Source organism: Apteryx rowi, unplaced genomic scaffold, assembly GCF_003343035.1.
Source record: "Apteryx rowi isolate R43461 unplaced genomic scaffold, aptRow1 scaffold_642, whole genome shotgun sequence".
Lineage (NCBI taxonomy): Eukaryota > Metazoa > Chordata > Aves > Apterygiformes > Apterygidae > Apteryx > Apteryx rowi.
The window spans coordinates 300413-444591 of record NW_020450919.1 but is presented as its reverse complement, the minus strand read 5'-3'; the positions used below and the strand labels follow the sequence as shown (position 1 = coordinate 444591).

The 144179-nt window shown below is 37.9% G+C and overlaps 5 protein-coding genes and 1 long non-coding RNA gene across 14 annotated transcripts in view; 5 read left to right on the top strand and 1 right to left on the bottom strand.

Annotated features, from left to right (window-relative positions):
• Positions 1-52756, top strand: part of FGD4 (FYVE, RhoGEF and PH domain containing 4) — an 89030-nt gene extending 36274 nt beyond the window's left edge. For 2 of the 5 annotated variants that reach the window (XM_026084495.1, XM_026084492.1), the window contains exons 2-17: positions 7790-7954; positions 14666-14846; positions 18050-18536; positions 26713-26802; positions 28949-29094; positions 33865-34021; positions 35170-35308; positions 36284-36342; positions 36987-37133; positions 38729-38901; positions 41704-41734; positions 41912-42007; positions 42407-42532; positions 44420-44560; positions 46338-46478; positions 46668-52756. In XM_026084495.1, the coding sequence (XP_025940280.1) occupies positions 7790-7954; positions 14666-14846; positions 18050-18536; positions 26713-26802; positions 28949-29094; positions 33865-34021; positions 35170-35308; positions 36284-36342; positions 36987-37133; positions 38729-38901; positions 41704-41734; positions 41912-42007; positions 42407-42532; positions 44420-44560; positions 46338-46478; positions 46668-46925 (2537 nt within the window). In that variant the 3' untranslated portion in view covers positions 46926-52756. Of the gene's footprint in view, positions 1-7789; positions 7982-14665; positions 14847-18049; positions 18537-26712; positions 26803-28948; positions 29095-33864; positions 34022-35169; positions 35309-36283; positions 36343-36986; positions 37134-38728; positions 38902-41703; positions 41735-41911; positions 42008-42406; positions 42533-44419; positions 44561-46337; positions 46479-46667 lie in introns of those variants that run through there. The other 3 variants (XM_026084494.1, XM_026084493.1, XM_026084496.1) reach the window with 3 other exon arrangements.
• An 8831-nt stretch (positions 52757-61587) lies between these two features.
• On the top strand, positions 61588-100325 carry DNM1L (dynamin 1 like). Of its 5 annotated transcripts, none has more exons than XM_026084481.1 (19): positions 61588-61829; positions 71568-71715; positions 78800-78846; positions 79467-79538; positions 80109-80195; positions 81075-81237; positions 83076-83196; positions 83838-83969; positions 84272-84478; positions 84696-84816; positions 86104-86259; positions 86457-86546; positions 87587-87679; positions 89299-89355; positions 90427-90504; positions 92416-92583; positions 93253-93362; positions 95078-95237; positions 96224-100325. In XM_026084481.1, exons 1-19 carry the CDS (start codon positions 61728-61730, stop codon positions 96278-96280), a joined length of 2169 nt encoding a protein of 722 aa, XP_025940266.1. In that variant the 5' UTR covers positions 61588-61727; the 3' UTR covers positions 96281-100325. The 5 variants fall into 5 exon arrangements, with proteins under 5 accessions (XP_025940266.1, XP_025940269.1, XP_025940265.1 ...); XM_026084480.1 differs by having other exon boundaries at positions 61597-61829; positions 78734-78846; XM_026084484.1 differs by lacking the exon at positions 90427-90504 and having other exon boundaries at positions 96224-97103.
• YARS2 (tyrosyl-tRNA synthetase 2) lies at positions 97352-108587 on the bottom strand. The gene is made up of 5 exons (XM_026084486.1): positions 107818-108587; positions 107382-107549; positions 104659-104814; positions 104138-104308; positions 97352-103683 (listed from the first exon to the last, which is right to left on the bottom strand). The coding sequence occupies exons 1-5, from the start codon at positions 108585-108587 to the stop codon at positions 103524-103526; spliced, it is 1425 nt and encodes a 474-aa protein (XP_025940271.1). The 3' UTR covers positions 97352-103523.
• Positions 108588-112708: 4121 nt separating this feature from the next.
• LOC112974964 (cytidine and dCMP deaminase domain-containing protein 1-like) lies at positions 112709-118946 on the top strand. Its single transcript, XM_026084488.1, has 5 exons — positions 112709-112916; positions 113359-114062; positions 117662-117845; positions 118302-118706; positions 118936-118946. Exons 2-5 carry the CDS (start codon positions 113928-113930, stop codon positions 118944-118946), a joined length of 735 nt encoding a protein of 244 aa, XP_025940273.1. The 5' UTR covers positions 112709-112916; positions 113359-113927.
• Positions 118947-120476: 1530 nt separating this feature from the next.
• Positions 120477-125299, top strand: LOC112974965. The gene is made up of 5 exons (XR_003256441.1): positions 120477-120603; positions 122312-122447; positions 123484-123525; positions 124256-124280; positions 125240-125299. It is a non-coding gene; the product is annotated as an uncharacterized LOC112974965 (long non-coding RNA).
• A 585-nt stretch (positions 125300-125884) lies between these two features.
• Positions 125885-128999, top strand: LOC112974963 (cytidine and dCMP deaminase domain-containing protein 1-like). The gene is made up of 4 exons (XM_026084487.1): positions 125885-125930; positions 126152-126240; positions 127770-127956; positions 128926-128999. Exons 1-4 carry the CDS (start codon positions 125885-125887, stop codon positions 128997-128999), a joined length of 396 nt encoding a protein of 131 aa, XP_025940272.1.
• Positions 129000-144179: the final 15180 nt, after the last annotated feature.

The window sequence follows — 144179 nt, the reverse complement described above, 5'->3', positions numbered from 1 at the left end:
CCCGGCTGGTCGGCCTCCACCACTTCAGTCCCCAGCATCATCTCCCCACCTGTATCCTCCAAGAACTGGGCGACTAGACAGCTGTGGCACTGCTAGATGCTGGAGGCAAGGACGAAAGCAGTGGTCCAGCGGGGGAAGGCTGTAGAAGATGATGACAGCAGGGAGGCTTGTTCCCAGAAGGCTTAAAAAAACTGTGGCTTTAATCCAGTTTTAAAAAGCTGTTTACTCTCTCCTTTATACGACTAGTAGCACTGATTGTATATACCACTTGGACTTCTGTTTCTTATCACATTAACTTTGTTTTTAAGAATCTGCATGTTTAAGATGTTGGTTTTCAACCTGCTTTGCATTCTTTTCTCTCTTGTTGCATTTCCATATTTCTGAGTCCAGAATGTGTCCCTTCTGGTGAAGAATATATTGTAATCAATTTATGTTGCATGGAGAAACTGTAATTTCTGCTAAGGAAATTGTTTTTTGATCAGTCTGGCAAAGAGCCATTTCAAGTCTTGTACAGTGCTTTTCTTTTATTGAAACAGCACCAGCAGCACGTTATGTTATTGTGCTAATCCAAAATTTAGACAAATGTTGGAAGATAAGCCCATTAATTGCTGACTTCCTCATTTTACCAAGAGTAAGAGGAGACACAGAGGTTTGCCTGCATGGAAAAGGCTGTTAGATGAGAGCCAAAAGAACAAAGATCGCAGCCAGACAGGGAAAGGGACTGAGATACACTGAGTCTCCTGCTGCATACGAGTTAACCAGTGTTGGCAGGACATTTGTAGTGAATCTGAAATTCACAATTCAGTCCTTACTTTGCATGATGTACAGTATACTGAGGCTGAGATCGGAAGATTGCTAGTGTTAAATCTTACTTTGTTAATATTTAAGTGCTTCCTTTTAAAGCTCAGACTTTGTGATCCTGCTAACCTGTTTAAATGTGGTGGCATCAATAGCTGGTAACTTGGCAAATTGTAGCTCTTTAGTAGCAGCTACTGTGAGCACTATTTCAGTCTAATAGTGAAAATTACTGTAGGAAAGATGCACAGTTTCTTCCAGCCAGAGCAACCATAAAGCTTGAAAAAACAGAAGACAGGCAGCATTTAACACTCAAGTCTCATGAATACCCACAAACCAAACCAGTGCAATAGTGTCTCATCAGAAGCCAAGCAGATATGGCGATGTACATGCTTTGAATTCAGTTCTGTCGCTAACACTCTGCATAACCTGCCTTAGCTTATTAGAAGTGAAATTGTTTCAAAAGTCAAAGCTATTTCTCTTTTGTGTTTCTTGTACAGTTAAATTTGCTGGACTTTGTTTTAGTTCTGCTTTTGTATTGTTGCTCTGTATATTGTTAGAAGTGGCTCGTGGGCTCAGTGTTATGCATACCACAGTTTGGGAACCTCTGTTCTGCATTAATGCATGAACCAACTTACCTACCCAGGAGCTGATTTTTTTCTCTTGTTCCCAGGAAATACTGGGTGGCAAGTATTTGGCCTTCCACTCCAGTTTTAAGTTCAGTATTGTTTCATCTATTTAACTTCACTGTCACTGAAATGCAGTCATTCAACAAAGAGGGAGTAGTATCAATACACTTTTTGCTGTCTGCAATTAATATGTAACATATCTACCTGAAGACTGATTTACTGCTTGCAATAAATCCTATGAAAGGAAGGATGAGATTTGTTTGGTAATCCTAGGAACATTACTGTACCATGACATTAGAAATAATAGCCTTTTATGCATTGCACTCCCATTATTCCCAGCAAGTGGTCTATCTTCTTCTGTTGAACTTTAAAATAATTTTTTTTTGCCTGTGTCTGGAGAACAGCTTTGCAAGAGAAAACCTACATTTTTGAATTTTGCTTGCGTGTGTATCTGAACTAATCCCTTACTGGAACTTGATCTGTATCCCAAATGTTGCCAAGGTTCCACTCTTCAAACATAATTCTAAACCTTTGTATATTTGCCTTTATTTTTTTGGCCAGCAACTTCTTGTCCAGAAACAAACAAGTTTCTTCTTCAGCAAGACATCCCTCCTGACTTTAGCGAAAGTTATTTTTTCTCTTTTTACAGCACTGCTTTATCAGCTGTTTGCAGTATTTCAGCAGCGGGTCACCACAATAAACGCTGGCCTGACATTTTATCTTTAGAGCTCATCTGCACGAAACAGAATAATAGTGTGAAGTTTTTGTACTACTTTGATGCACCAGAGCATTCATAACTCTATCATCACCATGATGGTAGAGGGGAAAATATGTCAAAACACAAATGTGTAAATAACTTGAGAGGATAGACATTAACAGAGTGTGGAGGAAGTTTTTTTTTTTTTCACGTGAGAAATTTGGACCTTCATCCAAACTTCCCACTCTCTTCCACCATACCCCTAATTTCTAAGATAGTTATGGTTTAGTCCAGAAAGTTATTCTTGAAACATGTTTGATTTTGCATTAGTAGCATGAACCTCATAGTATCACATGGTTTCCTCACAAAAACAGGACAATCCTGTGAACAGGACTGAATTACTGGAAACTTAGTTTGAGGGCAGGTTTGGACAGAGGTGTGGACAAAGTCCATGACCTAATTTACTAGGTCTCCTGCTCAGGCCTCAGCAAATCTGTATTGTAACTATGTAAGAGTCCCCTGGCTTCTTTCTTGTTTGTGCTGAAGAAACCGCTCGTTCTTGTCCTGGCCTTGCTACAGTTCTTGTAGTGTCTAGGGAATGAGTGGATGGGTTGAATTAATCTCTTTACGTGTCAGTGCTACTTTGTGCTGGTTTGAACTGATCAGGACACTGTATTGCTAGATTACTGTGGCTAAACTAATGCTTTAGTTACAGGCTTTGATAGATGGGAAACCAGCTGAGCCTCCATTAAGGTTAAGGGGTAAGTAGGAAGGGTGAATTTTGCATTGATGGAAAGTTATCCGCAATGGTCTAGCAATGTAACAGCAAGACCACAATCATTATGGCAGGTGTTTTTGGAACTTAACGCACTGGGTAGATATAGTTATGTAATTTTAAGAGAAATAAAGCTGATTTAAAGATTCAAATTTTGCTTCCTGGAGTCAGAGAATAACCCTTTTCCCTTAGGTTTTGGTTACATCCAGAAATTCTGCATTTATTTCATTCAGAACATATAATCAAGAGTAGGGTCACCATAGCAGTAAAAATTTCTTAGAACAGCATAGAAACACTATGTGCTATAAGCAGGACTAAAAATACATATGACAGAAAACCTAATGATGTTGAGAGTGTCAACCTCAAGCTCATAGAGATGCTGATGAAGGATCTGTCCCATACTAAAAAAATTAGTTTTAACTTTTGTGAATGTAAACAAGCCGCTTTTTCATGCTATTGGCATTCCAGTCTGGCTGATTGTTTGTCTAAATTTTCATGGCTCCAAGTTATTCCTAATTAAAATGTTCTGAAAAATTAGATAATGCATCTCAGCTTTTAGCATCTACTAGCTTCAAACATCTCCTAATTTTCTTGYAGATGATAAACAAAATAATTAAGTGCTTACCAAATTTACAGTGTTTATTTTCTTTTCTGTTAGTTAATTATTACCTCCTCTTTCTCTCTTACATTCTTGCATGCCCCAGTTTAAATTTTTTAAAACTTTACCTTCCTTTCTCTCCCTTTCCATGAATTTTAATCATCCTCAATTATAAGAGGTGGTATTAATCATATACTAGTGAACACAGTAGCTGGCTAGTAGTATTTTGTAGTTCATAGCAGTTCTGCATTAAAGTAAAATCAGTTTTATAACGCATAAGAAAAGAATTGCAGTAATAAACAAGTGTTTCTTTTTCTTCAGTTAGATCAGAAACAATTACAATGGGAATCTATTTCAGCCCAGTAAAAGCTGCAGGTTTTTGCAGCCTGTCTGGCTTTTTGCATATGCAATAAGATTTCAAGTAGTACTTGCTGGGCAACATTTGAATTTCTAAAAAGTAGACTGTATTACTGATTACTTAAATGGATAGCATTAAGCAACCCTATTGAAATGCATGCCACTGAGTGTGGAGCAAGTATCTGGCTTTTTGTAATGTGCTGAAAATTATGTGTATCAGGCTTTTCTCATAATACAGTTGCAAGTTGTAGTGTTACTAGATGCAAATCTGTAGTGAAAATTCTTTCATTACTGCCACAATTTTCTTGTCTACATCATCTGGAAGGTAGTATCTTTCACTGGCTAGAAATCAAGGCTTACATTGCCAGGGATGCTAATGTATGCTTTTTATCCAGCAAACTTGACTACTTGATATTGTTTAAGAGTACGGTATAACTAGATTTCCTTTGCCTCTTTCCATTCCAGCGTTACATCTGATGAAAGCTGAACATGACTTGTTCATCTTGATGTGCCTCTGTTGCTCTTCATAACAGGTGGCTTGAGGATGTAACTTGATTAACGGAATTACTAGTTTGAAATGTAGATTAAATGTCTGTAATGTTTTCAATCTCCAGCAAATGTGGCTTCCAGACAGGATGAATTATTTGTATAATGGCTTGTACAACAGTGATAAATTTGAAAACTGCTCTTCCCCCCCATTTTGTTGAATTGTTATGCGTGTTAAACTCCGAGTACGGGTTAGGTCAGAATACCTCTCGGAGCTTTTGTTTTACATAAGCAGTTGCAAAAGATCCCACTGCAAAGAAGCAATTTTTTTTTGTTGCTTGTATTACAGTGGAGACACTTAAAACGTGACTTTTGCCTGCTGAATATAACTGGTACTCTGTCCATCTAGCAGAGAGGGAATGCAGAAAACAAAATCTATTCTTAAAGCAGCCTAATGTTTTTGCATTAAATGTTTGTTTTCAGATGTTCTTGTCCTTGCCAGCCTTTGTATTAAAGCTGGATTTTTTTTGTGTGTTAACCAGGTACAACCCACGTTTGAATACTTGAGGGACCAGGGTTGCATTTAAATGATTGCTTTAAGCTGATCTGAGTAAGGGTGGCTGCTGAGAGGAGCTGGTTGCTCCCTCCCAGCCGTACTCCTGACTCTTACCCTGTGCCAGCGGTAGCGCTGGAGCGGCCCCGAGCTCAGCAGGTTTGTTGAACTGATCTGGTTAAAATCTAATCTGGCTTGAAAACAGGGTTTTCAGTGGTATTGTTTCTGCTGCTCAGCTCACTGTGTGTTTGAACAAATGCTAGCGCTAGCACTCGCATAAAGAAAAGAGTAGTGGGAAGATGAAGCTGGAATAGACAGGGACAAGGAGGAAGGAGGAGCAGCAGGAGATAGACCTGCCCTGTTCAGCAGCAGCCCCAAATCTGTCTTGGCTTGAAGCAATCACAGTCATAACCTTAAACAGGAGAAAGTGTGTTGATGAAGTTGTGTGTGTAAAATACATTCCTATGTCAACCCCGACTGTGCCTTATTTCCTTAGGGAATCCTTTTAATAGAGAATAACCTATCATTTTGATGGAGATTTCCAGGCTTGGTCTGAACAACTGACAGCAGTGACACCCCTTACTGGGTTGCAGTTGTAGCGCTGGAGATCTTTAAGATGTGCATTAATTGTCAAATCTGCAGTCAAAATAGTTTTAGGAAAGCTCTTATGCAAGACTACACTTTTATACCTTTGCAATGGAAGTGAAAGTGTGATCTCAGTGTAGATTTCTAATCTATATTTAAATCCCTGCCTGACTTGTGTGACCTTCTGATCCCATCAGGAGTTGCTGTTTCTTAAATTGCTTCTGAATTGAGATTCCCAAACTGAAATGTAAACTGTTACGATATAGTATGGGGGAAGGGGAAACGCAGGCTGTCAGCTCTTTGAGGGAGACGGGGACCGTTTGCTAGGGCAACCGTCCATGCCATCGCCTTGGCCTGTCCAAGAGCTGTCAGTGCTCCCATCTCCACAGGAAAGGCAGAGCTGGCGTTTCAGGCTCAGGCTTACGCCCTTGGGAACAGTCTGGGACAGAGCTCCCACTGCTGTGGTGTGAGCCAGCTTTTTGTGTGCGGGGTGACACCCAGGCAAATTAAGCGGAAGAATTTCTGCTTAAGATCCCAAGTGTCTGAGAAGCTTCTTTACATGGCAGGCCTCATTAAATTCATGGCATCGCTCTGGGCCCCGCCAGCCTGACGTTCTTGGAAGCTCCCCTGTTAACTGAGTGAAGGAGAGGAGGGGACGATGGGATCCCGTGACCTCGGGAGTCCTGCGTGCGCTGTGCTCTGGGTGCTGGCGCCGCAGGAGGGTGGTGTTGACCGCGGCGTGGAACGGCACACGGCTCCGTGTTTGCTGTGGCAGCTCCTTGGTGCAGGGCTCCTGCAGCGTTTAAAAGAAAAAAATAACCTCCTCAGAAATAAAGCAGAAATACTTGAAAATGTTGTTGGAAGCCACAAAGTGTTGAAGGGCTTTTAAACAGTGTTAAGCAATAGCTCTGTCTCTGTCTCTCTGTCTCTGTCTCCGTCTCTCTGTGTCTCTCTCTGTGTCTCTCTGTGTCTCTCTGTCTCTCTCTCTCTGTCTCTCTCTGTCTCTCTCTCTCTGTGTCTCTCTCTTTCTCTCTCTGTCTCTGTCTGTCTCTCTCTGTCTCTCTGTCTGTCTGTCTGTCTGTCTGTCTCTCTCTCTCTCTCTCTCTGTTTTAGGAATAGGCTAGGCTGTCCTTAGGAATGGCTTGATATAATGGATTTTGCCTTGGGATAAGAAGATGGATTAGGCTAGAGCTTCCAAGCTGTGCAGCCCAGTTGTTCAGAAGACATCAGGGGATCGTCCTGTGAAACGGCTGACTGGGTTTTGGATTTGCTTTTTTGAAAACAATAAAAAAAAACCCACTCATGATTGCATTTCTACCAGTGGGAGCAAAAAGCAGGAAAAACGATGGCAAATAAAAATAACAAATTTAAGTGTTCAGACTCTCCCCTAAGTTTTATTTGGTTATGAATATAAATCATTATGACAACACTGCAATAAATGATAAATGGATATTCTTCCCTTCCCTTGCTCCTTCCTGCAAAAAAAGTTGTAGGAATTTTTGATTCAGAGATGGAAGAATACTGACTTAACTGAGATCTCATGGTCCTTCATCGCATTATTTTCTTTAACTCTTTGTTTATGTTCACAGAACCAATTACTTCTACAACCCCAAAGCAGTTGCATACAGATTAGGTTTTTGTGAGCACACTGTAATGATAGATGCTTTTAAAGCACCTTCTTTTTTTTTGGGGGGGGGTATGTTTTGCTTTATTTTTTCATCAAAGTTTCTTAAGGAAAAAACAGCATATTGATCTCTTAATTAGAATATATTGCATTCTGCTAGGAAGAAATGTAATAGAAGTGTCAGCTTGCTTTGTGCTTTTCTCTCTTTTTTTAATACTTTGCAATAGGAGCTCTTTCCTCTAAGACTGAAATACATTTAGCTAATTTTGAATGCTACTTTCCATAATAAAAGAAATATTTTTGAATGTAGGGCATTTTTGTGAACACTTTGGGTGCACAAATAAAATGGCTGAACAAGAATGCTCTTTTTTATAGTTTTGTTCAACGAACACATTGACAATTCAGATAGGAAAAGTCGAGTAAAGATTGTGATCTTCCTGTGGGAGAGCCTAGGTTAATCATAGTGAAAATCTTTCTTTTTTTATATCCAGCTCTTCACAATTTAAGCAATATTATGAATTCTAGTGAAAGGCAAAGCATGTATTAGGATGAGACACTGTTCAAGGTGAAGACAAGTATTCTAATTTTCTCTGAAGTGTTAGCACTTAACAGGTATATTTATAATCATTCTACCTTGTATTTAATCCTGTTTGTAACTCTTGGGTTTTTTTGTATGTACTTGTTTTTCAGGCAGCAGCATCTGTCCAAAGTTATTGATATCGTCTCAGTCTTGTCCAGCGAGTGCCACAACAAGGCTAATTGAGCAGAATGTACACAATGAAGCGGCTCAGGGAATAAATGGAAGTGTGCCAGTCAAACAGTCCCCACGTACAGCTTCAAGTCCAAAGCCACAAGGTAAATAGTCTCAAATACATCAGTTAGGTAAGTTGCTCTTCAGCTTATGCTTCAAGGCAATTGCTACAACAAAGTAGAGCACCTTGAAAGAASTGTACTTCTCAGAGAGAAAAGATAAAGAAGATATCTAGGTTTCTTACCTACAGGTTGAGATTATGTATCTAAACCTCAAACCATCTTTTTGTGTGGCCTTCTCAGTAATGTTGGTGATCCTGCTGAGGTTGGACAGAAGCAAAAGTCAGTGTGTTCTGGAAATCTTGAATTCAAAGAGGACCTGGGCTTCGTATCTGCCTATCCAAGAACCTACTGTTTGGAATGGCATAAATAGGAGCTTCGTTCATCCCAAAAGAAAAAAGAGCGAGTTTTGAAGACTGATATCATCATCCTATTCAATAAATTAGATTGTGAGACATACTGGTGATATGACAGAAACTAGAGTCACTGTTGCCTGTAGTGAATTTAATGATCTGTTTATCAGTCCATGGAAAGTTGTGTCTTGAGGAATTTTGCATCAGTGCTGAATTCATCTTAGAATTAAGGGGGAAAGAAATTTGTTGGGGTGCCAAGAAAGCTTAGTTTTTTAGGGAGTCTAAGAGCAAAATAAAGCTGTATTTTTTGTATTGTTTGTTTGTCTAGAACTTCTGGTTAAATATCATAGTTTAGTGAACCATACTGGCAGCCATATGTAAACATAGCTCATCTGAGTGGCCTTTCTGCACCAGTTCCTGGGGCTCTGAAAAACATTCTCTGAAGCTAAATTAATAAGAGAACAGATGTTGTTCCCAAGAAAAATATTTTAGAAATCTTTTAATGGATGAAGAGAAATGGGTAATCAATAAAAAGATTTAAACCTTTCAAAAGCAAAAACAGCCCACTTATTGTAATTATAGCTGTTAGATAAATTAGGAGTTGGATAACATTGGACCACATTCATTCAAGTAGTTATGCAGCTGCTGTTGCTCTTTCCTAGCCATGACTTCTATGTTTATCTCAAAAGTGCTTGCTTCAAAAAATGGCATACCTGGGAATAATGTTGTAGTCTAAGAAATGCAGCTGTGCAGATTATATGCAATAACACCATTGTAAATAATATTTTGTGCATGCTCTGTTCATGAGTCTGCCTGTGTCTTTCTCCATCTATTCCTGTTAAATATATGTGTCATATCAAAGTTATAAAGCATTTTTTTTTGGCTTTCTTTGTTCAAAAGAAACAAAGCAACATAGAATGAATGAGATGAGCATTTGGGAGTCCAAATGATCCCAGCAAAATAAATTACTTTAGTTTATTGATTTAAGCATGGTTGCTAAACTTTTTTTTAGCAGCTTTTAGTGTACATGTACAGAACAATTTTTGTTTTATAGCAGTAGGATTGTTTTTTCCAAATTGTTGCTCTAGCCATGGAAATACTAAATGTCCTTTTGTAATGAAAGGAAGTAAGATCACAAACCTGAATTGTAATGCCAGTGTTTGTGTTTGTTGATGAATTAACCTCAAAATGACTCATCTAACTTACCAAAATGTATACAATTCAAATTGAGAGATATGAAGTGGGGTAAGTCTATTTTTAGTAAGCTTAGCTTTAAAATACAATAAAAATGTACAAAAATCTTGCACTTGAAGTGAACCATGGGCTCTGAACCTGTTTTGTTGTGTACTTAGTCTCTGAGAAATAGTTTATATTTTTGGAACCTAATCACTCAGGGCAGCCAGATTGAGTGAATAAATTTCTGCACGGCATCCAATATAAAATTCTTTCCCTTCAATTTCATTTTTTTTCCTGGCATTTCAAGGAGAAAACAAACTATCTGTCTGATATACTGAAAGTAAAAGAGCAGGTTTTTTTCCCCAATAATTCCTTCCATCAACAATTTAGCAATTCATATGTCAGAATTCTGTGTCAAGTGTAGTTTGATTCATGAAAGTCTTTGCAGTTTTGGAACAAAGCCTGATACTGACTGCAAGCCAGCGAGGGAGTTAAGCAGGGCAATCTGGCCTGCAGAGAAAGCAGGCAGTCACAGTGTGTACCAGCTGTGAGGGACAGTGCTTTGCCTTTGTGTTAATACAGTGTGTGCTCCAATAAAGTGGAGTAATCCAGATTGGAGGCACTCGGTGGAAATAGCAAAATTTGCTGATGAGTTGCAAATGAAATACAATGCTCAAGAGGTGGAGCAAATTGTTAGATAATTTGGAATTTGCTCTTACCTACAAATATTTGGGCAGTGATCTGGGCCTAGCACTACAAAATGCATGCAGAGTGACATGAAAAAAATTGACTTTTTTTTGTTTTTTAAGGTTCTGCTTCTCCCTGTCCTTTGAACCAAGTTAACTGTTGCATGAGTTTTATATAATGCCTAATTACTAAATACCAGGTATTGAAATTTGTAGAGTACTGACAGTGGACTAGGTACACTGTTGCACATATAGAGCGCTGACCTTGGCTGTGTCTGACGCTAATGAGATTCTGGAATGAAACTTTGCTGTTTTGAGGAAGCATTGACATTTCAACATTTTTATGCTCCTACAAAAATAGTGCCATGGAAATCTTTTGAAGTTTTCTTTAGAAAGAGCTTCCCCTTACCAAAATAGCCAACAAATTTTCTTGTCAGTGTATCAGTCTTGGCTGTACACGTCAGTTGCTCATTTAGATTTTCCTAATGAGTGCTTAGGACTACTTGTGAATCTTCTGCTGTTGCTGAAGAGGCATCCTAGACTGGGTTGGAGATGATGTTCCATCCTGGAAGATGGCCTGGCTTCAGTCCATGCTGCTGTGAGCTGGCATGGACACCAAGCATTCAACACTCAGTCAGCTACAACTGAATGATCAAGTAGCATCAGGCCTGCTCTCTTTTTTCTGTTAACTATGGTTTAGTCGATGACTTTGTAGGTATTCAGTGGCCTGGGCCCAGAACAGCTGAAAGACTTCTTTAAAGGTCTGGGATGTTGACTGATGTTGACTGTGCTTCTCTAGTGAAATGAGACTTCTGCAGTTAAAGTTGAATTGCTCCTAAAACTGAGGGTTATTTCTAGCTACTCTCCTTCAACTGTATGGTACTTTAAGAAACCGATAGTAGTGTCTCCTTTATCAACAAAACTGCTAATGCCCAGACATTATCTTCAGGAAGGAGAGGAATGAGAGAACAAAGCATACTTGATAATTATTGGTGTTATCTCTTAATGTATTATTGAAAGACACTTGTTTTGATGTGCTATAAAAACATGAAAATACTCATTTTAAAAAAAGAGGAGACAACTTTCTCTCCTTTTGCTGAGTCTAGGTTACTTGTTATTTTGTACTGTTTTTGCTAGTATAAATCTTTGGTATCTATCCAGCTGTGCTCATTTGATCTTCCTGAAGGTGATGGAGAATGCAGGGAGATGATGAAGGAAGACTCAGACAAGGGAGCTTTAGTTGCTGTCTGCAGGAACTTTTATATTTTCATTTAATCACAATACAGCAGAATTTTTTACCAGCAGGAGGTAAATGGGTAGATGGGGAATCAATTCATTAAACCTCAAGAGCAGTGATAAAAGACCTTTGCTAATATGCCTTGGACTTATTAGTGGTTGTTGCACCTATTTTATCCATTTGTAGCGTTATCTCCCATTTTCTTTTGCTTATACGAAGTTGAATGCACAGCCATAGGCTGCAGTTTAAATTCTGATTGTATGTTTTGGCTAGCAGTATACAATAGCAGTTATCTAGTTACCCGAGTATTTTGAGGGTTTTTCTTTGGGCAGAATATGCAGTTCATATCTTCTAATATGTTCATAATTCTACAGTATAGAAACAAGAGTATTTATTGAGTAGAACAGAGCTCTGTATTATGCAGTATATAACAATGGGCCAGTCTTCCCATTTTTTCTTTAAGAACTTTGCTGTGTGCACATCCAAAAATAATCTGATTAAAATGAAACACTTCAGAAGTACACTGAGGGAAGAATTAATGGAATTTGTTTTCCATAATCCCGATTAACAAGGCTGACCTTACAGGAAGGTTTGCAGGCTGTTTTATACTGCTGTTTTTTTCCTTTTCATGGATCTTGTGACTGCCCTTTTCCCATTGTGCTGTTTCTAAAGCTTCCGGTAGCCACCAGAGCACCTGATTAGGGGAAATGCTGCCTCTTAGATGCTAATGAAACTAGTTTGTATTAGGGAATCAGGAATTTGGTTTGTGGTTCTCCTCTGAAGACACTACAGTGATTCTGAACACATTGGGGTTGTCCAGTTTGACAGGAGGTTCCTGGTGCTGGTCCTTGCCCTACTGAAATGCTGCTATGGCGCTTTTATTTTTTTTCTTTAAACCACTGCAAAAGTGCGACACCTCCACAGAATGTCCTAGATTTGATTTTTGTCCCAGAAGGCTCCAGCATAAATAGCTTCCAGCTAACTATTTTGCTTTATCAGCAGACGTTAACTCTCTCAAGTTTAGTAGTTTTAATACATTCTTGTGTGGATATTAGCTTTTCATGAAATGTACAAAAGAGAATTCACCGAGCCATAAGTTGTACAAAGTGTATTGCAGGAGCAAGAAGTGTTGCTATAAGCTAGCTTAACGCTGGACAGTAAATCCATGCTGTGTCCTCTTTCCTTTCTATCTCCTCCCCTAGGGAAATTGCAATGCCCACGCTCAATTATGTGTCCTGCTTTTTCCCAGCCTGCTTGTCTCACATTTTTCAGCTGTTTCATCGTCTTTGTCAGCGCAGTAAGCTATTCAGCTCTTCGACAATTATCTGATGCTCGTTGGCCTAAATCTGCCAGGCCTTCTCAAAACTCCCTGAGAAGATAGAGAATGGGGAAAACTGCTCCACAGCACTACAAATGTGGATGAGCAAATATATGCGGCTTCTCAAGAAAGACTTCAGTTAGTACCCGTACACAAATAGTTACACAGTTTGCCTTCTGCTTGTTTCAGGATTGATTGTAACCATTTGAAAATGATAGTGTTTTAAGTTATCCTTTCTGCCCTGTATCCTTCCACAAACTTCCTTTTTGCTTAATCTATTCCTAATCATAGATGTGTTAGTAAATATAAGTAAAGCTCGAAACATGTACATATACACAGTAAAAGTCCCTGATCTACCTTAATGCTCTTCCTTCTCCCTCTTTTTTATTTCATTTGTCATCATTGTAGTTGATGTGATTGAAGTCTTAAGCATTTTGTGGTAAATTCATATCTTCATAGCATCCCTCATAGTACTTTTTGGACTGCAACTGACACTACAGTCCCTCTTACATGCAATTTGGCTGTTGGAAGCAGAGTTAAATATTGCCTCCTATAAATTTAATGCAAGGCAGAGATGGAAAGTTATCCTAAATCAACTCCTCCTTCAAATCTATAATATTCTGTGACAGTGTATTTGCAAGAATTTTTTCAACATGATTTTCAAATGTTGGTTGATAGGATTTAAGCTAATTTCTGTGGTGCACAGGTTTTCCAGGCTAAGTCAGTAAACTATTCTGGAGTCAGAGATGCTATGAACATGGCTTTTCCGTATCCATGGATTATATATCCAATACTAGCGCTTACTCTTCTGCCATATGAGGCATACATACTTCTTAATGCCAGCTCCTGTCTTTCTTTCCATAATGATTGCTCCCTAGGGAGTCTTGTGTACTTGATTAAAGGCCAATATCCGTGGTACAACCGAATACGGTGCCTGTGGGGCAGTGACCTAGGTCACGAAGGGGTCAGTCTCACTGGCAGGGAATTCTGTGCTCCTGACAATTTATCCACTCCTTTTATTAAAGGACAAATGCAGTCTCTATTTTTTCACTTCCGTATCAAATGTTTTTACTTCTCCCCACAACATTTTTGGGGAGTGTGGGGGCACTGAGAAGGGTTGTGTTCTGGGACTTAAGGACTCTTCCTGTCTCTCCTTTTAATGCAGCAGGAGGTGCGCTGCTCAGGCAGGATAGTGGAACACATTTGGGCCCAGGCTGAAATGCTTTTACTTCTGACAAGTGCTGTGTGGTAGTCTCTTAAAGGGGTAAAAGTTAATTAAAAAAATCATTGACACCTGTGACTTTAGTCGCTGTATGTTTCACCTTGTCTTTTGGCTTCTGGTCATTGCTGTATTAAACACTGGCTGATCATTGACAATCTAGTAAGAAGGGCATATGGTAGGGATGGGGAATAAAGAGAAGAATACAAAATATTTCTTTTGGGTCAGATTTTCAGCAGTATATATAGGCAGAGGTTCAGTGAGTAAATAAAGCTCAAAATTGAAGCCAAATATCTTTTCCACTGACTTCTTTTTGAAATAGTTGGGGAGAAGGGAAAATGAGAGCACCGGCGTTTTGGGTCCTCACTTTAAGTCTCTCTTGGGGAAAGGCAGCTGAAATGTTCTTGAGCTCCACAGCACAGCTAGATCCTCTGATTACCTGAATTCTTATTTTGTATAAAATCTGCAGTTATGGAGGCCACAAATGGTGTTTACTATAGTACGCTATATAAAACTAGTTTTCTAGCTTGTTAAAGTAGCATGTGGTTTGGCTTATATCCAAAAAAGATAATAGGATGCCTGACACCCCACAGTAAATAGAAGACTATAGGAAATCCCTATATTAATAAGGCAAATTTAAGGTTAAGTAAACCAAAGAACCTCTTATTTTTAATTTCTGTGATGAGTTCTTATGCGAAATTCTCATATATGGTCTGGCAGTTAGAAGCAGTTCATGAGTGACTGATTGTGGGTTTTGTTGTTTGCAGTGCCTCCAAAGCCATTACATCTACAGAATTTATCACCTGTTACATACCAAACCCCTAGGCATAAAGCTTTATCAAAGCAGAAACCAAGAATGGAGGAAGATGTACCTACCCCCACTTCTAGTGTCACGAAGGAAAAGTCCAGTAAAGTGTCAGATCTCATCAATCGTTTTGAAGGAGGAAGGTATGTAATATAATATCCTTTCGAAGAAATGGTGAACAGGACAAGATTTTAATTGTTTCGTAATTCTGTTGTGTGCAGATTAATGGAAGTTGCACAGGTAAGGAGGAATGTTGATATTGTGGTAGTGCTCAAACCTATCCCTGCCTGAGGAGCTGATGACAAAACTGCACATTTTGAAATGGAGGAAGCTAATAGTATATTGGCCTGTACAATGTGTGCTTTTTTATAAGGTGCTAGTCTTAATTTTTCTTGTAAAAACCTGTAGCATTTTTAAAACATCCTGAAAAATGTCAGCCATTTGAAGCAAGTGCTGTATTTAGAATGAAACTTTGGAGTTGGTTTTAAATTCTTTTGTAATTACAGGAAAGCTTTTAACTTTTTATAAACAAATGGAGAAAACGGAAAACCTGATTTTCCTTTTATGTTGACTTAATCTCTTCAGATCATTCGCGTGAAGAGGGTGAACTGTACGAGTTATTTGTATTGATATGGCATACATTCACTTAACTATTTGCTTTATAGTTCTTGGTGATTTTAGTGAAATACGTTGATGTTTTTGAGTTTTGATACTGCATTTTATAAGAAGCACTTAGAACCTTGAGAAACATGAACCATGGTGAAGCTTTCACAAACGAGTGTTTCTTTTGTGTCTTTTAATTAGATGTATATGACAGGCATTATAAGCTCTGAAAGGGTCAGAGGTCTGCTTTGTATAAAGAGAGTGTCCTCCTAGAAAGCCCAGGAACAGCTCAAGAAACAATCAAATGACAGTTGAGTGTTACAAGTTTTGGATATGGCTTTCTACTATTTCCTGAGGGAACTGATATTCTGAAGGAGTGCTACCTACAGGAATGAATATGTGATGTACAACAGAGTATATCCTTCAAAGGAACCAGTGTATTAAACACCTTCAATGAAAGAATTTTGCCCTCAAGATGAGGGGAAATTAATCCTTATGCAGAAACTGCCAAGCATTACAGAAGTAGGTTTGTCTAGTGGAAGAGAAATCATTTCAGAGCTTCATCTGCAAGAAACTTCTATCATTTGGGGGAGACTTACACCTCTGTCATGACAACTGTCAAGAAAGGGGGAAAAAGAAACCAGTGCAGTGCTGGAGGTCTTATGAATTCTTCTATTTCAGATCTCCCATCCTGATATCACTTTGTTTCCCAGTCTTCCTTCAAAGCATTATTCCAAGTCTTTTTCACGGTGTAGTATTCCTAGAAAAACAATTTCATCTCTTTCATAGTTCTTCCTAATGACTATGAACTATTAAAAAGTTCTAGAATAAGATACAACACTGCATGCGTTTTTTTTTTAACTCCTCTTTAAAACTGAGCAGTTACATTTTGACTGTATTTGTGGAGGTGGAAAATAAGAGACATATAAAAGAGTTCCCATAGAATTCTGCCTTCAAGCCTTGCAAAGTAATCTCCTGAAGGATCTAAGCTGCTTTTGGGCATCTTCTTATCCTTTAAATAGCTCTACAAGGCTATTTAAGTACCCTTTGAAATCATTATTTTTTCTGAAAGGGAACTCCTCAAGCATCAGTGAGCCCTACCATTTCTTCCTGCTAGTTATGCATGCTGAGTTTTACAGACACTCTTTCTATATTATACAAATAAAGGAAGCTATAAATAAAGCAGTGAAAATTTCCTTATTTGCTGACTTAAAAAAAAAAGGGGGGGGGAGGGGGCTAGGGGAAGTTGACTAGCTTTTTAGCCAAAGTTATTAAAGCCAGTAATATCTGTCCAGTGATAAATTCTCTTCAAATCTATGATCTCTGCTATTGCAAATTCTATGTCTGCATGAAAATAAGAGACTGCCCTAATGAGTATGCCCAGTTCTGGAATGTCCTCCTGTGACTGTGGAAGCTCAGCTCATAGCATGTCTTCTGTGAAGGTGATTTTCACTTRTAATTATTGGTCTTCAAATAACTAAGTAGCATGTTCATCAACTGCAAATTATGATTATCAATTATAATAACATTTTCATTAGCCTGTGTCACCCAAAAACACATAGATATGGGAAAAAGTTAAATAAACCTCTGCACTGCATGCAACAATGGGAAAAGGTAAATACATTTTGGAGTTAAATTTCTCAGAGTTTGAGAGTTTATTTTAAAAAGGTATGATCTTCACACAACAAAATCAGACAAAAAGCGATTTAGTTCTTTTATTACATGATGGATGCAAACAGAAGCTAGTTTAAGATATTTTTCAAGCTACACGTACTAAAGTTCAGAATATGGTTCTGATATTTATGTAAACTGTCCTGTAAATAAGGAGTAAACATACAGTTAACCATTCTTCATCTTTCCGGAAGATCAGTGTTCAATATTAGGAACAATATGGTGAAGGACAGTAATGGTATCTTTCTGCAGGTTGAATATGGTTTGATAAACATACTTCAAGCAAAATTAAAGTGTATATGTTTTATTTTGGTTGTAACAATTTTTACAGTAATGAAGCCAAAATTTTTTACAGAATATGCTAATGTTTATATTATCCTAAAATTCAAGCTCTCCAAATATAACAGAGAAAGAGATAGCAAACAAGGGATGAAATATCTTCAAAGCTGAGATAAAATATGGAGGAAAAGAATCTTCAGAAAAGATGCAGCATAGTGAAAGGGTAGCGCTGAACAAGGAAACAGGGGTAGGAAAGGGAAAAAGCAAGGTTAAGAATCTAAAGCTCCTCCAGCAATATGCTAAATTAAGAAAAGGGGTAAAAAATTTTCTTGGATGTGTTTCATACATTCTGTGTAATTAAAGTGCCGTTAGGGAATAGGTTGCCAGTTGGTTTAAGCATTGGACTGGGACTTGGGAGACCCAGATATTTTCCCCATTTCTGCTAATAGTCTTCTGGGAGACTTTGGGCAAGGTGCTTCATTTATCAGTTTCCTTATGTTTATATGTTGCTTATGATGCTGCATTCTGTTTAAAAAAATGAGGTTCAAGAGAGATGAGGATGTAATGAATGGACAGCACTCTAGGTTTCCAGTAAGAGATGCATGTTTATGTGTCCTAATGAAGTAATGCAGTTTAAGTCTTGATGGCCTGAAGTTTCTAATATTAACAAAGAAAAAGTGGTTTGGGAGAAATTAATTATATAGTGTAACTGCCCTACTCTTAATAACAGGGGTTTTCTCTAATGCTATGTTTAACTTTTCTCTCATCTGTGTTTTCTTTGTTTGTTTTTTAGCCCCTTGAATCACAGTGAACTGAAGAAAGAATCCTCCGTTCTCCACATTTCTAAATCTCAAGGAAGATATGGGTCAACACCATCACCTCAGCCAAAACTCCCCTCCCAACACCCACTACAAAAACAGGGAAATAGTAATACCGACAAAACTCAGGTTGCACAGATACACACGGCCAACGGAGTAGTAGCACAAGACCAGGTGGAACGTGAGGACAGGAGATTACCGGATCATAGCTCCACTCTGTCCGCCCTAGTTCCAGATAATTCAATCAGCAGTAGCTTGGTAAATGGGGAAAGAGAAAGCACTACCAGAGAGTCATTGCAGACTACAACTGCCTGTGAAGGACAGATGCTTAACTGCTGCTACAGGACTCCAAGCAGTGATACACTGCTCCCATCTGAAAAAGAAACTCTAGAAATTAATGCTAATGTGAAGGAAGAACCAAATGAGGAAATCAATAAGCAAGATCAACCTGTAGAAACAAAGGTAAAAAGAGAAGTTATGTCTTTCTTGCTGTATTGCTGCTCTGGATATTTTCTATAGGCTTTTATTATAGAAAAATAAGCTTCTTTTTCACTGTGAGGGTGACAGAGCACTGGAACAGGTTGCCCAGAGAGGTTGTGGAGTCTCCTTCTCTGCAGATATTCAAAACATGCCTGGATGCAATCCTGTGTAATGTGCTCTAGGTGACCCTGCTTGAGCAGGGGGGTTGGACTAGATGATCTCCAGAGGTCCCTTCCAACCTCAGCGATTCTGTGATTCTGTGATTCTTAAAGCTGGTCAGAAAGTAGAAAATCTTCTGTGTTCTTTTTTCTAGAACTTGAAAATTTGTTATCATTTGCCCCACTATTAAGAAAGGTTCTTTAAAAGAAATCAGCAATTTTGTCTTAAAACACAAAGTGGAGCTAAAAGCTTGACCATCCAGTTGCTATTCAGTGACATGCTTCTGAAACTAGCAAGCAAAGAATTAGAAACTGGCTTTGGGAAATCGTTTTGGTATTGATAATTTTATACTGTAAAATGATAGATTCTAGAGCAGGAGCTGTGCCACTGCAAGGGGTATTGATGTGTTTCTAATGTATTCTCAGAGTTTAAACAACAACAAAAAATTTGGTTGTACCTTTTCCTCTCCCCTTCACTGAGTTAGGTATCTGAGGGTTTTTAAAAAAAAAAAGTGAAACTGAAATGTGTGTATTTAGCAGTATGCTTGTGTTGTGACAAACTGCAAGGACATGCATATAAAATTCCACGTGTAGTGAACTGCAGCAACAGGGCTGAAGGCAGAACTGTCATGTTAGTCCTTAACTTCGATGTAGGCAGTTTTCAAGGCAAAACTGGAAGGGCGGTAGCCATCTGCTAGCTATCAGCTAGACGCAAGTATCAGAGTATACTAAATATATGCCTTGTTAGGAAGGAGAACTATATGATGATGAATTTGAGCTTCCTAATAAGGAGGGCTTTAAATAATTAAGGGAAATGAGTGTGTGGAAGAAAATCTGTTTTGAAAAAATGAATTGCAGAAAAATTGTGTGCACTTCCTCTTTTTAAAAGTTTGCTCATGTTGTTTGCCTCCTTGTACTGAAGGATTTATGTCCAGTGAATTTATTAATAGTTCTAGTCCTACTTTGCTATGTATGAGCCATTGCAGAGGGGGCCTGGACTAGACCCTCTGAGCTCTTCTCTTCTCATCTGAGGCAAAGGGGAAAATATCTGGCAGGAGGGGCAGCTGCATATAGCTGAGCACTGTTAAAGCTGTTCACTAGTTGTCAGGAGCACACTTTCACCACTTAACTACAAAGCTTCAGGGTGGTTCTGGAGTTTGAAATGGAGGATTTCATAGCTCTAGTCTGCATTTTTGTGTCTTGTTCTTATACAGATAACTCTGGGTTTTCACTCCCAAAGTAATGGCATCTCTCTAAGCCCTTGAGCTTGGATAGCTAGGGATCTCATGTGTACACACATGAGGATAAATTCTGTATGTGAGACAGGTGGGTCACAATTTTTGCACATTACAGGATAAAATATCCTAGCTAATGACCAGAAGGTGGTTGGTTTTTTTTCCCCCTCTTCCGGTAATGAACATTGTGATCCTGTCTATACATAAGCCTGGTAAAAATCCAGGGCACCTTTAACCTGTCACATCTCTTTCATTATGTTTCCGTCTCCTGTTCAGTAATGCCTGTTTCCCCTCTCTGTGCCAGTAAAAGACACTGAATGCTCCACAGGCAATGTTAAGCTTGAATCCAAATTACACAGTAAGGTGCTGGCAGCTTTTTCAGGAAAAGGGAGTAGTTGGAGACTGTTGTGGTATAAAATCCAGGAAGGAACTCAGCAAATGCTTGGAGAAAATGCTAACGGGAGCAATCTCATTGAGGTCTGTCTGTGGCCAGCTGGGTGACCAGCTGTTCTCTGGCTTGTATCAATCAAAAGTTAAAGTGTGAAGTCCGATATAACTGCGATTAGATGTATTATTTGCTGGTGCTAGAAAGATTTAAAAAAGCATGCAGGATGACTCTTAAAGAGAACATCAGTGGAGGACTGAATCTGTGAAATGAACGTCACCTTTAGACTAGTGAGATCGAGAAGCACATATACCGCAGGCTGATCGGAGTGCCACTCTTTACAAGTGGCACTGATTTAGATGAGTTTGATGCTACCTATAGACTGAAATCAGCCCTGTGGAGCTTTAAGTTCCTGTTGCCATGCTGGAATAGGAGGAGAGGGTGCTGAGGAGCAAGAAGGGTCTAACAGAGCTTCACTATTACTATGTGCAAGTAAGCATTGGCATGAAGCAAGAGCTTTTAGACAGTCTGTGGTTTTGCTATGCACCCACATAGTTGGTAGAAGATCTTAAAACTTGGATGCAGCCCAGTTAAAGTTGCAATGAATTGAGCAACAACACTCTTATGTCCTTTTTAATTAAGCAAGTATAGGTACAGTTGAGTAATAGAAATAGGAGCAAATGCCTGTGAGTCATAGACAAACTTTAAGTTATGTATCTGTTTATATAATTTGATACTGATGCAATGTATCTTCTTGTCTCCTGCATGCCATACTTTTTAATACAAGGAAGAGGAAAAGGTGGTGCTATTGCATTGCAAATGTGTGCCTGACAGCAGAAGTAAATTAAATCCATTGCTGGAAAGCTGGGTAAATTGAACTGGGAAGTGGTGCAAAACCAAAGCACAAATTGCTTTTAGACTTGAAAAAGAAATTTCATTTCGAAATAATGCTTCTCTTTGGTTTTTTTTTTTTTCCCCTCTCATAACTGTAGATCTGACTCAGATCAGATTCTTACAGGTTCTGGAAGGGTTTAGGCAAAACTTAGTAAATTTGGTAGTGTTGTTCTGAAATGTTTTCCCCAAAAGATCAAAGAATAGAGCAAGCTTTGTTTCCCTTATTGACTGTATTAGATAGTCTGTAAGTCATAAAACACAAATATCGCAAGGAGAAAGACAATTAAAAGCTAAGAATTTCTTCCTTGTGGCAGAAGCACCTTCTGTCATAAGATTTGGTTTCCTAAAATGTGGAGGCTGAATAGTACAAGAACATCCCAATCAATTAACTTCCCGAAGAACGTCTTGTGAGAAATCTGCCACAAGAGTTTGCTGAAGACAAGACGACAAATCCTTCTGCATTTGTTCTGAGCTTGGTAGGAAATATAGACAGAGACTGCGTGCATTCCACAGATGGAGAAGAACCCATTGTGCGTCTTTATTAAAGCCTTTACTTAATGGCAGTGTTGGGGGATCCGGTGCTACAGATGCAAAGCTTCTTGGCGATTACATATTTCTAAATGTGAATGTGGAGATATTTAAAAGTGGGAAGAAACTTTCTTGCTAAATTAACTTCCTGCCAAGAAATGATTTACTTTTGCAACACTTGAGAAACAGAGATGAAGTAAAATCGTGATTCTACAAATTGATGTTCTTCCTCAGCAGTAAATCATGAATAAAGCTCTGTCTTCAGCATCCTATGTAAATATGTGTAAATCCTCATGGGAAGAATCATCTCTTTAGTGATACCAGGTTCTTTACTTCACTGTCTTGGTTGCTCTGCAAGAAACTTGCCAGTCCTGTGTTTAATGGACATATGGTTAACATATATTCCATTAGTGCATATTAACTATATGTAGTCCATGGACTATACAATCCATTTATTAACTATATAGTTAATAAGTGAGAAGGTGGTGGTAGCACTCAGGATTTTCACTGCAAGTCTTGCAAGATTCAGTGCTTTTTTTCATTTCAGAATCTAGGGGCTCAAGCGCTGAAAGGAAATCTTAAGTTCTCATGGAAATTTACATTTCTATTCCTAATGCTTACAGAAGAAAGCTTTGGATCATGAAGCATTTATGACATGAACAGCTAAGAAGAAAAAACAACCAAACCTAGTCTGTTACTTTAGACCAAACTCAGCATTAAAACAAAATAAAACATATACTGGATGGTATTTATTTGTATTCTGCAGCTCTTATCCTGTCTGTGTTGTTCGATATGTTACTGCAAAGTCCTTGGGGCAAGGACTGCACTTAAAAAGGAGTGAATCATATACTCCATCGCTGCTGTGTTGGGAAATGTAGCTGTTTTCTTGATGGGAGATGGCTCTTGTCTGGCTGCGGTAATGAGTTATCGTAGCAACTGGTCCAGTATATTGGAATGTTGGTTTACATCAGGTCTACTTTAAATTAGTGTAATTTGTGAAAGTTTAGGACTATGGAAAAACAATGTTGGGAAACATGAACCCAGAAGCAAAAAGTTCATACCCTCACCAGCAGTTTTCATGCCTCATCTTAACTTCAGAGTTCAACAACAATTTAAAAAGTATTTGCTTTAATTTTTTAAGCATGCATAGTAATGAAATAATTCTAATGGTGTGCAACTTTGTACTAAGTAGTATGTAATTCAGCCTAAGTAAGGGCTTAAGTAAATAAGAAATATTTACTTTTAGGCCTCTGTTATAGAAATACATGTTTGCAGTCCTACCTGCATAAACTTTGCCAAATGTTTGGATGGAATGGAAAGTATGCTATGGTCAAGATTATTAATTTTGAAATACTTTAGCTGATAAACGATTGAACCAAAATATCTATTTCAGTTCTTTAAAGAGTTTCTTAGGTCACAACTGACTTAAGTTACTTTCATAGCTTGTCTTTACTAAGCAATACTTTTGTTTATTGTTCATGCTTAAAATAAGAATTGCTTGTTCATGAAAAGAAATAAAAAGTTACAGCATTTGTAATAGTTAAGTAACTTGTTTAAATGTATATACTTATAGTTTAAAAAATATGTAACTAAATGTCTAAAATCACAGTTTTTGATAGTTACTTTCCACAAGACAAAACTGAGGGTTCAGTTCAGCTGCAGCCATGGAATTAATAGTAATATTTTATTCAACTCTCTCTCTTTTTTTTTGGGGGGGGAAGATTAGAGATGCATTTTTTAAATTGCCTAAGTGTTTAAAAAGCTGCTTAGGCATTTTTTACATGGTTGTATTCTGTTTTGAAGTGGAGCTTAGCCACTTAAAAATGTTACCTCACACTTCTGATATTTTGCTCAGCAATTGAAATCCTAAACTTTTAATGTCAACAATCTATGTATATCAAAGAAATCATTCCTGATTGTTTTTATGTTTTGAGTCATGCTGTGTTATGGACTGTCACATTAGTTTGAAAAGTTCCGTGAAATCAATGAAAAGCTGTACTTAAAATCCAGGTATATCTTATAGTAAATTTTTGTCTCAATATTTTTATTAGCTGCAAAGAATGCAATATTGATGCCGATTTACTGCAGAAATCCTAGGATATAAATATAAAACTCTCAGAAAAATGTTTCTATTTCTTTAATTTCTATTGTCTTATTGTTCTACTTGTGAAAAGAGATGGGCATTTGTGTGGGTATATACATACATACATACACACACACACACACACACACACACACACAAAAATAAATAAATAAATAAATAAATAAAATCTCAATATAGCTCCATAGTAGAGCTTGACTTGTATCTTAAAACAGAATTAATATTCCCTTTTGCTGTTTTGATTTGACTTATTCATCAGAGCAGTATTTTTTTAGGGAAGCATTGAAGTTCTCAGAAGTTGAATACTAGCCTCATGTTTTTAAATTTCTTTTAAGAATTTTCCCCGTGACCTCTAAATGGGTTTTTCAGAGGTGTTTTGTTGAACAACTATAGTAACGAATGGCTCTGTGTCATTATCACTGTCACAAAATATTCTTCAGGATTTATTTCTGGATTGCATTGTAAGAATTATTTCCCGCTGCTTCAGAGTAGCCAAATGCAGGTGTGCAGGGACCTGTGCTGCTTGCCCCGTTGTGCCTGCCCCGAGCCCCTAGCTGGCAGCTGCCTGCCTGCCCACTCCCAGGAGGGCTGCCTGGGCGGCTTGGCACTGCTGGAGGGCTGCTGCGGGGCCTGGGAGCACGCGACTTCCCTGTGAGTCCTTCCCAGCAAACGTGCCTTGTGGTGTGATGTGGGCTACCAGGATATACACATATATAYGTCTTCTGTAGCCTGTATCACCCCCTATGCTCAGAACAGATGAAGGGGATGAAGGACCTCTTCTGACTTTGTACTTCTCTCTATATACATTTCCAGTATAACTGGCATCACTTGCACTATCAACCAACTTGCTGCCAACACGTGGCTGCCACTCCCATGAGAAAAACCTTTGTAGGAGCTGGACACCACTGCTAGCAAAATGGCCTGTGACRTGTTGTTTTTAACAAAAGGGAAACCAGAGTGAGCTCAGGGAAACCCGGTGCTTTTCTTCGGATGGGATGCTGGAGAAGGGACTGAAGTGGGAGTATGAGCAGGGAGGAGGATGGAGCTGGCAGTAAAAAACACACTTAGGAGTTCATGGAAAATGAGGAGAAAATTTTGAGATGGTGTGGTGGGAAACTGAGGATTTCCCTAAAAGAAAACCAGCAGTATAATTTCCCATTATTCTCGCACTGATCTAACCCTCTTGGTGAGCGCTCTTATGCTTGAATAGGAATATGCCACTGTTATTAAGTGATAACTCATCCATGGTGTGTATTTTTCCCATTTATAAGATTCCTGAGTGAGGTACTGTGATTGATGTAGAAAGGAGACTGAGGTTCAAGAATAAGGAAGATATGGAAGGGAGATACTGAGCCAGGGATCAGAGTAAAGTGAGGGAGCTAGAGGTATTTGCCTTGACTCAGGAGTGATGCTTAAATACTTCTTTCAATTGGTCATTTTGTGGGATGTTTTTAAGTCTGCTGTGCATGGTTTTCCCCTCTCTTAATTAGTTCCAATAATCTTCAGATAATTGTAGCTTGGTTTCTATAGAGTGTTACTTGAGGGAAAGCACATGTTTTAGCCAAAGAAAAATTTGCAGAGGAACCAGTAGCACCCACAGTTTGGTGCCTCAAGCCCACACATGAGGTTCCTTGTAAATGAGTGCGCTGAACAGCGTGCTGTAGCTGTAACAGCTAATCCTGCAAATCTCTGCAGTGTCTCTTGACAGCACTTAGAGAGCAGTTCTGTGGGTTACTGTGGTTGCTCTGCTGATTTCAACGGATTTAATGAACAGCTTTGAAGTCACTGTTTGAAACCTGTGTTTAGAGCGGAGGCTAACATTGAAGATCAGGATCGAAACGTGTTTGAATGTGCAGTACTTAGTGAATACTGAAAGGAGAAAAAAGCCACTGAAGTCCTTTAAATGAAAGCTCTGTACTTGAGCATTCTGCAAACAATCTTTATAAATGTACTCGCAAATGTTTGTCTTAGTCTTGTGGAAAATGGTACGTGGATTGTAATCAGAAATAACTTTTTAAAGCGCTCTGTTTTTTAATGAAGGATATCTGCGGTTTGTCTAGAAAATTATCAACTTCCTATATGCTCAATCATAAGATTGCCATTTACTCAGGAAAGGCTCAGATGTCTTTAAATGTGAATGTTTTTCAGTGCTAGCAGTAAATCTGAAAGGAAATCTTGTAATGGAAGTGTCATTTTGTTGAATTTGACATTTGGGAAAATGAGGCATTTGCCAAATGTTTTAACCTTTTAGAATAGAGTGCTTTCATTTTTCTGTTTTGAAGTGACTTCTCAAAGCAACTCATAATTTCATATTCTAACATATATTTGATATAAATCTGAAATTCAAATAACCATTTTCAGTTTCAGGACAACTAAAAAATATATTTTGTGGAATGAAAGACTTTGATGTGAAAACTTCCCTTAAGAAAGACAAGTAACTTGTGTAAAGGCCTAGTGAAAGAGTAATCTAATTGCGGTCAACAAATTATCATCAATGAGTATACTCATGAACATAAAATGTTTTGTACAGGATTTTTCAATAATTCCATTATGCAAAGAACAGTCAGTTCAAATAACTTTCAAAATGGAGGTTTTGAATTCCTGTGCAAACTGCAAAATTTTAAATGTTTTAGGCTGAGTTTTGCTCTGCAATGTTGCTGATTCTTGCCCACCTTCTGAATTGTTGATTAAATTACTGAAAAGTTAATATTTTAAGAAATAGAGTGAATATTGCTAAATGTGAAACTTGGACTTCAGTTATTTTTGGAATATAAGGTAAACATGTGTCTCTTCAACTTTTTTTTTAGTGTTAAATTATGTTTCCTCCAGTATTCTAAGAGATCTTATTTTTCTCCAGGAGACAGATGAACAGAAACGTCACAAAATTGCCAATGAACTTCTGCATACAGAAAAAGCCTATGTTAGCCGACTTGACCTCCTAGATCGGGTAAATTTTCCTTGAATTTGTTTTTATTTTCTTACCTCAAGTTGAAGTTGAACAGCTATGCTTGTATGTGTGGATATAAATTACGTAGAAGGGGTGGTGTGGTTTGAGCATTCTGCTGGCACTGCCAGCCACTTGTTTGCAGTTGCCACATAAATTTGCCTTTTTTTTTTTTAATTTAGGAACACTAAATTTTAAAAAGTATATTAGAATTGTATGGGTAGTAAAAGAGTATCATTTGTGAGCGTGTTCATGTGTAGACTTTACCATGAACAATAGTAGTGCAAGCTTTATACCAGTGGTCCTTCCAACAAAGGGGATGGATAATGTTATGCTCACTCATTTCTTGACTTGACAAGGAAGGTATCATATTTTATAATATTGAAATCACCTGCCCACTAGGAATTCACTAAATCTTTCACATTTGAGCCACCTGCACAGCATTTTTTCATTATTGTCAAAGAACCTGGCAGGTACCCATTGGAAACTGCATATGCCCTATTTTCCCACTGTACATTTGGACTAAATCCTATTAAAGTGAGCAGAAATTACTCTTCCTGCAAGGAAAGGGTTGAATTCTGGTGCTCTGAAGAATCAAACTGCTATTTCTTAAGTGTGAAGCAGTCTGTAGTTCTTGAATATCCTTTCAAGTCTTCTTCGATACCTATATCCATTTTACTTAGATACCTAGGATACATTGCCTTACTCCATGACAGTTTTCTCAGGCATCACTGTTTATTTAAATTTCTCATGTGTAATGCATAAAGTATGTACACAGAAGTTGAGAAAGAAATAAAAAGTCTCAGCCAATTTATTAATTGTTCAGACTGCTTGGGGATCTCAGTAATGGTCTTTATGAAAGTGGATTTACCAGGCTGACCCACATTGGGATGGATATGTGTATTTTAAAAGACCAAGTATTGCAAACAAGAGCTTTGCTTTAGAGACATAAAAAGATATCAATTATGATGGAAAATGTTTACTTCATTTATAGGTTTTTCTAATAGGCAACATGGAAGTATTTTCCTTGATTCAATCGTAAGTGCATTAGTGTATGCCTGTTTTTCAAATATTAGCTGGACAGAGTACTGAGAAATTAGTTTCAAGCACAGCTACTCAGTTGCTGATAATGAGAGGAAAGCAGAAGATTGGGAATGGACTGTTATGTTTCTAAACTGGGTTAAAAAGCTATGTAACCTTTCTAGTTTTCAAAGTAATTTGTCAAAATTAACTAATAATCCTCTCAGAGCCACAGCAAAGGAAACATGTCTTAAAGTATATGTGAAGGTGGTGACTTTTTTCTTCTAAAAGGTCTATACTGTCTCACCTGGGATTATCAAAGCACCTGACTTCAGTTTCTTTTTTTTCTTTTTTTCCCAAACCCTTATCCAAGCTTCTGACTGCTCTTCAAGGGAGATGCAGTCTATTGCCCATTAAAACATGGGAGAGGGAGAGGGAGGGGGCTATAGCTCCCCATTAGCACTGTTTTATGTGACGTGCATATTGACAGCTGCACAGGTCTCCAGTCATTGTGTAGTTGCATCTACTCTGGGTATAGTTCATTGATTGAGAAATACACACACACACACACACACAGAAACAAATATATATGTGTGTTTTGAAAGAGAGTACAGAAATACTAAAGAGCCCAATCAGACCTGGAACACTTTGGGGTTTTGAATGTTGTATGGGGACTGGTCATAGACTTCAGTTTTAAAAGGATAGGGAGGTGCAGCATACAAGCAGAGTAGTCAGGCTAATGGTGATCAGACATCAGGCTAATTGAGGAGAAAGCAAGAATGGAAAATGAGATTGGGACACCATAAAAACTGTGATCTAGCTGTTGAAACAGACAGCATGCCTGGAGTCAAACCAAAATGGTACTGCTTTAGTTTGGCCTCCCTTAGTCTGCTCATCCTGTAACACTTTTCTGTCTCAAAAAGAAAAAAAAAAGTAAGTTGGGTGCGAGAGGAGGAGAGGCAGTCTTTTGCTTCAGGTTATGGGAAGATGATAAATAATTTGTCATTATCTGCTTTTACTATTGGTGTATTAATTATGTCCCAGTTGGAGTAGGAGGGAAGGACGGGTCTTAATCCACTGATGAAAGATAGTAGGCTGATAGGTTTGGGGTTCTTTTTCTGTATTGCAGGTATTCTATTCCAGACTCCTAGAAGAAGCTAACAGAGGCTCATTTCCAGCTGAAGTGGTTAACAAAATCTTTTCTAATATCTCATCAATAAATGCCTTCCACAGTAAATTCTTACTTCCAGAACTTGAGAAAAGAATGCAAGAATGGTAAGAGGTGATTTACTGGTTAATATACTAATGAAACAGTGTCTGTAGAAATTCTGTTACAGGGTTGAAGGTAGGGAAGGTACCTTCATAATTAAGCACTCTAGTCCCAGGAAGTACTGCGGGTAGAAGAACATCTGCTCTTCTGCCATTCATCAGGATCTGATTCAGTAGAGGACTTATGTCATTTGCTTAAAATAAAGGACATCTATTTCACCGAAGCCAATGAGATTACTCATGATTAAATGCCTTGCTGAATTAGGGGCTTGAATTAAAATTATGTGTTACCTGATGATTTTTTTGGACAGAATACAAAAATTGAGATAAATAGCATGTATGTGTTAGTTTGTCTCACACTCATAGGACATAACTTTTGCCATTACTGCTTTCACATCTGTGATAAAGTGGGATTCATTTTAGTTTTTCTGTGTTTTAGTTTTATCAGTTTGAAATTAAAATCCAGACCAGGTATATGTTTTGGTCATTATTTCCTGTAGCTTTTCTTGATAAGACCTCCATTTGGGTCAAGAAAGATAGTTTAGGTACAAATATGCTGTGTAATGATCATGTATTATCGCAGTATCTTTATTCTTCCTTGGTGTGCATGATTACAAATATCTTTGGGCTGTGAAAAGTATGGAATATTTAAATATAATCATATGGTTTTGATTTCTCTTATGTAATTGTCAAATACCTTACTTTAAAAAAAAAGAAAAAAAAGAGTGTGTTTTTTTTAGTAAGGTATTTCCTTTTCTCAAATGAGATAGGGAAGTGGCAATAGTTTGGGTTTTTTTCTGTTTTTTTTGTTCTGTTTGTTTCTTTGTTTTGACAATCCAGATTCTGTAAAATGATTTCCCAGTGGTATTTAAAATAGAAGAATGGATGTCATGTGCAAAAACAGGGTATCCCCAAATCTTCTATAATGCAAAAAAGTAAATAAAACCTAAGCAGCATGAAATATAGCAAAGCTTAAACCTTAAGCTTACATTCCTTGCACCATGACAGTGCAAGGTCCATTCATCCTCTTGTATTAATTTATTTTTAAAAACGATGGTAAATATCAAACTAAGCATTAAAATAGAGTGCATATTCATGAGAAGTGGAATATAACTTGTTAAAACGATGCTTAAAAGCTGCTTGAACTACATTATGTCAGTGCTTTATATATATGAACTGAAATTTATAGTATGCACTCACAGAAGACAGGTTGCACTATCTTGTCTATTTGCAAAATGCACACAGTGATGACGTGTAAAATTACATAGTTTTAGAGGCTGAAGAGTGCCTCTTTAGATGAGCTTTGACTGTTGGTGCAAAGCTAATGGATTGCATCCTAAGGATATAACTTTTCCCACACTGCTTGGAAGTAACCTCTCTGCTTTATCTGAGACAGCTTGTTAAATGTCCTTAAAAGAGTGTGCTTTTGGGAGGAGTTGGACGAAAGGGTGCAGAGGAGGGGAACAATTCCGGATTAGGCTGAAGGAAGGAACACAGGGATAATGCCACCACTCCACCCCCAGTCTCTGAATGTCTGGCACAACAGCCTCTGCCAGAGTTCACTTTCCTCACCAGTTCCCTTAATTAGAGACAGAAACTACTTGAATATGTTCTGTTGGTAGTTCTATACACTTTTTCTGTTATTTTTTTTAGGTAAAAATTGCTGGATAAAGCTTTCTCTAACACTTTCCCTGAGTTGTGGTTGGTTTTCAACAACAGATTTTGAAACTGAGAAAGGAGGTCAGAGGCAATTGCCCTCGTTTTGCCTTGTTTCATTGTGGTTGGAATAGCCTGAACTGGAGCTTTCACATCTAGCATCTTTTGTCCGTTGTCTCCTGGTATAGATGGTGCTTAGTAAGTTCGACTCATAATACCGTTGCCACACATGGGTTTGTTTGAGCTGAGCTAGTGGCGTATGCCGGCACTCTCAACTGCCCCTTGTTCTTTAAACATTCAGTAAAATCTGTGGTAAATGTCTTGATAGATATTGGTAAACAATAAGCCTTTTTTAGAAGAAAAGGCAGTGGGAACCTAAACTTACCAGGTGGAAATGAAATTCTGGCTGATAGTTGCATCTTGAATAAGTTGAGCAACAGCTGGAGCTGAATATCTCTTGTACAACGTACGGCTTGAAAACAGTAGAGAAAACCTCACTGCGGTATTTTTCCCAAGGAAAGCAGAGCATAACAGACAGCCCAAATCAATCAAAATGTCCGTCTAGCTCAGTCTTTTGTATCCAAGGATTATCAATACCAGCTGCCTGGGGAAGAATATAAGAACAAAGAGTCATAGCCTCTGTGTGTGCGTGTGTGCGTGTGTGTGTGTGTGTGAACAAATTGCTCTATTTCACTCTGAACACAAAGTTTTAGAATCCATAGTGTCTTGTAGCAGTTTCAGAGCTGACCTACTCCTTATGTTTCCTTTTGTTTTGAGTCTACAACTTAAAATTTTGTTTGATGCCTGCAGGCTCCTATATTGGAAGAGGGATCGAACAGTTTTTCTGTAGTCACCTTTTCTGTGCCATGATTTCGTAGACCTTTGCTTCAGCTGCTTTCTTGCTACCATGGCAGATTTAAATGAGATATTATACATCATGATTAGTAGCTCAGCTCTTTCATCCTTGAGGTTTTTGGAATGCTTTGGTGAATACTGCGTTCGTCTAGTAACATAGAAATAGGAAGTGGTTTTGTACACACAGAACAGTGTGAAGACCTGTTCCCTGAGCCATATAATGATGCTGTCTTTGTTGCCAGGTGACAGTGCAGCGCTGATTTGGGTCTATAGTAGTAGTTCTCTTTCCAGCCTTTCTAGCCAAGAAAATGATAACTGTCCTGGAGTGATGGCAATTAGTAACGTTTCATGTTTTGGTTCATGGTGCATACTGTTTGAATAAGAAATGGACTAGTTATCTGTAGTCATAAGTCCACCAAGGGAAGAGTTATCTGATAATCTCGAAAGACTCTGATTTCCCCTGTCCTTCATATTCTTCCAGAGCTCTTTGTGCTTTATGGACCTTGTCCTGCTTATCTGAAATGATAATGGATTTCTGTTTTTCCAGCCTCAGAGTGTTTAGACACATAAAGGCCTTGCACTAAAGGTAGCTGTGAAAATTTAGTATCTCCATAAAGGGTAAAATTGCAGTGTTCTGTGTAAATCAGCTGCCATGTAAATCAGCTGCCATGGGTATCCAAGCAGTAGGCACAGCAAACTGTTCCTGCTTCCTGGTTTATAAAACTTTTGACATTTGCTTGTAACATCTGTCTATTAATAGCCGTGAAACAGTTAAGCAGAAGTATTTATTTTTTATGCCAGTTTCTCTAGATACAAAGCAATGCTGCACTCTTCTCTACTTTAAGCTTTTTAATTGCAAAAACCTTGCGATGACTTAACTATGAAATTTATTTTAAAACTTTAGTATCTGTTTTTTTCCAGTGACCTTTAAAAAAAAATTCACACTTTCTTCAGTTCTGTTGGCATGATTTTTATTTTATTTTAAGTTCAAAAATATGCTGCTACATTGAAATAAAATGGCAACCCAGAGAAATAGCATTCAGTGAATAGAAATAATGGAGTTTTGTTTTAAACTGCTAGCTTGCTTTTGAATGTGTGTTTCCATGACCAGTCTGGTTTAGCCAATACCTGAACCTAATTCAGGGTGGTGAACCTTGGTGATTGCAGAGGCACCTTCCCATCCTGCCCGCTCCCCTTGCCTCCTCGCCAGGCACAGCAGAGCTCACACCTCGGCCAGCTCTCACGTATGTACCACCAGCCCCCCTTGGGCAGCTGGATGGGGGCCAGCCTTTCGCAGTCCTGGGACAAAACACTCGGCTCTTTGGGCAATACTCGCTGTTAAATAGCTTTCCCTTCTTCCCACCTTTTCTCCTGGAGAAGTAGTGTATTGGAGTGGACTGCTGAAGTAAATGCTTCACTTTTCCTTCAATGATTTTAAAAAAACCCCTAAAACGCTGTATATAAGGTATATACATGGTGTATATGGTATGTTAAACTACAGTTAGGTCACTACCACAACATTGATCTTAGACTTTCAGAAATTCAACAATACAGAGTTTCAGAATATGTTCTTGAATATGAAATGTGAACCATGTATTTCACACTGCATTTCTAGGAGATGCATATGTACTGTTCTTGCTTTCTTTCTGGGCATCAAGAGGTGCAGCTCCTCCACGTATCCTCCCCCCTCCATCAGTTAGTTTGTCTTTTCTATTCTGTTTTATTGGAAGATGCTATCAATAATTGGGAAGGCTGGGGGGAAGTTAGCACAAAAGGCTGGAATCCAAGGGATTCTTACTACTTAATAGGTTTTCTCAAATAATAATTGTAAAAGGCTTTAAATACCTGTACTTATGTAAGGCATGGAAGGGAAGCTCTTTATAGTATGGATTTAGACCTCAAACAAAATCACAAGTTAGGTATTTATAGGGTGGAGTATGGTCAAAAGAAGATAATGTAGTTTAAGGAACTGTAAATGAAATAAATGAGGGTGTGTTTTGTAAATAAAGCCTTTCATGTTTTTCATTATAGATCACCTTTCTTTAGTGCTCTACATGACCTGTAAGCATTATAGATCATCAAAGAGGATACAAACAATCTTTCCATGGTTATTTCGTTCAGTTTTATTCATTATGCTAGAACTCTATAGGAGGTGATCCCAAACAGAAAAGATTCTCTATTAAACAAAGCTCTCAAGTGTTTTATAACCTTGTGTGACTTTTTTCTTTCCTGTTTGCTCTGAGATTCCGCCCTCTTACTTTGCAGGACTACCACCCCCAGAATTGGAGATATTCTGCAAAAGTTAGCTCCTTTCCTCAAGATGTACGGCGAGTATGTGAAGAATTTTGATAATGCAATGGAACTGGTGAAAATGTGGACCGAACGGTCACCTCTATTCAAGTTCATTATTCAAGACATTCAGGTAATGGGGAGAGTGATGTCATGCTCCAAGTAATATGAGCATATGTAAAAATGTATATTTTTGTGGGGGGAACAAAAGGATTGAAGAGAAAATTAAATATCAAGTCTCTTAGAATTAAGGGTTGTTTTTGTCCACTTCATATTCTGTATTCTGTTTCTTCTCCTTCTCCCTGCATATGTGCACAAATACACATGCAAATCCAGGCTTTCCATTGCAACCTAGAGGACCAAAGTATAAAGGTTGAAACAGGAGATTGAAAAATATTACATTTGTCATAGATATCAAAAGTAAACACCGTTTCAGGGGAAAAAAATATATATCAGTGCAGAACTATAGATCCTTGCACTGAATCTGTAGATACTGTATTGGCTTACAGCAGTGCAGTTATCCAGAAAACTAAGCTTTGGAAGTAAGTATACAATCCTAAATGCTGAGCCACAAAAGATGAAGCTTAACAGTTGTGGCAATGCAGCATTCTTTTCAAAAGTGCTTTTTATTCCCTCTAGTGCTCCCTGCAGGTTTCTCTGGGAATTGGCAGATATGTATCTTCTGACTGCAGACTTAGCAGCTAGAAAAGGAATAAGATATTTCTGCTTAAATTTTACTGCACTATAGGTTATTGTGATTCTAAGTGAAGGATGCTGGCTATATGTATTTTAATGGAATCCGTCTAAGGATGTGGAAGTGAATATGCATCTTAAAATACTTCTTGGGAGGTTTACATTACGAATAAAATTGAAAGAAAGCATTCCCTCATCAGAGTGATAAAATATACCCTATAGCCCCTTGAAAAATGACTTTCTGCTAACACATGATCATGAGCTGCTCCTACTAATTCAGTTGTTAGTTCTCTTGCTTTCTGAGTTATTACAAAGCTAAGTTCAAATACTTTGGGAAGGTTTTTTTGGTGGGACTTCTATTTATGAATTCTACTAGTTACTTAAAGAATTTTTTTACAAGAACTTTTAGGAAAGAATTTCTAATTATTTGGTTTGGTAAAGTAGTTTTCTGTTTTCTTTCAGAAGGGCTATAATACATGTTTTAAAATACATTATTTATGCTTTATAAATCACAATTTTTATTTTATTGTATCCTGGGAAAATAATATTTTTTGCCTACTACATTTAAATATGTTTACAATTTCTTAGAAAGAAAAAGTGTGTGGAAATTTGACATTGCAACATCACATGCTTGAACCAGTACAACGCATTCCACGCTATGAGATGCTTTTAAAGGACTACCTAAGGAAATTGCCTCAGGATTCCCTAGACTGGAAAGATGCTGAAAGTAAATATTTTCTAGAATTTAAAATAGCCATAATAAGATATTAGTAAGAGGATACTGTAAATTAAAGCTGTTTTCAGGAAATATAAGGTGAAGAAGCAAAGCCATTGTGAAAGGTAGGATAGAATTTCTTCAGTGGGGTTGTAGGATTAAAAAAAAAAATCCCTTTGGATAATGGATGAAGTTAGTATAAAAACTGCCTTTAGTATTTTCCCTTTGGAGTATGTAAGTTTGCTTTAGTTTTGAAATTGCACGGGGGTTTGGATTATTTTGTTTGCTTTGGGTAAAATTGGTTTTTCTCTCTTTTCTTGGCATTCTGTTTTGCTTTATGCACATATGAAATGTATGTCTTTTTGTTTGAAATGGGGTATAGTGTGATTTTCTTTACAGGGGACTCTTATTTAAAAAAAAAAAGTAGAGCTAGGCTCAGTATTGTATTTTTAAGCTCCGGTAGGGGAAAAAAAACCAGCCTATTTTTTAAATGTTTTCTTCTCTACATTTACACAAGGCCAGTTAACAATTATCTCCACACATCATTCAGAATTACTTGCCAGATAATTTTTGGAAATAATTCGTTGATGAAAGTCATTTCCTAAGTATTTGTAATATGAGCTGTTTTGACAAAAAACATAGTTTGACATTCTGGACTACTTTCTGAAAAGAGGGGAGAGAACCATGACTGTTCACATCACAAAAATGTGGTTCTAAGTATTGAAGCTCACTTTAAAGTAATCTGCAATAATTCCCTTCTGATCTTTCCAGATTATTATTTCAGTTTGGTAGCTAACTCTCTTGCACTTTATACTTTATCTTGGTTACTTTTGATTGATAATTTAAGAAATGTATTGAGTGTATAATTTACATAAAAATTACAAACAACATTTTGTAGAATGATCCAATTGTCTATGTAATACATAAATACGTAAAAATGTGCAGGGTTTTGTTTTTCATGGTTTTTTTTCTTTGTCTTCCATCTAGAATCCCTGGAAATTATATCCACTGCAGCAAGTCACTCTAATAGTGCAATAAGAAAAATGGTAAACAATTCTTGTTTCCCTGTTCGTTTTTAATATTGTGTTTGAGTATTTAGCAAAGCTAGGAAATTCTGTCAGTTGAATTTTGCCAGGAGTGGGAACGGCAGATCTTCCCTGAAATCGCAAAAATTGTTTTCCTGGGTCCAAATGATTGCTGCTACTTACTGTATTTTTACAGCTCCTGGGAATGATGGACAAAATTTGGCATTGCACCTAACTCTCTCAAGTGGAAACCGGGCAAGCTAAGTTCCTTTCCTGGCTTAAATGAGCTGACAACATATAGGACTCTTGACCTAGTTGCATCTGTTTCTGTAAATGGAAAGATAATGTTCGTAAAGAGTAGTTAATGTTTCTCTACTGGCATGATTGGTGTTTCATTAAGTATGTGAGATATTTTGGACAAGAAATAATGCGAGCTGTATGTATAAATGCATTTTTAAAAATTATCATGGAGATAACATTTCTAAAAGTATTTGTTAACATATCAACTAGGTCAATCAATCTGCATGGCTGACTGTATATACCGAGTATATATATGTTCTTCAAAGCTAACACTCTCCAGACTTACACAAGGTCCAGACATTTCATTTGAACATGGGTAAAGATTTCTATGTTATTAAGTTTTCTAACTGTTTTTCACTGAAAAGGAGAATCTAAAGAAATTGTTAGAGATCTATGAGATGCTGGGAGAAGAGGAAGACATTGTCAACCCTTCAAACGAGCTGATAAAAGAAGGACAGATCCTTAAACTCGCTGCTCGCAATACATCTGCTCAAGAACGGTATCTTTTCTTAGTAAGTATGGTGGCCTGTATTTGCAGGAGTGGCTTTATATTTTTCTAGACTTCAAAGAACTACCTAAGAGAGAGGGGATGTCCTCTTCTGGTTGATGTCAATGAGCAGCCTTTCCACTGATGATACTAGAGCTCGAGCAAACCCTCTGCTGCTTGTAGGAAGTCTTCCAAACACTGCTTAGAACAGAATACATGGTTTTAAATACACAGGCCCAGTGTCCAGCAACTCACATTTAAATAATTGGCTGCTGGCTTTAAATGCTGATCTGGAGCATGAGAACTGGGCCTTTCCCATGAAACTGAAGTGTAAAAGCTTAGGATTTTAGTCTTGATAGATTGTGTGTGTTGGGGTCCAAGTGAGCTTCGTGGCCCTGTGAGAACTCGGTATTATGGTAATTCATCCTCTTTTCAGATACCCATGTCTTGTCTTAGAACTAGCAGACTACAGCAGTGCCTTGATTTTTTTGGGGGGGTATTTTTTTTTAGTTTTTATTTCCAGCTCCCTTACAAAAGGCTTGATATAGTTCATTGCTTCCCATACATTAAAAACTGCTAGTATCAAGTTTTGATTTTTGCTCATGGGCCTTCAGCATTGCATATCTTCTAGTTAATACAGGCCTGTTGAGTTCTTTACTAGTAATGAGTCGTGGAGCCAGAATTTGTGCTTATCTGTGCTTCAAATAAAAGAAGAAATGATTGAATAGTCAGACTTTGAATGGGGCTAGACGGCTGATTAAAATGCCATGCACTTTATATGAAAGGTGACAAGTTCAAGTGTGCTGTATCTCTGATACAGACTAGACAACAGGCTAGACAGTGTTTCTGTGAAATACAATTTAAATTAAGTGAGTTTCTCTTTTTAATAGTTAATTGTGAGATAACGTGTTAACCTCTGTAGAGGTGTTTTTATAACTGCTTCCAGGCTGAGGCTATAGGCATTTAGACATTATTTAAAAATCTAATTTTAATAAAGGAATATATCTTTGTCCTGCCTGTGTATTTTTTCCTCTAATCCTGAGGGTTCAATAAAAATAAAACATAAGATAGGTGTTTGAGGGGTTTTTTTTTGAATAAATATCTTGAAGATAATCCCCTCAAATAATAGTAGTTACAATTTCTACAAAACCAAGTGCTTTTGATGCAGGATAAATATCAATGTATACACTGCACAAAAGGGTTTTTATTCTGCAGTTCGGAATAGGTTCTACAGAACTGAGACATGAGAATTCTTTTAACAAGAGATTTACAGTGTTATAAAATATCCAATCTGTTATCAACTCTAATATCAAAATATCTACTAAAATATCAACTATAGAGTTGATAATAAATGTTATGAAGACTGCTGTATATATAGAACAACTATCCTTATATGCTTTGAGACTGACCTTTAATTTTATTTCTAAAACCCAGGAACAAATAAGAAAAATAAGTTGTCCTGAATTTGAGCTTTGGTTTTCTTGTCTATCAACTGAACAGAACAGAACCTGCTTTCTCACCTGCTGACTTTAGCTTTGTGATATTGTCCAGCTCAGTAGAAACTGTGGCTGTATCTGTGTTTTTGTTAATGCAAAGCCATATGCTTTTTTTCCCCCCCAGTTTAACAACATGTTGCTCTACTGCGTCCCCAAATTCAGCTTGGTAGGATCAAAATTCTCGGTTCGAACTAGAGTTGGCATAGATGGTATGAAGATTGTAGAGACTCATAATGAAGAATATCCACACACTTTTCAAGTGTCTGGAAAAGAGCGAACACTGGAGTTGCAGGCCAGGTAAGGGAAGTCTATTATCTAGTTCTTGGAGGATTAAATATATACAAACACAAGATTGGACTGACAGATTTGGAGAAGGATAGAATGGGTTTCATCTTAATATCAATGCTTTGAAAATAGCCTAGGCTGCTATTTTCAAAGGATAAATTATCACTGCTTATTTATTTCTTTATTAATGAGTTAGCAGCACAGAATCTCTTGGACTATAAGATACACCTACAATGTGTAGGGTGTTGCTTTGCAGAAATACCTAAGATGGCTGCGAATGGAGCTGGCTGGAGAACTGCAAGCAGTGTAGCTAGCTGCTGCCAAGGCAGTCTGGCCAAGTTAATCAAGTGCTCTGGGAAACTGAGCGTGTTAGTCTGGGCAGTGCTGCTGCCTCTGGTACCTGAGCTACCTCGGTACCAATGGCTCTGTTCACCTGAGGGCACTTCCACCCAAAAAACCTCTCCTCCCACTCCGGTGGAGATAAGTCCACAGAACGTAGCTGTCTACAGTGGCAGAAGGGCATGGGCTTTCCTCTGTTCCTCAGGCCTCCTTCCAGTCTGCTTTTTTTTTTTCCCCTGGTCCCAGGTATCCCCCTCACCTTGGAAGGAAGTTCTTCTTTTAGTTCTTGGATCCTTTCTCCAGTTGCACTCTTCTGAATGGTATTTTTCTGCTGTCCTTATTAGTCCTTTTATCCTCTTGCTGCTGGGTTATCTTCCTGTTGCTTCTTTGAGGGTTGTCTAGATTCAACTTTTCCTGTCAAGACCAGCCCACTTCAAATAAAAGTAGGGTGCGTTTTTATCTCCACCTCTCCTGCTGGAGCTGCTTAAAGACCCTGTTCTTAGCAATTAAGCTTTCATTGCAGAGAGGCAAGGATTAAATAAGCACAAGGATGTCTCTGGTGGATGCAGTTCTGTGGTGAAAGCATGTATTCAGGGATAAGCAAGGGCTTGCAAGCTATTTTTCTTTATGGAAAAAATTACAATATTTAATGAGAGCAGCAGAAATGTAACAGCATATAGAAATTTAGCTACACTATGACTGAATTTGAAATTATATATAATAATAAATACATACTTTGGAAAATGACAGAAAAAGCTTTCCATTAAGGTCTGCAAAACTTTTGGACACATTTTTGGCTATCAGTCATATCTACTAGAAATTGCTGTATGATGTTTTGCAAAGTATTTGGCGAGCTGTTTTGCCACACATCCATTTCAATGGTGAAAGACGGCATCTTGCTGTACCATTTGTAAAGTACTTTGTAACTGGAGGAAAACATCACAAAAAAACAAGTTTATTTTGTAAACTTTCCAGAATTATCAGTACTTTAAAGGGTATTGCATTGGTTCATTTAGGTGTGAGAAGAACATGTTTTCAGATTTTGTTTTATGAACTTTTTTGAATGCATTAAGTCTGTTCAAAATTTTGAAGGAGTAAGTACCAAGCTAAATCTTACTCAATTAGAATAGAATAATCCTGGTTAATGCATGAGTATTTAATGCAACCTATACCTTAATGGTCTTAATTCATGAGCTTGTATTAACTTTGTTGTAATGTTTAGTTTCTCCTTGGGGTTTTCTTTACTGGGATACTTCTATTTATTTATTTTTCAGAATATCTTTTGAGAGCATTTTCAGCTAGTGGTTTTAAATAGCTGGTAGATAACTCCTTTAAGAGATTGCTGATTTTGTATGACGTTTAACAGCTCAGCTGTTTTTCCTGTAAGTTGGTAGGGAGAAGTACTTCACAAGCTTTTTCTGCCTCGTATACAGATGGTAGATGGGAAGGGGAAACACAGGTATTTAGGATTATAGTTTTATTACAAGTTGCTATAATAATGCAAAACAACATTTGAGAAGATGTTTTTATTGAAGTATTGTAAGAGCTTGCTTTCACATCCTCCTTAGCAATCCGTAGAGAAATAAAATTTTGCATGTCAGATTTTTTTCACGTCATTGAAAGTGTCTCCCTGTTTGAATAGAGCAGCAGATATACTGTGGTGCTAGTTCTCATATTCCTGATTTAAAGTTCACAGATAAACTGTGTGTGTTACCAGCACTGGCTGGCAGAGTGAAATAGTACTGTTACTTGTGGTATAAGGTGCTTTCCTAAAGATTTGAATGTTGAAGTCCTAGTGATACGTTCTAAATATAAATCTGTCATACAAATCAGAATAGAAGATGCTTGCCCTCTCATCTCTGTCTTATCTGTAAATACCTCGTGTACTTATTGATAAGTCATCCATATCTGCTCTAATGCATAAAAGGGAAAATCTTGCTGTTTGGTTTATAATAAATACTAAAGCAGAGTTTTCCTTGTTTTAATTGGATACTCTTCTTGCCACTGTAGACAAATTTAAACAGCTAAAAACATCAATAAGGAAATAATTTCTGTTGGGGAGGGAGGAAGATTTAAGAGATGCACAGAAGAAATGGGTGTCAGTATGTGAATGTAATATTTTACGAAATGAGGGAAGAAGAAAGCGCCTGCATCTAAATTATGAGGCGTCCTCCTTTTCTTTCTCTCCTATGTTCAAAAAATGTCTGACAGTGAAAATATTATTACTACTTTTAAGTGCATTTGCATTTATCTTTCAACTTGAATTCAGTGCTTAGTGACTGCAGACTTGTGAAATCTGAAGTCATGCTTTTAATTTATTTATTTTTATTTCTGTTAGACAGTTAATGAGCACTATTGTTTTACTTTGTGTACATGAGAATTGCTTCAGAACCTTGGCTTTTGCAGCAAGTTGTTGATAGTGAGATAATGTTTCCTGAACTAGCTTTGGACTAATTTGTCAAATGTTTCTTTTAGTTCTGAACAAGATAAGGAAGAATGGATAAAGGTAAATTTATCTACATTCTTAACTCTGTTTTTTAAATGCATTTTCACTGAAGCAATCAAAAAGTAATATTCATATTTTCTGGCTCTAGCTTCCCTCTGTTAATCACTAAATGGTCAGAATGTAGACAGTCTGTTGTAAATGTAGTATGTTTGAGGAATTTCTCCATTGTTTCCCTAGGCGCTTCAGAACACTATAGAAGCTTTTCAGCAGAGGAATGAAACCTTCAGAAATGCTATTGCTAAAGAATATGAAGATATGCCTGCTGAAGTTTCTGTAAGTTGTTATCGTACCATTGTAACCTTCTTAGTACCCATTTTGTTCTTGTATAACTGGAAGTAGTATATTGCAAAAGTTTGGTGGAAACTTCTTTTTCAAGGTCATCCTTCTCATAGCAGAGGAACTGCAAAGTAGTCATCTTGTTAGTAACTATTTTTCGTCATAATGCCAAATCTTATAAACAGGCCTCTTTTTCCTGAAATGCATAATAGAGTACCCTTTCAGTTGTGTGTAATGATTTTTGACTGGGTTCTTTGTTATTTCTTGCATAGATTTCAAAATGCATCTTGAGCTGTGTTTTGCCATTTCCTTTCCAGAGGAAGAGAATAATTATTTTCTCTATTAAAAGTACTGCACAACTGTCTCTTTTTCTCGTCCTCCCCCTCCTCCCCTCAGAACGCTGAGCTTGGGAAGAGAGCACCAAGGTGGATACGTGACAACGAAGTAACCATGTGCATGAAATGCAAAGAGCCCTTCAATGCACTGACAAGGAGAAGGCACCACTGTCGAGCATGCGGACATGTAAGTGCAAAACCCCAGCTGCTGTAGCTTGTGAGCAGGCCCTGGAGGGGTCTAAGCACGTAGTTGCCTTCTGGTGGCTGCTTGTTAGGCTGCAGTTTGTTGCTGAGCTTATGGCTGAAAGTAGGAGCTGTGTATAGCAAACCACAATGGGGTCCTCTTGTCTGGTTTGGCTGGCAAAACCTATGGTAAATTGGGAAGTCATCTGCAGCAGAAGAAGATGCATATTTGTGTAAAGAGTCCCAAACACCTGGACAGACTACACAGTTTCCAGACTGGCCTCACTGATCTGCACAGTTGCAAAACCATGTCAAACTAGCATAAGCCAGCGTTATCCCTGACAGCACTGGCTGCTCCCTGCTCCCATTCGATCACCCCCTCTCCTCTTTGCACGAACCATGAAGCCCTGTGGTTCATCCTTTTTTGTTGGATTAACCTGGATCTGTTCCCAGCTGGGCTCAGTGTATAGCTGTGTCAACATATGTGAAGCATCAGGGAAAAGGCAGGCTGGGATGGGGAGAGAGCGTGACTGTTGCTTTCAGCATGTGATGGTACAGTAATGTATGCCACTTTTAAGTGACCATGAAATAGTGATCTGACTTCAGAGTTTTCAGAAGTTAATGGCAATAGAGCCATATATACACTGTGCTTCCTTTTCTTGCCACCAAGCAGCTATGCCTTTCTCCAGTAGATGGTAGTGCGGCCCAGCTTTAACTTTTGTCTCACTGGTTACCTGGTATGATTTCTTTCTTATGAAATGTGATATATGGTATGAAGGCTTATATCCTTACAGCATTCACAACTCTGCTTCTGTGCTTTGCAGAACACTAGAGACTTTTTCAGAAGCTCTGAATTATTGCTAATTCAGCTGTCATATGTTTTTTTCCCCAGATTTTTCTGTCTTTAAACTCCTCCATGATTCTTAAGATCATACCTTTCCCTTTTTTTCCTTCTGGCAATTTGGAATCCTACCTACTTCCCTCTATTGTGTTCTATCACATCTCCTTCCATTTTAATTTTAAAATGCTGCTTCATGGAATTAATTTGGGTCAGTGGTGGTGTCTTTCCAGAAGTTAATAATTGGAGATACTTAATTTGTATTCTCTAGAGATACTGTTTGAAGGTAGTGATCTAAATTAGTACTACAAATCCCTGGTCCACAATAAAATTTTGTATAGGTGTTCAAGTGGTTCCAGTCCACTTGTCTACCTTTCTTCCTTGAAATAGCTATGCTTATGTTTTTCATGCAGGACATCTCTTTCACCTGAAAGAATGTTCCTGTGGAAAAATAATTCTAATGGAAGAACTTTCTCAGACCTTCTAGCTTTTCAGCTTTCTTATTTATTTTGTGAAAAGAAAAATCAACAGTGTGACACTGACTTAATTATTCTGTGTACTAATCAACAGGTTCTGAAACTGTGAATTTAGTTTTTATTAGCAGGTTAAAAAGTTGGCCATTTCTGATGGAATTAGAATTTTATCTTTCAATTGTACATTTCTGGGATTATGTAGGAAACAAAAAGGTAAGTGTACCTTTCGACACTGCCATTTAGAAAAACTGGAAGATTTTCTTCCTGCCTCCTGGCATATACTATGTTCTAATTCTATTACTAACTTTAACCTACAGGCATAATTGAAAGCCTAATGTGATTTGTGTAAGGTATAAAATTTCCACCAGTTTAAATAGTAAAAAACACTTCTAGTTAAGAAACAGTGGCACAAATTTGAGAAAATCATGATTTTCATTTAAGTCACTATGGACATTAATAGTGTCATAAAGCAGTTATCTTTCTTGGTCTGTATAATTAAAGAATATGTTATTAATAAATACAAAAAAAATTTTAATTAAATTCTATTTTATAAATTTCCTTAACTTTTTTTGTTTCTAAGGTGGTTTGCTGGAAATGTTCTGACTATAAGGCTCATCTCGAATATGATGGCAATAAATTGAACAAAGTCTGTAAGGACTGCTATCATGTTATAATAGGTTGTACAGACAGTGAAGAAAAGAAGAAGAAAGGCATCTTGGAGGTATGTCATTTTAAAAATACCGAATGTGCATTGTTGCAGATAGTCTTGGCTCATCAGTAGATGAAAAATGGTAGGATTTTTGAGGGACTTTTTTTCTGTTTTAGAAATAAATGGGAATGATAAATGGACCAAGGTCAGCCCATCCAATGGATTCTGTTTTTCACCATTCATCTTTCATAATACTACTTTATTTCTTAAAACTTTTTTTTGTGTAGGGATTATGAGCCTTAGAACTTGTTTGCTTTTTTCCAATTACATTAGCTAATGTGATAAAATATTACTTTCTTATAAATCCTGGGTTTTTTTCCTTCTGTGCTTAAGCCATCATAGCAACAAAAACCACTGCTACTATGATCAATTATTCTTGAAAACATATACTAAACTTAAAGAACTGGGGATTGGAGAGAGGGGTTTGGGAGGTAATTTCGCTATCTAGAGTCTGAGTAGGATACTGTTTTGATCAGTGTATACAACTGTACCCCTTTAAGTCACCAAGTTACTCTTAGCTTTTAACACCTAAAAACTTGAGGGACCAATATGACCTTAGATACCCATGTTTCTCTTATGATCGGGGAGGGGGGAAATAGGCATCTTTAAATTGCAATCAACCTTGACTTTTCTTAAATCTCCCTTTTTAGGGCCCTTTTAAATACCTGATTTAGAGTAGAGAAATTTTACCCTAAATCTGTGAACACGTACACATATGTTTATCTTGGGGGTGCAGTAAAGATGGATTGACCCTTGAGGTGAATACTGACAGAAAAAGATGGAAAAAATAAGATACAGATTGTAATTCCTTATACAATTCATAATCCATATTGGCTTGATTCCATCAAATATTACAAAAGTGTAAGTTTAAAAAAATGATACCAAGAATCCCCATATGAAACATTTGCTTCTCTGAAACATGAGCTTTCCTTCAAGCTTTTGACAAAAGCTTGACATGTTAGATGAGAAAGAGTAAAGAGCACGGGATTCAATCAGCATATCTTGGAGCCAAAAAGCCCTTTCTTGGCATGGTGATTTTATTAAGGTAGCTGAAGGAGCAACAGAGCCTCTTAGAAACATCCAGCCACGTGACGGATCTCATGACAACACAGTGGTTGGCTATCCTGTGGCAGCATCCAGCCAACACCACTACTAGAAAAAAAAGTTCATGCCAAGGAAATGTGAACACAGAATCGTCTTGTGTTCTTTCTGTTCTTCTCAGGATCACTATTTAACCTGAGTAGCATGGCATTCTGTCTTCCGATTTTAAGCAATTCACCTAATCTTTTCTCTAGAATTAGTGATTGCGTTCTTATGTTATCCTTAGAAATGTGTTCGCATTTTATTCTGTCATAATATTTTGACTGGTGAAATAGAGTAGTTGTCATGTTGGATAGTTAGTAGCACTTGAATGCCTAACATCAGGTTACCTTAGAAATAAGACATTGTTATAGATGCTAAGCTATAGAGAATGGCTGACCATCTGTGGTGGCAGAATGACATCTAGAGTGATCTAGAAGCATATAATCCAAAAATACCAGTGTAAGAAGGAGCAGATTGCACATGTGTTAAGACCATATGTATGTGACTGTATGTATGTAATATATAAATATTCTCCATAAATCCAGTCCTTCATCATCTTAATTGGGTATTTGCCCAAGCTCTTATGAAGATGTTAACCAAGATTTGATAAGAGTGGTGTTGTATTTCAGCTTTGCTGTTTTGTGCATTTTTAGTGTTTATTTAAGAAAAGCTTATTTTCTTTTTTATGCTTTATACTGTCTCCTAGATTGAATCTGCTGAAGTCTCTGGAAATAGTGTCATATGTAGCTTTCTTCAATATATGGAAAAATCAAAGCCCTGGCAGAAAGCATGGTGTGTTATACCTAAACAGGAAGCTCTTGTGCTGTACATGTATGGTGCTCCACAGGTATGTGAAGAGGAAAATGAAAAGATTTTGATAATTACTTGTCATTGACACCTGAGGAAGAGAAGTCAGATAGCTTGGGAATGGAGGAAAAGACCAAAAGTTTTTATGAACCTATACGGTAAACCAAAGGCAGCAGGCAGATTAGTGGGTTGTTCTTTTTTTTAATCGGGAACTATTCCTTCTTTTTAGGATGTTAGAGCTCTGGCTACAATTCCACTTCTGGGCTATGCAGTAGATGACACTCCAAGAAGTGCTGACCTCCCACACAGCTTCAAACTGACCCAGTCTAAATCTGTACATAGCTTTGCTGCGGACAATGAGGAACTAAAACAGAAATGGCTAAAAGTTATCCATTTAGCTGTCAAAGGTGAGACACCAGAATGTCAAAATGAACTGCAAGTGAATTTAGAAGAGCAGCCTGAATCTTCTAAAAAATCTGAATGCTGAAGCTAAAGAGCACATGGTATTTTAAAAGATTTCAGTTGAATTTGTGGTTAACCCTCTTTGTGTTAACCTTCTTTGCTCAATCAAAAAAAAAGAAACTACCATACACATCTTAGCACTTTATGTTTGGGAAAAATTCTGGTCTTTTTAGGGATCTTTTTCTTATATTTATGTTCTGTCAATAAAGGTGATGTACAGGTCCATTTCAGAGACTTTTTAAAAAATGTGAATGCTATTAAAAATACCTTCTAACCTTAGGATACTACTTGTTTGTCGTGATGCAAATTTTTTTGAAAATTCCAATTGCTATTTGATTAAAGTTTGCTACTTTCATGAAGAATGCAAATATTGATGCTTCCTACTTACATGTTAGGACTTGCAACAGGATAAAAAATATACCTCCACATTGCCAAAATAGATCTGTAGTTAAATACGCAGGGACAGTTTGGTTTAATGTATGTAGTTTATAGATCTAATTCTGCAGAGCTGTACATATGTTGTATTCATTTGTTTCTTTTTTTAATTAAAGTATTGCAAACTGCTTTTACAGATGTATTGGCTTTTAAAGTTTCAGTTGATCAAGAACACAATCTAATGATTTTCAATCTAGAATATCTAAAATATGAGAAAACAATATATAATATATGTACAGTATTAAAAATGTACAATACTTGATTTTTGCTTTGATTTCACAATACTGGGTTCCTATTAGTAAATAACTTATTTAAAAAGCATGTTTTCTATTTGAAATTAAACAGAGTCCTAAACTAACAAATACTGTTCAGTGATTTGTTTTAATAGCAGACACATAATGATCTTGATATTTTTATGCATTACAAAAATAGCAGTAACTTAAGTGGCATGCAATGGGCAAGTAAGTTCCAGTTGTGTTTAAAAGAGTAGTTGCTTTTCTTCAGTGTCCTATCACTGTTACCTTTTAAGAGTGCAGTAGTCCATTACTAAAAAGCAGTATGTGGTTTGAGAAAGTGAACAAATTCTAGTAATCTTCTGGGTTCATATATTTTTGCTATTACAGTTATTGGAACATTTTGAACTTTCAAAAATATTTTAACTTTTGCAGAAGGCTAGATATTGCAGTACTTATTTATGACAATAATTTTCAAGGGTTATTGTTGTAATGTGGAGCCTGCTTTATATGAATTCTAGTATGAAGTCTGAGCCTGCAAATCTCAAGTTGCATTAATAGACCTTATTTGCATTCCACTTCTGGGAATAAAGACTTGTGGGCCTTATGGTAGTAAGTCCATTGTGAACTTCCATTCCTATTAGGCTTTTTATATGTAGAGGCAAATGACTTCCCCAGTTGAGAATTTTCACTGTAACATCCTTGGATGAAATACAATAAATACAGAGGTAGTGATTGACTATCATATAGATAATTGAAATTGTTTCCATCTTTTCTTTTCTCACTCCTCAAAGGAAGGAAAATATTTAACTTCTACAATCAACTTTTCATGAGAATATTCAGCAATCTTACTTCTCAAATATAACTGCTGGTTTTAGAACACCTCAAGCTAAACAGCTCAGGTAAAGTCCAGTTTTGTAAGTAACGCTAGCGCAGACTTAGACTGGACCCTTTTTATAATGAGTTTTCAAAACAAAGTATTCAGTAAACTCCCACTTTATTCTTTTTGTGACACTTGAAAAGTTATTCATTTTATTTAGCAGTCACCTCCTTTTTTTGGGGTTGTGCATACCTGAGTGCAAAGAGTCTACAATTCTCTCCTACAGATTCCATGCAACTTAATGTTAGTGGGCTGGGTTTTGCTCTCACTCACACAAATCCAAAATCTACCATGGCCTTTAGACTTCAAAGCTTTACACTAGCATTGGTAATAAAAGAACATGGCTTTGTAGAGTAGGAACTCCACAATTGACATTGTGAGTGTCAGTTCTGAATTTTTCCCTGGGTGTTCCATGTGTCTAGATTATTCTGCATGTAACCCAGCTTGGTATTACGTTAATGTTATCCGATGCGCAAGCGCTTCTGTAATTCTCTGAATATAAGTTACTTCTACAGCAAGCTATATTTACCTTTAGTTATAGGCAGCTCGAGCCCTTTTTGAATCATGCTGGTGGGTACAAACAAATCTTCATCTGGGTCTCCCCAGCTGTTATAACGTGTCAAGTATACACCTTGGTTAGGGATGGGGGAACGTTCAGGTAAGCAAGAATATTATGTCTATGGCTGTATTATTTTTCCATGGCCATCTCCTGAAAATGGGTATCTTCTAAAAGAGCCTCAAATACACTTGTGGGCTCTTCAGGGCCTTCTTCTACATCCTAATGTATTATAACTTTGCTTCTCACATTCAACTTGTTCAATGTAAGAGGATAAGTTGCCTTAAGAAAGACCCTAAATAAGAGGGATTGAGCTATATTCAAAATAATGTGATGATATGATTGCAATCATGTAGCACATTATGTTTTCTAAGCTCCTGCCAACTTCCTTCTAAGCCAAGTAGGAAGACCTATTCCAGCTAAATGATTAGGGAAAACTAAGAAACAGCAACTTTTGGGCTGCCTTATTACTATAGTGGTATTGAGCAGAATCTGAGGCTCCTTGATTGGTTTCAGCGTCTCTCAAGTGAAGCATGTAGGTGGGCATAAACAGTTTGGGATAAAGCTAGCGTTAGTTGTTGTTTATTTGGACATTAGACTCATCTTTGCTTTGAGCTGTTAAAGTTTATATAGTGGGATATTTTATTTACCCTACTGAGACTTATTTCATGTTCTCATAATTAACTGCATGCTCAGAATTGTTCTCCTCTGAGTCCGAAAATAACAATACTCAAATGTATGGTTCTGTGTGTATTGTGTAGGAAAAGTGTGTACCACCAATTTTAAAAGAAATATAGAAGATGGAGGAGTTGCTTCTAGATTTAACCACTCCTCTAAATGTTTTACTCCATTTTCCACAGACTAACCCACATACAGCATCCAAAACTTTTTCTTTAATTTTAAATTTTAAATTATGACTGCAAAGGGACAAGTTCAAAGTAATAACTGCTATGGCATAATTATCATTACTAAAGCAGCCAAGTGGTGGATTAAAATCATAATTCTAACATGGTATGCGTTGTTCCCATTTCAGCTGTTATACTCTAAAGAAAGCATTAATTTTGCTAGCATAAAGCTGGGTGTGTAGGGAATAAACTATAACTGAGCATTCATTCACAATATATGAACATGCGTGAATGGCTCTGCTGCATTACTTAAGCTTTGTGATTCCTGTGTTCAAGAAATGCTTGTTTCTCACTTTAAAAAATGATCACTCTCTTTTGTGCAATTTAAAGCTGATCAAACTTAATTTTGTGCATGTTTGTCCATGTTCAAACAGGACAATGGCTTAATTTTGTCATGACATTTATTTGAAACATACTAATATGTATTTCAATATGACTTAATATTTTTAACCTTATAGTAGAAAAATAGTGTATCATGACATAAGCATGTCTGTACCATTCTTCCAAATCTTCTAAAAATTGTTTTCTCATATCAGGTACTCCTATTTTACTGAGGAACTGCTGTAAAATCTCTAGCATCTAGTAGTTTCAGACACCTTTCTTTGAGTAGTTCTGTTCACTCCAAAAGATATTTCATTTTTGGTGTGCAAAATAAATACTGAGAACAGAAAATATTCTATTCTCTTTGGAGTAGAATATTAAACTACTTTAAAAGCATGTAAAACATAGTGGCACTATTTTATACAAAAACATATCGAAGTGCTTTATATATCTCTTCAGAGATTCTAAATCCCTTTTGTAGGACTTTTTTTTTTTTTTAAATGCATGAAGCTGATTCACTGATTAAATGTAAGACCAACCACCACCACATGCATAAGTTTTAGAAGAAGTTATAGAATAGATATGGTCTAAAAAGTTCCAAGTGGAGTCAGGAAAAAAAAAAAATATATATATATATATACACACACGTATATATATGTATATATCAGTGGGAAAGATGCAGAAACACTTGACAGGTTCTTGGGGGGGGGGGTGTTTTCCTTCTAGTTGCAACCACATAGCTGGTATGAAAACTGGCCAGCTCTTCATTTTGAGACCAAGATAAATGAAATGAACAAAGGGAGAATTTCAGAAGCAAGAGTCCAGCTTTTTCTGAGACTTCAGTTTTAGGAGTTTCTTGTATTAATGGAAAGACTTTCAAGAAAAACAAACATTCCATGTATGAGCAATTCTAAGCAATAAAAAAGGGGCTTTCTCCATAAAAAATATTTAGAGGTCTTAAGCTGGTGTAAACTGGCATAGCCCTGTTAGAGCTACTATAGCAGCAATGATTTAAATTAATGTAGGATCTGCCTTATATTATGTAAAGACATTTGCAGAAAATCAAGATCTCTCCAAATTAAGACCAGCTGACTTACTGTCTCATCTGGAATCCCAGCACTCAGCTGAACTTTGGACCAGTTTCAGTTGGACATAACTGATAAAGGGGTGAGTGTAAACAGCTGGAAATATATCATCTGAAAACAAATAAATGATTGGAGAGAGAATTAATTTGTTGACTGGCCTTCAAATAAATCCATTAGTAATACGAGGTCAATCTTGGATTGTAGTGTACGGTTGTATTTGAAAGCTAAGATGAAATATATGGAGTTAAGTTTTTCCTCCAGTCTGTGCCCTGTTGGTACGAGGAATTTACCTAGCTGATTCTGACCCATAGAACTGCAGTGAAGTATATTCTTTGGATAGGACTTTTAATCTGCTAGTCAAATTGTTTCCTAAATCTTGCTCCTGTAATAGAACGTAATGGTAACAATGCATATGTATATATTTTTGAGACTATTATAATATACAGATGACCTGTTTTGAGCAGTACGGCAGTATTCTACAATCAAAAATACACTGTGATGCATTTAAAATATAATCTATATGGACAATGTTGAGTATACTTTTCAGGAGTAAAAAATCAACAGAAGTGGACCTACTTTTGTAGCATGTTTACTATTTCCAGCTAATTTAAAAAATAAGCTAAAATTCAGTAAGGCATTCAGTCTGCTTTCTGTAAAACCTCTTGATTAAATTTATCCCCAAACTTCTCCATGGCATTTCACTTTCATCCCTTGCTTTTCCTAGCACAAGTGAATGTAGGCTGTGTTTTTTCTCTACTAAAATCTTCAAGCAGATTTCTATGAATAAAACATGTTTTCAGCCAGTGTGTAACACCAACCTACTTCAATTTATAGTTCATCCTTGTAGATTCATTAACTATTTATGGTGAATTTTTACAGAAAAGGAGGGAACTGTGTCAAAGCGTTTTTGCATGTATGTGCCCTAGTATTATTAAGAAAGGCAAATTTGTTGCATACAGGGAATTTGCAATAGAAATTTTGTATTTTCTACTTGTATATTCTCCATTCTGCAGCCTTCAAGGAGGATTAATACTTTAATTGTAGTGGGAGCTGAATCAGATGTAGTGTGTGACATCAGAGGCTATGCACTGTAATTCCCCTTCATCATGAAAGCATTACTTCTGGTTTTAATTTGAGAAAACATATTTTTTATTTGTAAAAATACTAATATTTTGAAGAGGTGTAAATTTGTTCTGGCTTTGCAATAAGCTGAAGAATATTAAAAACATGAAATTTAAATGCCATTGTAAGTTGTGCAAATGTAAGTGGTAATTTTTATGGTCAAGAAATATATGAATGTAAAATATTTGCAGATATTGTATATATTTTCTGTAATATATGTATATTTGGGCATAAGGTAGGAGTTGGAGAATTGTAAAAATTAAGCACTTTAATTTCTGTTGAGTACTTAAAAAAAAATAAAAATTTGTATCCTGTAAAATAAAAGCATCATTAAATGAGTATTGCTGGCTGACTTTTTTGTCTATTATTTACTTTCCATGTTGATGATCTCTTTATTTTTAATTGTGTAAGTGACTGTAAGGACCTATCTGTCTTGGAACTCTGATGTCTAATTTGCTGAAGTGCTGGCTACTCACAGGTACCACTAAATCAGTGGAGGATATATTCTGAATATATGAAGGCCTCTATGTAATGCCATGAGCTATATGTAATACTGTATACCCTGAAAATTAAGGTTTGGGACATCTCAAATTGGGCAGACAAAACATGGGGTTACTGTAATCCTTCACAATTTAGATCCAAATTTCTGTAATGGGAATAATAATGTTCTGTCACCTGACCAGGGTGTTACGAAAGTATTTTTGAAACAAATTGGCTTCTGCATTGCACCATAGAAAAGCCCATAAGGAAATGAATGTTTTCAGTGTAGCCCCACATCTTTCTTACTGTTACTCAAGCCCTTCTCTGAACAAAAGGATAAAACAAAGCATTGAGCAGTTGCTCAGTCTTAGTAAGCTCTTGTGTACTGGATTAAAGTGGTGCTGTAAGGCAGAAATGATCAGATATTTAGCTGGATCGTAACCATAGGGACAGGCAACTTTGATTCGTTAAATCTGTTCACTAGCAAAACACACATCTGGTCTGTGAAAGTACCATTTAAACTGCAGCTACTTCTTTTATAAGTATCATTTAACAGACAGAACCATCTGTAGTAGCCTTCAATTACCATCAGCTATGTACACAGCAAACCTGTTTTGTATCTGAATTATTCTTTGTATTCTTCTGCAGAAAGAGACAATGTTACAAAAAAGACTTCCCTAAAAATGGAAAAAATAATGTATTATTTATTAATATCTGTCTGGAAGGAGCTGAGTACAAGAAGTTTGTTTGGTTTCTATTTTTTTCTCCCTTTGCAAACACAGTAAATGAATTAGTCTTTGAAGTACTTACAACCAAAGAAAGTAGTGCTTCCTCCTCCATTTACACAAATTTTCCACTAATTTTTCGTGTTTTTTTTTTCCCCTCCTGTGATTAACTCTGTTCTAAAGCCATTACTTTCCTGTGGTTAAATACATGCAATGCCTTCTACATGGAGATGAAAATAACAGATTTTTTCCCTAAGATGTGCTTTATTAAGAAAACACAATTATAAAACTCAGACTCTGCTGGAAGTCTATAATCACAGAACCTACTTAATTCTGTTATATCAGCAGGTTTAATAAGCACAGGCATTTCTACTTGGTAGTGAATTGTTCAGGAACTATCAAATAGAAGAGTCAGTAAGTAAGCGGTCGGCGTAGTATCCTCTAGTCTGGATCTCCCTAAGAGCCAGATTCACACTGCCTTGTTACCACAGCAATGGTTCTTGGCGTTGTGTGAGCTTCCTCACATGAGAGGAATTTCGTGCCTGCCTTTGGTAAATGGAATACTATGAGCTTTAAAAAACAATTGCAGGGAGCTGTGGGGTCTCTAATGAACAAGAGGAAGGCTCCTTATGATTGTGACTGTTTTGTCCTACCGCTGCCTCCTTGGCTCTATGCACCAAGTAACTAAGATGACGTTAAGCCCCATCAGGCCTGGCTGATGTGATAAACCAGGATACATCGAGCAGACTTTATTTGCTTGGTATCTACTCTGTGTCTTTGTTGCTGTTTGCTGTTTCTATCTTAAAAACATAACACTCCAGTATCATGAGCAAGATATGCATGAATATTTTTATCTACCTCAAACAGTTACATTTCTTTGTGTTACAGCATATTTTTCAAGTGACTTTCCATCCTGATTTAATGTCTTAAAGTTATGAAGAATCCATCATGTGCCCTAGTAAGTTTTCCAGTTGTTAGTTACCTGACTGTTTAGGCTGTTTTTTGTTTTTTTTTTAATGATTGTCTTATCACTATCAAGATCTCATCAAGAGAATTCATCAAGAATTTCAACTATCAGATGTCAATATATGTATCTGTGTTTGCTCAATGTAGTAAATCTCCACTATCAAAACCATCTTGTTATGTATGGAATAGAGCCTTTGCTAAGAAGCTACTGGTTTGTAGATGGATATCTGGATACTATACTACTGAACTTGAAGATTCTGTAGGTGTCTAGGCTTTAGTTTATGCATTTGTAATATTAAAGCAGTCAGAAATTGTCTTGGGAGCAGAATCCAGGATTCTCCTCTCTCCCTTCTCTAGCCTCTTCTGGCCTTATGTTCCCTTCTGTCCCCTCTTAATCTTGTCTTAAAACTGGGTAGTCCCAGCATGCTCTTCTGTGGGGGACTTAGGGATATGAACTCTGTCTTGGCTCTGCTGGGTATCAAATTTGTCTCTTCAGCTTCATCAACTAGTGTTCTAAAGTAAGGCTATGTATTTGTGGTTTCTTCTGGGCATGTTTCAAAATAGTATGCCCAGCTCATTCTTCCCAACTCAAGATATGGGTCCTGCTTCAGGAAAATGGTTTTGGACTCTGATTCCTACTGGATAGAGGAGCCATCCCACAGTATGAAGTTAAATGACCCAGTGATGGAGGAAGATGAGATTTCAATCATAATTCTGTTTAGAGCTATTGCCTATATATGTATAACTACATACTTAGCCTGTTCTGCAGTACTGAAGTGTCATAAAAGGGAACCTAAATCTTTTAACTCAAGGCTTTGGGAAACAAGCCTTTACAGAAGGCCTACCTTAGCTATGTTGTGTTTTGGAATTTTATTTCAGACTTGTACTACTAGTCTGGTCCCATTAACTGAATTCTCCTTAGCGGCTGACGTACATCTTACAGTTTAGTTTCATATGAAAAGGCTGTAGTCCATGCATTTTACAATAGCTTCATGAGGCTAACCAAAGCATGGTAGGTAAGACAATCAAATCTTCACTTCTAAAGTGCAATCCTGACCTTAATTAAAATGCTAATGTAGACATACTTGAAGTATCCATTAGTTTTATAGTCTGTGATGTTGTAAATCACACCTACTGTATTGTTGTTTCCAATTTGAACTTAAAATAGTGCCAATCATAACACAAAAAGCAATGTGCACAAGAAAACATATATTACAAAAAGAAGTACTAGTCTTGGCATAGTATTTTATCTGAAAACATGGTCAAAAGAGACCAAAAGTAGATAAGCTTAATTAGAACACTAGATCTAGAAGCAGAAGATAAAAGTTCAATTGCTATTGAAATGCTAGTGAGTTCACTGCTTCTTCCTTCCCAGGTGGAGAAAATGCATTTTTTTTTCTTTCTAGTTATATTGCCTTAGTTGAATGCTAATGGCATGTTTTGTTTTCTTAAAAAAAAAAAAAAAAAAAAGGATTTCCAGACAGGCATGTTGTTGCCTCCAAACCCTGGTCCTTTAAAGTAAAAGCTCTTCACCTTAAAATTGAGCTGCAGACTATTCCTTACGCAAGCAGCAATGATTTGATATTTTCTTTCAAATTTACTGTTACTGATTTGCATTGCTTTAAGAATACATCTGACTGACTCTGTGAGAAATTTCCCCAGTGCATGTTTCCACAGTTAAAATAACTTTTTAAGGTCTATTAAGCAATACGTGATCCATGAGATTGCTTGAGCTAAGAGAGTAAATCTTCCAGGGGAGAAATCCTCATGTTTAACTCCACCCTCTGTTAATTCCTCTGGTTGTTCAGTGGTACATGGTACATACAAGGAACAAAAGATACAACTGAAGCATCTACAAAGATTTGGAGAAATATCAAGGGAAATTTTCTAAATTTAAATTTTCTACACTTGACTGTCTAATCAGGCTGAGAAAGGGCTTATTTATAATATCTTTTCTTTGTCTAATGAAGCCCTGTAACATGTTCAGGTCTATTGTTGGCGAGTTCACCAAAATGCACAGGGAAAACAGAAATCTGTTGTCTAGAAATTAAAAGGTGCTGGACTAACTGCTACGCTTCACACTCTGTATCACCAATCAAAACCCAGGCTGATTCAGATAATCTCAGTAATGCACCTTCCCTGGAGAGGAAGTGAACTATTCAGCTGAGATGCATCTAGCTGTTCTGTTACCACTGGATGTGTGAAAATCAGACATTGAAGCAACTGTTACTGTTCTCTGCTATTCCAAGAAGTCTGGCCACCCCAAATGAGGGGATGGGGGGGAGCATTGTTGTACAACAGTACAGACTGATACAGAGATTATTTTCATCTCCAGGGAAAACTTTGGCCTTATCAGAATTGCTGATGTCTTACAAATGCCTTCCAGAAGGCTCTGGTCATGTTACTGATTGATGAACTTGGAAGGCTCTGTTTGCCCTGCAGCTGTTACCTTCTATGCCCTGCCCCTTCGTTAACCTGAAATCTGCCTTCAGTTCTGTGTACATGCTTTATGAGAGGCTGTCTGACATCCCAAATATGCAATTAATTTAATTGGCTAACTTCCTGGTGGATACCATGAGAGAATATAAGGAACTCCTTGTAGTTTAGTACTACAATTAGTTCTAGCAAAGTTGAATCCCTGCCCCAGCATGAGTTTGTTTTGCCAGAGACTGGGTCTCAGTACAGGTAACACATAACCCAGGATTACTATCAGCACTGTGACCTTCTTACAGCCAGTTGATACATGTAGGAGAGCTCACTCACTTGATCATCAAGTCAGCAGGACCCCCAGAGTATAGATTTGAAACCTCTGATTTCTGTCTCTTCTGGAGTAAGACCAAGATTTAGAATCTGGCAGCCTGGATAATCCATGTAGAACATCCAAACTAATGGTCATTCTGTTAAGGGGTTTGAAGAATTTATTTATCTCAGCTTCTAATGATGTTTGTTGTGCAGATGTCTGATAGAGTGTTGCAGTTACATCTGTGATGATGTTGCTCTAAGGGATACAAAAACACCATTCAATTTGGCTTCACATAAAAATCAGGCTCTGCCAGACCCATATAATGTCTGTATTACATGGTTCCAAAAGGTGACATTAGTAAGGAATAATTTACAGAAATATTTTGCCAGTACTTTTTGTGCAGTATACAGAAGTATGACTTGTATACAGTGCAGATGTTAAGTTTGTTACATACTTGATAAATTGAAGTGTGCTGGTCAAATATTTCTTTCTCTAAATAAATATGATGGCACAGAAATATCCTTTACTGGGGTGGTGGCTTGTGGTCTCATTGTCTAGCATGAGTTCATTATATGGCAAGTGACTTACCTACTATGATCAGTGTGTCAATATAAGAGACTCTAGCTGTCTAAGTAAATGGAAGATGAGGATGATGCAAAACTATATAAGTAAGTTCAGGTCATGGAGAAAAAAGACTGGAAATTTTGTTCTTCTGACTTCAAACTTGTTTTCCTACAAAGGAGGGTTATAATGAAATTCAAAGATGACAAATTCCAAAACTGACACTAATTTTTTTGTTTGCACTGTGTGTAATTAGATCATTAAACTTGTTAGCATGGGCACTCATTACAGCCAAAAATTTAGCTTGGTGGCTGAAAAACTATTATATGGTATCTAAAGCAATCTAGTTTCATGTAATGTTGATAAAATGGAAGGAATATTGAACTGTCTATTTCAGAGCTTTTGGCAATATCAGAATTACTTAATACATAGTACTGGGATCAGAAGATCTTATTACTGCATTTTTATATTTTCCCTGGAGCATTGGTCCTGGATGTCCTTAAAGACGAGATTCTGAGATAGACAGATACCAGGTCAGATTCAGTGTGCCAGTTGCTGTTTTCTTATTATGTCAATTGCTTTTAGTAAATAATCAGCCTGACTACTACTTTTATCACATTATTGAGTTTCTTGCTCAGTACAATATGAGTCTGAAATAGAAAGTAGACAGTTAAAGCTACAGATGATCCTTTCTCATTAAAATGGTTATTACTTTGGCACAGTACTCTAACTGGGATAAGGTGAGCGCTGTATTTCATAAGTTGATAAAGGACATGATGCTTCATAGCAAAGGTATTTCCAGCTCCCACTTTTTAGCCAGAAATGTACAATGTTAAACTTTGCATCCTGATGTTTCCTAGTCTTATATTTTCTTTAGTTCTTTCCTCACACTTCTCTTCATTAATTCATTTCCTCCATTAGAATTGTGCTTCTCTGTTTTGGTATCTTCCCTCCTTCCCTTGATAGTCTTTTTGACATCTCTGCTGGGCAGGCCAGGGTAGCTTAGCTCAGTTCAGCAACTGATGTTTTTTATGTGGGCTTCTTGAAATATTATACTGATAAAATTCCAAGAATGGCCATACTAGGACAGACTAAAGGGCAAGCATACATAATATTTCTGCTTGATACTCTCTCAGCCTCCAAACATTGTCAGCTCAGAAACTTCCAGAGCTAGATGCAATTTCTACGTAGGTATTTATTTATATGCAATGCATTTCTCTTTCTTAAACTTGTTCGGTCTTCATCTCAATCCATGTAAACTTTTACTGTCCACAGCATCCTTTGGCAAGGACTTCAACAGGTCAGCAACCCACCCATGAGGGTCTCCTATTATTGTTCTGTTCTGACTTGGCACCTTCTTGTTTCATTAGATGCTCCCATACTTCTTGTATTGGAAGGAAAAGTAAATAAATTGATCCTTTTCCACCCGCTCCAGGCCACTAATGATTATATAGACCTTAAATCCTTCCTTCCCCATTATTTCTTTTGTAGAGTGACAACTCCTAGCTTACTTAGTAGTTCCTCATACAGAAGCAGTTTCATGACTTTCATCATTCTTGTCCTCCTCTGAACCTTTCCCAAATCTATATCCTTTTCTGAGATGTCCCACTTTTAGTCCAAATTAATATGTGAAACAGACTGTATTTGCTCCATTTCACAGTGGTGTCCATTAGGTCATGTGGCAAAATGAAAGCAGTACTGAAAGCTAACGGGTGAAACTACTGGAAAATCATGACAGATCACTGTATCACTATGATAAGAACTCTTCCTGCTTTCTTCCTCATCAAGAAGTTATTTAGGCTCTTCTTCACTTATTTTTCCAAGTGTTAACTAGTTGTTTCTCTCTATGCTGCATATAATCATTTCTGACTGTTTCAATTTGCTTAACCATCTTTATGCTTTCGTCAATGAAATATCAGTTCTCTAAGAAGAAGTGTGAAATTTACTGGGTAAGAATGATAAGCTGTGTTGAAAAGATATATAGGCAAGAACATATTCCCTTTGTATGTTCTCCCCTTCATCATTTGATAATTTCAAGAAATGAAGAGTGGAAAAGACTTGACTAATTTGGACTGAATAAGAATACAAAGTCTTATGTCATCCAGAACTTAAAATTTTCAGAAGCATTTGTATTCAGTTGCCTAACAGGAAGGGAGACAGACAGATTTCAGTTCAGCATCTCTACATATTCAGAATTTATCTGTGAGAAAATGCATTCAAGGGAAAGATATTTAAAAAACAGACATCACATTTAAAGATCTTGCAGCACAAGTCATTCCCAGATTTTAGTCTATCTTTTTCTAAGATACAGGTGAATACTAGATCTCAGTTTTCTGCTTCCCAAGCCTCCCAGACACATCATTCAACCCTACTATTACGCATCTGAGCTGGAAAATTTCAGATGATGAGATCAGGTGGAAGACTGGCACCTAAAGCAAAACTATAAACAAAAAAGCAAATAGAACAAATGTAACGGAATGATGAGTACTCAGTAAGAAAGATCTTGAAAGAGGTAAGAAGGAGATATTGAAACAAAAGTAAAGCATCCTATCTGGAGACCCTTTGAACATCCTCCCTAGCCAGAATATTGAGTAAGATGGATTCAGTGCATTTAGGTACTCAGAGAGAGTCCATTGTAAATGGACCCTTTTCTGTACATAGCTGAGTATGTATGTAGCTATGTCATCTACACTGACAGGTTTTCAAAATATCGCTGGAAGGGTGAAGACTTGTTGGGCTGCATATAAATGACTGAGGTGAAACATGAAAGCACTTGAAGAGGTGCCACAACTCCTAAACTGTTTAGAAAATATAAAGGGCAAAGGCTGTGTCTTGACAAAGCTCCTCTTTGCTTTTCTTTCCCCCAGTTTTACCCAACAGTTTTAAATCTAGGCTCCTGCTGGCCTATCAAATGTAGTTCTCTGTTTGTATGTGTAAAAAAGGTGGGAGAATATTCTTTTTGGAGAATATTCTTTTTGGAGAATATTCTTTTTGCTGCATGTTTTGCACGTCCGGATCTTCTGTGGTTCTTTTCTCTCCCTTAATGAATCTCCATGATGCCTTCCTCCCCTTTTTTCCCCAAGCAGTTTTATCTTCCCGCTCTGTTGGCTTGGTGGGACCAGTGTGTCGACAAGGGTCAGCAATTCACCATCTACCACCCTTCCTTGGCCAAGCAGTGGCGAGTGTCCTGGGGCAGTGGACATGCATGTTGGCACCTCTGTGTTGTTTCCCCTAGAAGTGGGTCAGTGCTGCTTTTTGAGGGGTTTCAAGCCACTGCTACCTATGCCTCGAACGAAAGCGGCCTCTTGGCTCTGTCTGCTGGAGATGGCCCCCAGCAGCAGTCGGGGCCTGTCTCCCCCGGGGGTGGGGGCCTGCGTAACCTCTGAGGATCCCTTAACAGCCAGAAAGCTGTAACTCTGCGTTCCCAGCTGGGAAGGGGCTATGCAAACTGCCGTTTAATGAGTACATGCGTCCATCGGGGCGTCGTTCCAGGCCGACAGCTCGCGACGGGCCGTTGCCAGCCCCCAACGGCAACGCCCGCGAGGCGGCCCCGCCCCGCCCCGCCCCYCCCCCGAGCCAGCCGGCGCCCGCCGCCCCGGCACTACAGCTCCCGTGGTGCCGTGCGGCGGCGGCGCCGCGCCCCGTGGGCGCGCACAGCCTGCTGGGGGCCGTGCCGTGCGCGGGGGCCGGCGCCAATGGCGGCAGGCGGAGGGGGCGGCTGACAGGAGCCGTTGCCCGTCGCGCCTATTCATCGCCGGCGCCCGCTGACCCCGGCTCCGCTCGCCCGGCCCGGCCCGGCCCGCCTCCCCGCCGCCATGGAGGCGCTGATCCCCGTGATTAACAAGCTGCAGGACGTGTTCAACACGGTGGGGGCCGACATCATCCAGCTGCCGCAGATCGTCGTGGTGGGCACGCAGGTGAGGCGGGAGCGGCGCGGGCGCGGCGGCGGCACCGGCAGCGGCCGTCGGTGCCCCGCGGCGGGAGATGCCGGCCGGGCCGCTGGGGGCAAAGTCGAGGCGTCCCCCGGCGCCTCGGCTCGGGCGGCTCCGGTGCTGCCGGCCCGCGGCTGCCTCCATCAAGGGCACGGGGGGACGCGCCGGGCCGGGTCGGGCCGGGCCGGGCCCCGCCGCCTCCCCGCCGCCTGCGGCGGGGGCGCCTCTTCCCTTTCCGCCGTCCGCTCGCCTTCCCTCCTTCCCTCCTTCCTTCCCACCCTCCCGCTCGCGCCTCTCGGTAGCGGGTGAGTGGAGCGGCTGAGGGGCTGCCGGGAGGCCCGGCGCCCTCCGCCCTGGCCCCGCTGAAGGGCCGTCGCTGGCCGCAGACGGTGGTTTCCCCTCTCTGACCGCGGCTGCGACCTGTGCTGAGGGCGAGGGGAAGCGGCACCTCGGCGGCGTGCGGCGTTACCCCCCTCCGCCCGCTGGGCCACGTAACAGTTCCTCCGCTGTTTGGAGCTGTTTGCCGCCGGCAGTGGTTTGGAGGGAAAGCACAACGTGGGACGAAGCAAACCTTTCTGGATTAAACAGTTGCACCGTGTGCATCTCAGCCTAATAGTGCTGGCGGGTTATAAACTAGTTCAGACACCTTCAAAAATATGCAAATGGGACATAGGTCTTGGACACAACTCCCCTCAACAAAACGTGCGCAACCAAAGCTGTCATAGTTGTATACTGAAAATGAAGCATTAAGCAGAACTAAAACAGCCTGGGAGGGAATGCTTTTTCATTTTTAACTTGGAGTTAATGGGTCTCTTCTTTGCTTCTGTGAAATTAACAGTGCTTATGAATATGTGATGTTACTTGACAATAGCATGGCTACATAAGAGAGAGCGGTATCAACTATTCTGCAGTTGGTTTGAGATGTCAGTGTGTGGCTTAAAACAGGTACCACATGTTTAAGGCTTATACAGTACTGAAGCATGGACTAGGTTTGCTCAAAGCTAATAACAGTGTAGAAGTGATTGTAATGCAACCAGTTGTCATTCTATTTTACCAGTATAAATCAGATAGATTCACTGACTTTATTTTGGTTATTTTATAAAATAGGTCTGAAATACTTGCATTGTGTGGGAGAGACTTTGTGTTGGCAAGTTATATTAGATTCCTGCTATTTCTGTGGTTAAAAGGAGTCCATCACCCTATGAAGACATTTAATCTCTTACATTAAAAAAAACACAACTTGCTTGTATGATTTTTAACTGCTGTAACAGAAATAGGTGCAAGGCAGCAACATGGCATTTTTCTCTGTAATGTTCATGTAAATATTCTTTTCTGTTTCACTTTACAAAACACACTGAAGTGACATTTTATTTTTTGGATTATCACTGTTTTGTAACAACTTTATCCCAGTTAACTGTTCATAAGTACATAGACTAGGTGATGCGTGTTTAAAATTATACTGACATGCATTTGACTTGAACAGTCTACCCTTGGGTATTAACATCCATTCAATTCCATATTTGGTATACTCATGAAAAAATGTAGAATAAGGTAAATTAGTATACCTTTTAGCATGCCATGACCAAGGGCTTTATAGACTCCAGGAAAAATGCAGCAAAAATGTCTGTGAATTTATATTTGTGGTTTTTTTTTTTTTTAGTCAAGATTGTTGGAAGAAATAATTGTCCTCACTGAAAAAGTAATTCCTTAGATAGTTATTTTACCTAATTAATTTATTTTCAAAACAATTTTATTATTTTATTCATTTGAAGTTAGTTTATTGGCTACAAGATTCCTGGATATGCCTTATGGCCTTATAGCTGATAGCATTACTGCTTGTGCTTTGCTTCTGTGTTGTTTTTTTTTTTGTTGTTGTTTTTTTTTTTTTTGGAAATGTGCGTTCTTAACAATATCCTTTGGTCAATTTCTTGAGGTATTATTGGTTAAGTGCTAGTGGCCCCTAAGTTTGTTCAGATGGTTAATTTCTTTGTAGCCTACTGACATTTGCAGTCTTTTGTTTTTTCTTTCATGTGTAATATCCACAACTGTTTCTGAATTTAGCACCTTCATTTTACTTTGTGGAAAGCAAATGTTGTTAACATTTCTGTAACTCTCCATTAATTGTTTTTTTTTTTTCCTGATTTGCCTGTTGCTTTTCTTAAATGGCCTTTTTTATATTCAACATGGAGAAGAAAATTTTTTTTAAAAAACACTTTCACTGTTCTTTTTTCTTTTTTTACCCATGTTCTGTATCTGTTCTGTACCCTTTTACTATATATTTTGTACTTATGTCTGTCTTCAGTTCTCACTTATTCCTGCTTCTGTGTGCCAAATTGTTTTTTTATGTAGAATTAGAAACTGCTTATAATCCTTAAGTTGTGCCTCCTTCCCCTTCTCTGTTGTTTTGAGATTCATTTCCTACCTTGAAAACATGCTCTGAGCAACTGAGGTGTCCTAATTTTTCATTTTTGTAGATGGATTTTGGTACTAATTACAAAATAATTCTTGGTAGATTTTAAACATTTAGATGGCATCTTTCCCTTTTTCTAGTCGCGTTCTTGTGACTCAGTCATATGAGAATTCTTTCTCATTTTCTGCTTAAATACTGTGCAAGTTATTTCTGTATCCTACTAGAGTCTATTAAGAAAATTGAAGACTCCATTTCCTACTGAGGGAACTCAGAGAATGCCCCTGGAATGCTAGCTCTGCGTTGCTGTTTTAGTTTTTTTCTGCCATTCTACAGTAGGTTTTCTTTTCTTTTCTTTTCTTTTCTTTTCTTTTCTTTTCTTTTCTTTTCTTTTCTTTTCTTTTCTTTTTTCTTTTCCTAATTCTGTATTTTAGTTTCTATTTTAACAATTATTTTACTAAAACACAGAAGAATGTACAAGCTGGGAATACTATGTGAGCAATACATGTGTGATAAAGCTGTAATACCCAACATTTGGAAGCATTTTGTATAGATGTTTGGTTTTGTGATTAGTATTTGTAAGGGATAACAAGATGGTATTGAATTGCCTCAAACAAACCACATAAAAAAACTGTAATAAAAGGAAGGGAGGGGAAGAAAATAAGTTTGATTAGTTATGGCCATCTTAACGTTTTCAGGGTACGTAGGTATTATCACAAAAATGAAGTAGCGTACTACAAAAGTGTGCATTAGTTTGAGAATAAACTAAAAAAGCTGCAACAAAATCTTTGTGCCTAGAGAAATTATATAGAAATGAATTAGCTGTATTTTCCCAGGCTGTTAATACTTGGAATCTGTTTTGGGTTTTTAGAAATGGTTGATCTAGGTAAGTGCAAACTCTAGGGTTTGGTTTGTAGCAAAGGAGTTCTTCCAGTCCTGTCATTCTAAAACAAGTTGTGGGCTTTATTTGCACTTTATATTGTTGATTCTTGCAGGGACTTTATGGTAAATTTGATTTAGCAACAAATGAAATTCATGAAGAGATTTTAAATTACCTTTCAGGTGTACATGTGTGTTTGTTCAGTCTTTAGTTGCTGCTGTTTTGGGACTTAAAATGGGGAAGTGTGTAAGCGTGATTTACAGTATTTAACATAGAGTGTACTGTTGGATGTTTCCATCTGAAAGAGCTGTTTTATAAGGATCTGTCATTGGCTCACAGATTTGCATTAAGTTTATTTCTTTTTTTCTGCTGTTTGTAGTAAGTGTCATGTTGAATAGCTCAACACTAAACCTTTTGTTGTCAAGGAGGAAGCTTTCTAGATCTGAGGTAACAGATAGGCTGCACATTTGAATATGTATGACTGTGTGTATATATATAGTTAGACAAAACATTTGGGATGGTAATTTTCACATCAAGAAGCTGAAACAATGGAAGGTAATGTATGGTCATGGCTAGTGGAGAAAAAGTTAGTGGATACTGTAACAAGGCATCTGGTTAGAGAGACCGGCATCAGTGTCTTAAACTTGAGATGCTCCACAGAGCTCCTGTGACCTTCATTGTGGAAATGGAAATTTAAGCCACTTCAGCTCTTACTTAGTCACCAGTGCGCCCACATTGTGGTCAAAAGCCAGTTTTAGGAAACTTCAGTTTGTACTAGGTGACTGGAAAAACTGCATGCCAAGGTTGCCTCGGGGATGCCCTTCCTCCTTACTCACTCACTTTTTGGTTCAGTGGTGTCTCCTGGGATTTCAAGCAGCTGTAAAATACATTTGTGATAACTCCTGCTGTCATGCTTGTGTTAGGAGTTTGCCCCTGCCCAGCTAAAGGAATGGATGGCAAAAATGGGATGAAACTGGAGCATACCTTCAGTGCAGATAATACTTGCTGGGGAGAGTGTATTTTTCTACCTACCTGTTTAACAAATTTCCTGTTTTTTATTTTGATATCGGACATTCACTGTATCTGTTTTGGGGCATAATTGTCTTCCTTTTTGCCATCCCTTCCTCCTGTCAAATCATACTCTGACTGTTCTGGTGTCTGTTTTGAACAAGAGCAGCAAAATGAGGCTGACATTAATTAGCTGTTTACGTTTTCCAGGCATAATATAAACTTTGCTGCTAAAGTCAAAATGTGTGAACAGCATTTGGTGTTGTGCTGTTTCATTGCAGCTCTGATGGGCCCTGCCAGTATCCGAACAGTTATACTTTTTAGGTCTTGAAGGCTTCTATGTTTGGAAAGACAGCCTTTTTGCTGTGTCCATCTACAGACTTAGTATGGATGAAATAAAATCGTAGGTCTAATAACAGTGTGGTCTCTGCATTCTACCTTTAATCCCTACGGGTTTTTAATATGAAAGCAGCCATTTAAATGAAGATATCTTATTGTTTGAGCAAATGCCTAGCTACTTTGGAAGTGAATACACAATTGTAGAACGATGTGAATGAAATAGTACTTTTTTTTCTTCCCTGCTCTAGTTTTGTGTGCTTACTGCTAGGGTTCTTCTCATCTTGTGACTGGAAACTACAGTGTAGTTCTTAGGGAAGATTTGTTCATGTAATAGCCAGAAGGTTCACTGGCTTTCCCTTATCAAAGTATCGCTGTTGCTTAGGACCTTTTGAATTTGAAGATACATGTTGGTTTAATTTTGCTTCATTTCACTGAACAAGTAATGAATATAGTAGTTCAATACTATGTAAGGTCATTCTATACTGCTTTGAAATATGGATCTTTGAATATCACAGTTCCGTGAAATGGCTTGGAGAAGTTTAGTACTGGTTGTTTCTAGTTACATGAGGTAATTGTGTCTCAGGTGAAGTGTTGGAGGACACTGGGAACTGATATATTGAGAAAAAAACACCTGCAAATCTTTTATGCATTTGCTGTTGTTTGGCATGTGTTTAAATTCAGATTTGGTGTAAATAAAGGATTCCTGAAGTATTTTGACTGAGCTATGTAAATTCTGCCTTTCATTACTACTTGGGCATAAGCTGTCTTTTATGGAGGGAGATCCATGGATTCAGGTTTCTTCCTAATGATTCAGAAAAGCTCTGTATTTTGAGAAGTAGCCTGCAAGAACGACAGATCTATAATTCAGACTAGACCTTTCACAGAGGAAATGTATTTTGGAACAACCAGTAATATAATTTGTTGGTTGCACTGCTTTCTCAAATTGGGAGCCTGTTAGTGTCTGAATCTTTCTTCAGTATAATTTCATTTCAAAGAATGTCTTACAATAACTCATCAGGCCTGCTAATAACTTCAAAATTATCTTCTGATTAGTAAATACATTTTTAAATTTGTTGGCTGTTTCAAACCAGCCTAGTTTGGAGCTAATTCACATAGAAATGTTCTCCCACAATAGCTATTCCAGCCAAAGCTGTTGTGTTGCCGTTGCTCTAGAGCTACATCTGTGTTGACCTGAGCTATCTTGCTCCTGGATAGTTACTATATGCTGAACGCTTCCAGGACAGCTACTGCAGAATGCTTCTTTTCAAAGTACCTATCTGAATAATATCCATATGGATGAGGCCTCAGCAAAGATGCATTAGCTTAGGTTTCCCAATAATAGAATCGGAATTTAGTAAGTCATGTACGTATGTCTTGCTAAGAGCATAATTTATCCAGCAGGACACTCATTACTGATTTCTTGTATGACAGAATTTGCAGAATGGCTGCCATTCCATCTCAGATCTTAAAGTAGAAGTTTTGCTTTTCTTAAGAGAATTCTTCAGGAACTATTACATCTTACTGTGAACTCTCTCCTACCTCACAGTTGCTTATTGTCATTCTCAAATGTTTGTGATCATCATGCCACTGAATAAGTTATCGGGAACCTTGACATTGCTGCCTTCATCTTGTCTTGTGCTGTCCTGCAGCAAATCTGTACTATGTTCCAGCTCTTTGCTGTTTTTCCCGCTTTGAGCAGATGATGAAAAATTTGTCAGCTGGTCCTATCAGAAGCAATGAACAAAGACTGCGCCCATTTCAACCAATTTTTTTATTTTGTGTTGGAAGTTCCCCAGTAGTTTATTTGGCACATTTCCTTATAATGGATTTTTTTTCCAGATTTTTTTTTATGTTGGCTCCACAGAATGATTATAAAAGCTAAAGGTAGACTTGAGAAATGTCAACAGATTCTTATAAAGTGACTTGAAATTTGTTGCAGCCAGTACAGGTCTATTATCATTTTAATAACGCATGAAATAAAAGAATTGCAACAATCTGAACAAATGACTGTAAAATCTCATGGCTCTTCTGCATCAGTGAGTCTTTAACTGAGTCTTTGTGTATACTCCCTTCTTGTGCATGGACTTCATGAGAGCAGACTTTGGCTCATTCATTGAACTGGTTGGTGGGATCCTTTGAGAGGCAGGGCAGAGACCTGGCGTGTCTGTAATGACAACCTCCTCCAAGCACAAAAGAGTCCATACAAGTATGCAGGAAACTGAGTAGACATATAAGGAGAGTGGTGTGGCTAAACAGGGAACTTGTGACTGAGCATCATTGCAGAAGACATGCAGGAGGTAGGAGTGAGGACATGTTTCGAAGGAAGGATATAAAAATACTGCCTGCATATGCAGGGATGGTATTAGGAAAGCCAAGGTTTAAGTAGAGTTGAAACTGGCAATGGACATCAAAAGGCAGCAAGAGGAGCTTCTACTACTGCATTAGCAGTAAAAGAAGAAAGAAAAGAAACAAGGGAAATGGGAGCCTGCTGCTGAATGGGCACGTGATTTAGTGGCAGTGGATATGGACAAGGCTGAGTCAGTCAATGCTTTTTTTGCCTTGATCTTCACCAACAGAATCTCCCAGGCCTTTGTGCCTACAAGCAGGACTCAGAGGAGGGGAATGATTGGTAGTGGAAGAGGACTGAGTTGGGATCTCTTGGATCTGATAACATACAAGAAGAAGGCATTTGTGCACCCTATTGTATATAGGGCACAGGCCTTCCAAAACTAGAAATGCTAATGAGGTATAATGGAAATTGAATAAGAAAGCCAATTTGGGATGAATATGAAGTTGTTTATAGTGTTACTTCAGAATTTTCAATATGCAGTTTTTTGCATTTGGCTTGTGAACAACCCTAAAGTGTTTTAAAAATAATGTTTCCTGTTTTTAATGAAGCCAAACAGTCGTAAAGCCATATCCTGCTATCTGCTGCTGCTGAATTCCTGAAAAGTCTGTCTGCAGGTCATGAAGCATATTTTCCTGTAAGAATTAATGTAATGGGCAGGAACAACTTTTTGGAATGGATTACAATTCTGACAGATCTTGGGTGCTTAATTTTTGAAAGTAATGGCTCAATCATTTCCCGGTTTTCTGTCCTTCGTCCTTGATTGTTCTAGATTCATCCGAAAAAGGTGACAACAATTAAGAAAATGTAACTTTTTAGGAGGCAGCAAGAAAGCTGCTAAGATTTACATCGTATATACTGTTGATATGTATTTAAATAATGTATTTCCTAATCCCTGTGCGCATCTCCTCCTCTTACCTTAGTACTTCTGCAAAAAATTGCTTTGCTGTCCATCAACTCAGGTGCTCATCTGAGGGACTGAATATGGTTAATAGAGCAGAGCAATGGAAGTTTGAAACAACAGCTAAAGAAGCAACAGATAAAACAGTGTTGCTGTATTTGCCCTTATCTCTGAGCAACCTGTATAAAGTTCTTCTAGCCATCACAGCTTATTGATATTTCAAATCAGAGTCAGGACAAGGTCCAGAGGAAAACCTGGCTGACGTGCCACAAAAGATCAGAATTTATTGATACTTTTCCGGACTTATCATGGAATGACCTTGTGCATTTCAGTCCTTGGTTAAAACTGTGACAGTAGTTCCAGTGTGACGACAAAACAAGCATGATGTGAGCTCATTCCTAAGAATTCTGTAGTACATGTAGTCTTTGGTGTTAGTCCCTGCCTACATTTGTTGCATGCAGGACTGGCTGAACTGAATTTATATTCTGAATGAACCCCATATAAATATATGCCTCCCTTTCCCCACTGGCCGAGAAAGATCAGCTTTGTGTTTACTGCTTTTCGTATTGTGTTCCCAGGTATTTCTTGGTTATGGATGTGTATGTGGTGCAGATTAGGGAGTGCATCATTAAGAAGCTGAATCAAGGTTGTGTCACAGTAATACACATTCCAGCAGTCAGAAGCATGTTTTCATTTTCTTCAGAGAATTGGTTGGTGACAGGTAGCATCCATGTAGAAAGAATTACTAACAGACTCTGATTGCCAGAGCAGGCTTTCTCAAGTCAAGCCCATGTTGACTTCCAGCTTCAGAAAACTGAGAGTTTAATACAGCCCCGTTTAAAAAAAAGAAAACCCTATCAGTCAGACTTTCAAAGCATTGTGTTGATATATCTGATCTGTTGTTTGTTTTTAATTTTTAACATGGTAGTAGTCTTGAACCACTCTTTTATAACCCACATGTTCTCAGCTTATTGAACTGATCATCTAAGGAAAACTCTGCTTTTTATATCAAAGAGCTACAGGAAAACATTTCGAATGTAGACTCCTGAAGGGAATTTTGGATTTCACAGTCTTTAAGTGTTTCACAGCTTCTAACAGTTTGTTATCATGGGGACAGATGTTTGCAGTCAATTCAGTTACATACATATTCTTTTAGAGTATAAGGCAATGTTTGTGCATAATTGAACTTGAGGCAGCATTTTTCCTGCTTGTCTATGGAGCTGATGTAATATGTTATACAAAAAATACAAACTGGAAAGGAATCTAAGAATACTCCTTTACATATACCCAAATGTGCATGTGTAGTATCTCTTTGTGTGACCACATCATGGTCCCATGTTACTACTAACAAACAGTTAAATCCCAGAGTGTACACAGTGAAGTGTTATGCAAGATGTTGGAAAATGACAGAAGACACAAAACTTGCTTCTGAGCATTGAAAAGAAAAATCAGTTTTTCAGTTCTTTACAGAAGCGTTTCTGTGGAGATAAACGTTTAGAGTAGAAAATGCTAAATAGGATATTCATTTTTCTGAAACCGATTAGATTTTTACTTGTTTATTTTAGCCTTAAGAAATAGAAAATACATCTGTCTCCATGCCCTTTAAATGTCAAGGTTTGGACAGTTACTGGATTATAGCAGAATTGCATTCTATATTCTAGTGGTTATGTGGTGTGATGTCAGTATGTTAGATGCAGTCAGTCTATGTTAGACGCTTCTTGGGAAACTATATAGCAGAAGATGGACTAGAGCATTGTTTATAGGAATGATGAAAGCTGAAACTAAAATATTACAGCATTATGATGTTTAAGAAAATCATGTAGCTGTATTCCGATTTTCAGAGCAGTGGAAAGAGTTCTGTGTTGGAAAGTCTTGTGGGGAGGGATCTGCTCCCACGAGGTACTGGAGTTGTCACCCGGAGACCCCTTATTCTGCAGCTGGTGCATGTTTCCCCAGAGGATGGTCGGAAAACAGCTGGAGATGAAAATGGTAAGTGTGATCCAAGACTTGGTGTGTTTTGCCTAGTAGGAAGGAGACTTTTAATCTTTCTTGTGCATTTAAGATGAGTGAAAAGCCAGTTATCATAATGCTAAAATGCAAGTATGCTATCTTTTTTTATTTGCTTTGAAAAAAACCACAGCCATTGTCACAGCTGTTCTGTCCATATAGCAGATGTCATGAAGTCAAAAGCTTTTGGTTATTCAACATATCTTTAATATTTTAAGCTTTCCTGTTTGTTCTTGGTAAACACTTTTGAGAAAAGCAGGCCAAAGAAACATTTCAGTTATGATAATGGTTATTTAGGATGTTGAGAGCAGGGTTTTCTTGTATGTGTTTTCCTTCCCCCCTACTTCTGATTAAATAAGACCTTTCCTTGAGAGGATGAGAACACGACTTTGTAGAAGGAGGTTAAGAAATAGATAAGCTCTGGACAAAGTGCAAGGAGGGGAAATGAAACCAAGCAAATAACCCTCCAGTAGATGTAAAAAAAAATTTATGAGCATGTTCTGTAGCTTACGCCACCTTACTGAGCTGCACTGAGAGATTCTAAGCACATAAAATACAACAGTTTAGATGTTCTTAAGCTCTCTAGTTTGAAGCTTTTGCATTCTGTAATGTTTCTATATTATCCTTCAGCAGATCAAAGCTACCTCACTTGTCCTATGGGAGTCTGAACACTCGTTTTATGCTAACTAATGGTCTTGATCTTATGAAAGAGCAGCAGGGGCATATCCACCTTCTGATGTAAGATAACTCTTCTTAGCTTCTTGATTTAGACAGTAAAAGTACACAGGCTTTTGATGGGATGATAAGCATGTGACTATAATTATTAATTCACATTGTATTTAAATGGTTCAGAATTTATCTGTAGAAATAATAAGTCAAGGTTCTGGAAGTTCTTTACAGTACTTCATGTAATATTTGTAGCCTTTGGTTGCTGAAGAACAGTTATTGATATTGTGCAGTTTGAAAGATTAAAGCTCCAAATATCATTATTGCTGCAAGCAGAAAATGCAATTCCAGTTCATAACAGTTAAGGAGTTTTTAGTATGCAGTACAGTCTGCTATCCAGGCTGTGCTGCGTTGTGAGAGATCATGGGATAGATAATTTGGGTTGAAAAAGACCTCACGAGGTCTCTAGTCCAACCTCCTCCTCAAAGCAGGGTTAGCTTTGAGGTCAGCCAAGGTTGCTCAGAGCTTTATCCAGTTGGGTCTTAAAAACTTCCAAGGATGGAGAATGCACAGCTTTTCTGGACAACCTGTTGCAAAGGCCACACTTTTTTTTTTTAATGTAGTTTCATGTTACTTGCATTATACTGTGCATAAATTTTAGTGCTCTTCAAATGCTTTGATTCTGAGTTGTAGGATAAAATATGTTTTTGATTGTAAATAGTGTATTGAGTCAAAAGATGGAGGCTTTCTGTCATTGGTTGCATTTGATCTGTAAATTTAGTTTTTTAACTCTGAAATGGGATAATGATACCTATTGCATAAGGATGTTGGGCTAAATTAATATTTACAAGGCCCATTTAGATCTATGGAGGAAAAAAAATCAATAAGGTTTACATGTTATAATCTCTTTCATATTGCTTTAAAAGAAGGGTGGGCTTGTTTAGTAAAAACAGACAAACTTTTATGGCTTTTATCAACTGTGTTGGAAGTTCCTCTCTTCTCCTTCCAAAATAAGACAAATCACAGTCTAAATGATTTTTACCGACCTGGTTTAGCATATAAACCTATGTACAGATTGTGGTGTTTCAGCTGAGAAGATGGGGTCAAGTGGCTTGGAAAGAAAAGAGGTGGGAACCTCTTACCCTGCCTTTGCTGTCTGAAATTGTAATAGGGCACCACACTGTTACAGGTCATATTTTTGTTTGTTAGGAGTTGGATGCTGAGGCAGTGTTGAATGCGTGTTTGGCATTTCCCAAATGGAAAGTAGCTATGCATAATCTTGCATAAAAGAGTGTTCTCCTGGTAAAGGGTTTCTTCTATACAAATTGAATCTTAGACAAAAGAACATGAGTTTTTGCACCCATATAGCATACTGCTTTTCACATGTGCTGGTAATGAACTTTTTGTGTGCCAGATACTTTTATGAATAAAAGTATCTCCTTGTTTTGTAATTCTGTTGACATAAAACTTTATGACCTTTATCCATCCTAAAGTTTGCTGTAGATGTGTACTAGAATCAAATATGAATGTATCCATTCAAAAGTAGTACTTTCTATTTTTTTATAAGCTCTAGTTTTAGTTCAGCATGAGTGTTTGCATCCAGAAAGATTCACTGTTTTTAAAATAAAGCACTTTGGATTGCTGTGGTGTTTGTTTAAACGTAGAAAATTGCCTTGTCTTTATGACTATGAAGGAAAAAAAAATCTTTCCAATAGTTTCACTTGGACATCTTCTGATGCATGTCTATGTGATCTGCCAAGGAACATCAAATCTTACCAGTTTAGTTTTTCAGGTGTGTGGGTTTTTTTTTTTTTTTTTTTTTTTTTTTTTTTTTTTTTTTTTGATTCTTGGGAGCACATTGGGAAGGAATGTTATGTGAGATTTGCTGCCGGACATTTGAACTAACTTCTGATTTCCTAACATGCAACGTTAAAGATCTTCCTCACTGCTCCTCAGAGTCACTGATGAGCTATCTCCTATGTGATCCCCTTGTACAGTGCCCACTGAAATAGATCAAAATAATCAGAAAACAGGAGAGAGAGGGGGATGGACAGAGAGAAAGAAGAGAGATTAGTTTTCCATTAAATATGAAGAGGTACTGTGTTTTCGTAACGCCGTTATTCCAAACTGATACATATATTCTCCAGAGATGCGTATGCTTTGGTGTGAAGAAAATGTTCTCGTTATGCCTCTGCTGTTTATCGTTAGCCTCCGGTAATTCGGCACACGGTATGTTTGATGCGGTGATACCACACTGTGGTGTCCTCTTATCAAATTACAAGAGAAACAGCATTTAAGAGAGAGCTGTGCCTGGTCTCGTTAATTATTAAATTGGTCTTGTAGCTATGACTTATTCTGATAGCTTGTCCATTTATTAGGATGTGGAAAAGAGGAGGCAACATATGGCCAATTTGTAAATGTTTATAGGTTCTTTTTAAATGGAGATAGGAAGCTGAACACTGTTTAGCACTCGAACAGATTAAATGGGTATGGAAGACAGGAATGGTTAATGCAGATCTGTTGCTTGCTACACCACCACCATTTTGTGAGTTTTTTGCTCTGTAATTCACATATAGGTCTGTTACCCCTAGCTCCCAAACAGTGAGGGCTGCCTCCGTGTACTTAGCTTTGTACAAGCACAAGAGAAAAGAATTTTCACCCAAAAGAGTTTGTCACCTAGTTAGGGTCAAGAATGGAAAAAAGGTACAATGTACAGAAAGGACTGGACAAAGTGGGCATATATTTTCATCAGTTGGATTTCTTTTTATTTAGAGGGATCTAGGAAAGGATGAAATGATGAAAAAATGGGGTTCAGATGGTAGTCTTCTGAGTGTAAGAGCTGTGAAGGTATGAGAAGTAGAAAGCTAGGAAAACAGGTAAGGGATTTTGTCTCTCTTAGTATTTGGGAAGTTCTTGTTGCCTTGCTGCAAGAAATCTTCCATGGTGGTAGACTTTTATTACTGGGCAGCTTTTCTTGTGCTCCCATAGTGTATGAAGAACATTCCTAATGCTTAAGAGTGGAGAAGAGATGCAAGAATAACTTAAGTGAATTAGCATTGTTCAATATTTGAGCTTTTTTAAGAAGCATTGCAGTATAGGCAACACAAAGTAACAATTTGGTAGAGGACAGTCCTGAGAAAAATATCAGAAGCATGTCCAGTTTTCCAGTATATTAAAGTTTTCAGGTCTTGCTCCAAGATACGAAAAACCAGAAAAGCAAGGAGATAGCTGCTTTATCTGGGAAAAGTGTGGTGTGTTTTTTTTTTTTTTTTGTAAGGCAGGATCTGTTTGTTCTTAATAGCTGTTATTTTAATAATTTCTTTTCATCCTCTCTAAGGATGAATTTTGTAGTGACTGAGATGCCACTTCTGGGCTCTTCTCTCTATCATTGGGCCTGGAATGTAATCAAGTGATTAATTCATCTGAACGTTTTGCCTGAGAAGCTTCCAGGAAGTAATATAACTGGGGGAAAACTGATTTTTATCAGTGAAACTAGTGACGTAAAAATGTTCTAGATGTAAACCAGAAAGTATTGGGTTGTTGAAAATGTAGATTAGTCACAATATTATTTTCTTCTTGCCTTGAGCATCCTTGCATTCTGAATAATGATGCAAATCCTTCTTCCTTTCCTAAAATCTTCTTTGCATTAAATTAGAGCTATTGAAAATTTATCTTCTCAAATGTTAAATGGGTGTCAGTATCGACTTCCTCAGAAGAATGGGGGAAGAGGTTCCTGCTTTATAAAAATAATCCTGAAGAAAAAAAAAACTTGAATTTTTTAGACTTAGAACTAAGCCTAGTACCTAGCTGCAGATTCCTATGCTGCACAAAACCAGTAATTTAAGACTAACCAAGTGTATCTGAGGAGGACATTACCTTTCTAGGTAGGAGAGTATTTGGTCCATGTCTTTTAAATATAACATTGGAAGTATTTTGCTCTGTCGTCTTCTTCCTGGCTTTATGCCTGTTTCCTGTCTCAATTCCATTTCTGAAAAGAGGCAATGAGTAATATAATTTTGCAGATACTGTAATTTCTTCATGATGAATCTGCATTTTTGCTTTATTTCCTTTTTACTGTAAATAAAGTAAATCTGTTTAATAACCTTGCATTAATGAACTTTTTCATTTGCACTTTTTTCTGAGACTGGTATGTAATTTTGCCTCTATCAACTGATAAAGACAACAGCTGCTTCCTGATAATAGTTTCTTCGTAGCTGATGTGCCTGTAGTTGTCTGTGCGTTCTCAAAGAACAGTAAGGACGGGTCATTGTTTTTTTCTTATTGGATCCAATCCATATATCCACTGAGGATAAAGCTTTGACTTATCCACCTGAGCAAGATATTAAAATTAACTGTCCAGGTGTACTAGGCTTTTCAAACTGATGAATTGATTCTTGCTGTGCTGCTTCCATTTTGTGCCAAATAGGTAAGTGCAGCAGAAAAACCTTCTATACGAGTTTGTTTGGATTCTTGCCCCTCCATGGTGCTGAACTGGCATCACAGAAGAATATGGAGTTCTAAACTTATGGACCTTTAATAAAATATTTTCATTTTTTTGTAATGGGGTTTGCATAAGCTTTTCTAAGAAAATCAGAAGGTGAGAATGGTGTTAGTTGATGTTGTCTCTTCTTAAATCTGTCTCAGAATTATTGTGATTGCTTTTTTTGTCTGTGCAAATTTTTTTTTGGTGTTAGAAAGATTGATGCAGAAACTTAGGTTTCTTTCCAGTGCAGTAAAATTACCTTTAGTGATATTAAAAATGCATTTGGTTTAAAGTCTTGTTCTTGCCATAAATAAATTATGAGAAACATATTTCACCAAGGAAGTTCAGTTTTGCAGAACCTAATGGTGCTATTTTCTATGCTCAGTTAAAAATTCTGTAAGCTGATGGAGTGAGATGAACAGCAATAATAAAGTCTTCATCAAGTAAACATTGTAGTATAGAGTATCTGATTAATGTGCATCATTATTTATCAGTGTTTAGTTAATCTTATTGCTGTGTATATTGTTAGTATGTTACACATTCTCATTAATAGTAGAATAGCATGCACATCTGTCTGCATGCATTTGTGATCTTTGTAATACAATCTAGTATCGAAGGGTAAAGAATATGCTCTGTTAAATATGACAAATTTTAAACATCATTCAATGCTGTTTCTCTTTAACTGCAGACCCTGCTACATGGAAAAATCCAAGACACCTTTCTAAAGGTTGCCTTTATCCACTTGCTTTTTCTCCCTACACATAAAAGTGCATGCTTGTATACACTAACCACACACATTTCATGCCACTTTATTGTTGATTATACTTTTAGTTTTACACGTTGGCTACTGTGTTGATTGATTATTTTGCTGAGTCTTGTGACCATGTTGATTTTTGGTTTTCTGATTTGTTGCGTTAGAATGAGATGATTTTGCTTTTCTTCTGTGTTGTTGCTGATTCATATAACTTTCAGCCTTTTTAATTCCCAAATCCTTTAAAAATCTGTATTGATAAGTATCTTTTCAAATTCAATGATAGTGGAAAAAAGTTTTGAGTGATGACTTAATTTTAGGTAAACAGTGTGGTTGTCAAATAGCCAGGTTTCTTGTAGACTATTTTTCTAGAGTGGATTGCTGTATTGGGCAGTGGAGGAGAAATGATCACAGAATAAAAATTTGAAACTCAGCATATCACTAAATACTTGGAAACCTAGTTGTGGAAGTGTGAATATCTTGCAGCCCAACTCACACTGTTGTCTGCTCTATGAAGCAGGAATTGACCAAAGCTCCTTTGCCATTTCTGGGTCTGCTCAAGTAGTCCCAAGTACTTTCCAGACATCCGTGGTGACTGACAACAGTTGAGATGTTTGATCCTTGACAGATTTGGGAAGAGACATGTTTTCCTAAGACTTCACTGCTAAGTAGAATATTTATGTATTTTCTGTTTGCTTGTTTTTGGTTTTACAGGTTTTTCTAACTTTTTCTTTCAGCTGCAATTTGATCTCACTTGCATGGAAAAAGAAAGGATGATAAAAGCTGATCTATTTTTGCATTTTTTTTTTTTAAAGCTATTGCTAGTAATTCTTTTATTTTTTGTTGCAATACGATATTTAAATGGACTAGACAGTTTCTGAAGAATGGTAGGATAGCTGATTGGCGCAGTTTATTAGTCAGATGGTGGACGTTGTGTAAAAGAATGACAAATTAAAAGGAGTAATGAGATATATATGTTTAATGATAAGTATGAATGATAAATATATTTGTACTGAACTACTTAACATCTAGCAGTAGAAAGCAGACTAATTTTTCTCTTGCTGCTTGAAAAAAATCACCCTATGGTTTTCAACAAACAGGCTCTTGGGAAAGTGTCATTGAAACATCTGTTTCTTCTTCCTCATGTATCAATCCTTTGTTTTCAGAGATTGATGCTGAAGAGTGGGGTAAATTTCTTCACACCAAAAATAAGGTATGTTTACTCTTGTGGTGGAGTAGCAGCGTCGTAAATACTTTATCATACATACTTAATTCCCAGTCTCTCTTCTACACAGTGCTAGAAATTGAAAGAAATCTAGAGAGGAAGGTGGAGGGAAAGTGTGGAAGGGTAGCTCTCTGCTAACTTATTTTGACTTGGTGGAAGGAGAACAGACTAGACAAGAATGGAAGAAATTTGAAAGAGGATATTGTCCAAGTTATTGTCGTCTTCCTGATGAGAAAGGCTATGTTATGTATATTAACTTCAAAATGTTAAAACTTGGTTAGAAATGGAATTAAGGATTTGAAATTCTCTTAAGGTGAATGCTTTTCTTTCTACCTTGTCTGACTTTGAGGTGATTATAAGCACTAGTAACTGCCATCCCACACTGCAATGGATTAAATAGCAAGATTTACCTTTCTTTAATTTGTTGCACTGATGTTTCCCATTAGCATTAGGTTCAGTGTTATTAGTCATTTTTACCTTTTTTTCACCTTCTATATACATAGTTACAGAATTTCTCACTATCTCTTGGAGAAAAGAACATTCTTTTGCTAATTTCATAACTGTATGCCATCTTTGAGTTTTAATTTTTTTTTTCTTCTGTACTTCAGGTCTATACAGATTTTGATGAAATTCGTCAGGAAATAGAAAATGAAACGGAGAGGATTTCAGGAAATAATAAGGTAAACGTTGAACTGTCTAACTTGACCCTGTTGTAGATTCTCTTGTTGCTTAGAACTTTCTTGAACAGTCTGGGCAGCTGGAAATGAAAAGCATCGAGCAATTTTTTTGAAGAAAGTAGTGTAGCTGCTTGTCATATTGAGATTTTTCACTGTGTTCTTGAGATAACATTATAGCTTAAGCAAGAAGAAAATGCAGAGATTAGGTGTTGCTCTACTCCAAAATTTCTGGAATAATCCTGCAAGAAGTAAACTCCAAGTTAAACTTGCGTATTTTCCACATACATCACTTTTTGTGTAAGTTATAAAATCAAATATAGTGTTCTTGCACATGTATGTAACTGCTGAAATGTAAAAGCTTTTGTGTATTTTATTGAGGGGAAAGCAGGGCTGCTTCCAAAGACAAAGGAATTATTTGACAGATGTGGTTGACTTTGTTTCTCATGAAGTAGGTGTAAGGGCATATCATGGAAGAAGGTTTTTTTAGTATAAAACTTAAGATTTTGGCTTTCTAAAGGGTGCCGTTAACTAATCCAGAACTGTAATTAATTTTTATTGTTAATATATTCCTAGGGGATCAGTCCTGAACCTATTCACCTTAAGATTTTTTCTTCTAATGTTGTAAATCTGACACTTGTGGATTTGCCAGGAATGACAAAGGTAAGATTTGGAATGGTATTCTTCTGATTTAATGCAAACAGAGTGTTTTGAAACAAGGAGTGTGTGTTCACTCTTTGGCATTATCCTGTATCGTTAGATAAACAGCCTTTAAGAAATGAAACTCTACATTGTTCCTCAGGTTGAGTAGCTGGTTATATAAATTTGAGATGTCACCATCTTCTGGCATAAGATTTGGATCTCTGATGCTATTCACTGTTAAGAGATTTAGATTTGCTGAAGTTCTCCCCCTTTCTATACACAACTGAGGGATGAGAACTGTTGAGAAAACAGCATTTTTTTTTCTTTTTTTTTTTTTTTTAAATAGAAGAGGTAGTACTCAAAGTTTCACAGCAGTACCTGCAAATGGATAGTCACTGACAAACTGGAAAATGCTTTTCCCGTAGCTTCTCTTAACAGAAGTTGCTATGCATATCTTGCCTGAGAGGTTGTATAAATTGAGGATACAGTAGAAGAAATGTTCAGATTCTGTTTGTTCAGGTTTTATACTGAATAATTTTCTGTGGCAAGATGACCAGATTACTTCTTTCACCCTTTTGCCTGCCCTTTTACACATGCATATGCATGTGCACATATACACCCCATTCCACCAGTTGTACAGGTGGTTTTTAGATGCTAAGTCTTTTTGATGGCAGTATCAAAACAAATAATTTGACTTGATTCTCACTTTGCAAGAATGTTTTTGGCTTTGATACCCTTCAAGATCTTCCTTAATTCTTTCATGCCTATTTGCAAAGCAGGAACAAAAAGACTAAAAACCTTTATCTTACATTGTGGTATAATGCGTAAACCTTCAATTGAGTGGTCTCACACAGGACAAATGTATGATTTTGAACAGTTCTGCACTGTTTTTTTTTCTAGGTGCCTGTTGGTGATCAGCCTAAGGACATTGAACTTCAAATCAGAGAACTAATCCTTCAATTCATCAGTAACCCAAATTCAATTATTCTGGCAGTCACAGCTGCTAACACAGACATGGCCACTTCAGAAGCACTTAAAATTGCACGGGAAGTGGATCCAGATGGTAAGCAGAAAATAAAACTGGAACCTGTAGTTCAGGTTGTTGAGTTTTTCTTTCCTAAATTAAATCCTAAAATAAAACTGAAGTTTTCTGGTGGAAAAAGTGGAGGGGAACCAAAATGTTACTGCATTTCCTAGGAAATGCAGATGTTATATTTGGGTAAAGATTTCCTGCTGCAGTGTGTGCAATTCAGAAGCTATTGAGTTTGCTGTGGTGAATTAATATTTTAGGGGTTTCTGGCTTACAAACAGACCAGATAACTGTTCTAATAGTCATGTGAGCCACTTCTGTTTCCAGAGCATGGCATTATAGAATGCTGGGATTTTTCTGAGATTTTAAATGGTTTACAGTAGTCTGTTAGGATGACTTCATGCTTTACTCCTTCAGGATTGTCTTTCAGTAGAGAAAATATGCAGCCCTGCAACTGGTAATTGCCTGTTTAGCTGTTAATTTAGTGACTTTTAGTAAGAGAAAGTAAAATCAATGTCTTCAGTCAGGATCTGTTGTGGTTATGCTGCATTTGTTTGGCAGAGCTTACTGATTTAATTTAATCTAAAAAGAGGATTATCATTTTATATTTACCTAATGACTTTGAAACAGATCCTAAGCTATTTGAAGAATATGGAAGTGTATACTCTGAATGTACTGAAATTAGGCTAAAATATGGTGTTAGTATGCTATGCCCTCAAATTTTTCTCCCCGTAAGGTGTAACATTTTTTGCCTGTTTTCAAAATCCCAGTCTCTGGCTAAGCCTTTAGGGGCTCCACAGCCATGTAACCTTGAGAGAGAACCTCTTCTCCTGGCAGTCTCCTCAGTCAGATTGTTCTGTTTCAAGGCAGCAGACCGTCTCCTAATTTCCTCTTGTAAGATGATGAGCTGTGACTTCTGGATCATTTCCCAAAATTCTAAACCTCAAAGATCTGGAGTCACAGCTCATGTTACAGGTTTTGTAGAAATAATCTGGAAGTTTCAAGAGACAACTGCCTACTGACTTTGCTGAGGTATCAATTTATCTTAGACTTGAAAGGCATGTTATATTTTGAAGAAAACATTTTTGCTATTTTTTTTCAGATCTGAGAGCTTGGGAAATATTAAGGTCCCAGGCAAATCTTATGCATTTTAATCTACCTGTTTAGATACCCAATATTTACCTATTTAATCAATTTTGAGTCACTTTTTCCTCCACAGTGTTTGATACAAAGTTTTTATTTTCATTTGGAAAACATCATGTACTCAGGAAAAATCTTATCTCTTTAGCAAAATGAATGCCTTACTGCTTTTACAGTGGATGGCTTTCAAGCTGTTCAGGCTCTTGGGACTGTTTCAGCTATGTATTTGATACAAGATGCTGGAAATGGTGTGGTTGACGCCTCTGGCAACGTCTTTTGTACTGATGATACTTCAAATATACCTCCAAATATGTTGCCGTTATGCCTAGTCCTACATTTATCCTATGAATATGTTCAGTCTGCTCACGCTTACGGGTCCCCTGCCTGCCATACTTAGTCTTCTCCATGAGTACTTTGTAACTCCTGTAACCTCATATAATGTGCCAAAATGGTTGTTGCAATCAGTAATGGCTGTAATTTTGAACTGAATGGTAGCTAAACCTTCTTCATTAACCAGATCTGTGTGGGGGACAGTACCTGCCAAATATCTTATACTTTTGTTAATAAATTACTCCAAATAGACTAATACCACATGTTCTTGCACTGTTTTTTGCTGGTTTACCCTGTTGCACTTGGTGCAGTTGTCTGAGGAATTTTTTGAGTGATGAGCTGTAGCTACCCTGATCAGGGTAAAACATCGCCGTATGTGAGTTTTCCTTTTGTTCTAATAGGTCGAAGAACCCTTGCTGTTATCACAAAGCTGGATCTCATGGATGCTGGCACTGATGCTATGGATGTGCTCATGGGAAGAGTGATTCCAGTAAAACTTGGCATCATTGGAGTAGTGAACAGGTTTGTCTGGGCACATTAATCCTATTTTTAAGATTGTGTGTTAATATGAAGTAATGCATTGGGCTCTTCTAACCATGGATATGGGTTTAAGAATAAGATGGCTTGATATTGAAATAAACTTCTGAAATAAGCAAGCAAGAAGCTTGCTGCTCACTTTTGACAAGCTTGAGTGTTCTTATTCCAGTCAGCTAACTGCTAGTTTAGAAAGGAATAGGGACAGTTGAGGTAAAAGAACTGTAGTGTCATTTCATCCTTCCGTTATCATTTTTTGTTTTGGATGCTTCTGGTCAACTGTTCACATTAGCGCTGATCCACTAGGGATCTTGTACATGAGTGCTAATCTAGCACTAACTGCCTGTGGCTTTAGTACTATTCACTTTGCTTCTTGCATCAGATAGTCAAATCTCATGCGGTTTTGATAAAGTGTTTGCCTAGTCTATGGATGGCTGCTACCCCTACTGCTTTGATGGTTATAGTCCATGGAACAACAACCAATACCATCTTTATTGCCTGATGCATGTGAGTTATGTGTGTAAAGCAAAAACCAGCTGTTTCACATGTCCTGTCAGGAAAAACAGAAATGTAGATTATTTTTACTTTGCGTCTATTAACTAGCGTATAACTCTGCTTTTTAACTTCAGGAGTCAGTTGGATATTAACAATAAGAAGAGTGTAGCTGATTCTATCCGTGATGAGTACGGTTTTCTTCAGAAGAAGTATCCTTCCCTAGCCAACCGAAATGGAACCAAGTATCTTGCTAGAACACTGAATAGGTATTATATATAATGTAAAACAAAATAAATGCATGCTTTTAAAGATACTTCAAGATATAAATTAGCGTTAGAAACATGTGCGAACACGTATTTTACCTTCCCTTTTTCTTTTGGTGCTGTGCATTGAAACGTAAGGAAAGCACTATTTAGTTCCAAATGCAATTTCTGAATCTACGGTGATTTTCTTGAGTAAACATTTTCCTTTTGTGATTATTTTGTGTTTCTTCTCTGTTTTGATGGAGATGATAAAGCTGAAAGTTTTCCTCCCTTCTCACAAAGGACTGTTTTCTCTCTATTTTTAGACTACTCATGCATCATATCAGAGACTGCTTGCCAGAACTGAAAACTAGAATAAATGTTTTAGCTGCTCAGTATCAGTCTCTATTAAACAGCTATGGGGAACCTGTTGAGGACAAAAGTGCCACTTTATTACAGCTTATTACCAAATTTGCCACAGAATATTGTAACACTATTGAAGGAACAGCAAAATACATTGAGACTTCGGAGCTGTAAGTACCAAATGGTTTTCTAGAATATTGACTGTGTGGTTAGACTGTGACCCAGTGGCTTTTGCTGGCTTATATTGGCAATAGTACTACAGCAGAGAATAAGATGTTCTGAAAGTCCTGCTTTCCTGAAGAATGTTTGAATCCAAGTGACTATAAAAGTGTTTGCAGTGAGGGTTTGTTTCTTGTTTGCTATTCAGTTGCTATTTTATTCTTTCAGATGTGGTGGAGCCAGAATCTGTTATATTTTTCATGAGACCTTTGGACGAACCTTGGAATCTGTTGACCCACTAGGTGGCCTTAACACCATTGATATTCTGACTGCCATTAGAAATGCTACTGTGAGTCTTACTCTGTATGTCTAAGTGTCATTCCTATATATTGGATATGAAATGAGGCTTTAACGGATTTGTGCGGCTTCAGGCCTATTATAGTATGAATTAATGACTTCAGCTGAACAAATATCAAATAGGCTGAAACCTGCTTTTCAGTGTTTTAAGTGGAAAAAAGTAAACTCCAAATTTGCAGCCTTTATCAGATATGGAATGATTTTAGGGTGAACACTTACATCTAATTACTAGTATTTAGAGGCTGAAATGAAGCATGGGCCCAGCTCTGGCAACCCTATTCGGGAGCTATTATACATTAGAGAAAGGATGATAAAAGACTGCCTCTGCACTTATTTTACATTAAAAACTTCTATTAGTTATGAAGATTCAGTCTGAGATGGATGGGCTAGAACACATTCAGATATTTTCATTCTATATAACAGACACAACTCTGTAAAGGTTCAGTGTTTACATTACAGATCGGGTTTCTTGTGAATATGGGAATTGGTGTAGCTAAGTTAACAGAGTAAGTTCTCTTTTAAAATTTGCAGTATATAGAATGCTCATTTGTTAGAGCCTGGCCTGGGACATCAAATGTACAAGTCTGCTTTCGTACCCTGTTCCACTGGGTACAGACAGACAAGCAGGTTTGTGCATGGTCAATAATTGTGTCACATCTTTGTTTCTAAAGCTCATGTGGGAGCTTTAAATTTTTTTTAATTCCAGGTAAATATGTTCTATATATAGCTAAACATCAGTCTGTAGGTCAGAAATGAAATTATGCCAAACACTATAAATCAGAGCTACTGTATTATGATTATATTTAACAGAAAACAAGCTACCTTGCAGTAAGAAATGCAGGCCCAGGACTGCCAGATGATGATAACCTTTCTCTGTCTGAAGTTAGGAAGAGAATGTCTTTGTCTTTATAATAAAATTAATTTAAACTTGGATCTCCAAATCTGAAAAGTTTAAATTAATTTTGAGCTCATAATCGCAAGCCTACATTGACATTAGTCCATGGAAATCTTATAGATTCCACAAGCACACTGGTTTAATTGTTACTTAACACAGTTTTTTTAAGAGTAATAACTTCTGAATTTTAGTCTATAAAGCTTTGTATATTTAAATACTCCTGTAACATGTTTTAGTCCTAAATTGACAAGACCTCTTCTGAGTTTTCTTTTGTGTGCAAACATTGTGAACTGATTTATTGTGGACTTCATCAGCTATTGCTTCTTATAAATGTATGATGTTTTAATGTACACTATAACAGCCTTTTCCCTCTTTTTGAACTAGGGTCCCCGTCCTGCCTTGTTTGTTCCTGAAGTTTCATTTGAATTGCTGGTAAAAAGGCAAATCAAACGTTTAGAAGAGCCTAGCTTGCGCTGTGTGGAGCTGGTTCATGAAGAAATGCAGAGGATTATCCAGCATTGTAGCAATTACAGTACACAGGTAAAAAAGTATGCTTAAGAATGCTACAGGGATTTTTAATTATTATTTTATTTATTTTTTAAATAAATTTGAACTTACTGAAAGCTGAACTAAAGAAATCTGGCTGCTGTTTGTCAGATTCTACTTGGTAATTTCACTTAACTTACTTTCCTCAAAACTTCTGGAAGTCTCATCAGCAAATTTTTGCTTTGTTTTAGGAATTATTGAGGTTTCCTAAATTACATGATGCCATAGTTGAAGTAGTGACCTGTCTTCTGCGTAGAAGACTTCCAGTCACAAATGAAATGGTAATTTTCCATTTGCTATAATTTTGCTGGAAAACATTTGTGTGCTTTCTGTAGTCTGTCTTAATGCTTTTGTTTGCTGTGTAATGTGGGGAACCCAAAATATTAAAGGAGTCTTAACACCTATTCTTTAAATAGCTAGTTATTTAATATCTACAATACTTAAAGCTTCTAATATCTATAGTATTAGAAGATAGATACTTAAACAAAGGAGTTGGGAAGAACAGTCTTCAGCTTGTTGTTCCCTATGTTTCAATTTCCAAAGAAGGTTTTACTAACAACTTGTATTTAAAACCTGCTAGCCTCCTGCTATAGGTATATTTCCCTCCCCCTGTAACTGAAACTATGCATTTCCTATAGAGTTAGGGATGCAATGAAGAAAATTAAATTACAGTCCTCACTCTGTGTGTTCCAGAAATATTACCTTATGTAAAATGTTGATTTCATTTGAAATGCCCTTCAGCTGATGGGAACCAAAAATTCAGCTTGCTAGCTTTGTGTAAAAATGTTTTAATGTGAAAGACCGATTTCTGCTTTGGGCAACTTATTGAGGGGAGAGCAAAGTGTTTGAGTCATTGAGTCTGGACATGTCTGTATGTCTGCTGTGAAAAGTAAACAAAAATTGATCTGTATGCTCACCATCCCAGATGTCTTCACTGATGAAGCCATCTTTCCCTAGTTCAAATGGGGCCAGTGGCTTGTGACTAAAGGTTGATTATATAGCTTACGTCATGTGGAAGACACATCAAATTGCTGAGTTTTGTTCATTCCTTGCTGGAGGCTGGTTAGTTTGATAAAGCTAAAAAGTTAAACTGATATAATATCCAAGAGAACTGAAATTTTGAATGCATCACAATAAATGAGTTGCCTTCTTGCCTCCAGAGGTCTTCTGGATCAGATATTAAATGTCTTCGTGGCAGTAAAAACAGAGCCTTTTACTATGGATAGTTATATTATGCTTTCTAGCTTTGTCAGTTCATTGTTCTTCACTAGCATTACGTTTACTCACTGAATTCAAAACTGTGAATGGCATTGCGTTGCAGGTACATAATTTGGTTGCCATTGAGTTAGCCTATATCAATACGAAACATCCAGACTTTGCTGATGCCTGTGGGTTAATGAATAACAACATAGAGGTAAGAAAATACATCCTCTTAAAAGTGAACTCCATATGCGTAGCTAAAATTTGGATACGTTGAAAGGTTTTCCACGATTATGGATCACATCTTTGTTATATCTGTCTTGTCTTTTGATTACTTCAAGTGAGAGCCTAAATAATTGGTAAAAGAACGAATTTGTCACTTTTTTTCTTTAAAGCATTGTTCTGCATTCTGAAGTATAAAACCATGATATATTACAAATATGGTGTATACTTTTATCTTGTAATCAGTCTATTTGTTAGATTAAAACTCACATATTATGTTCAGGACCAGTGGCAGATATTTCACTGAAAACAATTCTACCTATTTCTCTCTGGAAAATAAGATGAGCACCTAAGTGAGAACTGGCTATTATATGAAATTTTTGGAGGAGAAACTTTAGGTAGTTGTGGAATACTGTTTAATGTTTACTTTACAGCATGTTGTCTCTGGCAGAACATATTAATAGCTATGATGTTTCTCTCATTCACAAAATGATAATATGATTTGTTTTTCCTCTGTTTAGCTTCTAATTTCTGCTTTTTTCTGGTACTGTTCTTAAAGCTCTGTATTGCCATGCCTCAATCTCCCCAAATATGTTTTCTGTATCATTCTCCCATTAGCCTTTTACAATTTCAGTAGCCTTCTTTTCAAGCCCAGCTTTGATTTACTAATCTCTATTGCTGTCATCATCCTGTGGAGGCAGTTGTTCCAGAACTGTGCTGCTCGGTCTGTCTTAATCTGTCTGGCCAGGAGCTTGGTAATATTGTTGTGTTCCTTTGCTTATCCAGCATGTTTTTTCATAGTAGCACACTTCTCAAAATGCTTATGTTCTCATTTCTGCTCTTTAATTCTATCCTCTTACTTTCTTTATATAAAAATTTTGTATTGATTGGTTATGTGATTGAATTTGCCTTGGTAGGCTGTTTGGGAACAATGTCTGCTCAAGCTGCTGTTAGGAGTGCAAAAATTAGGACTTTGTGAAGCTGAACATATGAGATTATTCTATTATCATGTGTTACATAAATTTGTTCTTTCCCAACGTCTTCCTGAACAGGACACTGGAATTTCTGAAGAAACAAAGCATGTAGAACATTTTAGTCTTAGTGAATGATCAGTTTTTAATTTCAAGAAAAGAATCCCATCTTTGTTTATCCTGATTGCTTCAAATTCTGTTTTGTTACATAGTGAATGCCGCCTCCTCCTTCTGCTTTTCGGGCTAATCATAGTTAACCTGGCAGTATATGGAATCAAATCCTGACAGATTACTTCGTAAATGTAATGTTATATGGGAGCTGTAGGGAATTTACCCTCAGCCAAACTGTGTAGCTTTTATCTTGGCTTTTAAAGGCTCTAGTATGATCCTGGAGAGTGTTGCAAAAAATTTTGCAGAAGGTTTTATATTGCAAATTTACTTTTGACTGGGTAATCCTTCAGAGTAGGTTTATCCAAGTAATTGAGGTTTTCATGGCATCATAGTATGGCTACGTGACACTGGATGAGATGAGATTAATAGTTCTGGCTCTAAAATACCAGTTGTCCGTAAAATACGAATGTTGCATGGATGCTGATACAGAATAATATGTAACTGAGGTCTTGCTGGCTTGTTTTTAAAGGAACAAAGACGTAACAGGTTAGCCCGGGAATTGCCTTCTGCTGTGCCACGAGACAAGGTGAGTGAATGTTGATTTATATTTATTTATTCATTTTAAGTTTAATGCATTCTTCTTTGATCTGATCTAAATACTGGGAGCTGTGCTGCCCTAGTAACTGTCTTGGGAGCTTCCAGGTATTGACTTTTTCCTTTCAATTTCATAAGATAAAAGTGGAATGTTATTTTTCTTCTTCTAAAGGTGCAGGTTTGGCAGGTTTTAAATCAGGAATTTTTGAAGACTTCACTATAAAGTTATTTTAATCTTATACTAATTATTTGGATGTCATCTCAGGTGAGGCTTGAAATGCTTGCAGGTGTTAAAGATGGAGTTAGAACTTAAGTTACTCTTAAGACTGCAGTTTAGTGCAGACTTGCTTTATTTGGGAGAAGATGGAGCTGAAATTTCTAAATCCTGTTGTGTATTTTATCTCTTGAGCTTGGTTTGATTTACATGGTTTTGGGGATTAGTTCAGTGACAAGTAAGTACATGGGTGGAAGATTTAACTGTAATAAAAATGTTGCCTCCTTGTGGAAAGGAACAGTTGGACAATCTGTTGAAATTTTAGACAGTTATGTATTTGATATTCTGTGAAGTATGTAGAATCCAAATCTACAAAATATAAGCTCATCACAGGTTGTAACAGGAGTTATTACAGCTGGTATAAATCAGTTCATTAAGTTTGTAAGCTTAAAAAGTGAGACAAAGTGCCAGAATGAATCTGATATTATTGCCTTTAATTGGTAGAGGCTACTTGATGGTGAACTGGGAATGTAAGGTAGCTATCCAGAGATTGCTTTCTGTGCTGTTTGATCTTTCCTTTTACTGACTTCTGCAGGAAGTTCACATCATCAGCCTAGGGAGTTGAAATGAAACTGAAGGGCAGATAAGCCAAAAGTCTTTTAACTGTCTTTGAAATGCTTTTTTTTCCTGTTCATTTTACTATGTTGCTTGCAAATCCAAAATCTTTTTTTTATGAATTTTTAAAGATGCTAGTAGGCAAAAGTGCATGTAATTGCTAGGTAGATCTGGTGGTCTTCAGTTGATTTTTTTTTTTTTTTTTTTTTCCCTCTGCATTTTTACCTTCTTTAGTCTACTAAAGCTCCAGGTGCGTTGACACCTGCCTCCCAGGAGACTGTTACTGCTGCTTCTGCAGAGGCTGATGGCAAGGTCTGTCTTGATTGTTGTTGTTTTTTTTTCCCTATAAGCACGGCATGCACATTTATGTTGTGGTGCACCTTAGATACTATGGAAAACAGTTTGTATTTAGTGCTTTGTCACTGACACAGCATGTTCTGTGTCCTGTGGATTGTATGCCCTATAAGGTATAGACTACCTGGCATTATTCACCTTAATATGCACAGTGGCAGGTAAAGATCTGTGTACCCTTTAGTGGCAAAGTCACTACTTTGTGTTTGAACTCTTGGTTGCAATATATTATCGTGCAAGTGTGCAGAGGCATAATTTGCCTCAAATCGTAGTCAGTAGGTTTTCTGGTGAAACAGTATTGTAAGAAGATTTTCAGCATGGTGGTTAAACTGCATGTTTTTAATGTGTTGACAGTTAAAGAAGGAGAACAGAAGATAAACTAGAAATGTGAGTTTCCTGCTTCCTGCAGGGAATCCTTACAGGCTTTGTTCAAACTGAACCTCCCTTCTGTCGTCTTGCATAATCTCTGGTTTACTGCAATTTTTAATGAATTTTTTTGATGTGCACAGTTCAGCTGAGTTTTCTCCTTATATGTAACCCATTGTACTCTATTTGCTATGTTTTGTTTCTTGCTCTTTTAGACCCAAGATCAGTTTATAGTGGTCGTTTAATTATAAGCACAATAGATAAGTTTGGCTTCTTTCTCCCTATTCCTGAAACAAGATTAAGTTGTAGTAGCAGTTCAGAGCCTTCAATGACCAGCAGTGAGTTTACACTGTTTCTTTTTAAACAGCAAGAGGTTTTAAAGTCCAGTAATAAATAGAATGGATACTAGATTTATTGAGAGGTACAAAGTAAAAATTGCTGATGCCCCACATCAAAATAAACAGTCTCTTCTACTAATATGGCACATGTTGAATACCACTTATTAATATTTCTTTTGTCCTGTGATTCCTAATGTGGAAGAGTCGGGTGTTACATCCCCTTCTCAGGAGAACAGTTGAATTATTCTTTCCCTGGAATGGAAAATTGCACTTTCCAGAAACTCTGCTTTTTTTCTTCACTTCAGAGGATGGAGATTTTTGTTTTCTCCTGATTTGGTACAAAAAAAAGTCATCTTTAATTTGAAGGTTGGCAGCACAAATGTATTTGTAGCTTTGGTACCTGAAAATATAAACGTGCATATTTTTTAGCTGTTATTTCAATAGAAACCAAAGTTTCTTATAATAAAATACCAAAGAATTTAAGTGCATTCAAGTCTTCCAAGAGCTGTGGTGTTCTTTAAAATATGCTTGCAGAATGCTCCTAATTGTATAGGTTGCTTTGCTCCAAGAACATATGATAAAAGTGGCAAGAGCCAAATGATTTAGGAACACCATTCTGTGTTTCAGAAGTGATCTAGACCCTTAAAAAAACAGGGCAGCTTGTCTCTCTGAGGAATTTCATACCATTATTAGGAAGAATGAGTTTAAAAAGCTTTCATTTTACTGGTACTTTGTCTGCTCTTATTTATATATACAAATTCCTTTACTGGATTAGTTTATATTATTTTGGAAATAGGATAAGCAGAGGCCAAAAAAAAGACTGGTGCTGTAATAGAATAATAACATTTGAACTCCACTAGCCTTACATGATTTTGATGGGATTTGTTTTGTGAAATGTCAAGTTCGTTCTTGAGAATTGGAACAAAAAAAAGTCTGTAAGCTTACGCTGTTTAATGGATTGAAGGTGTCCCTCTAAGCCGTTTCCCAAAGGGAGAACAAAGGTAGGGAATGTGAAGAATAGAATGAAGAGAGAGAACGTACGTATGAAAATCTGATTTTTAGTGAGTCTTGCTTACATGTAGCTCAGCAGTGGTAGATTTGATCAGAGACTGTTTGCAGTGCCTGAGTTCTAACTCTCCAATGTCTCTTCGTTGTGCTGTTTGTGCAGGCTGCCCCTGGAGTGGGAGATGCGTCCCAAGAGCCTGGAACAGGTAACTGGAGAGGAATGCTGAAACCCTCAAAAGCAGAAGAGGTGTCAGCAGAGGAAAAATCCAAATCAGCTGCAGCCCTACCTGCTAGTCCTCAAAAAGGACATGCTGTAAACCTATTAGATGTGGTGAGTCATGAAAGACAGATACCTCTTCTTTGGAGTTTAGGCTGAGGAAAGAAAATTTGTGAATTCCAGATCTTGTGACTTCCTTACTAATATTTGATATCTCTGTAAATAACTAGCATTATAGGAACAAGGAGCTCTAGCCCCTCTCCTCTTTTTGCCTCCTGCTGCCCAGTCCTTCCTTTTTTTTCCTCCAGTTTCAGCCCATGACTTGGATAACTGGCTTCCTTTCACAAATCCCTACGCAAGTGAACTCCTTGTCTAGATTGCTCTTTCTACACTAGTAAATCTCAGCTCATGCCTCAACTCAAATGCCTGCTTGTTTGTGCTGAAGTTGGCATTTTTGATGCTAAAGAAAATGAATCAATAAAAACAAAAGCCAATTAAAAATAGATGATTTTTTTAAAACTCTTTGGAGACCTTATTTCCTTTAGTAACTGTTAAAAAGAACTTGTGATAGTGCCCTCTAACCTCTCAGTTTCAAAGCTCTGGATTTTGACATGTTCTTGTCTCTAATTTGATTTCTGAAGAACAGAGATCTGTTGCAAGACAGGTTACATCAATTGAATTATTAGGCTAAAAGAGAGATTATTTCAGTGTCTACAGTATGAGTTTTATTTACCTATATAAATGAGTTAGAATTGCTAAATTGGGTTTTTATTCTTTACATAGCCTGTACCTGTTGCACGCAAGCTTTCTGCCCGTGAACAACGAGATTGTGAAGTGATTGAACGGCTTATTAAATCTTACTTCCTTATTGTCAGAAAGAACATTCAGGACAGGTAATATAAAACTTCCTAGACCATACAAATGCTGTGATATCTCAAGGGTCGTGTATATAATCTTTGGTTTGTATCATTCTTTTACTTTTTTTAAGCAGAGAGAAAATGTTTCTTGGTTTTTTTTTTTTGTTTTTTTGTTTTAGAAGGAGCAGTAGTAGTAAGACTTAACCCTTCACAGAATTGAAGAAAGCTGGAAAAGCATGTTTTTCCTCCAATAGTTTGAGTTTTGTATTATATTGAAGTAAAAGCTTGAATTAGTTAATTAGGGCATGTCTGCTTTCCTGAAGGATACCATAATTCAGATGGATGATTTAGGGCAAATAACTGGAATAAACTCTAGGTGCACTCAAAGAGCTTAGCTTTGCCACCCTATTCTTTGAAATGAGGAAGTTGAACAGGGATTCCTGTAGCTAAATTTCCAGTTCTTAGCTATAAGGATGGAAGTAGCAATATAAAAATGGTGTTTCTGCTGTACGCAACTATGGAAAATGCCTTTAAAGTTCTACTTTAAAAATTGTCATACTTTTTTTTTTTTTTTTTTTTGCCATGAAGAACGGCACAAAACTTTGTTTCCCTTAGTTAATGTTTTTCCACAAAGACTTACTTTTTTATGTAAGGAATATTTGGGGGAATAGGGGAATCTGAAAACCAAAAAAGCTGATCTAGAATTAGGGCTGTGTGAGCATGTGAGAAGAGTGGTGTGGTCCCTGCTTAATGAGTCAGTACTGATTATGTCAGCTCAGGCCACTCTAGTGGCAAAATACTGCTGTTGAGAATTAAGCCAAGGTGGCTTAAACTAATGCATTTTGTTTTTCAGTTGGGAAAGACTGTCAGTGTTTCCATGATCAGTTACTGCCCCTCTGTTCATGTAATAACCTGAGGTGCAGTAATTTGATTTTTGATCCTGTGTTTATATCCTCCAGACTTTGATACTGTGATAGGATAATACTTCGAGTTTGTCAATACTCATATATTTTCCCCACGCTTTTTCAGAAGAGAAGTGCTACACATATCCCAGATCTCATATGAAAATCAAGTTCAGATTGATTCAGAACTTGGAATTTTTTTCAGAAATTTTAGTGGCACAGAAATCAGAACTAAACCAGTTCTTTGGGGTATTTTAGCCTGACAAAAAATGATGATCTGCAGATTCTGTGCTCTTTTTCTGATGGATTGTTCTTGATCCTCATTGATTCTTGCCTGCTTCTGTTATAGACAAATATATTTTGCACATTTAAAGTTATTTGCAGTTTTAAGCTGCCCTCATTTTACGCTCTTTGATGTGGGTTTGGACAGTGATCCTGTTTTCAGTTCATCTGCTCAGTAAGACTGGATAAATCAATTTTATTTGCCACTCTCCCTTCTCACTTACCCATGAAAAGAGATTCTAGACTGAAATATTTAGCTTTTTTGTATGCCTAGCACAGTGGAGATGCAGGCTGTGGCCTCAAGTGAGAAAATGATTTATTCTTTGTGTGTTTTGTACACTATATATATTCACTTCCTTTACAATGCAACCATCCCACTTGCAAGAAATTCAACAGTAAATAGCTTGATTTACTTGAGATAGAAAGTTGTAATTCATAGTAGTGGTAGATTTCTGGTAGTCTGAATCTGTTTTTATGTAGCTGCATGGTTGTACCGTACATTTTTTCAATGTAGAGCAGACCTGCTTTTTAGTTGTTTTTGAAGAAACAATCTTTATGTGCTTGCAGTGTGCCAAAGGCAGTGATGCATTTTCTGGTGAACCATGTGAAAGACACTCTGCAGAGTGAGCTGGTAGGACAGCTGTATAAATCCTTGTTGTTGGATGACCTTCTGACTGAATCTGAGGACATGGCACAGCGCAGAAAAGAGGCAGCTGACATGCTAAAGGTATTAAAAAATCAAGAGCTCATAGGACCAGTTAATTAAATTGAAACCATGATATAAATGTTGGATTTTGGCAGATTTGCATTCCTTTTTTCTATGCTGTGTGTGCGGTGTTTTTTTTTTTTTTATGCTTGTATGTTATTTCTCTATACTGGAGGAAATAGAAACAATATGTGAACAGAAAGTATTATGCAGATTGAGCACTATGCATTTGTGTGAGGAAGAGGAGGGTTAACTGTACTTTGGGAGTAAAAGTGAAGCTCTAAGCTGGTATTCTTTTCACTGACATGTTTGGTTTTAATCATTAGCTCTTACTTAGCTTCTGCAGTTCTCTTTTGGGAGATTCAGATTAGTGTTTTAACTGCAATATAAGAGCCAACTGGCCTGTAGCTGGTGTTTCTGGTCAATACCATAGTCCGAATATTGGGAATTTTGGGACTCAGTTGTCCAGACTGCTGTATGCATCTATATAGTTATGTGGTGTGTCAGAACCTGCTACAGCTGCAGGAGAAGTATGCTTTTTGGATTGAACTGCATAGAAAAGAATGCCTCTGAAAGGCCAGTTCAGCTCACTGAAGAAGTAATTATAGATACAGAATGTTAAAACAAACATATATGTCATTAGAAACACTGAGTATGTAAAAATTGCTGAAAATGAGGAGTTGAGCTCTTTTTGCTTCTAACCAGAAGTTCTGTTTTCAATTAATTTCTAATTCTTATTTCTCTAGAGAAATGATTTGGTGACAGGTATGCTACAGTTTTACCACCACCTTTTGCTTTGTAGTATTTTTAACTTGCATAATCTTCTGCAGATGGAAGATTTCAGAATTGTTTATCAGTGTTGTTGCAGGTTGTAACCACTCATTTCACAATGAAAAAGATTAGCTTTGCTTTAAATTTTAACATTGTGCATCCTAGAGTGCTGTTCTTATTTCTTGAGAAATCTCTTTGGAAAGGTCAAATAACCTTTTCTGTCTTACTGTGTGCAGGCCCTGCAGCGAGCCAGTCAGATCATTGCAGAGATTCGTGAGACACATCTTTGGTGAAGACTGTACCAGTCACGCTATTTATATGGATTGGAGGATACATTGACTTGAAAATTGCTAGGCATGGTATACGGAGTAGAACTTTTATTTATGAACTCTTATCTGTGTACTGCAACTGTGTAAATCTGCTCATGTAAAGACAGTTGGTTTGATTTGCAAACAGAAAAATAGGCTGTATTTTGCAAAATAAGTCGTATTTAATCCACATAATAAATGGCTCTAAATGTTTCCTTACCAGCTTTCTGGTGCAAATTAAAGCAGACCAAGTCTACTGTCTCATTGACAGTCTCATTTGAACTTGGGGAAAAAACATTAAAGTTCCAGTGCCTGACTTGCTAAACAGGTTGCCTGTGGTTAAGATGGACAGTGTAGTCTTGTGGCATAGTTTAAGCTGCTTTTACAATAGAAGTTTAAATACTGTGAAGAGGAGAGCACCATGTATTTTCTTTCCTGGATATATTGCATGCACTATGGCAGATGGAGATCTCAATTTTATAGCACAGTAGAGATGTCTACCGTATTACTGTGTATGTGTGTCCCCATTTTTTTCAGAATGTTAAAACTGTGGACAGAACTTGAACTTCATTTAATGGGGTTTCAGTTAAGATAAAATAGCCTGGAGCTTGCAGAGAAGTAACAGCCTACTAAAAAGTGGGTGCAAAGTTATTAACGTGCACTGGAGCTTGTGTATAAATGTTGGGGAAGACAATCAGGTGCAAGAATACCTTCCCCTCCCTCTCTCCCGGGACCAAGCGCCTGGACCATCCACAAGTAAATTTGTTCTGGCAGAACTGAAAAATAAAAATGAATTTCACAACCGTTATGGGATAGTAAGTGTTTCTTTTAAAAACAGATTAAGTTGGCCTGGCAGAAGGGGATCCCCATAACTTTTTTCAGATTTTGGAATGTATGACAGTATGAAAGAGTCTGTGGGGCTGGAATTTTTACCAGTGATTACAGTTACTTTTGAGGAAACTTCACAGTGCTGTCTGCTTTTCTTTCTTTTTTGAAGACAATCCATTTTGTTTAGAATTAGGAAATGTTAGGTTGGAAATTAAGTTGATGAATTCATTATTTTCTTATGATTTTAATTCATGCAGGTAAATATTGATCACACTGACCTTTAAAGGGTGAACATTTAAATTTTTATGAATAAAAATTTATTCAAATTCCAGCACACTTGCATGTACTTTTCGAACAAATTTACTTTTTTGTATGAAGTAAAAATGTTTGTTACGGTGTTGCTGATGTTTTATCTTTAACACAACTTGCATGAAAAATAAGTCACTGCTGTTAACATCCATGGCTTGCTCTTAGTAAATCAGGCCAGTATAGTGAGGTTTTTATTCCCACATTCAATTCCTTCCCCATTTCATCAATTAACAGAAATGAAATGCCTTTTCTAAGCTGCTAAAGACTGAAAATTTAAAAGCTGTTAAGACCCCAGTTTCCATGACCATCTGTTAAAAATCTGTTTTTTGTATTGGTAATCTTCAGTTTGGCACCAGTATATGCACCGGGAGTTGTCTGACAGATGCAATTTTTGGTTGGTTTATGCATTATTTGAAGTAACTTATGCAAGACAGAAATGCATTCTGTATTTTTTAAACAGTCTAAAAATTCATGGGGTATGAATCATATATAATGACTATAACGAAAGTAATTTTAAGTTCTCGTATCTTGTCCAGATATATTACCTTCTCAGATTTAGGAAATGTGACTGTAACAAAGTCAGAAGTGCAAGCCAGTTTCCAAATCAATTTTGATCAACAGTGAAAGTTTTTAGTACTTTGTCAAAAACGTTAAATTTCTAGTTGGAATCCACCTAACATCTTTCCCGCACTTTTGACATCTAAGAAATGTTTTTAACAAGGCAGACTTTCAGTAAGTGGAACTGCTACCTAAGTTTTTAACTCCCAAATGTCAGTAAACAGTATTGTCAAGAAATGTGCTGACTTGTAAAGTTACAAAATGCTTCTTCATAAAGCAAATGAGTTCCATTTATTTAAGAAAATCTTGCAAGTGATAACCTGCTGTGTAATGTCATGTGAAATTTCCAAAGTGTTAATGTTTTTTGAAATGATACTTTTTGTTTCACCAAAATTTTAAAATTGATAATTTATAAGTGCCAAGAAATGAATTTGTCATCCTCAATGCAAATCTTTAAAAATCCATGCTGTAACAATCCTTTTATTAAATAAACATATAATATGCAAAATTAATTATCCCAGAAATACAGTTTTGAAATGACTTGTAGTTCAGGTGGCAGGAATATACGCTCTTACAAGTTTATAGAATGATTAACTATATTTTTACAGTCTTACATTTGCCCTTGCCCTCCTGTGATTCTATACAGTTAGTTCTTATATGGTAGCGTAAGTAATAGTGCAGACAGGCTGCTGGTGGCTGTTAATGGTTTTTAAACAATGTGTTGTCTGGAATTGGACTGAAATACTTAAAATGCTACTGTCGCTGCCATCATTAGAAGAAATGATGAGGAAACTATGGAAAAAAGCATAATGACGACAGCAACTGAATAACTTCCGTTAATTAGCTTGCTTGCTTACAAATCTCTTCTAGTCCACCTTGATTAATTTAAACCTGTATTTTTGTCATCAGTGAGCAACATTCAGCTAACTTGAAGAAAAAACTTGGTATCCAGTGAAACATACAACCATGGGGGAGAATAACCTCAGTAGCCAAAAGTTTAGACTAGTAAATGTTTGATGTTACCTGAAGTATGTGTGATACACCTGTAAATAAAAGGTAGTAGTGAGTGCTTGAACATAGCTTGTCAATAAATTACTTGGGTTTTTTAGTAGTCCATTTCAAATTTCACTTTCACAGTGCAATAGATGAGTTTTGGAAGTGTCTGTGCTCCGAGATTGTATTCTCAAACAGATTTCTAAAGCAGACATAACAAAAATAAGTAAAACTTGCCTTTGCTGTATATTTTGTAGAGGACTGGCTTTGAGAGATGCTAGATTGGATATATTGCAAGTCCAAGTTCCTGCTTTATGGAATACAGCAAGGGAAACAACCTGCCTGTCTGCTGTGACTCTGCTGGTAGCTTGGATTGAATTCTCTTGAGTAATTTTTTTTTCTCACTGTTCTCAGTCTAGGTATGAGAGCAGACTGCTAGTGTTTTCAGTAGATACTGAAGTTCTCAAATGCATATGCTTTTGTAACTTCTAGCTGGTCAAACTCTTTGCTTTGAGGGCAGAAAGAGTCAGGTGATTAATACTTCAAAGTGTAAGAGCAAGGCAGAGAAGGCCAACTGAATATGGTTTTATGCCAAAGTAGCTACACTTTTTAAACTAGTGAAGGCGTTTTTATGCTCAGATAGCTTCCTTGTAGTTTACTTGCTGCCTGCCCATTTACCCTTCACCTCTTCATTGTGATAGTTTTATGAAGTTAAGCACTGCTTGAAAGCAGCTACTACTACTGCTAGCTACCACAACAATAGTGTTCATATTCAAGTCCTCTAGTTTTCAGTTTCTCAAGACAATGTACAAATGTTAAAAAAAAAAAAAAAACCACAACAACAAACAAAACAAAACAAAAAAACCAACCACTCTGGCCTAAAATAATTATTCCACACCACACATTTGTAGCCACATTAAATACTGAAATAGTAATATTAATTTGTTTGTTTACATTTGAATGGGTTATGTCTTTCAGTGATCATCACTTGACCATAGCTGTTTTGGGGATATATGAGGAATAAGACTAGCCTAAGAAAGAATACTAGAGTTTCAGTCATCTTTGATTCTGGCCTAACTGTTCTATCATTCAGGCATAACACCCTGTAGAGACAGCCAATAGCCTGGCCATGAAAAATAGTGGTTGTGTTCAGCTTTTTCCTTGGAAAGAGTCAGGACTTCCTAAGGTTTGGATTGCTAAGGGTTGGTCAGAAGGAAGCACAGAGTAAATTTCTTGGAGCTGAATCTTATTAAAAACCTTGTATACAAAGAACTTAATTCCCTTTTTTATTTTGTGTGTATTTGTAAAAAATAAATAAAATCCTTTTAATACTTTATTGAAATGGGTAGTAATGCTTTAACAAAACTGAAATTTCTTGTGGATGTTTTGCGGGTATATGCTGGTCTGCATCATTTGCAGATGAAAAAGGCAGGAGAGACCAGACATGAGAAATAAATAAGACTTCTACTCATAGGCGTGTACTTCCCACAACCAGAAAGTAACTGTCAAATCTGATTTGTTGTTTTTCTCTAGAGGTTAACATGGTTGTGTGCTAATATACTTTGTTCTTGCTTGGCATGTTTCAGTATTGCTTCTACCATTTAAGGAGCAGGAGGACTAAAATATTTGAAGTGGATGAGCTTCTGGGAAAACAGATTTCTTGAATTAGATTAACTTCCACCCTTCTCCCATTAAGGTTGTGATTTTTCTCTGTAAACTTCCTCTAGGATAACTGATTGTTGATGCAGCACCTTAAGGCAAAATAACAAGTAACACAAACTGGTCTTGAGACCTGAGAAGATATGTAGGGCTTTTTTTTTTTTTTTAAGGTAAGAATGACATGAGTACTTTACATATAAAAAATAAATAAAAACAGGGAATAAGATAGAGATATCTCACTATCCTTACTGTCAAGCAGGTAAGTCTAGAGACTGAAATTAATACTATTAGCTCCATGTAGTGAGCTACTGAAAGTATTGTCATATTATAGTTTAATAATCTGAAGAAACTGATACATAAGAAGCTGCTATAATTTATTACCCTTGAAATCTTCAAGGACAGTGCAGATAAAGCCAATGTCAAGATATCCTAAGTAAAAAGACAAAACCCAATAAACTCCAAAAGAAACTCCCTCCAAATTTAGAATATCTAGATTCTTGAAAGTTGCTAATTTTTCCATTTTTTTCATAGTTGGGTTGATTTTTAAACCAGCTGAAATATGGTGACTAATTCTAACATCAGGAAATTAGGGCCTCTCCCACTGCAGTTGCTGTGGCTGTGGAATTTTACTGTCTTTGAGTTTCACAGATTAGGAAATTCTTGTTGGCCTATGAAGAGTGAGGATTACCTTAAACCTTAAAAACAACACTGCAGCTGAGGCCCAAAGCAATTCTCTCATAAATCAGATTGAGTGTTTCACACCTGTTTGCACTGGGGCAGGGAGGCACCCACAAAAAAAACATTCTGAGCCAGCTCAGCCACCACTACATTATTGTATTATTACTGTAGCAGTCATTTAACAAGCTCTGTTATAAGTAATTTGAGCATGGGCTTGTACTCTAAACAAGTTTTGGTAACCACACGGAGGGGATTTTTTGTTGTTCAGGTGACCTGGCTATAAGGACCTTGGCACCCTCTCTTGTCTAAGCAACCCAACCCCAGCTTAAGATTTATCATGGGAAGAGAGCAGCTTGAATCTGGCAGTGTACTATACTCCATGCTCACTTGATTTCCAGGAGCGTAAGCAGCTCTACAGGCTAGTTAGTTAGTAATGAAGGGTGTTTCAGAGCAATAAAACAAAGCAACAGTGCCTTTAACTGTAGACATTATTATTCTACCAGCTCTTGAAGTACCATGCATGCTCCCTTTACCAGAAAAATCAGGACATGGATAGACCATAAACACTAGGCATATTTTTCTCTGTTCTTTCCTGACCCAATACTGATTCTATATGTTGGGGCTGACTTTTTAGTTGCAAAAACACTGTAGCTCCCATCATGTACTTTCTGGTCCAGATAGATACCCTTCCATTGCTGTTCACCCACAACATACATACCTACTCCCAGGCATTGAAAAATCATAAAAGCTTTCATGTACGTGGTTCAAATCTTTGGGTGTAACACTATCTTGCAACTTACTGTAGAGCCCACAGAGTCAATGCCAGGATACACCTTTCTTAAATAACTTTAGATAGTACAGATGCATCCATACAATTCACAGGACTGAAGAAGCAGAATGAATGCCACCCACACTGTAAATCACAGTAAGCACCCAGAAGGCATAAAAGGAATTCATCAAGCTGATTTAAGCTTCGAAAGTCTCAGCAGCCTTGATGTGAATTTACACTCACATTTTTCTCTTACATTTCAAAAAGTGGTCTTGCTTTGTACTACTGTGCTAAGGCTGGAAAGCTTTTATGCAGTGTCCCATACATAACCAATAAGAAACTCACATATTAGGGCTTAACCAGTCTAATCCTCTATTGTGACTCTTTCAGAGCTTGCTTTAAGCCAAACCTGTTCAGAAGATGATGTTGATTGTAGGGTATTTGCCCTTACTCACTTATGCAGGTTTCTCTGTTAGGATGAAGTCAAAGTGGACAGCAACATATATCCTCTGTAAGAAATACTAGTTTCTAGTACGCTTTTGCTCAGTGTGCTGTGGATTATGCACTAGTGTCAGGTCACTTTTTTTCTTCTCTTGAAACAAAGTTTTTGAGGGGAAGAAAGTCTCCATCTTTGACTTTGAAATTAATCTTTTTGTTTTCTTGTGCATATCCTCTTATGAATGGTGCTTTGAATAACACAGAGCATCTAGAGTCTCTTCGGTGGCTTAACTTCTATGCAAGATAAAAAGATCCAGGAGTGGCACAAGACAATATTCCAATTCCACAGTTTAGCTGTGCCTGTTCCCAAGGCAATTCCAGCTGCTCCTTTTTGGTGTTTTAAATAGTTCTGTACCTTACTATTTCCTAGTGGACAGAACAAAACTGTCACTCAAGTCTGGCTACTCTTTGCAGGTAACAGCTGACATTCATAGCCACTGGATTAACTTTAAATGTTGTCAATGAAAAAAAAAAAAAGCCCCACTGTTAAAATAATAATTCTAATGGAGTTCAAAAATCCAAATGCAGATGCAACTGCCATAATGTAGATTGTGCAGCTTTTCATGATGTTTGCAGTTTGAGGGCTACATGAATGAAGTGTGATCTATCCTGAAGGAATCTGAGGTGCTGCAGATGGAAGAATCTGGTAAGAATTTCTTTTTATTACTTGCTAAATACTGAATCAGAAAGTAAGTCTGATAATTTACTCGCTGTCACAATTAAAACATAAGTAAGTCATACATCTTCGGAATCTTAGCTGCCTTTATTTGAACCCCTTCAGTCTATTTTGGTTCTTGCATTTTGAGAAAAGCTACCCTATGGTATTAGGCAGTTTTTGTGAACTGCACAGTAATACACCGTATAGAAACATCTGCAAGTACATCTTCAGGCAACAGAGCTGAAATGATAACCTCATTTTAAGGAGATCTCCTGTTGTCACAACTGCAGCCATTTTATAACATAGTAATTTTTCTTTCCAATCCTAAGCAATGATACTCCATTCTTGAGAATATGCTGTCCAACAACAAGAACAGTCTCAGGATTAGTTTCTCGAATCCCATTTATTGAAACTCCACCATCTGTAATTTTCTGGTACCTTAAAAAAACAAAAACACAATAGTAACTACAAGAGGAAACTATTTATTGCTGCAAAGTATCCAAAGTTCAGTTAAGAGTTATTTCAGTAGTTTTTTGGTTGGATCCAAATTCAGTGGACATAAAAAGTGACTGGAATCAACCTTAGCCTCTGCCACTCCCATTTTTTCTGAGAGGCAGAGAATATAAGGAAACGTATGCTATTACTAGCTGTACTTTCATCAACCGTAGATTTTACAGCTAAGGTACAAGAGACTACCATATCCTACCCTTCCACTTCAAAATGGAATGAGACCTACCGTGCCCCCCCCCCCCTTTTCTTTAACACTGGTACATAGATTGCTAACAAGTTACTAATTGATTTGGCTGTTCTGTTTTTTTGTTTAACTTCTCACAACACACCACTACAGCCCATGTAAGTGAAGTACTAGTAAAAAGCACAAGTGATAACATACCCACTAGGTCCATTTGGAATGGCATTTGCTTTGCGACACAAGTCGAGCACGTTCATTCCAGGTTCAAGCATCAGTTCAGCAAAAGGAGCTTGTCTAAAAAGCTCCTGTAACTCTTGGTCAGACATAGCTTCTAATGCCTCCACACTGCTGTAATAAAGGGCTTTAGTACACCTGTGAAAACAAAAAGTATGATCACTCAAAATACAGTTCTAGTCTCATCTTCACACAAAATGCAGTTCAGCTAGTCAGATGAAACAAAGGATTTCCCTCCCCAACTTCTTTGGAGGGTCCAGGCAGTGCCAAGGGTACTTAAGAAGAGTTACACATATCCCCCAGTGAACATTTTATTATATGCAGATTTTACTCATTAATATATTTTCCTTTGGGCCTATGCAATTATTACATTTTTCTCTTGTAACAGCTAAACACCAATCAACCCCATGAAAACACTCCCAGAAAAGCTATGGATAATTACCATCAAACAAATTTGAAAGAAAACTGCTCGACAAATCAAACTTCACCTCTTAGCAGATTCCAGCCCCTCTCTACCATGAACAAGCTTAGTTACTTCTGCAGCAAGTCGTTTCTGAGGGCCCCATTTTTCAGGTTCTTTAGCATGCATTTCCATGATGTGGTCAATCTCCTCAAGAGGAAGGAAGGTGAAGAGTTTCAGGTATCTACAAGCAGGGAAGAAATTATTTTGTCTATATAGCTGTCATACCTATCTATGCAGCCATATACCTTAGATTTAACTGTCATTCAAACTTCATTAACTACACTAAAATGATTCTTAATCACTTCATGAAATCTGTACTACAAGTATTCTACCCTTTCAAACAACTCTCTACTCCTGCCTGTGTACTTCAGCTTAACATAATAACTTGTGTTTTATTTAGTATTCCCTTGAGCATAATGTCTTTGAAAATAATGTAGAAGTGCCAAATGCTTTCATGAAGCCACTTATATTGCAATCAAGAGCTTGCTTTTCTCATGAAGTGTTTACTTTACAGGTCTGATTGCTACTGTGTGTCTATTAATGGGGTTCTATATTATATAGGTCTATGTTATATAGGTCTAGTATTTATACAATATGCTAAAGCAGAGTACCACTGCCAGTCTGCAGTGATTATGGTACAGAAGCATGCTACATAATGACAAATGAGTATCTCAACAGGAAGATTATTCAGGATAACCAAGAATTTAGATGTGCACATTATAAGCATACTCTTTACAAAGCCCATTTTAATAGGCTTGCAATAGCGCATTGTCATTAATGCAGTTTATTAAAAAAGGTACCTTTACTATTACAAAGTCTGAAAGCATGAAATATTTTAATGTTAAGTACCCACATACCTCTCTGCTGAAAGGTGCTATGGGTGCAGAATTTAAGTTTAAAATATTGGGAGTAAACCTTTGAGAGAGGTAATTGAGTCATGAAAGAGGTCACAGTGGGAAAGGCAAGTTGTGTTTGAGGATTATGAATACTGAAATTTGACATTGATATTAAACAGATTTTTAAAGAAAACATTAACATAATACTTCAAATAAAGCTATTAGCTGTTTATTTTCAGCCATGTCACTAGCATTCCAACATGGAGATTTGCCATCAATGAAGGTAACGCATCAAATGGTATTTCTGATATTTTTGCTATCCTTTTGTGTTTTCATGATACGATTTCAGTATTTTTAGATTGGTCAGTGAGAATACAAGTGTTTCGTGTGGCTGACTTGGATTCAGAGACAGCAAAATGAATCCAAAGCATTTTTGGAACTGCCCTACCCTGAGAAATGGCTATTTAGGATTTTGTCTTTATATGTTTTACAACGTGTCCTAAAAACTAAACATGGTCCGGCTACAGCTGGACATCCTTCAAGTTTTGCCGCACTTCAGTCTCGTGATATTTGTTTTGCAAATCAATCCACTTGCTATTATAATAGTGAGCAGCAGATAAGAATGTGAAAAAAGTCTTTGCTTCCACGTTCTAAGATTAGGAATATGTACAGATCACTTCAATAAAGCCCTCAAACATCAAGTATAGTCAAAATGATGCAAATCATTCCTATCTGCAATTTTCAAAAAGGCCCACTAAAATTTCTGCAAGATGCTTTAAAAGAACTTACACAGCCCTAAGGTTTTACTGTGTTAGCACTTTTGGTCATTTACATAACAAGCACTCCCATCATCTAAAATTTTTTTTGATACTTGTGTGACTTATGTTTTTATCTGAGTAAAGAAAAAAATAGAAATAGGTGGTATGTTTGTCCAGAGTTGGGAAAAATTACTTAAGAGGTTTTCATATGTAAATACTACAGTTACACTACTAAACTATAGCCCATGGTGCTGATTAATACTACCTTTGAAGAGGTGCCGGTAATTACTGATTCGACCAGCTATGTGAATTTTGTTGGTTCTGTTTTGCTCTTTTGCCTTGGTTGTTTGACTTTCAACAATGACTTAAAACTGACTCCTGAAAAGCTCTACCCTGAAAATATATTTACACTGTCTGCCACGAGCTTAAAATGGTATCATTTTTTCCCTTTAGAATTGTGCTGCTACTATAGTGTACCTGTCTCCTAGGTATGTTTTTATCTAGATGCTTAAAAACAATCATAAGCATGATCATCTTAGCTTTTTCCTACCAAGACACTATTTTAAATTGATTACGAATATATTCACTATTTCATGAGACTCTTCTCGTGTAATAGTGTAGTATGTAATGCGAAGCAGTTCTAGATGCTGAACTCTGTGTGTTTATTTACCACTAGTTAAGAAGCTTCTTGCACTTAGAATGTGGTATGTCTGGTTACCTCATACTACATGAAAACTTTTAGTAGTTAGTATCTATTAAAACTGCAGTTGCTTTTTACTTAGATATTTCATTCAATACCATGATGTTATAGTACTGAAAGTGATATACATCATAAAAGATGAATTTCAGTCACCCAGCTGGCAGACTAGAATTTGTTATGCTTTACTCATACCTGAACACTAATTTATGATGCATAAATCAGCATGGAAAGAGGTTCTACTATCCTGTATATTTATGAACCAGTCATGCTTGTTTATTTAACAAGAATGTTAAATATAATTATCATTAACATTTACTTCTGCATGGTGCTGTTGGAAATGATACTAATTACATGACCTCATATTGCACGTATTTGCATGGAACAGTTACACGGAACAGTTAGGAGCAGGTTTTATAAACAATGACAGAAAGCAAGATGAAGAGCAACTATTTACCTTTCAACTATGTTATCTTGTTGTCTGACAAAAAACTGATATAGCTCAAATGGAGAGGTCTTATCTCTGTTCAGCCAAACTGCATTACCAGCAGTCTTTCCCAGCTTATCTCCAGTGGTACTGGTAATAAGAGGTACAGTAATTCCAAACACATGTTCTCCTGTCACCCTGAGAAGAATCATACGTTAAAGAGAAAAAAAAAAATCAGGTCTTGGTAAGCTTAAATAAAACTTAAGCATTCTGTAAGATTCTTCTATCCTTTACACAAAGCAGTGAAATAATACCATAAAAAAACTCGAATTGGCGCGGATTAGCTCCGGGGGGTGCCACGGCTGCCAGGCCCCCAGCAACGGCCGCCGCGCCGCACGACGACCGCTCCCCTGCGGAGGGGCTGCCCCGCAGCTCCCCCCCGTGCCGCGGGCCCGGCCGCCCGCACCTGGTGACGAGCTCGTAGCCGGACATGATGTTGCCCATCTGGTCGGCACCGCCCAGCTGGACGCGGCAGCCGTGGTGGCGGTGCAGGTGGAGGAAGTCGTAGGCCTGCAGCGCCGGGTAGAGGAACTCGGCGAGGCTCATGCCCTCGGCGCTGCGCAGCCGCGCCTGGCAGCCCTGCCGGCTCAGCAGCGTGCCCATGCGCAGCCGCCCGCCGGCGCCGCACGCGAAGTCGAGCAGCGGCTGCCGGCCCAGCCAGCCGGCGTTGTCCAGCAGTGCAGCCTGGCCCAGCGGCCCGCCGCCCGCCCAGAAGAGCTGCCGGTGGTTGTCGAAGAGGCGCCGGAGGCCTGCGCGCAGCCCCCGCGCGTGCGCCCGCACCCGCTCGGCCGCCAGCGGCTCCCGCGCCTTGGCGCGGCCGCTCGGGTCGCCCAGCCGCGCTGTGGCCCCGCCCACCACGGCAATGACGTTGTGGCCGGCGCGCTGGAAGTGCAGCAGCGCCATGACGGCCAGCAGGTGGCCCACGTGCAGCGAGTCGGCCGTGGGGTCGAAGCCGCAGTAGGCCGTCAGCGGCGGCCGGCCCGGCGCCAGCAGGCCCGGCAGCTGCTCCTCCGCGCTCTGCGCCGGGAACACCTCCTGGAAAAGGCCGCGTTCGCACTGCGCCGCCAGCAGTCCCTTGGTGCCCCCGGCCCGCTGCGCCTGCTGGTGGACGCGCCGCAAGCCGCCCCACGGCCCCGCCGCCCGGCCGCAGCGCCACCGCAGCCTGGGCGCCGCCATCTTGGCTGAGGGGGCGTCGCGCGCGGGGGACGCTGGGATAGCGGCGGGCGAGCTCGGGGGGCGGGGCCGCGCGGGGGCGGGGCGGGAGCGCCGCGGGGAGCCGTTAGGTGGCGGTGGCGGAGCCGTTACGGGCGCGCGGGGCGGGGTGGTGGGGGCAGCATGGCAGAGCGGCTCTCGGCAGCGCTGCCGTGGCGCGGTGGCGGCGGGTCTCCGTGGTCGGGGAGCGGCGGGAGGGCAGTGTCGTGGCCCACCCGGCTTCAGCCGCGCCCTGAGGGAGGCGAGCGCGATGCCGCCCAGCCTGGGCAAGGCCGCCTCGGGAGTTGGTTTGACTGCCGCGGCTGGCGGCCTCGCCCTGCCCGGCCGGAGCGGGAGGCTGTCAGCTCCGGGCGGGCGGCGGGGAGCCTCGATGGAGCCCTGCTCGGGGCCCTTCTGCCTTCTTCAGCCCTCCTCTGAGTCAGTGGATTTCATTTGCCTTAAAGCACGAGGGTTAAAGTTCCAAAATGCAACTTTGCCGAAGATGCCTTGTGTCATTAGGAAACGAAATTGTAAAGAACCTTGTGCTATAGAAGAGTTTTGAGTGGGTGTGCCTCTGTGTGGTGGGGTTTGGGGGTTTTTTTTGGTGTGTTTTTTTTTTTTTGTTTGGTTGTTTATAGTGATGCACTAAAGTCACTGGAACATTGACCGAAGATGCTATGATTACCAGTTTAAAAGAATGTTTGGGAAGACTTCAATAGTCTGTGGTAAAAATGTTGCCGGTTTACATACTGGATGATTCTTACCTTTCAGGAAATTAAAGCAACTGCAGATAGAAATACAACATGTTGGTTCCTCCTTCAGTTATTTCTAAACTGTCAACCCAAAATACTAGGTTTTTGAAATACTTTCAGCCAAAAAAACTCTTGCATTGGAAACTGAACCTTCAGCTTTCAGTAATTTGTGAGGCAGAACTGATACCAGATAATTAAATTTAAATTAGTAAAATTACAACTCTACACCCCCAGCACTCTGCAAATCTGAGCCTGCTTAAAAAAGTGCTATCTTTGGCATGAATTAACAGGAAATTGGATGCAGTATCTTTTTATGTATTTTACTTGCTTGTTAACTTCCTTGTTTTTTCCTGTTTTATTGTTTGTTGAAATAAGTCACTTCTGCCTGCCAGTATGGTGTTATGAAGAAAAGGGTTTCTGCGGGTCACATGTTATATCAAGGAACTGCTAAACCAAAAAAAACAGTGGTCCTGTTTTTCTAGCATTGTCTAGACCTGTTTACTCTTTTTTTGACTGACTTCTGGGTTTAGTTTAACAAAACAACGTGTCTAATTTGATGAGTGTAATACAGGCATACCTTGTTTGATTGTGCTTTGCAGATACTGCGTTTTTTACAAATTGAAGGTTTGTGGCAACCCTGTGTCGAGCAAGTCTATCAGCACCATTTTTCCAACAGCATGTGCTCACTTCGTGTCTCTGTGTCGCATTTTGGTAATTCTCGCAATATTTCAAACTTTTTCTTTATTATTATATCTGTTATGGTGATCTGTGATCAGTGATCTTTGATGTTACTATTGTAATTGTTTTGGGGTGCCACAAACTGCACCCATGTAAGGTGATGAACTTAATCAATAAATGTTGTGTGTGTTGACTGCTCCACTGACCAGCTGTTCCCCCATCTCTCTCCCTCTCCTCGGGCCTCCCTATTCCCTGAGACACAACAATATTGAAATTAGAGCAATTAATAGCCCTACAATGGCCTCTAAGCATTCAAGTGAAAGGAAGAGTTGCACATCTCTCACTTTAAATCGACAGCTAGAAATGATGAAGCTTGGTGAAGGCACGTCGAAAGCCAAGATAGGCCAAAAGCTGAGCTTCTTGCCCCAAACAGCCAAGTTGTGAATGCAAAGGAAAAGTCCTTGAAGGAAATTCAAGGTGCTACTCCAGTGAACACACGAATGGTAAGAAAGCAAAACAGCCTTGTTGCTGATAGGGAGAAAGTTTTAGTGGTCTGGATAGGAGATCAAACCAGCCACAACATTCCCTTAAGCCAAAGCCTAATCCAGAGCAAGGCCCTAACTCTCTTCAATTCTATGAAGGCTGAGAGAGGGGAGGAAGCTGCAGAAGAATGAAGCTAGCAGGGCTGATTCATGAGGTCTAAGGAAAGAAGCCATCTTCATAATATAAAAGTGCAAGGCGAAGCAGCAAGTGCCAATGCAGAAGCTGCAGCAAGTTATCCAGAAGACCTAGCTAAGATAGCTGATGAAGGTGGCTATGCTAAACAACATATTTTCAATGTAGGTGGAACAGCCTTATATTGGAAGAAGATGCCACCTAGGACTTTCATAGCTAGAGAGGAGAAGTTAATGCCTGGCTTCAAAGCTTCAAAGAACAGGCTGACTGTCACTCTTGTTGGGGGCTAATGCAGCTGGTGACTTTTAAGTTGAATCCGAGGCTCATTTACCATTCCAAAAATCCTAGGACCCTTAAGAATTATGCTCAGTCTACTCTGCCTGTGCTCTATAAATGGAACAACAAAGCCTGGATGACAGCACATCTGTTTACAACATGGTTTACTGAATATTTTAAGCCTACTGTTGAGACCTACTGCTCAGAAAGAAAGATTCCTCTCAAAATATTACTGCTCATTGGCAATGCACCTGGTCACCCAAGAGCTCTAATGGAGACGTACAACGAGATTAATGTTGTTTTCATGCCTGCTAACACAACATCCATTCTGCAGCCCACAGATCAAGGAGTAATTTCGACTTTCAAGTCTTATTATTTAAGAAATACATTTCGTAAGGCTATAGCTGCTGTGGACAGTGATTCCTCTGATGCGTCTGGGCAAAGTAAACTGAAAACCTTCTGGAAAGGATTCACCATTCTAGATGCTATTAAGAACATTTGTGATTCATGGGAGGAGATCAAAATATCAACATTACAGGAGTTTAGAAGAAGTTGATTCCAGCCCTCATGGATGACTTTGAGGGGTTCAAGACTTCACTGGAGGAAGTAACTGCAGATGTGGTGGAAATAGCAAGAGAACTAGAATTAGAAGTGGAGCCTGAAGATGTGACTGAATTGCTGCAATCTCATGATAAAACTTTAATGGATGAGGAGTTGTTTCTTATGGAGCAGCAAAGAAAGTGGTTTCTTGAGATGGAATCTACTCCTGGAGAAGATGCTGTGAACATTGTTGAAATGACAACAAAGGATTTAGAATATTACATAAACTTAGCTGATAAAGCAGCAGCAGGGTGGGAGAGGATTGACTCCAATTTGGAAAGAAGTTCTCTTGTGGGTAAAATGCTATCAAACAGCATTGCACGCTACAGAGAAATCCTTTGTGAAAGGAAGAGTCAATCGATGCATCAAACTTCATTGCTGTCTTATTTTAAGAAATTGCCACAGCCACCCCAGCCTTCAGCAACCACCACCCTGATCAGTCAGCAGCCATCAACACTGAGGCAAGACCCCCCATCAGCAAAAAGATTACAACTCGCTGAAGGCTCAGATGATGGTTAGCATTTTTTAGCAATAAAATATTTTTTAATTAAGGTATGTACATTGCTTTTTTAGACATAATGCTATTGCACACTTGATAGACTACAGTATAGTGTAAACATAACTTTTATATGCTATGGGAAACCAACAAATTTGTGTGACTTGCTTTGTTGTGATGTTTGCTTTATGGCAGTGGTCTGGAACTGAACCCGAAATATCTCCGAGGTATGCCTGTAAAAGATACTGGAAACATTTTGGAAATCCTATATGCTTGGTATAGTTTGATAAGAAAACAAAGCAAAGTGCTGCAGTAGGAAGAAATTAGTAGTCAAAAGTGGAGTGAACAGCATAATAAAGTATGGAAAAATACTGTTGGTACTTTTGGAGAACTTGCATAGTTGTTATAACAAGCCCTTCCAATCTTGGACAGTCCTGCTTTATATATTAATTACATAGATCAGTATTAGCAGATTATGTATTTGAAAAGAAGATAAGAGGTATTTAGGTGGTCCAGTTACTCTTGAGTTAACACAGCCAGGAGATGTTTTATTAGGGTTTGGTACAGTACTAAATAAAGATCTTGATACAAATCCTCTAATTCATCATTTCAATATGGGGGGAGAGCGTTTAGCTGTATATAGGCCTGGTCGACGTCCCTCCACAAAACTGACCTCTGTATGGCACAGTGATACTGACAGGGTGGAGCAAAGGAAGTGTCAACGAGAAAAGAAGAGCATATATGACTCACTGCTTTCATTTTAAATGCCTTTTAAAGGCATCATTTTGTCATTTAAAAACCATTATCACTGAAGACTTCTTGCTAATAGACTTGCGGGTAAGCGAATATAGATTTACTCCATGATATCACATTGGGGATACACATGATAGAAAAAAATCAGGTTTGGGTGAAAAATAATGCAAAAAAAGAAATAGTCCATTTAGGATCAGTGAGCTAATGAATGAAATAAACTGATGAAGTATCTGTGAAATATTTAATGGTTGTGCTAATGGTATTTTATGGGAAAAGGTGCTGTGAAGTACTTTGTTCTATGTCTTTGAATTGATACTTATATACTTCACAGGTGTACAAAGTGTTTTTGTTTTGATGAAGATTTATTGTGCTGGCAAAGAGAAACTGGGTTGGCAATACGACGTACAAGATTTTCCTTTACATTTCATTTGTATTGATATGGGGTGAAAGGCTTACAGTATTTTTAAAACATGACTAAATACAGCTAAATTGTTTGTTGATTATATATATATTCTCTTTGCTGCAGCATTTTGCTTGAAAAGCAGTTTGAAAGGAAGAATTTTAAAAACATTTTCTTCTCAGGAGAGGAGACCTTCTGGAGTCTAGAACATGGAGGATGGTTTGTATCTCTTTACTCAGTTAATTGTCTCAATGTAGTAAACTGAGACTGGCATATCTCTAGCTTCAGGAAAAAACATAAAAACAAGACATGAACTGAAATTTCACCATTTCTTTGTAAGATATAGTGACAAGCAGGAGGTTAATCACAGCACAGACCTTTTATTTGAGTGTTACTGGGGTTTGGGGGTTTATTACTTTATTATTTGTGTGGTGGTATTGCATTATGACTGTTTACTGTTTCTAAGCAGTGTTGCTTAGAAGTAAGTTACACTCCTTAGAGAACACCAGTGCTAATTTCTCTCCACCACACTTCAGTGTATTTTCTGACAGTTAATCTATATGTGCACTATATAAACATATATATATGTGTGTATTTCTATTTTTCCTTTGCCTAGATAGTCTGCCCTCACTTGCCATTATACCTGAATTACAGTAATCAACAGTGTCTTTTCCATAGTATGGTCCTATTTGAATATGCCTGCTAATTATGACCTCTTTATTTGGACCTGTTCAGATCCATCCATACGCTTAGAAAATAAAAGAGATTTATATATGTTTCTAGCTCTTCATATGGAAAACTCTCCATATTGTGTTGCCCCATCTGAGGAGGTATGTAATACCATTTCTGGGAAATATTTTGGCCATTTAAAGAGAATTATCCTTTAAAATATCTAATGACATCCATCAAACTACATATTTATAATGTAAACCTCTATTACATGATTAGCTACTGTTGTGGGGGAATGAGTCTGATGAGTTAGATGGTCATTTCACAGAATTTCTGAAGCTGGAAGGTACCTCTGGAGATTGTCTGGTCCAACCCCCCTGCTCAAGCAGGGACACCTAGACCAGGTTGCCCAGGACCACGTTCAGTAGGATTCTGAATACTTCCCAGGACAGCTATCTCCAGCACAATCTCTCTGGGCAACTGGTAACAGTGATCACCCTCTCAGTGAAAAAGTGTTTTGTTATGTTCAGGTGGAATTTCCTGTATTTCAGTTTGTGCCCATTGCCTCTTGTCCTGTCCCTGGGCACCACTGAGAAGTCTGCCTCCATCTTCTTTGTACCCTCCCATCAGATATTTATACACATTGATAAGATCCACCTGAGCCTTCACAGTCCCCGCTCTCTCAACCTCTCCTCATATGACAGGCGCTCCAGTCCCTTAATTATCTTCCTGGCCTTTGCTGGACTCATTCCAGTAGCTCCATGTCTCCCTTATACTGGGGAGCCCAGCACTGGACCCAGCACTCCAGGTGTGGCCTCCCCAGTGCTGAGCAGAGGGGAAGGATCACCTCCCTCAACCTGCTGGCAAGGCTCTTCCTACACAGCCCAGGAGGCCATTGGCCTTTTTTGCCGTGAGGGTGCACTGCTGGCTCTTGTTCAACTTCTTGTCCACCAGGAGCCCTGGGGCCTTCTCTGCAAAGCTACTTGTCAAGTAGAAATCCTTTGTCCTTTCCTCGCAGAACAGGAGTAGTAGGCTTTGCAGTTTGGGCTCGAAGTTTGCCATAGGTGCTTTAGTGGTAGCTGAATCAGTCTCAAGCGTGCCAAGGGCCATTGTGTTTTTTTGAAAGAAATAACTGCAACTTCCATTTTATCATTTATGTATGTTCTTGTTTCCATGGTTAAAATACCTCCTGTCTTAATTTTAGCTGTGAATATGAAAACTTTGTTTTCCTCACTTCTCTTAAAAATTCTTCAGCTCCATACATTGTTTTGCTTTCATAGAAAGTCTTTCATACTCCAGATTATCTGAGAATGTTTTATAAAGCTATAGATTAAATACTTCACGGTGATCAAGTTAGTGGATAAGAGTAGCTGTGATGATTACACTTTTAAGAACTCTAAGAACTGCTTCTTAAATATTATTGGATTTATAAACAGTTGACCTTGATATGAAACCTAATAATAAGAAACAGCTTTAAATATGAAATGACAGAATCATACAAATGGGCTGAACAAAAATAATCTAATCCATTTTCCTGCATTGAAGCAGGATTAAATCTAATTAGGCCATCCTTGACTAATCTACTGTTCAAAATTTTTGAAAAAATTCATGCTTCAGCCTTTCTCCTAGATCTTGGGTTTTAAACCTCATATTTTTTCTTCTTTAGATTCTCCAGTTTGTTAGTATTCTTCTTAAAGTAGTATGAAAACCTAAATGACAGTCCTTCAGATGGAGTAACTACAGCCTTTAACATGCACAGTTCCTGTAAATATGTATCATATCGATAGGTCAATAGCACCATTCTGTTGTTGGCTTGTTAAACAGTAATTCACAATAGTCTGTTGATTCTTTTATGGCTAGTCCAGGTTTCTATTTTGTATTTGCTCATTTAGTTTCCTTTTCCAAAGTAGGATCTTGTTTTGCTTGTTTTCAGTTTAATCTTGTTGCCACCTTTGCTGTATTCTTGTTTGCTCTCCCTTCCTGTTATGTAATGTAACTATGCTTTCTTTGATTTTCTTTCTGCAGTTTTATATATAAACTTTTCTTTTTGCCTTTTGTATCCCTTGCTAGTGGAAACGTCAGTGTTATTCCAGTTAATCTTTACATGTTATACTGTTCCTATATGCTCATCTTTAATATTGCCTTTAGTTCCTTTCTTTTGTCTGATTTTGGTTCTGATTTTCAGACTAATACAGATCAGTTGCTACAATCAAAACAGTCTCATGGTGCTACTGACTGTTCCTTTACATCAGGATAGAATATTTTCTGTAGTCTCTTCCAGTAAATCAGACTCTCTTATTCCTTGGATTATTTTTCCAAGAAACTTCCTACTAATTCCTTAAATTTGTTGAAATATGTCTTGCTGACATCATTATCATTATCCTGTTCTTATAAGATCTTTTCTTATGCATCGTATCATAATCATTTTTACTGTAATTACTTTCCATTTTCAGGTTCCTAGTGATTTCTTCTGTGTTAGTCAGAATCAAGTCTAAAATATCTGTTTTCTAATTGCCAAAATGAAAATTGGCTGCAGCATATTTCCAGAGCTTCACATGTATCCTGAATGTATTGTTTTTCTAATGGCTATCTATCTGCAATAGTTAGTCTACCATTATCATATGGTCCTTGGACCATATGCTTAAAGGAGAAAAAAGAGAAAAGCACTTCATCCTTTGACCTTCTAGTCGGATAGTCTGTGATATATCTCTGTGATGAGATCACCAATATTACTTTCTTCCCACTTGCTTTGCTTAACACTATTATTTCTTCAAGAAAGCTGCAGAAATTCAGGTTTACATGTCTTTTTGAAAGATGTTAGTTTATCTCAAAGCTGTTGTTCTTTTCTGTAAAATGGCATAAGGTATTTAATAACCATTCTGAGATCCATCAGGGATAGGCAGAGTGGACCTGCACTTAGTGAAATATTTTGATTAGCAGTTACTTAACTTTAGAACAGCCGTATTGATAGATGATCATCTAAAATAGAGTATTCCAACTACTTCTTTGACAGTGAGGACAAAAATTTTTTTCTCAGAAAGAACTGAATAATCTGATCTAATTTTGAAGTTGGCCTTGCTTTGATCAGGGAGTTGGATTAGGTAACCACCAGATTTCCATTTCAACATAAATTACTCTATGATTCTTATTTGTTACCGTGTAATCCATCTACCAATTGTGTAGGAGAGCTATATCCAATGATACTATAATTTACTGTTTGTGCTGTTGTGTCTTCATTGGGTATCCTAACACTAGGCAATACATGAATGTACAGAAGACAGAAATAAAATCTTTTCTGTACCTTTTCAAAAAGCTTGGACAGTAATCATTAATGCCACTGTCTTATTTTATCCATCACAGCTAATATAGTGTTGATAATATATACCCAGGTGTATATATTCTTGGAGAACTTTGATAAAAGAAGCTTGGCTTTTTAGTCTTACAAATTCTTCTGAGAGTGTTTTAGAAATCTATAGTTTGATCTTTCTGATTGATTTCAATTTGGGTTTGATGTATTGCTTGAAAAGGAAGAGCACTGGATTTCTTGAGAACTAATGTACACAAAAAATAAAGTAATACTAAATTTACACTAAATTTGCATGAAGAGAAATTGAGACCTAGAGATTCTGGGACTAAAGAACATTTATATGTAATACCATGAAGCAAAACCTATAATGTATTTTTGCACATATGTAAAATATGCATGCTTGTAAAATAAACTCTGCTGCCAAAAAATAAGCTGTTTTTTTTTTCTTTTCAGTTCAATAAGACTGGGATTGTAGTATGTGGGTCAGACAGAGTACTCAAAGTGATAGCTATGAGTTGCTCCAAAGTTGGCGTTCATGCTGTACAACAAATGTTTCTGAATCCTCCTTCTTTAAGTAACTGTACTGTGTATCTGTCCAGGAAACCATGCACAACTTGTACCACATTCCTCATTCAAGGTATATAAGACATTTTAAATCTCTTTATGTTAACTGCAGTTCTGTTTGAATAAGAAGCTCATAAATGACCCTGCTAAGCATCATGTCTAGGAAAACATTGTGGCATGTGGCTCAGTCCAGCGAATCCCTCCTTACACAAATAATCCTTTTTTCTGCATATAGTCTCTTAGAAGTAAGTGAGTCCGCTTGCCTGGGCAAGGATTGGCAAGCTATGGGAGGTCATTTATGAAAATGCAGTAATGTAGCAGTTGTTAAAATAGTTCTGTATTCACTGCAGATCCCATTGCAATGTGAGTGGGTCTCTATGGATAACTATACTGGGGTTTGGACTCTAATGTGTCTGCAGAATTGCAGTACAACAGAAAGTTAGTCCACTATTTTAATCAAAAAAAGCATGAATTGAATGTCCTGCCCAATTATATTGTACTGTAAGTCACTTTCAGTGTTCGTCTCTAGGTGCAATTTCTTCAGTCTATTACTGGCCGAGGGCCCCTGAAAGAAAGGGAGATGATTCAGAAATTAAGGAAGATATTCAGCAAGCTGACCATATGTTTCTTAGGAGCCATATCAATAGCAGTGTGCTCTTACCCATGACAATCTTTGAAATGGTGAAAAAGATTGCAAAAAAAGTACAATGCAATGGGGACCCCAACAGGAGTTTTGAGATACCCCAAAATTTTGAAAAATATTGTTCATGGTTTAACATGAATATCTGCCAAGATGCATATCTCAAACGGATGAAAAATGCTTTACGTTGCTATAATCTTTTACTGGGAACTCTCCAACCTGAGAGGAAAAGTCATAATGAAAATATTCATCGACATGCATTGCAGCTTTGTTATTTTCAAGCGTCAAGATCTGGTAAGTTATGCTGAGAGTACATAAAGAATAGCAAGAAAATATGAAGATGTATATTTATTTTTTATTATTGCTATTGATTCATTTAGTTAGAGCAAAGAGCATATACTTCACAATATACATGAGTATCAAAAAAATTGGTGTGCCTTCCTAACATAAGTGCTAAAATATTTTTCATTAATATATTTATTATACTGTTGTTGAACATTATTGTTTATAATGTTTGTTGCAGTACTGAACTGAACCCTAAAGCAAAAGGTGGAAAACCAAATCGTTACAGGTAGTAATTGTAAAAATATTTTTTGAAGTATACTGCTATGTTTCAAGCTCAAAATGTTACTTAAAGAAAACAAAATATTTTACATATATATGTGTATATAATATATACAAAATAAAACAGCATTAAGTGACAGATCTGTTTACATTGTGACATTTATGAAACCTGAGGAAATGGAAGTGCATAGCTTTGTATTTATTTGTGGGGACATGGACAGCATTAAATTACCTTTCATTTTCTGCCTTAAAGGTTCTTAATTGATATGAATTCTATATAAATAAAATATTATCTATATAAAATTTTATCACTTAATGCTTTGGAGGGGGAAGGGAGCAACATTATATATGTAATTTAAACATTATCAGTATATAATTAATGTAAATATGTGGGTTTATAGTGAATCCCATCAACAGAAGTTCTTGATGTTTGTATAACATTCTATAGTCTGTTTTCAGAAATTTGTATCAATACTCTGCAATTACTAATCAAAGAATAACTTTGCCTTTTGCTACAGTTTAAGTTGTGTTCTTATGAAATCTGGCTTTGGCTGTACTTGATGGTAGTTTTGCCTCTTTGTAATAATGTGTATTTAATAATTTAATAATCTGTCTATAATTCAATAATGGATATGCATGGAGGTATGTTATTTCAACATATAAGCAGTCTACTTATGCATTCTGTTTCTATATCATTAAAGCACTACATGTTAGTCTGTAAAATATGTTTTTAAGTATGAAAAAGTATGTTTTTAAGTGAAGTGAAGATCTTTCTCTCTTCTAAAAGATGACCCAAACCAAGGTGTGGGGTGTGCACTGTACAGTCAGAATGGATATTTTGTAAGTAAATTGAATTCTCCAACACTTGCAAGGTTTCTATTCAGTGCCCCCAGGGGTGTAGTTGACCTAATGTAGACATGTGCAGTGAAGATGCCTACCTCTGAGCTATTGATCCTGGCTCCCTTTTATAGTCAGTGGTGCTGTAATATGCTAATAGTAATGGTAATGTTTCATTATTTAACTTTACAAAAACACTCAGTGAGACTCACTAAAGAAGGAGGATCCTAAGTTTGTTGCCAAGCTAGGGAGACAAAGAGATGATGATGGCAATGATGGACAACAATGACCTCGCTGAACACAAAAATAAAAGTGACTTTTGACTGTATTAAAAAGGATAGCAATGGTAAGATGCTCTTTAGCAAACTGGTAAAGCTGATTCCAAAGCCTCGAAAGTATATCAAAATATGCACAAAATTCTGGACGTTATGTTGTTTTCAGAGCTCTCTGGTGTGAGAATATAAGTACTGGCCGTTTTTGATTAAAAATCTGGTATCTTTAAAGACTTCTCAGAAACAGAAATTGTATGTGTCTGGAAATATATGGACCGTATATATTGGTTTTGAAGTGGTATTAGTATATGGCTAAAATGTTATTATGTTTGGAAGGGTCTGTTAGATTTTGATTATTTTATTTCATTTGTTTTTTGACAGTTTGGGACAGGCTATAATGGATACCCCATTGGCATATTATATGGAAACTTGCCCTGGCAAGGGAGAAGAAGGTGAAGAACTGGATTTGCAAAATGGGAATTTGTTGTCCATGCTGAAACAAATGCTCTCCTGTACAGGTTATTATTACAAATATAGTAATAGATTGACTTCACAGACATTCTTTATGGCAGTTGATGTCAGTCAAGCGTGAATATTTCAGTGAGTCATTGTGGAGCTATGATTCATCAACATCTTTAACCTTTCCATCTATATTTGATGATTAATCCATTTTCAGAGGCTTAACATTTTACACCTCTGAGCTTACAGTCAATATTTTAATATATGCCTTTCCTCCCCTCTGCCGCCTGAAAAGACATGATAACATCTTACATTTCCACACTTCCAAAATAATTGCCCAATCTCATTGTGATATGTTGCTCTAAACAATTTTTGAAAGACCTAATCTGCAGCATTCTGCCTGGCAGCCTCTTTAGCTGGTCCTCAGGCTAGCAGGATTAGCGTCAAGACACCTGGATCGCTTCGGATTGTAGCTGGCAAGAGCTGGAGAATCATTTAGTCTGTGAAACTGTGTGACTCATGACAGTAGCACTTTTGTATACCTGTAAACAGAGAGGACTACCAATATCGGAGTGGGAGGGCTGTACTTCCACTACTTAGGTACAGAAAAATTTTATGGCTAGGCACTTAACTACAGAAGACAGACAGATGATGTGTTAGTGGGTATCACTGGTGCCTAACCAACAGCAAAATAGCTGTGCTCTGCTTGGATCAAGACCAGCTGGTGAGATTCGATATCACTGGTGGTGTACAGCTGAGCAGCAATGGCAAGTCCAAGTTTAAAGACTTATTTCATATGTAGAAGGTATATATGTATATGTATATGTGTATATATATATATTAGACACACACACACACACACACACAAGATATCATATAGAGGGTATGTGTGTGTATATAAAATATAGGTGTATGTATATAGGTGTATACATATAGAGAGAGAGACATATTAGGACAGGGTGTGTGTCAAATTTGAGACAGTCTGGGCCAAATGCATAAAGAAGGTCTCTACTTTCCCTTTTACCTCATGACATCCAAGTAGAGCTTTTAATCTAGCACCAGTACTACAACGTCAGAACTAAAAGCTATAGAACTTTCCTGTCCTCCAAGACCAGCTTTCAGATGATGTTTTGACTCCAAGGTACTGCTTTTTCCTCCCCAATCTATTTCAGTCCCTGATTAGGTTTAAAATCTAAATTCTTTGTCTGAAGTATGTGCTTGATTTTGAATTGACACTTATTTTACACTTTATTATAATAGTTATTGCTATCATTAAAAATGCTAAAATTATTTGTAATTTAGTTGTTCAATTACCTTTAAAAATGCATTATGAACATAGGTGTGTGTGACTTACGACAAAGGGGTTAGTACTGAGACTCGGATTCCTGGACCACCAAACTTCATAGCTCTCCAGTGTAATTTTGGATTGATACTAGAGCAGACTCATGCTGAGGTTAGGCTTGTCTTCTGCTTGTCTTAGCGGGTATGGTGGTATTTGTAAATGGCTATCTGTGGAAAAGAAGGAGCACTTGAGTTATGCAAATACTGTTCTAAGTAACATAGTGAAAGGCATAAGCAAAAAAGATCATATATTTAAAAGGAACATCAGGATGAAATAAGATCTGAAAAAGAAAGGAGGAGATAGAGAGCAGTCTAATTAGGAATAATGACCTTCAATGAAAATACTAAATTTAAAGAAATGTAAATACTATGTTAAGTTTTAGCTTTGCAGAGAATGAATTGTGCAAATATATATATTTTTTTCAGGTCAAAACCCCAAATAGAAGAGACTGATGTTCTTTACTGTACCAAACTTCCCTGTCCTGACTGTCAGAGCCTTATAAAGGAGGTGGGAATAAGGAAAATTTGTTATGTACAAGAATCATCAACACAGAATGAAGAAGTATGTTTACATTATATTATTTGTTTATTGTCATAATGTAATAATATGTTCATTGGGGTGTTAGCTTATTTATAGCTGACTTACAGACAAAAACATCTGTTCTTGCCTTCATATATATGAGGTACCATATTTGACAATCACCTAAAGATGATTCATTCTTCATACTCATACTACTAAAATTTTATGGCTTGCTCTCTGCCCTGAAAATGTTTACCTTCAGACACTTCTAGATCAAGGAAAGGAACAAGTTACATATTTTAGGATCTTGCACTGGGAAAGTCCAGTCTATATCTGTATGGTAGGGCCTTGGAGTACTGCCTGATTTTGGATCCAAATGGTTATTCTGGCTGTGTCTCTAATCTCATGATGATGAGACCTGCATATAGGCTGCCTCCCTTGTGCCTTGGTTACCACATGCAGGGAACCTGGGCAGGGGGGTTAAGAGGAGCTATGTGTGGCATGCTCTGCTGAGTCCCCCTGTCTGAAGGAGTACCTCTGTCCTGCATTGCACACACTTAACTTTTAAATCCTGGGACCCAGGTAAATGAAACCATCTTCTTTCTGAATCACACGTTCTCATATATGAAATTTGCTGCACATACTTCAGTCTGATGAGTTCAGCTGTGATTATTTTAGCCTGAGAAAAAGAAGGCTCAGGGAGATTTTGTATATAAATACCTGATGAGGGAGGTAGAGAGAACGGAGCCAGACTCTTCTCAGTGGCACCCAGTGAAAGGATGAGAAGCAGTAGGCACAAATTGAAATACAGGAAATTCCACTTAAATGTAAGAAAAAGCTTTTTTACTGTGAGGGTGATCGAACACTAGAACAGGTTGCCCAAAGAGGTTGTGGAGGCTCCAACCTTGGAGGTATTCAAAACCTGACTGAACATGGTCCTGAACAACCTGCTCCAGCTGACTCTGTCTGGAGCGGGGGGGTTAGGACTGGAGGTCTCCAGATGTCCCTTCCAACCTCAGTGATTCTGTGAGTACCTGGTTTGTTTGATTTTAAGGGTTTTTTCTTCTTCTTCTTTCAGGATCCCTCAGTTGATTTAAAGAAAGCCTTTGATGCTATTGAGGTAGGTTTGCATATTAAAGATTAAATTCAGGGTTATATTACTGAGAAGTATTTTTGGACATGCATTTAATAGAATTGTAGAATAGTTTGCCTCGATATATGTCATCCTTTTAGTTTGCTTTGTTTCATGGAGTGGGTTTTTTTGAAAACATTTTCATTAGCTGGAAAGTTCACTAAATACATCAAGTGTTCATAGGCCACTTGATGAATATGTGAGTATGTATTCACCTGACTATACACATCAGACCTGTTTGGTTATTAGTTTGAAAGCCATCAGTAGGTTTGCTGTGGAATAAAGGGATGGAATAAAAATAATTCACCAGCTAAGAGGCATGTCAGAAATGAAATCAGAAGATGTAGAAAAGTATTGCTTCATTTCTCAAGATTCATCAGATATATCTGAAGTAAAGCAATCTTAGCTGGGAAAAGGAAGGGAAATGGGACACACAAGACTACAGATGAATTGGATAAATGCTTACAGGAAAGTAGCTTATGTAATTGACTTTTATGTTGCTCTGTAGAATAAGAGCTTTAGAACTGGAATAGACAAAAACGGTTTCAAGGACCCGTGTTTGTCCAGTGGTCCAAGAAATCCTCATGGTAAATGGATGAATAGCTGTAAGACGTAATAGCAGATTTGAGCAGAAAAATTATGGAAAGTACTAAATAAATGTTTACTTATGCTTTAAATTTCTTTCTTTTTTTTTCTTTCTTTTTTTCCCCCTCTGTAGCAGTGGAATACTAAAATTGTGACAGGTATGGTTACAGTGTATTTCCTTGTGCATTTGTACTATTAAGTTTGATTCCTATTGGTATTACTGTTTAGATTTAAAAATGAGAGTGTTTCAGAGCAGAAACTTTTTCTCACTTAGATGCTTTTTGCTTGGCTTAAAAATAAGTTAAAACTTGTCTGAAATTTTGAAATTTCAGTGGCTTAAAAGCTGAAACTTTGTTGCCTTTATTGAGGGGGAGGGATAAGGATTTGAAATCAAATCAAGAATTGGAACAAGACTGTTATTAGAAGATAGAAACTCCAAAAATAGTTACAGATGACATCTTCCTGAATTCTGAAGGTACAGTGGGCAAATGAGTTGGGGAAAACAGCATAAGTGAGAGAGACTGTTTTAAGATTCAGGAGACTGATGTATATTTGCACTAGAAAGAAAACAAACTGAGGAGGAGAGTGAGAACAGGGATGATGAAGGTCAGAAGACCCAAAGGGTTTGGTTAATGAGGACAACAGGATGGCAGAAATGAGTAGGCAGAGACTCATTATCAAAGACAAAAAGAGGTGGTTCCAAGTGTGAAAACAGAGGGAGAGGAGAAAGAGCAGGTATTGGCCCCTCTAGGCATGAAGAAAGCAATATGGATTTGGAGGTTAAACAGCTATGAAAACCTTTTTTTTTTTTAAAAAATCACTATTGGGGAGCCATATTTATTTTTATATGATATTCAGTTAATTATTTTTTACTTGGGCAATTCCCATTGAGTTTAATGCAGTTTCTTTCTGAATAATGCATCGGAGCCTTGACTTTAATGTCCTGATTGTCAAGTATTGTCCTAAATCAATCTTGGCTTCTGAGAAACCCAACTTACAGTGAATAGTCTGCTACTGTTGGTGATGACAAGGGGAAACCTGATACACTGCTATACTTCATTATTGAACATATCTTGTATGTAATATTCCTAATCACACCCTTTTTTTTGTCTTCCAGAACGCAGTGAGCAAAACAATGATTCAAAAGACAAAGAAACAGAAGGAAGAAGTAATGAAGGCAAAATGGAATTAATTTAGTAAACTGTTCTCTAACTGTTGTGGCTTTTGGTTTTCCTAATTAATTTCTTTAAAGATAGTTGAATGAATATACTTGTCCTGAAAGCAATGAGCTTGATATTACATAGTATGGATAGCTGGTACACAAACTTCTGACATGTCTCTCTGGCAGCATGTCTGTCTTCAGTTTTACAAGCTATTTCAACCTTGGTCCTTATTCTCTTAACATAAAAATAGTAACAAAGTTACTGTTCTAATGATTTTTTTAAACTTATGTAACATTGTTATAACTTCATGGTCTGTTACGTCTAAAACACAAAAATATACTAAACAGTAGCAACAGATTATATCAGGACAGATCATGCTGGATCAGGAGGAGCAACAAAACTAACGTGGTGAGACAAGGATATAGCTTTTGGGAGTGCTGAATTCAGTAGAAGTCAATAGAAATCACTCCCTGTGCAAGCAAAAAAGAGTGGATGGCATAAAAACTGGAGAAAACAAATCCAGGATACCTCTGCACACTGTCAAGCAAAAACTCCTAGGAAAGTCATTAAAGTTTGCATTAGAGGACTGGCAGGCATAAATGGATGTGATGATGAGTAAAGTGCAAAGATCAGACTCTATACAGAGTAACTGGCCCATTAAATTCTGATACATTTTTAAGACACAGTTCTTTAGTTCAACATACATAGAAATTATATCTTCTTTTCCACTTTTCGACAAGCACTAGATAGCTAGATAATTATCCTTTCTATCTCATTACCATTAATTACTTACTAATTTTATGACATTACCTACATTTTCTCCCAGACTGTTTTGAGTAACTTTTCTTTCTGCTGTTTCTCTCTAGGTCTTCTTGCTTCTCTCCTGGAGAAGGGAGAGTTGTGCATCTTCTTAGCATTACATATGGAAAATTTACCAAGTGAATCGCAAAAATCTGTGAGTCAACTCAAGTATATTTATTGTTATCAAAGCTGAGAAAGCCATAAGGAGCTTGACTTAAAAATCACTGACTTGATGTCATGGCAAAACAATCTTGACTTGGGAAATTTTTACTTTATATATTTTATTGCTAATTACTGATTTGGGTTTTGAGAAAAAAAGAAAACATAAGCAGTTAAACGAACAAATAAGCGCCTTTCCTCTCCCTTTTCCAGGCTCAACTTAAGCCAAACACCTTTCTTCCCCCCTTTCTAGTCTCAACTCCCCTTATTTACACCATGGGTTATACTCGGTCCCTCCCAATTCCTTCAGCAAGGCCACAGGTGGTACAGGAGGTTGGAGTTGTGAGTCTGTCTGCTGCTCCTCTCTGCTTCTTACCAGCTTTCTTTTGCTCCTCTGTGTTTCCTGCCATGAGTGTCCTGGCATGGATCCCCCACAGCTGCAGTCCCTTTTGGCGTGTCCCTGCCCTGGCATGCATTCCCTGCGGCTGCAGTCCTCAAGATTGTCCTTGCCCTGGTGTGGGTCCCCTGTGGCCGCAGTCCCTTGAGGGTGTCCATTCCCCAGTCTGGATTGCCCGCAGTCCCTCAGAAGCACACCCCTTTTGCATGGAGCGCCTCCTCCCAAGAGTGCATCTCCAGTGCTTGTCTCCTCAGAAGCCCCTCCCTCCATGTGCCTCCATACATGTCTCTTCACATCGTCTCCCCATGCTGCTCCTTCTTAAATATGCTTGAGCCAAGGCATCATGTTTTCCTCTGACTGGATGAAGTTTTGAGGCATGATGGGTTGCTCACAGTGGTGTCAGAGCCGGCTGGCATGGGGCAATTCCTGATCTCCTTTGCACAGGCCCCTGCTCCTGAAACCCTGCTGTTTATGCCCAACACAGTGCTCATATGTGAGCTAACTGGGGGCTCATGTGTGAGCTGCCTGGATGTTCACATGTGAGTTTATTGGTCATTCATGCAGGAGCACCCAACTTACTTGGATTTTGGCTTGTTAACATTTTAATCTTTGTATGCATAAATCAAAGCTGTTTTACTTTTCCAAGCTAGATAAATGTCTGGTTCCTACCATGAGAATTCTTTGAATAGTGTTGCTATTCATGTGAAACCATACCTTGTCTCCTTGTCTCTGTATTCCTTTCTCCTGGCTTGGTAATCTGTAGTAGACCAACTATCCAGATATTCATTTCCCTATTCTTTTCATAATTTTACAGACTTGCTTTCCAGAGGTCTAACTCTTAGCCCTTTCTGGACTCCAGCCAGAGTATTTGCACTGTTGATCAAAATACAGCATTTGAATTATGTGCTGTAGACATATCTACAGTTCTGACTGAAAATCTGTAGGAATCAGCATGTTTTTCAGCTGCTTGATCCCTACCCCTTTCCCCCCAAATGCCATACATTTTCTGTGGGATCTTTTGATTGCTGATATCTGCTCTCCCAAATTGGTATCACTTTCCATACATATAATCGAGATGGACTGCCTTTCACTGAATGGTTGTACTTTTTTTGTATATGTACATGCAGTATTGCAAAACTGGAATTGTCATCTGTGAAGCAAGCAAGCCAAAAAAGATTATTGCAGTGGACTGCTCTACAGAGGATCTTCATGCTGTGCCCAAAGTACTGTTAAGGTTTCCTAATGTTCTGAAAAGCTGTGAAGTATACTTATCTCGAATGCCTTGCAACTATTGTGCAAAATTGCTCGTTCAAGGTCAGTATCAGAACTATCTCCTAGACTAGCTAACATTGCACATGTGGAATACTCACAGACTAGTAAACTATTCATGCCATACATCCTCTTCCTCTTTCATTTCTTCCGCTCTGCGTTTTTCCTTAGTTGGTTCTGTGTGAATCATTCAGAACATCATCAGAAGCTGATTTAGCTAAATGTTTTGTACAATAGATATCCTTTATTATAAGAGAATATTAAGATGTGATCATAATGTTGTCATACAAGTTGTACAATATTTATCACATGATAATAAATAGTGTAAATCATCAAATTCAAAGGAGAGCCAACAGAGATTTTAGAGTTACTTGTTTAAAGAGAAAAAAAATTAGAGGAATGGTCCCAAAAGATGTGGGAATCTTGCAAACAATAATGTGTAGATTATGTACTTGATAAAATAGAAGACAAATACAGGCATTCTGATTTAAGTTATTTATCAGACCAGAAATGTCCCTCAAGTATTAGTATCCAGGATAACTAAGAAAGTAAGGCAGAATTTTTGCAGACAAGTTCACTTGGAGTACCTAATAAATGATAACACACTGCCAACATATTCATTTTTCTGGTTGTGTTGGATGCCTAATTAATACATGTATTTTTTTCATGACAATAACTTCCTGTATCTTTTTAAATGATCTGCTTGTTTTGGACATCTTTACTGTTTAAGAGACATTCATAATTTGGTAAATATAAGTAGAGACAATAGTTCTAATCATCTGAAAACAAGCAAGACAAAAAATCCCAAATGGTATATAAAATCTCCCTTTGGACTATGAAGATAATGTGATAATAAATGAAAGTATTTTATTAGTGAGACACTGGAGAATGAGACTAACATGGGAAAAGTTTCAGCTTGCTTAAATAATTTCTTTATCATTTTACATTTATTAATGGAGAAAATGTATATTTCACATTTAGTATTAAACTTTCATATGTTTTTTCTTTATTCAGCACAAGTCTCACAAGTGTACTACTGGCCTAATTTTGAAATAAAGGCGGACAAGGCCTTAGTGATGAGCTGGTAAAACATACTAATACCATCTTTTCAGAAAGCTATGTCATTGCAGCAGTCTTCGTACCAGCAATAAATGATCAAAGAAAGCAGCAGATACTTGTTTCAAATAAAAGAGCATCTTCTGGTGGTGAATGCTTTGCAATTACATCTATATTTGATAACAAATGTAGCTTAGAGCTTCTTAAATTGGGACACCTGAAAGACGAACAACAGAAAAAGTATAAAGAAAATCTAACTACAATAAAGGATTGTTTTAAAACTCTGGCAGGTACCAAAGATGAAAAAATAACAATATTAGAAAAGGAGAAACCTAAAGACGAAATGAATACTCACAAATATACCCATGCATTACAACTCTGTGATTTATTAGCATCCAGAAGTGGTAAGTAAATGAATATTACTAAATTTAGCTCAGCAACTCACAGTGCAGAAAAACCCTGCATAATTGTTAAATGTATTCCTGAAGATATAATATATTAAAAACACCTTTAATTGATTCAATTGAATTCTATTAGCTAATTCGTGAAACATTTTAGTAGCACAATGGTATTTCCTATTTTATAAAATTAATTCATATTGCATCATTATATCTTACAAACCATATTAATGTCATCTGAAGAAGACAGTGCAAACTGGGCAAAAATATCCCTAAGAAAAAATGGAGTGTATCATTAATACCAAATCAAGATTTCTTTGCTGAAGGGGGAGTTGACCGAGTGAGATCTCCAGGGATAATTAAGATCCAAAGAAATGCAGTGCAGAAGTCTTTAGTGAACAGGAAGTTGGGCTCATACTTTCATTATAGCTAGCCAAAATGGAGGAAAAGCAGACATGGTCTTTCCCACTGGTGGAGGATTTTCTAACTCATTAGGCTGATTGCAAGTGTCTTTGGTTGGAGCCAGTTTCTCCCACATGACGTGATACCAAATGGCCTGTGATCAGTTCCAAAGTATTTTTAGTCAAACTGTCCTATTTTTGCATTAAACATTTGCAAAACTGAAGAAGCAGTTTTATAGCACATTCAAAAAGAATTCATATCAGTCCTGGAGATTATTACCTGTTACTTTCTTGCATTGTCCGTTACGCTGCCTGGTTGTGGTTGGTTACACTGACAATATTGCATTTTGGTTTTCATTCAGTTTGGCCTGTGCAGATTGCAAAAAGGATTCTATTTAGGCCAAAGGGTTAACTCAGCAGCACTTTATCCCATATCTGTACTACCATTTCCCAGTGCCTTTGCCAGAATTTGTTAAAGGTGCTTTATAAAAGAGAAAATATTGCAGTTTTTGACTGATTTTAGTCATTTTAACAGTTGCTGATTTCTCATAGATAGCAAAGGGGAATTTTCTGGCTCCTGCTGTGTTACTTTTCTTCTGTACACCATCAATGCTTTTAGGAAGGGATATAGCACATCTGTGATTCTCAAGAGGCACTCCTATTAAAGGGAAACATCCTGGACAGAGAGGTTTCCTGCTTCCTCAAAAATTATAAACTTTGAAGCCTCTCTGCTCTCACTTCCCTTAGATCACTGCTGTAGGCTGCAGCATCATGTTACAGTGCATGGTTTTGTTAGCCACATATTTTGCAGAACTTCATGTATTAAATTCATTCCACTGATACTGTTTTTTTTTTTTATTTATGGAAATTACTATATTATATACCAGGACTAGGCCTGGAATCAGTTTCTCCCGTTTTCTACCTCAGACTTCTAAGAGAGGGCTAAGCTACTTTTCCACCCTCTTTGTCAGCAGTGAGCTCTCTGCATTTTCAGGGCTTTGGGCCTCTGGGTTTATACTCTGAGATGAAAGTTGGTGCCCCATTTGTGCTGCATGGTGTCACATTTCATATAGAAGCACCTGAGGATTGCATGCTGTGGTCCTTCTGCTATAACATGATGAGGATCCCTGGGAAAAATTGCTACTGGGAGTGGGCTCCACTGCTGGAGTGATTCATTTAACTCACAGTCTGCTCCCTGTCTTCATCTAAGGGGACCTCAGGAAAGAAGGGTGTGTGTGACCCATTCTGGCTATGGTCTCCCAGCCATCACCCAGGTAGTCCCTGTTAGCATCAAACCTGCACCAACTCCCCTGGGTTCCTGAAAGGTGCCAGTAGGTCCCCCAAAGGAGCTGTATACTAAACTTGTGCCTGAAGCAGAGCCCACAGGTACAGAAAGAGCTTGATTTTTCTTTTTTTCTCTCCCAAGTTAATTTCTGAGAAAACCAAAAGAGTTTATTTTTACTTTGACTAATAGCATCTATGGAAATAAAGTTATTAAAGATCAGTGTTTCTCCACTAGGTTTTTTTCTAGGTTTCTTTTCCCTTTCCCACAGAAGACAATTTTGGGGGGGTTGTTACCTAGGGGGGAGGGGGGAAGATGGAGGAAGAGATCCTGTGGAATAGATGTCATTGCATGTGCCTATGCTTTGAGGTAGGTCTAACTGAACTTACTGTTCAGGAGAAGAAAGAATTTTTAAACTGTTTCTGAGTTGCAAGAATAGAAAACATTGTTGTCTCAGCAGCAGGGAGGGTAAAAGGTGTTGGCACTTCCACTCAAGACTAGATACACTGAATACACGCTATAGAGATGGACTACAGAAAACAGCTATGAGAACTGGAGGTAAGTGCATTGATACAACACAGCTGGTTAGCCTTTCTTGTTAGCGGTTTACCTGATTTAATGTTTTTTGGAAGGCAGCCTGGTAAGAAACACATCCTTTTGCACTGTAAGGTGTGTTTTGCATCTCTTTGGACCAGTAGGCATGAGTAAGAACTTCAGATCTTTGAACTAGCAAATTTGTTTTAATATTAGTGTGTTATATGAATTTTTAATTGTGATTATTTGATTGTTTCTCCCCAGACAATAATAATGGAGTGGGGACTTTGATTTTCAGTGGAGACAAAATTGTAAGTATGGATTTATGTGGTCTATGAACCACTTGTGATTTTCGAATATGAAGAGAAACTGCTCAGAATCTCAATCTGTATTCCTTTTTACTCTTCTTATAAAAATGTCTAGTCATCATTTAGTGTTATATTAAAAAAATACTTGTAGGATTCTTATGAAATAAGTTATCAGGCACAGAAATGTTTTAAAAAGCCTGTATCTGCCATAAGAGAGGCAATTTAAGTTCACAAGGCTTGTGTTTATGTACGTAAAGGAACAAGTTAGTTTTCTTCATTTAAGTAACTAACTCTGTTCAGGAACATTAAGATGATGAATTATTTAATATCTATTCAGCAGTTGGAAGAAGCAAAGTCTGATGTTTGATAAACTTTAAAGTAATAAACTGACTTTCTTGCATGACATTGCAAGCATTCTATATTGAAATGCCCAGCTTATTTTCCTTATTTTTATTTTACATAATTCCAAAATGTGGAACACAATACAGTAACTCATCTAAGAAAATACAGCTAACATTTTTCAAATTTTTTCTGTGACTTTGTGTTTAGCAGCCTCCTTTGTGTGTTTTTTTCTTGCTAATCAACTTTTCCTGTTATGATTGTGATGATTGTTTACAAGCACTGTATTTGATGTTCATAGGAAAATGTATTTCTGGAAATAAAGGCAATTTGCTCTGTGGGGAAAAAAAAGACTTCATGAGTGTCTGAAACTTCTGATCAGGAACCACAGTCAATCATTTGGAAATGGAAATCTGCATGAGTCAAAAGTAAGAATCTCATAAGGACTCCCACTGAAGTTATTAATAGCTTTTAGGAGTTGGATTAGGCTGTAAATAACAAAAGGTCCCAGCAGACCATTTTGCTTTTTTCTGTGTTGTCCTAGGTTTCCCTGGGCTACAGTGGATATCCAAAAGGGTCAATGAACAGTTTGTTTGGCAAGAAGGCAGATGTTGATTTTGACAAGCATGCAGTTGTGTGTGCAGAAACTAATGCAATTATTATGAGGTGGGAATGCTTTAAATATTTTTAAAAAATAGACAGAAAATCTTTGTGTTGGGTGCTTCAATAACAAAGAAATAACTTTCTAACTAAACTACCATGGGGATTTCCACAGTGTAGATGGGAGAAGTAATGTTAGATAGCATGGAAAGGTGTTCCTTAGTCTTACAAGGCCCTGAGTACAGTTGGTTTTTACAGAGATCTGGGTCAATGTGTTCTAATACACTTAGCAAACTTATGTGACAGGGTCTCAGAGGTTCCTGCTAGTCCCCATCCTCTGACTCATGTAAGCCCAGTTCCTGTGTGCAGTCACGGGTAGAGGCTCTCACAGGTTCTGGAGACAGGAATATAGCACGTAGCAGAGCAATTGCTCCTATGTGTGGGCGCTGATGTTACTTAGCCATTGGAAATGCAGGGCATCACAGCTGGGGAGAGTCAACTTAGAATGTCTCCTTTGACACACACAGACTCAGTTTTATGAAGTTTCCTGCCTATGGAAAATTTTCTTGACAACTGACAATGCTGTTGCAAACGTCTGTGTGTCCCTGACTGACATCCCCTCTCCTGACAGCTGCTCATTGGGCAGTGTGTTGACTGAATGCTCTGCTGTTACCTACTCCCATATTCAGGTGATTATGATTTGCTAGTGAAATTATTCCTGGATACACATTTTGTAACCCAGAGTATTTGCCTCTATAGTGCTATGAGAATACAAACAGGAGGTAGATCTACTTCCCAAGTCCGCAAGCTCCTAGTACACACTGCAAGTGTTTGTCAGGGGCTGGAGATCCCTTACTCACTTTCCTTGGCTAGTGGTAGATGAGAAAAAAAGAGGAATCCACTCTAGTCTCTGAGAGAAATAACCCCTCCCCCTCACCACCACTTCATTTGTAATTGTGGCAGTATTGTGTTTTTCAGTTCTGAGAGAGATCTGAGTAACGCTGAACTTATCACTACAAGTGAACCCTGCAGTGACTGTCTGAAGCTGGTCCAAGTGAAGAAGACAGCAAAAATCATTTGGCCTTTGTGAGACAGAAAGGTAGGTGATGTCAGTGGCACAGTTAAAAGCCATGCGTCGTGGTTCAGAGCTTGCTGTTCCTTTTTGCCCTGCCTGAGGACATCTTCCTAAACCCTTGCACTTTCCCTTCTTTGGGATGGAGCTACACACTATTTGCCCTTTCAGGCTGGGCCATGTTCTCTGTTATCACCTTTGAGCTTTTTTGTGCTGAGGAGGTGGATTAAGTGCCAAGGAAATGAGCCATCTCACAGGGGTATAACATGGTACAGACAGCTGCTCCCACACTGAAGGGGAAGGGGACAGTGATAAAGGGTAGTGCTTCCATGCTGTCCTTCATCTAGGTCAGCAAGCAGGGTAGGTCCTGCCTACCAAGGCATATAGTCTTTAGATAGAGCTTCGTTTCACCCCTCACTGATATGGGGTACAATTTCTAGTAAACCAGCGGGGCCTGCTTTTTCCTCCTGCCTTCCAGATCAGGCTCTGCTCTCCTGTCCAGCTACAGAGGGAAGAGGTTGGCTGTGGCAGTTCCTCCTTCTTTTTGAAGCCAAATACTCTCTAAATAGCTTATGCTCTGCTAGAGGCAGGCATATGGCTCCCTATGAACCCAGGGTCTACATGCTTGTCTATCTTACAGTGTAAACATCCTAGCAGGGGCAGCCCTTACCTTGCAGACAGTGGTAAGAATTTTGTAAACATTGTTAAAATCTTTGTAATTCTGTCTTAGAAGTAATGTGTAGAGGTGACACACTACAATGTGGAGAACAATAAGAGAACAATACTTTACAAAATGAGAACAATTTAGGTTATTCACTATCAAAATAATACTAGCAAGAAGAAAATATTTGGTTGCTATACACTGGAGAACAAAAAAAAAAGATCATTATCCTATAAAAACCTGGTAATTTTTTTCTGTGCTCCTCTTTCACAGTCAGCCAAAGTTGCCATTCTGGAGCACATTTAAGTGTTAGTAAAAGCAACAACTATGGAAAGTTATTACATGCTGTAGATCCATGTAAATGTGTAGTTAAAGCAGGTGGGTGGATCCTGTTATGTTGGTAGAATTTGCTGACTTGAGATAATCTTGGCTCTTTCCTCTCTAGGTTCACACTGCCTCTGCCTAACTTCATAAATTCAGTCCAGTTTGCAACAATATTAAGAACATAAGACTATTCATAGGCAATTACAAGCAGTTCTTGATTCATCACTGAATCTAAATTGAGGAAAAGGTTTCTTTTTGGCCAGTAAAGACATTTTTTAATACTTTTCTGAGACTGTCAAGACCAGAACAGGATTAAACGTGAAAACCTAACATGACATGTCTGTCATCATCACAGAAGAAGCCTTTGATGTGTGTTAGTCCGAGAATGGTGAGGCTAAACAAGCATTGCAAGGCAGGCAATGTCACAATTTATGCTCTTCTGAATTCTTAATTTCCTAAAGCTGTGAAACTCATTAACAACACAGAAAACAAGATAGTCCATGAGCCAATCAAAACACAAGAACTTCCCAACCTGGCATTCAGCATTAAAAACATGCAAATGTATTGCATTCAAAGGCTTTCTTTTACAGGAAAGAAATGGTATTCTGTCTCAATAGGCAAATAGAATTGCTGTAGGAAATTTAAGTTTGAGCTTGTTTATATCACTGGCCGTAAAGTGTGTCATAGTTTTGATGCTACATTAGCACTGTTGTATTTAAAATAGATAGAGTGCATTAGGGTTATCACTAGTGTTCATAGACTCCACTCTTTTAAAAAAAAATCTCAGTGGATATCTGCATGCAAATCTCTGTAGAACTGAGATCATATAGCTGGTTTCTGTTCATGCTTTATCGATATGAGTATTCCTACAGTTAGTGAAGTAGAATTATTTTTTCTTATCTTATCAAAATCTTATCTTATCTTACCACTTATCAAAATGTGACTTACTAGCACAAAATGTTTTTTTGAGCAGGATTTTGTAGAGGTGTTTTAACATGGAATTAATGTACATCCTAGATGAGTAAATTAAGAAAAATGCCTGTCAGATCATATAAAAACAGAAGTATGAAATCAGAGAATTATTTTTAAAAGTCTTCCAAACTATTTAATAGGGTATGTTATACATTTATTAATCACTGTGTTGTTTTCTTTTCTTATCAGCAATCCAGAGGATTGTCTGAAGATCCTTCAGGTAGGTGTCCAAATAAGAGCAAATATTAGAGGGGCGAGTCATATTAATTTTTAGGTACAATTATGAGTGGTCCTGAAAGACGACCACCTCAGGGAAGGAGTGGAAGAGACTAAACTGAGGGGGCTAAACAGGATGCCAGGACATGAATGTTGTGATTGTGTAGGCGGTAGGGAATGGTCTGTTAGAACAGAGCCCAGTTCCCACTGACTTGGAAGGAGAAAATATACTGATTGCTTCAAACTACTACTTTGAAATCTCTGAGATGCTTCTTCTTGTTAGCCTCCCTCTCTTCACAATGAACTTGTTAATTCAGTTCCAGAACTCACCTTACCAATTGTTCCTTATTCATCTCTCCTGTATTTCTGAATTAATTTCAGAGGGGAAGTTTGTGACTGCTGCAGATTATGAATCAGCATAAAGCTCTAGATCACTAGCAAAAGCTTTAGGATCCCAAAAGGTGTATTCTGTGGTGTTGGGATAATCACCTCATGATGGCAGCTAATCTGATTGTGTCTGCTCTGTTCAGGAAGCACACCTCATGCCAATCTGCCCACCACTTCTTTTTCTTAATATTGCTTCTGCTGTGCTGTGCAGGGATTTGCTTTGTCTGTGGCTCTAGAGTGGAAAAACATTTGCTTTTGTTGTGCTGCTAAGGGGCGGTCATGCCTTGCCTAGCTGTGCTGTGTCTGTAGCCATAAAGGCAGCAGTTATCTGTTGCAGTCCTCATTCCCTCAGTAGCTTCTCTTCTCTTGGGTGAGTCAGAACATTTCACATTTTTGCTTTTCCTTAGTTGTCTTTTCCTACCCCTCCCTCACATTTATTTTATTTCATTTATTCTTTTTTTTTTCATTCGTTATTTCTTCTGTCATCTTTTTCATCTGAGAATTAAACAGTTACCTATTTCCCAGGCTTACTCAGCCCAGGGGTACTTGGTGCTTTTGTGTCCTTTCCCCTTCGTTTTCGCTCTTTTCCTACTGGAATATATCATTTCATTTTGTTTCTTACTCATGGGCCTCTAGTATCTCTTCATATGTCCTCTAGTGGACACATACCTGTTTTTAATTGGTCTTTGTGCCATGCTGATCATGTTTTGGACATAAATTTGATTTGCCAGTCCTTGAAACATCAGACAAATTAATGTGGAATATACTTTCATATTTTTCCAGGCTAAATCGTTTGTCCCCAAAAGTCTGGAGTCTGGAGACCATGGTGCTGGCACCTGTTTTTTCCTTGTTTTTTGATTTCTCAACTGCAGCTTCAATACTGGGATTTTCTAGGTTGGCCTCAAACTCAGAATCATCTACATAAACCTTCTCAATTGTTTCACATCATTGTGAGAATGCTATTATTTGTGGGTTGGTAGCTTTCAGCAATTATTCCTTTGCATATTCTCTTTTGAGTGAGGAGACTGCAATGTTTTGCCTGGGTCTAAATTAAAGGTTATATCACTTAAAAAAAAATAAATTTCTTAGCACTTGTCAACATATGTCATCTGACTGTGTACCCTTTGGAAATGCTCTTAGCTTCAAAATCCCCAGGCTTTCTCCCTCCACCCGTTATTGTCCCCGAGTACCGCTAAGCTCTCCTAGTTCTGAGGCAGGCACAAGGGTGCCCCAGGCCCAGCTGAGAGCAGCTGGGGTGGACTCTTTGGGGATGGTGCGATAACAGAAGGAAGACCTTGTAGTCTGTAGAAAAGATGGGACTGGACTGGAATTTGCAGTGAGGGAAAGGGGAATCCTGCATGTTGAGGCCAGATAGGGTCCCAGCGCTGACCGCCATGCTCAGAAGGACACTTTCTCCACAGTGAGGGCTGTGGTGGCCTTGTGGATCCACAATGCACAGAAATGATACAAGCAGGACTGGTCTCCAGATGGTACTAGCTGTCTTCCCAAGCTGAGGCCAAGGGCCACCCTGCTGCTCGGCAGATGGAGCTGTCTTTCCTGGCAGGGGGTGTGCATGTAACACATGGTGACTCACTGCTGTTGGTGCTATACCTTCAACATTAGGTGTTACTGGCTATACACAGTGGTGAGTCAAGACCAGTAGTGGCGTGCACGTGAAGGCCTGACCCTGTGGGCAGTATGTCTGTCCACTGTGCCATAACATAGGGACTGTGCTGGGTAAGAGCAGGCCATCACAAACCAAATGGTAAGGTCCATGCTATGATAGTGCCTGGTGCTCATGTTGGCGTGGATGATGTTATGACTGCCCCTATGATTGGGCATGTATTTGTCCCCCTCACACAAAGCATCCACAAGACTTGGACAAACCTCCTCCTTTCTTCATTTTACCCTTTCCATCAGTTATCTGGTATAAAAGCACATATGGGATTTTTGTTCACTGTAGAAGCTGAGGTGGCAGCAGCAGAAAGAACATTTTGATACAGGGTAGCATGGAGAGATTCCTGAGTGTGTGTGTATGCAGCAAGGGCTTGAAGGGTAGCTGTTATCTCCAAGGACATACCACCCATTATACAGTGTGAATATGACCAGGCCATGCTACAGGCATCCTAAAAGAGGAGCTCAACAGAACTAAAGACTGTATGTGAAAATAACATGATAGTATCTAAGCCCCCAAATCTCTCCAGACTCCACAAACGCTCATGAATAGTCCTAATTTTAAAACAAGGTGAAGAAAGTCTGTGAAAGAAAGTTTTACATTTCCCATTTTAACAGAAGCATCTTCCCAATGTCATGCAGATACTCATGAAACTGGCAGAAATGTAATCCATATTGTAACCACATGCTGGTCTAGTGTTTTAAGTGTACACCCATCATTCCTGGCAAAGATGAAACAGGAACTTGTGTAGGCAGAAGCTTCCAAATAATGCTGGATGGCTAAAGAGACTGACTTTTCTTTCAGTCAACATTGTTTGATTGCAGCTAACCCACTGCAGAGTATTACAACTTTCCTACCAGCGACTACGTTTTTAAGTGTAAGACGCAGGCCTTTTTATGTGCATATATATGCAGTATATAATAAAAATGAAATATCACAGTATATTAATAATCATTTAAATTTAAATAATTATACAATGTGTGTATGCACTAGCATTTTTTCCCCCAAAGCTTACAGGTTGGTATCATGTGCTAACAAAATATTTCCTTGTGGTATTAGAGATAAAATTTTGGTGACTATTTCATTTCTCTCTGCTATCACAGAATCACAGAATCACTGAGGTTGGAAGGGACCTCTGGAGATCATCTAGTCCAACCCCCCTGCTCAAGCAGGGTCACCTAGAGCACATTGCACAGGATTGCATCCAGGCGGGTTTTGAATATCTCCAGAGAAGGAGACTCCACAACCTCTCTGGGCAACCTGTCCCAGTGCTCTGTCACCCTCACAGTGAAAAAGTTTTTCCTCATGTTAAGATGGAAGTGTCTGTGTTTCAGTTTCTGCCCATTGCCTCGCGTCCTGTCGCTCAGCACCACTGAAAAGAGTCCGGTCCCATCCTCTCGACACCCTCCCTTCAGATACTTGTACACATTGATAAGATCTCCTCTCAGCCTTCTCTTCTCCAAGCTAAACAGGCCCAGCTCTCTCAGTCTTTCCTCATGAGAGAGATGTTCCAGTCCCCTAATCATCTTTGTGGCCCTTCGCTGGACTTGCTCCAGTAGTGCCACATCCCTCTTGTGCTGGGGAGCCCAGAACTGGACACAGTACTCCAGATGTGGCCTCACCAGGGCTGAGTAGAGGGGGAGGATCACCTCCCTCGACCTGCTGGCAGCACTCTTCCTGATGCAGCCCAGGAGACCATTGGCCTTCTTGGCCACAAGGGCACATTGCTGCCTCATGCTTAACTTGGTGTCCACCAGCACTCCCAGGTCCTTCTCGGCAGAGCTGCTTTCCAGCAGGTCAACCCCCAACCTGTACTGGTGCATGGGGTTATTCCTCCCTAGGTGCAGGACCCTGCACTTGCCTTTGTTGAACTTCATGAGGTTCCTCTCTGCCCACCTCTCCAGCCTGTCCAAGTCTCTTTGAATGGCAGCACAGCCCTCTGGCGTATCCGCCACTCCTCCCAGTTTTGTATCATCAGCAAGCTTGCTGAGGGTGCACTCTGTGCCTTCATCCAGGTCAGTGATGAAGAAATTGAACAAGACTGGACCCAGTACTGACCCCTGGGGGACACCGCTAGCTACAGGCCTCCAACTAGACTCTGCGCCGCTGATCACAACTCTCTGAGCTCTGCCATTCAGCCAGTTCTCAATCCACCTCACTGTCCACTCATCTAGCCCACACTTCCTGAGCTTGTCTATGAGGATGCTATGGGAGACAGTGTCAAAAGCCTTGCTGAAGTCTAGGTAGACAACATCCACTGCTCTCCCCTCATCTACCCAGCCAGTCATTCCATCATAGAAGGCTATCAGATTGGTTCAGCATGATTTCCCCTTGGTGAAGCCATGCTGACTACTCCTGATCACCTTCTTTTCCTCCACATGCTTGGAGATGGCTTCCAGGATGAGCTGCTCCATCACCTTTCCAGGGATGGAGGTGAGGCTGACTGGCCTGTAGTTCCCTGGGTCCTCCTTCTTGCCCTTTTTGAAGACTATAACTGTCAAATTATTTGTTCTAAGAACCATCCAATTAACAGCCGAAGACAAAGCCTAGGGTGATATCTTTTGACTCTATTATGGCTTACCACTAATGTAGCCAGGGGAAGTAAGAAGTGTTTAGGACTGAATCCTATTAGAAGACAAGCTTAGCCTAAGTGCAAGAAATGTGGATATGGTCAGATAGAGATGATTAAGGTGTTTAGCCATTTTATTATAAATCACCAGTTCTTGTGTGTGATCCTCTTCCTATAAATCATAAAGCCATTTATCTTAGCCTCATAAGCAAATGTAGGATTTTTGCAAATATCTTGTAAGCTCCTGTTCAAAAAGTGCAGAACTGACAGCCAGGGTAGAGCCTTCCTTGTGATAAATTACCTAACCACAAAAGGATAACTATTTTCACAGCAATGTGCTTATCTAAATAACATAGATTAGAATGAGAACTAACAAGAACCAATAATGATTTGCTTATGTACTCTGGTATGTATTGGAGAACCAAATCAATATTGACTCTTGTTAGTTCTTATACAATATTGGAAATGTTAGTTCAAATGCAAATAAGAAATGTAGAAAATATGCATGAGACATAGTAGAAGAATTAAGTAAGAGAGGAGGTTTGTTGGAGAAGCTCTTCTGCTGTGTTGATTATCTCTTACCATAGCCTGTCGTTTATATTAAAAAGTGTCTAGGTGTTCTCCAACCTGGCAGCTGAGTTTTATACTTAGAATATTATTTTTTCCAGTAGGTTTGTTTAACTGGAAATGCTTTATCCCAGCTGTCTGATTCTGGATTCTGCATGATGGTGACACTGAAGGAAAGAAGAAAATCATCCTGCTTTCAGACTAGTGCTATGAATACATAAGTGAAAGCTGAAACTCCCTCTGCTTGCCAATGCGTGTATATAAGCATATCGATGGTTTGAAGGAAATTATTTAGAAAATCCAGGGAACTGCTACGTGAAATAAAATTAACTACAGAAGGCTAGTATGAAAGGGCACTGTGGAGACTGGTGGACTTACTCACTAGTGTGGACACTGCACACTAGTCAATAATCTCTGTCACTGGCAGTCATATGCACCCCCTCCCTCCCCCTGCCTATGTTTTTCTCCTCTTTCTTCACTGGATCCATGGATCCTTTGCCTTTCCTCATTCTCAAGTAGATATAGATGTAATCAAATTCAGCCATTTTGGGACCTAATTCTTTAAAGAAGGTAAGTTTTGCCATAGAACACAATTGTCTCTGTTTCAGCTGGATTTCAAATCACTCAATGGCCTTGGAAATTATTACAATAATTTCCCAGAAGAATGACTTAATTTGAGTAATTCTGAAGCTTTGTTACTTATCAGTGGCAAAACTGTCTTTTTAGGATACATCTCTCGTGTGCCACCATCAAGAATGTCAGGTTAACTAAGTGAGGACTGCATAGTTGACAGATCACCATGAGAGATACTTAAGTATTCACTTATCACTTGATTTATGCTCTTCTTGCAGAGTCTCATTCCATTGCAAAGTATCATTATTAAATATAACTAAATTTAAAATTCTGCTTTGACTTATGCCAGTATTTATTAGGTTATTACTCAGTACAAGGAATTCCTTATCTCCAATCCTCCTCACAAATGAAATTAGTTGTCTTGAGGAGATACATTTGTCTCATCCAAACACATGAACAGAATATGAATTTTTGGCTGTTACTTCATTCTGTGTGAGTTTGACTAGCCCTGTTAGTGACATGGAGACTTACCAATGACTACACTTCACAATCTCGGGAAAGTTTGTATTTATGAGAAAAAGTTTTTACTTTGTGGCAAAAAAGACAATAATTTTTGGTGGCTGAAACTCTGGGATTGGTACAACGTCCTCAATCTCATAGGAATTAACAGTACACAACCTAGATCCATAATAATTATCTTTAGATTCATACATACTGATGTAACACACACGTCATGATGTGCGAAAGCATGGATGCTGTAACACAAAGCAATGGTCATAGGGCATTTCCTGCAGATGCCACCTACTAAAACAAAGTGAGGTTATACGTAAGTTAGTCACTAGGTGGCAATACAAGAGCTTGATAGACTAAATTTTGTTTGCAACATTCAGTTAGCTTTGCAATATTAGCTGAGAAAACCTAAGAATAGTGTTACTGGAGAATTTGACTCTGTTTGCCATTATTTAATATGTGCTCCACATCTGCATAATTGACTTCATGGAGAAGCCAAGAAAGACTTAGCTGATTTTTATGCCTGCTATGTAGCTGGTAATTGATACCTATATTTAAGAGGCTCAGTAGTCAATGAGAGCTGTCGAGCTAGGAACCCAGCTGCTGTTAAAAGCAAAATATCTTCGAAAAGGGGATGCACTGAGGACAAAAAGCTGTCCTGCTGTGAGTAAGGATAGCTGGAGTCCTTTCCTGTCCTTAATTCCTGGCCTTCCTGAGGTCCAAAGGGTCCTGGGCACCCTGTATTTATGAGTTTCTCAGAAAACTGATTGCCTCGCTCCCTTAAATTCTGCTTCTCTCATCCAGGTTTTTCATTCACTTTTCAGCATGGCTGATTCTTGTTTTCCTGCATTATAAGTACATTAAATAGTGTTTTAAAAGTGGTGGTAGACGGAAACAATTAATTTTTGTCCTTTCTTGCAGTTAAAAGTGTTTGTGTCATTTTCAGGCTTGGGAAACTAGTATTTCTGTCTTCTACACTGACTTTCAAGGACTAGTTTTCCTTTCATTGTAATGGAAAAAGCGTTTTCATGCATTTTTTTATTTCAGCATTACTCCTTTCAGTGTAAGTCAAAGCTAAAGTTTTACAGAATTTTTTTTTCTTATTCAAATACAATAGGTGTAAAGAACTCTTGTAGTACAAAGAATGGAATGTGGTCTTGGCCTCTGTCTCATGTCACTATATTAACCATAGTATTTATTTGTACATGGGGAAATTGTTATGGATGAGCATTTTGTTATTTTGTACAACAGAGATAACAGCCTGTTCCTGTCTTCCCTTGATGTAGTATGAACTTTTTGTGAGGCAATCTGGGCATCTCTTCTAGCTGTTTATGTTTCACTTGCCAGTGCACTTTATGGGAAATCTTATTTTCAAACAGGTCATACGTTGTGAAGTCAGTGTGTTAATCTTTCAAATATATGCAAGTTTGTGCTTCAGTAAATAAATGGCAATATAAAGGAGAGGGACACAACTGGGAGCCTTTAAAAAGTAAATAACTTCTGAGATGTGAATTACTATCAGAAACATTTGAGACAAAATTCGGTGTGTGAACCAGGTGTTCAAGCTCTCTGTGCTGTAGGCACAGTTGCTGTGACTGTCGTTTACTTCAAATAACATATAACTACTGCTACAAGCCCAATTTTCCGCCTGCCTCATTTCAAACACATTACTGTATGAGATGATATGGATGCAGAAATTCCCTTGTCCTCTCAAAATTCAAGTTTCACAATTCCTAAAGCTTGAAGGAAACAGTTGTCTGTTCTGTCCTCTGCATAATACTGACCACTGAGTTCAACAAGTAACTTCATACTGCATTTGGGGAC

Bases quoted from the DNA above. Each gene is read 5' to 3' on its own strand.
- LOC112974964 (XM_026084488.1), top strand. From the start codon at position 113,928: ATGCCTGCTAATTATGACCTCTTTATTTGGACCTGTTCAGATCCATCC. The intron at 114,063-117,661 runs GTATGTAATACC...TTTTCTTTTCAG, and splicing joins GTGTTGCCCCATCTGAGGAG to TTCAATAAGACTGGGATTGT. The intron at 117,846-118,301 runs GTATATAAGACA...GTTCGTCTCTAG, and splicing joins TACCACATTCCTCATTCAAG to GTGCAATTTCTTCAGTCTAT.
- YARS2 (XM_026084486.1), bottom strand. From the start codon at position 108,587: ATGGCGGCGCCCAGGCTGCGGTGGCGCTGCGGCCGGGCGGCGGGGCCG. The intron at 104,309-104,658 runs GTGAAGTTTGAT...TTGTTTTCACAG, and splicing joins GGGCTGGAATCTGCTAAGAG to GTGTACTAAAGCCCTTTATT. The intron at 103,684-104,137 runs GTATGTTATCAC...TGTTTTTTTAAG, and splicing joins ATTCCAAATGGACCTAGTGG to GTACCAGAAAATTACAGATG.
- LOC112974963 (XM_026084487.1), top strand. From the start codon at position 125,885: ATGGATGTGATGATGAGTAAAGTGCAAAGATCAGACTCTATACAGA. The intron at 125,931-126,151 runs GTAACTGGCCCA...GTTTCTCTCTAG, and splicing joins AAGATCAGACTCTATACAGA to GTCTTCTTGCTTCTCTCCTG. The intron at 127,957-128,925 runs GTCAGTATCAGA...TTCTTTATTCAG, and splicing joins TGCAAAATTGCTCGTTCAAG to CACAAGTCTCACAAGTGTAC.
- DNM1L (XM_026084480.1), top strand. From the start codon at position 61,728: ATGGAGGCGCTGATCCCCGTGATTAACAAGCTGCAGGACGTGTTCAAC. The intron at 78,847-79,466 runs GTATGTTTACTC...TCTGTACTTCAG, and splicing joins TTCTTCACACCAAAAATAAG to GTCTATACAGATTTTGATGA. The intron at 87,680-89,298 runs GTAAGAAAATAC...TTGTTTTTAAAG, and splicing joins TAATGAATAACAACATAGAG to GAACAAAGACGTAACAGGTT.